This window comes from Giraffa tippelskirchi, chromosome 12 (assembly GCF_054371585.1).
Source record: "Giraffa tippelskirchi isolate mGirTip1 chromosome 12, T2T-mGirTip1v1.2.pri, whole genome shotgun sequence".
In the NCBI taxonomy this organism is placed as follows: Eukaryota; Metazoa; Chordata; class Mammalia; order Artiodactyla; family Giraffidae; genus Giraffa; species Giraffa tippelskirchi.
Genome location: NC_137286.1, coordinates 3,674,441 through 3,776,114, shown reverse-complemented (window position 1 = coordinate 3,776,114; position 101,674 = coordinate 3,674,441). Strand labels below are relative to the sequence as shown.

The window sequence follows — 101,674 nt, the reverse complement described above, 5'->3', positions numbered from 1 at the left end:
TGTGGGTTCAACCCCTCAGTCGAGAAGATTCCCTGGAAGAGGGTATGGCAAACCACTCCAATATTCTTGCCTGGAGAATCCCATAGACATTGGAGCCTGGAAGGTTGCAGTCCATGGGGTTGCACAGAGTCGGACATGACTAAAGCGACTTAACATGCACGTCCATGGATGGAGGAATGGATAAACAAAATGCGGTCTCTACTGAAATGGAATATTACTCAGCCTTAAGAAGGAAGGGCTTCCCTGGTAGCTCAGTTGGTAAAGAATCCACCTGCAATGCGGGAGACCCCGGTTCAATTCCTGGGTCGGGAAGATCCCCTGGAGAAGGGATCGGCTACCCACTCCAGTGTTCTTGGGCTTCCCTTGTGGCTCAGCTGGTAAATAATGCGCCTGCAATGCGGGAGACCCCAGTTCGATTCCTAGGTCAGGAAGATCCTCTGGAGAAGGGAAAGGCTACCCAGTCCAGTATTCTGGCCTGGAGAATTCCATGGACAGTCCATCGGGTCACAAAGAGTCGGACACGACAGAGCGACTTTCACTTCATTTCACTTCAAGAAGGAAGGACATTCTGACACAGGCCACGGCCCGGATGAAACTTGAGGTCATTATTCTGAGTGAAATAAAGCCAGTCACAAAAGGATAGATGTTTTTTTTCACTCATATGATGCCCCTAGAGGAATCAAACTTATAGAGACAGGAAGTAGAACGGTGGGTGCCTGGGGATAAGTGGAGGGATCAATGGAAGTTGCATTTTAACAGGTATAGCGTTTCAGTTGTGCCAGATGAAAAGAGTTCTGCGGATGGATAGTGGGGATGGTTGCTCATCACTGGGATTGTATTTAATGTCGCTGAATTACACACAGGAAAATGGTTTAAAATGGTCAATTTTATGTTATGTATACTTTACCAAAATTTAAAAATATGCATATAATGTATTATTGTTGTTGTTTAGTTCCTAAGTCGTGTCCGGCTCTTTTGCGACCCCATGGACTATAGCTCACCAGGCTCCTCTCTCCATGGGATTTTTCAGGCAAGAATCCTGGGTTGCCATTTCCTCCTCCGGGGATTTTCCCGGCCCAGGGATCGAACCTGTGTCCCCTGCATTGGCAGGTGGATTCCTTACCACTAAGCCACCTGCAATTTTTTTTTAAAGAGTATCTTTATGCTCTAAGGATAGGGAAGATTCTCCTATTTAAAAACGATAAAGGAAGCATAAAGGAAATATTGCTTTCTAGAAAAATTAAAAAATACTCTCTGTAACCGAAGATGCCGTGAACAAAGTTGCCCCTTGTCTTGGCGTTCCTGCCTCTCCCTCCAGACCCCCAGCACAGCCGCAGCGAGCTCTCTGCCAGAGGCTGAGGCCGGGGGACAGCATGGCTGTCTTGGGTGGGTTTTGCCCACCCGGCTCTGCCTCTCTTCGCCCCTCAGGGCCTCGGGGTGGCAATGGCTCCTGGCGCTGACAGCCTGGGGCACCCCACTATTCCTTGTCAGTTTCTTTGCACCCCAGGAAACAGTCCTCTCCTTTGAGGGTGCCAGTTGTTTCCGGCTGGCACCTGGCTGTTTTTTTATTTTTAAAAAGGACAAAGCAGGCACTGAAGCCTATATGCGGCCCATACAGCCAACAGAAGAACACAGACAAGGAACTTTCATACACGGTAGAGAGACGGACGAAGAGCGGCAACTGGAAATTGCCCGGGTAGAAAGGAAGACAGCAGAGACCACGTGTGGCAGACTACCTTATAATAATGGGGCAGAGACCACACTATTCTGCCGACCACTCACCTCCATGACGGGCAGAATAGTGCTCCCAGGGGTGCCCACATCCTAAGCCCCAGACCCCGTGGACTGGTCCCCTTCCTCGACAACACAGGCTCCGCACATGGGATGAAGTCCTAGAGGTTGGGGAGATGATCTGGGAAATTTTCTCACTGGAGCCAAGGTCATCACAAGGTCCCCACAAGAGGGTCAGAGGAGAAAGAGAGTGGAAGATGCTAGGCAGCTGGCCTTGAAGAGGAAGGAGGGGCCCTGAGCCAAGGAGTGCAGGCATCTCCAGAGCTGGAAAAAGCAAAACCAAGGACAGGGTCTCCCCAGAGCCTTCGGAAGGAGCACAGCCCTACCAATACCTTCATCTCAGACCAGTGAGACCAGAGCCAGACTTCCACCTCCAGAACTATGGGAGGACAAAACCGTATAGTTTTAGGGCCCTAGCTGTGGTCCTTTGTCATAGCAGCACTAGGAAACTATGCGTCTTCACTAGGAACCAGGGAGATGAAATCAGAACATCAAAGCCACACCACTTCCCAGCCAGGCTGTCAACACAGGAAAGTCCCCACACAGAGAACCCGGGACTGGTTCACGGGCATGTTGGGAGATAAAGGTGATGATTGTCCAGCTCTGCGAATGCAATAAAAGGCACTCACGTATACACGTTAAAATGGTTGATTTTATGTTATGTGAATTGTATCTCAATTTTTAAAAACGGTGTGGTCCCCTGGTGGCCCAGTGGTTAAGAGTCCAGCTGACAATGCAGGGAACATGGATGAGGAAGGATTCCACACGTCACGGGGCGACCAAGCCCATGCACCGCAGCTCCTGAGCCTGTGCAGCCCGGAGCCTGTGCCCGAAACAAGAGGAGCTGACGCGATGAGAAGCCCACGCACTGTGACTAGAGAGTAGCCCCCACTCGCCGTAACCAGAGAAAGCTGGCGTGGAGCCATGAAGAGTCAACACAGCCCCCCCCCAAAAAACGATGTGGACTGGCAAAAGCAAGTTGCAGAAGGTGTGTACAAGACCACATAGTGTATATGGAACGTGCACAAATGATCTGAGATAAACTTAGGGCTATGCACACATAGACACAGTGAGGTCACGCACACATGTGCAGGAGAGACGAATGGGCCTTAAAAGGGCGCACGCTCGGGGGAAAGGTGGCGGATTGGCTTCTGAAGGAGGACAAAGGGGATCTGGCTCTAATTAATGTTGATTTCATGTTTAAAAAATCAAAAACAAAGGTTGCTATGTGTTGAAACCGGCCATGGCCGTGGTTATTTTTTTCTCTTTACTTTTCATAATTTAACATGAAAAGCAGAGGACACACACCCCTGCCCTACTGCAGTTCACTTCTTGAAACAGGTGAAACGAGAAATAAGTCCTCAGCATCTAGGGGGCCCGAGATGGGGTGACACTGGTCTCTTGAGAGGCCATCCCTGGGGACCCTCTGGATCCAGGGCCTGCCTGGAACAGGCGCACAGGAGCCAGCACGTAATGGCTGAGCACCTCTAGATACCGCTTTGCACAGACTCCCTAAAAGCATCTTAACAGCGACACTCTGAAGAAGACCTGATTATAACCCCCATTTTGCAGGTGGGAAGACTGAGGCTCCATTGCCCGGCTAGCAAGAGGCAGAGTCGGGATCCCACCCCAGGCTGTCAGGCTCCAAGGGGTGGGCTTCCCTGCATTTACTCCCCTATCTAATGTACCTGAACATCACCCCCATCACATCCAAGTGACTATGGGCTGGGCTACTCTAGCCCTTGGCTCAGGGCCGGCACTTCCTGTCCGAAATATGGACCACACTCCCCAAGACTTCATTTCTACAAGCTTCCAGCACCCGCCCTTGGAGGAGTCAAAGGAAAAGGAAGGTGAATGCCCACAACCCCTGGGGGCCCCCAGATAGCATGGCTCCACCGCAGCCTTGACACTGGTCCAGACCACTCTGCACCGTGATCCCCAGGCACCTTGCGCTAGGGTTATACCCCATATAGCCGTGGGTAAGAGGGAATTTCAATCCACTTCTCCAAACCTGGGGGGAGGGCCACTGAGCTGAACCGTGAGCGTGCACTGCTTCCGCCTCTGCCACTGGTGAAGTGGTCCCCGGATCTCCACGGAGGAAAGAAAGCCGCCTGGGGCTCAAGACTCCAGCGGGGCCCTGGGTGGCATCAGGGATAAGCCGGGTGTGGGGACAAGATGAAACAAGGGCCTCCAGGTTCGGAAGACCCCAGTGCATCTGCACAAGCTCGGGATGAAAATCTCAAGGCGTGGGTAGTTATCGTTTCCCCAGACTTCGGTTTTCCTCCTCTGTGAGATGGGGTGGCATGCCTGCCTCACTGCCTGGCTTTGGATAGAAGGTGCCTGTCGGAGGGCCAAGACTCAATGAACAGTGATTGGTGGTGATAGCTTTAGATAAAAATATCTAGGTGATATTTCTAATCTAGCATAGGGACTTCCTTGGAGGTCTACTGGTTAAAATTCCACGCTTCCTATGCAACAGGCATGGGTTCCATCCCTGGTCAGGGAACTATGATCCCACGTGCCAATAAATAAATACATAAAATAAAATTATTTAAAATAAAGACATATCTAGAATAGTAAACGAATAAATAGAATCCTGGGTTGGTCACTTAGTCTTTTGCCGCCACTAACATCCGTGTGGCGAGCTCCTTCCTCCCCTAGACTCAGTGTTTCCATCTGTGCAAGGGGTGGGCACACATCCTGGAGCCAGAGGCGCTGACATCCCCTTCCCCTGCCCAGACATGCTGCTCCAGGGGCCCTAGGGAGCCTCTCAGCTGGCAACACGTGCTCTTGGTTGCGAGCCTGTTGTGGAGGTGCGTCTGCAGGGCAGCTCCTAGAGAGCTGGGTGTCCTGGTTTAGGAGACAGGGCAGCCCCAGGTGCTTGCGAGGAGGGCCACAGACCCGGACCTGGGGTCTCAGCCCACAGACAACCTTGCAGCTGCTCCCCCATCAGCAAACAGCAAACAGCCGAGGAGCAGGCCTCCTGCAGCGGGGCTTCCGGCAGTGAAGTGTGGGAAGCAGCAGAGGGGAAACGTGAGCTCGGGGCTGTGGACCGACCGCCCAGGGCCAGCCCTCTCCCCTTCAAGTCACCGGCGCGCCGGCAGGTTGCCCCACCACTTACGAACAGTGTGACCAAGGAAGCGCTGTTTTTTCCCTGGGCCTCGGTTTCCTGATTTGTAAGAAGCATTTTTCTATTTGTAAAGATGACATCCCTTATAGGTGGAATCTAAAAAGAAATGATATCAACGAACTTACTCACAAAACCGAAAGAGACCCATAGACTTAAAGAGTGAACTTCTGATTAGCCAGGGGGAAGGATGGAGGGAACGGATATTCAGGGAGTTTGGGATGGACATGTACACACTGCTGTATTTAAAATGAATAACCAACAAGGACCGACTGTATAGCACAGAGAATCTGCTCAGTGTTCTGTGGCAGCCTGGGTGGGAGCAGAGTTTAGGGGAGAATCAGGTCAGTTCAGTTCAGTCGCTCAGTCGTGTCTGACTCTTTGCACGCCAGGCTTCCCTGTCCATCACCAACTCCCGGAGCTTGCTCAAACTCATGTCCATCAAGTCAGTGATGCCATCCAACCATCTCATCCTCTCTCGCCCCCTTCTCCTAGGGGAGAATGGATACATGTATACGCATGGCTGAGTCCCTTTGCTGTCCATCTGAAACTATCACAACATTGTTAATCGGCTATAGCCCAATACAAAATAAAGTTTAAAATATATGTATGTATATCTTATTTGTAAAAAAAAATATTTTCTTTGTTAAAAAATAGTCAAAGTAGCATCTACGTCAGAGGGCTCTTGTGAGGACTGATGGAGTTGATGAAGCAAGGTGGGTATGACAGTGCCTAGACACAGCGCCTGGAGGGGGTGTTGCTATTTTGTGCCTTCAGGGTTACTGCGCACAGGCAACCCCTCCCTCCACTCCAGATAAGTCCCGTCTCTCCTCACTGAGACCCGATTTGAACAATATGGCCCAGGTCTAAAAGCTTCTGGATTTCAGAAGTGTTTGCAATTGCCATGACACCTCTAGAAAATACATCATTTACAGAAGGAGTCTTTCTCTCTCTTTTTTTTTTATCGTCTTTCATTCTTTCAGATATTACACAGGCCACTTGAGAAAGAAAAGCAGCCGGCGGGTATCAGCAAATAATTCCTCGAGTTATAAATAGTCTAGATGCCTGAGCAGAAGGAGGCTCTGAGAGAAATGCATTTGAGCCCCTCATCCGTGAGCCGAGGAGCAGGGTCGCTCATCTGCCTGGAGGCGACCCCAGTTTCCAGACCCCTGCTCACGGCTCTGCGTGCCTGCAGCCCTTCACGGGCAGCAGCGCTCAGGGTAATCATCCTTAGGTGGGATTTTCTAAAGCTTCAGGGCCGGAGGGGGGCAGAGAAGTCACCCAGGGACTGCATCCATCCGAAAGGCCAGCACGTAGCCAGCTTCATGGGAGTGGAGGTGACATTCCCAACATTCGGGCAGAGGCCATCACAGGGGCAGGGGGGTTCTCTCCCCTCACGGATGGAGAGTAAGGGGCCTTTAAGAATTTGAAAAAGGACAGATACATGTGTATGTATAATTGAAGCACTTTGCTGTACACCTGAAATTAACACAACATTGTTTATCAAGTATGCTCTGATACAATTTTTTTTGTTTTGTTTTCAAACCAGAGCCTTTCTTTACATACCAGCTTTGTTCCCATGGCCGTAACGTGCCGTCTGTGCTTAGTCACTCAACTCTTCGCGACCCCATGGGCAGTAGCCCGCCAGGCTCCTCTGTCCATGGGGATTTCTGGGGCAAGAATACTGGAGTGGGTTGCCATTTCCTCTTCCAGGGGATCTTCCCGACCCGGGAGTGGAACCCGAGTATCTTGCATCTCCTGCATTGAGAGATGGGTTCTTTACGGCTGTGGAGACAAGTACGCAGATAAGCCTGGGAGTTTGGGGGGCTCCTAGATCCCGTCTCATACAGCCAGAAGGGGAGACGCTAAGAAAACAACTGAGAAACAAACCCCAAGGGCGGGAAGGTGGGTGCAAAGCCCACCCCGGGGCCCAGCTCCTGGCTGTGGGACACTTCTCAGTCTGTCCACACTCACCTCCTTGGTGACTGCTCAGGGTCAGCCCGATCCTGCCTGGTTTCTTCCGGGTGCCTGTGCCTGGCCTGGCACTGGCTGTCAGCTGCTGGCAGAGTCAGCTTCCCTTAGACAGGGCACAGGCTCCTCAGTCAGAGCAGTCTTCACCTGGAGCCCAGCTGGGTCAGCGTATGTGGCTTCACCCCATGGGACGGGCAGGGAGCACCTCTTGGAGATGTGGAAGGGACGGGGAGGGCAAGAAATGGAGCTGCAGTTTGTGAGTCAGGACACATTCAGGGGGCAGGAGATAGTAGCGGGCATAGCTGAGTTGTTCAGATATAAATTCAAATCTATGCTCCCCCTGCAAATCAAACCAGTCAGAAGGGCCATCATACAAAGTCTACAAGTGACAAATGCTGGAGCGGGTGTGGAGGAAAAGGAGCCCTCCTACATTGTTGGTGGGAATGTAAATTGGAGCAGCCACTGCGGAGAACAGTAGGAGGGTCCTTAAAAAAATGAAACATAGAATTACCATGTGATCTGGCAATCCCATTCCTGGGCGTATATCCAGAGAAAACTGTAATTTGAAAAGGTACATGCACCCCAATCTTCATAGCAGCACTATTTACAGTAGCCAGGACATGAGAGCAACCTAAACATCTATCAACAGATGAATGAGTAAAGTAGACATGATATGTATATACAATGGAATACTTTGTTGTTTATTTGCTTCAGTCGTGTCCAACTCTTTGCAACCCCATGGACTGTTGCCTGCCAGTCTCCTCTGTCCGTGGGATTTCCCAGACAAGAACACTGGCGTTCACTGCCATTTCCTTCTCTGGCAGATCTTCCCAACCCAGAGACTGAACCCGTCTTCTGCATTGGCAGGTGGATTCTTTACCACTGAGCCACCAGGAAAGCCTCACAGTGTAATACTACTCAGCCATAAAAAAGAACGAAACAATGTCATTTGCAGCAACATGGACGGACATGGAGATGATCATACGAAGTGAAGTAAGTCATAAAGAGAAAGACAAATATCAATGACATCACTTACATGTGATGTAAGTATGATACAACCTAAATATGATACAAATGAACTTATTCACAAAGCAGAAATGGACTCATAGACCTAGAAAACAAATGTATGGTTACCAAGGTAAAAAGGGTGGGGAGGGATAAATTAGGAGTTTGGGATTAGCAGATGCAAATTATTATATATAAAACAGATAAACAACAAGGACCTGCTATATAGCAAAGGGAATTATGTTTGATGTCCTGTGCACGCGTGCTAAGTGGCTTCAGTCGTGTCCAACTCTGTGCGACCCTATAGATTGTAGCCCACCAGCCTCCTCTGTCCATGGGATTCTCCAAGCAATAATACTGGAGTGGGTTGCCATGCCTTCCTCCAGGGGATCTTCCCAACACAGGGATCAAACCTGTGTCACCTATGTCTCCTGTATTAGCAGGCAGGTTCTTTACCACTAGCACCACCTGGGAAGCCCCAATATCCTGTAATAAATCATAAAAAAAAAAAATCTATGCTCCAATTCTGTGACTGTGTGACCTTGGGCAAATGACTTAACCTCTCTGTTGTTTGATTTCTTCTCTGAAAAATAGGGTTGAAAGTGGCACCTCACTACTCAAGTGACGCTGGGTGTTCCTGGTACACACAGCTCCCGTAGCCAAGCTCACTAAAGGTTGTTAGCTATTACTGTGGTGGATGGCCTGCCTGGCCTCTTAGTGAGATGTCCCAGTATCTAAATGGGGCTTGATCATAACCCACTAGAAGGCTCATTCTGGCTGCAGTCAGTGGGGTCTGGTGGGTATCTGGCATCTGTACAGAGGCCCAGGTGCCTTGCTGTAGCCTGGAAGTTTGGGGAAACTGAGTCAGGGAGAGCCAGGGCTCCAAGACAGTGATACAGCCGCGGCAGGTTACAGGGCCCCTGAGGAGAGAGGATCCCCAGGACCCAATACGTAGGGGATCAGCCAGATGTCCTGGACTGAGGGTGCCACTGGGGTGGGACGGTAGAGACCCAGGTCCTCCCAGAGCCGGCAGGGTTGGAGCTGATGGCAGAGGCCACCCCTCTCCCAGCTCTAAACGCACCCCATCCTCTCTCCCAAACTGTCCTCCTCCGTGGCCTGGGAGGGGTAGGAGCAGGGTGGCACTGAGTCCTCCTGGTGGCGTCCAGCACGGTTTCTTGCTTCCAAGAAGCTCAGAAACACTCCTGGTGGCATGCAGGGTGCAGAGGACTCTGGTTACTCAGACGTGGGTAGACCTGAGATCTGCGCATTCAGAGCCTTGAAGAGGGTTTCTGTTGAGTGTGGAGCCGCCCCGCTGGAGCGGGCTGTGGGGGCGCTGGGTTCCAGGAGGATTCGGAGGCCTCGACCCCTCTCGGGTGATCTTCTTACTGCCGTGCATGGAGAGACACGCACACACAAGCAAGCACGGATGGCACACGGGCAGGTGTGCACACGTGGGAGATTCTACCCAGAAACCCAGGCACACACACTTGTACACACACCCTCGTGCACACACATGTGCACATCTACACACACAGCCCCAGGCTCCCACACTCAGTTCCCTCCAGGGATGACAGGGGAGCCAGGCCACCTCTGCAGGCTCAGCGATGCACTGGGACCCCGAGGGGAGCCAGTCCCACAGAACCCAGGCCACCCTCCGGAGCTGTAGGACACTAAGACCCTGAAGACCCTGGAGCCCCATTTCCTAATGTCACCACGAAGTCTAATTTCTCACACAGACATCCTGCCTGGCATTTTCCCTGCCGTGCTGCTGAGTCTGCCTATGTTTCTCAATCCTGAACCTCATAAACAATTCCCTGCTCCCTGTCCTGGAATTTACTTCTGGAAGAAGTCTGCCCTGAATCAGGAGCTCAGGACTGAATGGGCAGGGGGCATGTCTGCCCAGGCACCGCATCCCTGCCCCTCACTCTCCCCTCCTCCCACTCCCTCCTTCCCAGCCTTCTGGAACAGGGCCTCGGGAGGATCTGGGTGAGGTTGTTGGGCCCTGAGCTAGCACACAGAATCCTCACTGCTCCCTCTTTGAGAGTTGCTAGAGCCCAGGGTGTAGGGGACCACTGAGCTACCTAGGAAACCCATGCCTTCCTTGACTAGAGGCAAAAATGCTGGACTTCCTTGGAAGAACAAGAGCCCAGTCTGAACACCTGCTTCCCCAAATCAGGAAGTTCCACCCGTCTCTCCAACCATCCAAAATCCACCCGCTCATCCATCCATCCGTCTGCTCAGTCCAACAGTTTATGGTCTGTAGTGGGGAAGACCATCAATTCAACAGTTATTTCAGTGACCTCTCAGTTTGTGCTGGGCCCTGGGACTGAAATCATTAACAAGACCAAGCTTACCCAAGCTTTCCATGTCACCCAGCCTCTCGTTCTCCCCTGAGCGTAAATAATCCAGAACCCTGGAGAAGGGTGGGCTGCAGCTCTATTAGGTCTGTGGGTTTCAGCATCTGTGCAATTCTATGAGAGTTGGTAAGGAATGTTCCTTTTACACAACTATAGTGGGTAATTTGGGGACCCCATCTGTGCAGCAAAAACCCTCCACGCACAGCCCCATTCCCAGAGGAGAAACAGTTTTACAACTTCCGGATATGCAGTGGGGCTGTCAAAAGCTCATGAACTTGGCTAGCAAGTTGTGAAACATTCATCTCAGTTCTGTTCGGTGCCACAGAAAACACGACAACTGAGATCAATTAGAGTGGTTTAGGCCTCCAGTCACAGCTGTTGTTGTTCAGTCGCTAATTCCTACCCGACGCTTTGCAACCCCATGAACTGCAGCACGCCAGGCCTCCCTGTCCCTCACTATCTCCCATAGTTTGCTCAAACTCATGTCCACTGAGTCGGTGATGCCATCCAACCATCTCATCCTCTGTTACCCCCTTCTCTTCCTGCCCTCAGTCTTTCCCAGCATTAGGGTCTTTTCCAATGAGTCAGTTCTTCGCATCAGGTGGCCAAAGTATTGGAGCTTCAGCATCAGTCCTTCCAATGAATATTCAGGGTTGATTTCCTTTAAGATTGACTGGTTTGATCTCCTTGCTGTCCAAAGGACTCTCAGGAGTCTTCTCCAGGACCACAATTTGAAAGCATCGATTCTCTCACGCCCAGCCTTCTTCATGGTCCAACCCTCATATCCATACATGACTATTGGAAAAACCATAACTTGACTATACAGACCTTTGTTGGCAAAATGATGTCTCTGCTTAATAATATGCCATCAAAGTTTCTCATAGCTTTCCTTCCAAGGAGCAAGCGGCTTTTAATTTCATGGCTGCAGTCACTGTCCACAGTGATTTTGGAGCCCAAGAATACAAAATCTGTCACTCTTTCCACTTTTTCCCCACCTATTTGCCATGAAGTGATGGAACTGGATGCCACAATCTTAGTTTATTCAATGTTGAGTTTTAAGATAGTTTTTTTTTTTTTAAATCATAGCTGACTCTTATTCAAATGGCTTTCCTGACCATTAGCCAGAAACAGGGAGGGCTCCATGGTGAGATGCAGGCACTTCAGGGGGAGGGTGCCCAGGGCCCCGGGTCCACCTCCTCTCCCTGCTCTCACATCCTCAAGGCCGGTGGCCAGATGGCAGCAGTCCTTCTGGTGTCACACTCAGGCCCAACAAGGCCCAAGGAAGAAATAGGAGAGAGGAAGCATCTTTCCCCCAGGGACTCTGGGGAAGGAGGGAATTTCCCAGAGGCCCCCAGCAGAGCTGGTTAGCTGACTCCCCAGAACCAATCAGCTGCAGGTGGGATTTGGCGATGGTGATGACTTACTTCATAGAGGGTGGACTGGGTTTAGGGCTCGCCACTACAGACCCCTCAGAGAAATCTATTGCTATCCCATCCCAACCATCTGTGCCCTAACTAATCTATAGGCAGTGGATGTGGTTTTCATTTTGTCCATCATTTCCATCCCTCCTTTGATAATGAATCCCTCTTCCTAAAGGGAAGACATTCAGTGTGGCTCCAGGAGGCTGAGCCCTGCCAGTCACAGACAACGTCCATGGCCCAGGCCCAGCCTTTCATTTTTCCTGGAGATTTGCTGTATGAGCCTGTGAGAGGTCTATCCTATTTGGCTATAATCATAAACTATAATAAAAATAGAGTTTTAGGGCCTTCTTGTCCCCCTCTGTGCAGAGAGCCAAGATAGAAGCAAGCATGGGGATGAAAAGAGACACTGACTCCCATCGACATGGGTTGAGCTCCTGGATCCAGCTATTCCTGAAGCCGGATTGCACATGGACTTCCTCATTAGGGAAGCCATTTTTTGTTTAAATCAATCTGAGTTGTGTTCCTGTTGTTGGCAACAAAGAGTCTGTCTGATACATCATGGCAATGGCTACTCTTAAAGAGATGGGAATACCAGACCATCTTACCTGTCTCCTGCAGGTCTAGAAGCAACAGTTAAAACTGGACGTAGAACAATGGACTGGTCCCAAATTGGAAAAGAGGTATGTCAAAGCTGTATGTTGTCACCCTGCTTATTTAACCTATATGCAGAGTATATCATCTTGATGAAAGTGAAAGAGGAGAGTGAAAAAGTTGACTTAATGTTCAACATTCAGAAAACTAAGATCATGGCATCCGGTCCCATCACTTCATGGCAAATAGATGGGGAAACAGTGACAGACTTTGTTTGAGGGGGAGGGGTCCAAAATCACTGCAGATGGTGACTGCAGCCATGAAATTAAAAGACACTTACTCTTTGGAAAAAAAGTTATGACTAACCTAGACAGCATATTAAAAAGCAAAGATGTTACTTTGCCAACAAAGGTCCATCTAGTCAAGGCTATGGTTTTTCTAGTAGTCATGTATGGATGTGAGAGTTGGACTATAAAGAAAGCTGAGCACCGAAGAATTGATGCTTTTGAACTGTGGTGTTGGAGAAGACTCTTGAGAGTCCTTTGGACTGAAAGGCGATCCAACCAGTCCATCCTAAAGGAAATCAGTCCTGAATATTCATTGGAAGGACTGATGCTGAAGCTGACACTCCAATACTTTGGCCAACTGATGTGAAGAACTGATTGATTTGAAAAGACCCTGATGCTGGGTAAGATTGAAGGCAGGAGGAGAAGGGACAACAGAGGATGAGATGGTTGGACGGCATCACTGACTCAATGGACATGAGTTTGGGTAGACTCCAGGAGTTGGTGATGGACAGGGAGGCCTGGTGCTGCAGTCCATGGGGTCGCAGAGAGTCGGACACGACTGAGTGACTGAACTGAACTGACTTGGGGGCACTCGATCCTAAGACCTCAACACAGCCCTGTGGGCTCAAGCAGCCGCCCCCAAAGTGGGGGCTTCTCTCTCTTCCATTGTACCCCTAGCCCCACTCCCACCCCTGGGCCCCTACCCCAACAGAGTCTGGCACCCAAGCTCTGTCTCAGGCTCTGCCCTGGGGGCGGCTGCTCCAAGCACAAAGCCCACCACCCCATCCTAGGCTGGGGCCGCCGAAGTTGCTCTACCTAGCTGTGCCCAGGTTGTTCCCCCGCCCCTGGAGGACCCCTGCCTGTTTCCTCCTCAGCTGCAGGCAGCCTTGGAACAAGTTCTAAAAAGAAAGGGCCTCCCCGTGCCCCTGTGAAGTCACCTTGTGCCCGCAAATGTCGTGGGGTGACTGTGACGCACCAGCCTATTCCCAGCGGGGGTACAGGTGAAAGAGGCATGTAGGTGCACCCGGCTGTTTCAGCCTAGGAGAAGCATCTGGAAATACCCCAAGCAAAGGCCTGAGGGGGGAAGGGAGCTGACGGGGGGCCTGCCCCGGCCTCACCAGCCCTGTGCCAGGAACCACTGGCCTGGGAGCTGCGGGTGGGGAGGGCCTGAGGGAGATGAGGTGACAGCCTGCCGGCGGGGCCAGGGCAGGGCCTTGCACAGCCTGGAGAAGACCTTGGGCGTTTTCTCGCCGACTACTGGAGCCCAAAACAGGCCTCGGAGGCAGGAGGCAGGGGTACTGGGGGAGTTCAGAAGACTCCAGAAGGATTATCCAGATTGGGGAGCGGGCACCGGGCTCAGTAACGTGGCTGCCTTAGGTAATGGGGATTTGTCATCTTCCAAGAATGCTAATACGATAAACGCGCTCGCTGCTAAAGCCTTCTCCACGCTGTCGAATCGTCCTCAGCAACGATGCCAGAGGCCTGGGCGCCGGAGCAGCATTTCAGGGCTGCTGTAAATACCCACTGTGCCCGTACCCTGAGCTGCGGAGAAACGATGCATGTGTTGTCGGGCTTTGTTGGGTGTGCTGGTTGCCTAGAGTCAGATGAAAGCTTGGCGGCCCCGAGGGGGCGCGGAGGGGAGCTGGAGGCAGGGAGCTGGCTGGCCAGGGTTCATCCCAGCCTGGCCGGCTCTGGGCCCTGGGCAAGCTCGGCGTTTCTGAGTCATCCACGGGCAAGAGCCCCTTCCCCGCCTGCCCTCGTGGATGTGTGACCTTGGGTCACCCCATCCACCCCAGACCTCAGCTTCCTCTTCTGTAAAATGGGAACAGTCATCTCAAGGAAAGCTCCCATGCTCGGAGACAGGGCATAGAGGGAAAGAGCTGTCACCGTAGAAAGCAGGGATCAGCACGTCCTCCACCCTGCAGTGGGCAGTGCCTGCAGGCCACCCCTGGGCTATGCGGGCACCTCAGGGACTGCCCCGCCTCAGACATGGGCCAGGTTCTCTTCCTGGCCTTCATGGAGCACATCAAACTGGGGACTTTGTCTTTCTTTCTCTCTGTTTTTTCACTTTTCTTTTAATCTGAGCTGCAAGAGTCGGACATGACTGAAGCGACTTAATACACATGCAAAAGGTGAAGCTACTGTCTAGTTCACAGCACACGGTCCATCACGGATCCACACGCAGGTCCTTGGCTTGCTGCTCGGTCTCCAGGCCCTCTCCTCCCTTCCGCTGCCCCCCCGCCCCAGCAAAGGGCAGCCCTCCCGAGTGCTTCCCGGACACTGTCTGACGGCGTGTGCTCAGGCAGACTGGTCCTCTATGTTTTGTCTGCATGTCATTTCAATTAACGTAAACAGCGCTGCGTTGTAGCTCATATGCTTTCTCTTACTTTTTCCATTCCGCTCGGGGTTTGGAAGACCCATCTGCACGGCTGTCTGTTTGGTTTGAACCGCGGCTGGGTTTCCACCTGGCACATCTTATGCCCCCGCGCCGGCCCCCACCCCACCTCGGGCCACGCCCCTTGCAAGGGGGGCTGCTCAGAGCCCCGCTGGGCTGTTGCCGGCCATGACTGCACACACAGAGGGTGGGCACCCGGGTCAGTCGGCCGACGTCTCAACAGCACAGCCGCCCCAGTCCGCAGGCCCACGCAGAGGAGTGCTGTACACATGTCCCCTCCAAGGCTGGCCTTCCTTTGGCACAAGTGACACGTGTGAGGACAACAAAAGTCACGCTTATACCAGCAGCTGCCCCCCAGAGAGCCCGCGGGGCGCTGGGCACGTGTGCCGTCTCCTCCAGCAGCCCTGGAGGGCAGGCACTTTTGAATCTCCATGTTATAGCTGAGGAAGGTAAGGCTTGTGCAGGGTTTCCCTGCGCCCCTTCCCTTGTGGCTCCCCTTGTGGCTCAGTTGGTAAAAAATCCACCTGCAATGCGGGAGACCTGGGTTCGATCCCTGAGTTGGGAAGATCCCCTGAAGAAGGGAAAACCTACCCATACCAGTATTTTGGCCTACAGAATTCCATGGACTGTATAGTCCACGGGGTCGCAAAGAGTCGGACACAACTGAGCAACTCTCACTTCACTTCACTTCCCTGCACCTCAGGTTCCCAAGCCAGAGAAAATGAGGGCCTGGGAAGAGAGCTGGTTTGCAAGGCCACTGGTGAGCCATACGCACAGGACAGCAGCCAGTGGGCATCTCGCTGCCCTTCTGAGCACCTCCCTGCCCCCGGCCCAGTGAGGGTGGAGGATGGGTTTTAAAGCTTAGAAAGGGCAACGCTTAACCCCAGGTTCTGGGGCACCGCAGTGGGGCTTCAGGCTCCATAGCAGCCTCCTGTCTGTCCACATCCACCCCTTCCAAAGCACTGGCTCAGTGCCCCATGCCCCCTTCCCGTTTCAGGGCAAAGGAGAACTTACACTCTTCCCAGACAAACCTCTTTCCCTGCAAAGAATCGCACCTTCCCCTCTTACAGTACTGGCACCACTGTGGGCTGGAAACTAGCCTGAGATTTTTTTTCAGGGTTTTCTCAGTAGAACGGGCTTTATTGACCCCAGTTTATAGATGAAGCTGCAGAGACTTGTTCAAGGTCACACCGGGAGGGAGCCAAGAACCCCAGAGGGTCAGGGTGGGTCCCCAGACCTCCTGGATCCAAGTCAGCTAGCTTCCCTGTGGGACCCAGACCGGGGTGACAGGAGGCACCTGACCCGGAGGGGAAGCGCTTTGTGCCCGAGACCACTGGCTGCAGCTGACCCAGGAGAGGAGGTCAGTCTGCAAGCCAGCTCCACCAGGGGGCTGCATCAGGGGACACAGAGGTCAGATCCCCCAGACAGGCCACCAGGCCTCCTCCACATCCTCCACCGCTGAGAAAACCCAGTGCGTCATCCCAAAGGTACGGATATTCCAGCATCCAGACCACAGTCCCCAGCGGGAGGACCAAACCGCTCCATGGGTGGCTCCTCCTGCTCTGGGACTGCAGGGATAAATCCACTTTGGGTTCGGGGGTCTTTCAAAGATAGTCTGCGGCTGAGGTTTGCAGCATCTCCTGAAGACAGACACCTGGGCACGGGGACGAGTCAGGGGCCGTTTGCAAAGAGGGGAACCTGAGTGCCTGACCTGGCCTCTATGACTGCTGTGGGTGGTGGCCTTGTGACAGAAAGGTCTGGGTCTCAGTTTTCCCATCTATAATGTGAGGATTTTCTTGGGCTCCAAAATCACTGAGGATGGTCAATGCAGCCATGAAAGTAAAAGACACTTGCTCCTTGGAGAAAAGCTATGACAAACCTAGATGGCATATTAAAAAGCAGAGACATCACTTTTCCGACAAATGTCCGTATAAGTCAAAGCCATGGTTTTTCCAGTAGTCATGTATGGATGTGAGAGTTGGACTATAAAGAAAGCTAAGTGCCAAAGAATTGATGCTTTTGAACTGTGGTGTTGAAGACTCTTTTAGAGTCCCTTGGACTGCAAGGAGATCCAACCAGCCAAGCCCAAAGGAAATCAACCCTGCATATTCATTGGAAGGACTGACGCTGAAGCTGAAGCTCCAATACTTTGGCCACTGATGAGAAGAGCCGGCTCATTGGAAAAGATCCTGATGCTGGGAAAGGAAAGATCCTGGCTAGGAAAGATTAAAGGCAGGAGGAGAAGGGGATGACAGAGGGTGAGATGGTTGGATGGCATCCCCGACTCAATGGACATGAGTTTGAGCAAACTCCGGGAGATGGTGAAGGACAGGGGAGCCTGGAGTGCTGCCGTCCACAAAGAGTCGGACGTGCCTTAGCAATGGAACGACGATGACAACACGGGGATACCTGTCCCTGCTCTCAGGGAAAGGTGAATAAAATCATGCAGGCCACACAGCCAGCCCAGAGAGGGTGCTCAGTGCTGGATTCATCAGTGTTCACGGAGTGCCCCTTCCAAGCTCAGCACTGGAGACACACCTAACAAGGCCACCAGGATGAGTGTGTTCAGGGAGAGGATGGTCAAGGCCAACCAAGCACATGCAACTCAGCGTGGCAGGAGCTGCGACGGGGGAGGACCTGCTGCGGGGGGTCGGGAGAGCGCCCACCTTGCAAGCGGACACCAGGTGGGTGAGTGGTGGCCAGTGGACTTGGTGGAAGGCATGTGCAGAGGGAGCAGGATGATAGAGGCCGGGCGGGACCACTGCAACGCACGGTCCCCATGCCCCTTCCACGAAGGACCGCCCCCTCCGTCGGGCAGCGTGGTCAGCGCCCTCCAGCCGAAGATGTGGGGTCAACTCCAGCAAGGACCCCAGAACACGGTGCAGACACCCAGGGGACTCCTGGAGCCCGAACCGGTGACGGCCACTCTGGTCGAAGCTGAAAAGGCAGGACGACTGTGGCGGGTGGTGGTGAAGGGACTCGAAGGCTCGAGAAACGGGCACCTGGAGTGGACACGCTGCCAGGCTGGAGAGGTCTAGGGAAAGGCCCAGAGGACAGAGCCGGCGCAGAGATGGAGGGGCTTCTGCATGACCACAACGTTCGGGGTGGTCATTCTCCGTAAAGAAGGCAGGGCTGACGGCAGGCAGGACAGGCTGTCACAAGCCCGGCCCGCAGATGGCCCTGGGGAAGTGGGACCCAAGCACGCAAGGCCAGGGGCGGCACTTTTCCCCCAGGGGCCCGGGCTTTGCAGTCATCGTGATGAGCACAGGCTGAAGGCCGGCCACAGAGTGAGGCCTGCAGAGTCCTGACCGAGAGTAAGGAGACGGGACAGACAAGGGCACTTCTTAGTTTGTGCCAACAGAAGAAATCAAGTATAGACGGACCAAAGGCTGGGGGAGGACCCAGCAATGAAAAGTCACGATCCCCTTGTAAACAAACGTAGGTTCGGCCACTCGCCGCTCAGCAGCCAATAAACTGAAGGGCAGGCTTCAGTGGAGAAGCAAGAACTTTATTCAGAAAAGCCGGCAATCTGGGGAGATGGTAGACTTACGTGCAGAGATCTCGCTGAAGATTCTGCTCAGCCGTGACAATTTCTAAAGGGAAAGGGGGCCACCATCTCAGTTAATCATTAAGGCAGAAGGTCAGATTCTTCATTATTTTTCCACAGCTTGCAGGCCTGCTGACTGCCCCCATCTTCTCTGAGACATTGTCTTGCCTGCGTGGTCAGCCTGCAAATTCACTAAGGGGGAGCTGGGGTAGAGAGTCCTTTTTTAACTAACTGATTTCTCATCCCTATTCCTTCTAATCCGGGAAAGGAATCAACAGGTTAGGTTAGACCCCCTCCACCAGCTCTCCCAGCCTCTTAATAGCTCATCCAGCCATTGAATGGAAATGCCATCAGGAGCTGCCCCTGGGCCCCCAGGATGGGAGTAGGCAGGTTTAGACACTAAGTTGTATCCAACTCTTTTGCAACCCCATGGACTGTAGCCTGCCAGGCTTCTCTGTCCATGGGACTCTCCAGGCAAGAATACTGGAGTGGGTTGCCATTTCCCTTTCCAGGGGATCTTCACAACTCAGGGATAGAATCTGAGTCTTTTAGATCTCCTGCATTAGCAGGTGGATTCTTTACCACTGAGCCACCAGGAAAGTCCATTGCATATGTTTAGAAAAGAATAATGTGAAATGTTGCCTAGTGATCTCAACTTTATGATTAAGGTCTAAGGAAAACAGGGATAAGAGAACAGAAAAGGTGCCAAAGGAGCTGCTGACACGTTGCAGCCCAGCTCCTATTCCTGACTCAATCTTTAGACTCAGGACTCACTGACTGAAGAGTCAGCTGATTCCCAAGGAGGAAGGACCCCACGATATAACAGCAAGTACACATGGCAATATTTTCCCCAATGCTCCTCCAAAAGGGACCTTGTCCATCTACTCAGCTAATAACCCAAAGGGGAACGCAGAACACCCAAACATTTGGAGGACTGTTGGACACAGGGCCTGAACTGGCTTGGACACCAGGAACATGATGTCTCATGAAGGTGCCTGCTAGATGGGGACCTACCAACACCAGGTAATAAGGGCAGTCCCGTCCGAAGTCCATCTTACACAGAACCACGGGCTCTGCAGACCCATCAAGGAGTGAATTCTCTCATCCCCAAATGAACACCCAGGGTCGGCATACTTAGCAGTCGGTGCACTCTCTGGGGGGAGAGCAATGAGACTGGAAGGCTTTGAAACTGACCCCTCCTTGGCCAACATCGTGAATCAGAAACAGCATCACACCCCAGGAAAGGAGGCGATGGAGGTCAGTACCACCTTCAAGGAGATAAAGGATGCGTGTTGGTCCCACCATGCCTCAGGGCAATTCCTGAAGGTCCTGGAGGATGACGCAAACCCGCACAGACCCCACCAAGGCCAGCCTGGGTCACAGGGCCATGCCGGGGGGCAGCATCTGAGCCAGAGCAGATGAACACAGTCCCGGGGACCAGGTGTGCAACCATCCGAGCAAACGCATCCTTTCCTAACCCAGGCAAAAAGAAGGATTAGCAATAATGCACATCCAGGACTTCCCTGGAGGTCCAGTGGCTAAGACTCCACGTTCCCAACACAGGGGGCCTGGGATCCGATCCCTGGCCAGGGAAGTAGATCCCACATACCGCAACTCAGAGTTCACATGCTACAACTGAAGATTCTGCATGCCCTAACAAAGACTGAAGATCCGATGTGCTGCAGCTAAGCCCTGGCACAGCCAAAGACATACATATTTTTAAAGAAAGAATGAATGCACATCCCCATGGGAAGAACGACAATATACATCTACAGTCCCAGGGCGGCGCCAGCTCTGAGTAGGGCTCGACCGGGAGCGGGCTCCACGGCACGTCCCAGCTGCACCCTGGGACCCAGCAGACTCCACGGGGCAGAGGCACCCAGGGCAGGAAAAGATGTCACTGGAGTTTGTGGCAAGCTGAGGGTGGGGGGCAATCACAACACAGGCAGGCAGGCCATCTGCAAAAGAGATTATACTTTTGGGTAAACAACCCCCAGAGAACTATGTGGTCCTAATAAAGACAGGACAGGCTCCCCTGGTGGCTCAGCAGCAAAGAATCTGCCTGCCAATGCAGGGGACCCAGGCTCAATCCCTGGTCCAGGAAGATCACACGTGCCATGGAGCAACGAAGCCTGTGCACCGCAGCTACCAAGCCCGTGAGCCCCGTGCGCTGTGTCCTGCAGCGAGAGAAGCCACTGCGGTGAGAAGCCCACACACCACAATGGCAACAAGGAAGACCCAGCACAGCCATAAATACATAAATACATTAAAAAAAAAAAAAAAGAAAGGAATGATGGCTGCCTGGCCAGCGCAGAGGACAGAGGGCAGACGCGTTGGAAGCAGCAAGGGCATGCGATCCGGGTCAAGATGTCGGGTCTGCTGTGGAAGGAGAGGGGGCAGGCGACATCAGGTTTGTACCTGGTGGAAGCAGCCATGCCACTGACTCAAGGGCACACACGGCGCGTGGGGCAAACAGGGCAGGTGACAAGCGCAGTTTCCTGGGTCCAGGTGAAGGCATCCCTGGGCAGCTGCCCTGCAAGCCCAGAGCTCCACACTTTGGCCGGTCAGTGGGGTTCCGAGTGATGGGGTGAGGGATATGAGAGCCACGGGGTAGCTGGGCTCTCCACGGGACGTGCGTTGAGGGAAGGACGGAAGGCGTGAGACAGCTGGAGAAGCTGCAGGGTTTGCAGCTGAGTCTGGGAAGAGCTCCTTTGCACCTGGTGGGTGTGATACAGTCTACATTCAGACTGGCTTAACCCCACGTCATCCGCTGACTGTACAGTCACAGAGCGCCTGTGTGCCACGCCCTTGGCGGGGAGCGGTCCAGCCAGAGCAGCCAGGTCCTGGACCAGAGACCTGACCTGGAACATGAAACAGGCAGAGGAGGCCAGGCATGGGGGCACCCCATGACCACCCCCTTTGAGGATCTGCGCTGGCCAGCTCTCAGCTCGCAGTCTCACACTGGGGGGTCCTCCATGGTCGCTGGGAGGATGCGGCCAGTGTCCTATATCTGAGGGCACGCCTCACCACTCTGCAGAGTTGGGACCCAAGACGAACAAAATACAGCAGCCAAAGGGGAAAGGACAGCGGGGCTCAGGTCTCTGAGCGGCCCGCCCCCAGCCTGCCAGGCGCCCCTTCCCTACCCCAAGGCGTCTCTTGAACAAGGATGTCCTATCTGCCCACTGGGCGTCTCCCCGGCCTCCCCCGTGGACCCAGCTCTTCCACAGCTTCCAGTGGCCCCACTTGGGTGAACTTGAAGTCGGAGGCCTGAGCTCACGTGCGGAGTCGCAGATTCCTGCTTCCTGCACACCCAGAGAGCAGCCCTCTTCTCTTCCATGAAGTCACAGCTTTGGGGTTGCCGGTGTTCACGGGCACCCCGAGATCTTCCCAAAACAGAGGAGGGAAGGTGCCCACCCGGCCCCATCTCCATTAAATAAGATGTCTGTGATGGGAAATTTACACATATCAGGACATCCTAGCCTTTCCAGAAAGTTGGGTTGCTCTCATTTCTGGGTTTCCAGAGGCCCAGGGGGTGGGAGATCCTGCTCACGCACTGGTGCCCAGTCAGATGGAGACGCCTGAGGGCATCCAGGAGGAGGTGGGGGGGCAGGGGGAAGAGGTTGTCTGGAGCCCTGGATGGTGGAGCCCCGCCATTGGCATCCTCAGTGAGAGGAGGGATCTGGGGTGAGGAGTAGGAAGAGGAAAAACAAACAAGAGAAACACTGTGTCTTGGTCCCGAGCTGGACCTCACAGAGCTGACTCTCTTGGGGCAGCGGGGATATCAGGACTCCTCAGCCCCCGGGACCAGGAGCATTTCTGAGGAGGGGGATATTAGGACTCAGTCCCTGGGACCAGGAGCATTTCTGGGGAGGGGGATATTAGGACTCAGCCCCCGGGACCAGGAGCATTTCTGGGGAGGAGGATATCAGGACTCAGCCCCCAGAACCAGCAGCATTTCTGGGTCGCATCCTTAGCCCCATTCCTAAGAGCTGCAGGTGCTCACAATGGAGGCGGCTCCCTGGAGTCCACAGCCGAGTGCGACTTTGGTGTGGTTTAGTCGCTAACTCGTGTCTGACTCTTTGCAACCCCGGGGACTGTAGCCCACCAGGCTCCTCTGTCCATGGGATTCTCCAGGCATGAATACTGGAGTGGGTTGCCATTTCCTTCTCCAGGGAATCTTCCCAACCCAGGAATCGAACCCAGGTCTCCTGCATTGCAGGTATATTCTTTACCTACTGAGCCATGAGGGAAGCCCAAGTGTGACTTTACCAAATCCTAACATCAGCAGAACAGCTCCCTCCAGCCTACTCAGCAGAGGGCCCTCCTTTCCTGCAGTCCTCAGAAGAACCCAAGCAGATGGGCTTTTCCTCATCTTGTACATAAGCAAATGAAGCTCACCTTCTGTGTCCCCAAGCACCTATGAAGTCAGAAAAGGCAGAACAAGAAGAATAAAAGATGTAGATAAAGAAATGAGAGCAGAAAGTCAGTTAAGAGTACAATTCTTAAAACTCCCATGTTGGTACGGAGCTTCCTAGCTGCCAAAGCAAAAAAGATATGCAGTGTGTTTTAAGATTTATATTGGCCATGGTATGGAGCCCTGTCAGGGTCTCATGGCTCCCAGGAGTGCAAGCTGGTGGCTGCAGACTAGGCATGTGCACACTTCCAGCTTGAGACAGAGAAACAGAAAGTTGTGCTGGGGATTCCATGCTGAGCAATGAAGACAGCTCTGTCTGCTGCAGGCAGAGGGCTTCTCTGCTTTAAGCCCCTGGATCTGATGAGGCAAGCAGAGGATCTCAGGGTTCCTGGCAGCCACATGACTCTGTGGGACAGTCAGGGGGAGTGAGGGGACTTAGCTCAAGTCTGTCATTGTCCGCCCTGCACTGGGGACTCTGCCCCAGGAAATGAGCCCCTAAAATGAAATTAAAAACACAGAGTAAATGGGAGATAACCACAGCCCAGCCCCAGGGGCACCAAATAAGGGATTCCCACCTGGAGAGTGGCTCTCCAAGGTGACTCACATGTGTCATGTGATACAAGAGGATGTATGTGCAAGACGGTCAAGAGGAAAGGACAACACAGGGGTGGAGGCACAATGGTGCAGCCACAGAGACCTCGGGAGTAAATTATCTTCTCCTCAGACTGAATCGGCCCAGAAGGAACTCATCACCCACTCTCACCGCCCCAATCCACTCCTCTCCTCACATGTCCTGTCTCTGGAAGAGTCCTCCAGCTCTCTTCGTTCAGTCTACACCATAGAACCCCTGATTTTTGCCAGGCACGTGCTCACCCAAAATAAAGACTACATTTCCCAGTGTCCCTTGTGGCCAAGTGTGGCCATGTGATTAACTTCTAGCCAATGGGATGTGAGCAAAGTGAACTCTATGTTCCATTTCCAGGTCATGCTCTTAAAGAGACAGTATGGGTCTTTTCCTTCCCTCTCTTCCTCCCCTCATCCTGAGGAATGCAGACCTCATGGGAGCTACCCTGGACCATGCAGAAGAGGGCAAGATGCCAGGGATGGCAGGGGCCATGACAGCTCCACGGAGCACAGCTGGCCCTACAACCCAGACTTCTATGGGAGAGAAACGAACGTCCACCCTGTTTGTGGGTGTTACATGCACTCAGTCACTCAGGTGTGTCCGGCTCTGTGCGGCCCCACAGACTGTAGCCCACCAGGGTCCTCTGTCCATGGGATTCTCCAAGCAGGAGTCCTGGAGTGGACTGCCATTTCCTTCTCCAGGGGATCTTCCCGACCCAGGGACCAAACCAAACTCTCTTGCGTCTCTTGCACTGACAGGCAGGTTCTTTCCCACTAGCACCACCCGGGAAACCCTGTTAAGTCAGTGATTTTGAGTATGTCCTATGCAGCCCAGTCTATGTCCCAACTAAGAAACCATCTCGACTGATGGTCACTCTGTCCCCTCATCTCCCAGGCCAGTACCTGTGAGTCTCAATAGTTAAGCCCCAACCATTAAAAATAACCACAGCTGCCAATTCCTTGGTGTTTCCTCGCACCCTTATTTCTTCATGAACAACTTCCCTCCCCAGAAAAACAACATCATGACTCCAGATTTACAGCTGAGACTCAGAGAAGTTAAGCAACTTGCCAAGATCACACAGCTAGTAATGCAGAGTACCACTATTCAGAGACCATCAGACTGGAAAATCCATTCTCCTAGTGTCTCCCCTTCTGTGTCTCCCTCAAAGCCATGCCCTCCTCTCCATCACCCTGGGCCTGGCTGCCAAGGCCGTCCCCTCCCATCTCATGGTCTCCGCTCTCTTCCCAGCAAGGCAATCTGAGGGCATCACCACCACCCTGATTAAGCTTGCTATGGCTCCCCATTGTCTCCAGGCAAAGGCAGCTGCCTCGCCGCATGATGATGTTTAAGGGCCTTGGCACCCAGGCCCAGACCCACCCCACCAGGCCACCCTGACACACACTGACTAGCTCCTTCCCACTCCTGACGTTTCCTACTTATCACGCCAGACACCCAGAGCCCCTGCCATGGGGCTGGCACCATGCCAGGCCCTTGGCCCTACCAGAGCCCAGAGAGGGTGGGGCTGCATGCCCATTTTACAGGAGAGGAGACTGAGGCTCCAGCAGAAGGGTGACTCACCCAGGGACTCACAGTCGGGGGTTCCTGGAGCGGGGACTCAAACCCAGGTTGTCCATCTTGCACATCTACTTACTTCCCATGTGTCTAATTCAGGAGTGAGTGAGGCCCCAGCTGACACCAGGCTGTAGCCACACTACGTGGTGGGCGGGGAAGGTGGGAATACTTTGGTCCCAGGACACGCGATAGAAGGCTCAGAGAGGTGAGGTGACTGTCAAGGGTGCATAGCTGGGGAGCACCCCAGAGGGCTGAAGCCAGGAGCCTGGACACCCCTGGATGAGCCCCCCTTGCACCCCAGGAATCGTAGGTCTGCACGTGGAAAGCGCCAGGCTGCCCCTTCCTCCTGTGCAAACTTGGTTGAGTCCCAGCAGCTCTCAGAGGCTCAGTTTCCTCCTCCTGCACAGGAGGGGGCCCAGACAGGTACATGTGGAGGCCGGCAGCTCCACACACCCTCTGGGTCTCCTGAGGGAGGAGGTGTCCCAGGCAGGGTGCTGTGTGTGTGGAGGGTGTTGGGCGGGGAGCACCAGGCTGGCACCCTCTGCACTCAGCACTCAGCTCCCCTGTCAGACCTCCAGCCCCTAAAGCGTCCCCACTTCCTGGGCTAAGGGGTCCTGCTCCAACTGGCAGTCAGCCCCATGTCACATGCAAGCCATGGATGCGTCCATCCTGCCCACGTGTCCAGGCACCACAACCCCCACCCTGCATGAGAGCCCAGGAGCCGGGGGTGGACAGGGAGCCTGTGGTCAGGAGGATCGATGCTCAGGGCCTCTGCGAGCTAGTCCTGGGCAGACCTTTGACCCCCAGCCTCTGCGTGAGGAGGGGACTGTCTGTAGGCACAGACCCCACCACTTCCCCGGAGAAGGCAATGGCACCCCACTCCGGTACTCTTGCCTGGAAAATCCCATGGATGGAGGAGCCTGGTAGGCTACAGTCCATGGGGTCACTAAGAGTCAGACACGACTGAGCGACTTCACTTTCATTTTTCATTTTCATGCATTGGAGAAGGCAATGGCAACCTACTCCAGTATTCTTGCCTGGAGAATCCCAGGGACGGCGGAGCCTGGTGGGCTGCCGTCTATGGGGTCACAGAGAGTCGGACACAACTGAAGTGACTTAGCAGCAGCAGCAGCCACCACCTCCCAGTTCCTCCCACAGCTCAGGGTCCTGGGGGGCCCCTTGCCCCTCTGGGCAAAGAGTCGGACATGACTGAGCCACTAACGCACATATGCACAAGTAGCTTCAGTCGTGTCCGACTCTTTGTGACTCCACGGACTGTAGCCCGCCAGGATCCTCTGTCCATGGGATTTCCCAGGCAAGAATACTGGAGAGGGTTGCCATTTCCTTCTCCAGGGGACCTTCCCGACCCAGGGATGGAACCTGAATCTCTTATGTCTCCTGCATCGGCAAATTCTTTATCACTAGCACCACCTCTCTGAACTTGGTTCACAGCAAATGCTTCTCAATCCTTCCTTCCCTGGAGGACAGGACCCAGCTGGGTGCTAAGCACCTTTTAAATCTTCTCTGGAAAGGCTCTGGAGTGTTTCCTTCTCTTCAGGGATGTGCCCTATTAACCAGGGAAGGCAGGTATGAGGCCTGGCGAGGGCAGGGTAAGGCTGCAAGCTGCACCTATGATGACCCTCACCTACTCAATGACTGCTGTGTCCACTGCCCCTGGGGAGGCAGGGACAGAAATCTGCTCCTGGAGCTCAGCATTCTAGGCCCACTGCGTGAGGTCAGCCAGGCCATCCATCCACCCATCCATCCATCCATGTATTGAATCAATAAATATTCTCGAAGCATCTGCTCTCCCCAGACCATTCCAGCCCCAGCAGCTTCAGGGCACCAGAGATACACAGAGAAGTATTAACATGGTCCTTTGCTGACAGCAGACACGTCGGCACATCATGATAACACAGGGCAATGCCTGCTGTAGGAGAGCTGTAGATCTAGTGTAGGGGGATCTCAGGGGAAAAATTAAAATTAACACACAGGAGCAGAGAAGGCCTACCAGAGAGGGAGAAAGCAGGCTGGGCTTTGAAGGATGTGTAGGAGTTCATCCAGTAGGCAGAATGGGACTGGATATTTGAAGCAGAAAAGTGTAAGGGATAATAAGAAAGGGGATGCTTGGTAAGGCTGGAAGGTAGAGTGGGCATAGGGGCACTGAGGGCAGGCAGGTCTTCAGCCAGATGGGGAAGGGCCTGTGTCCCAGGCTGTCCCTGAAGGACAAGTTTCCACCAAGGAGCCTTTCAGAGGAAGTGGACTGTGGAAAAGGCAACATAAGCAGCTCTTCTTCCTCCCAGCCCATCAGAAAGCCCACGACTTACCTGCACTATGGGATTCTAGCTATTCAATTTCTTCTGGGGAAAATGGGAAGAGGGGAGGGAATTGTGAAGAAGGAAGTTGGGGACTCTGGGTCAGGGGAGGAGCAGAATGCTGTTAGACTGGGGTAGGACTGTGGTCCTCCTAAGAGGACCCTGTCCCCCCATTCTGAGACCCAAGTCCCTGGGACCAGTCTAGAGAAGAAGCAAATCCACAGGTTCCAGATGCGGGGCACCCCACTCCACCACAGGTGTAAGCCAGCCCTTCCCATCACCTGGACCCTTCCTCTGCAGACCCCGCTCCATTCACTCCTCCAGGGGCAAAGATCTCATCCCTCCGAGGGCCTGGAGGAACACAGCCTTTTGACACATTTTTCACAAACAGATAGTTTTTCCTTTGGCTGAGTTAGGTCCACTCCATAACTCTCCCACTCTCGCCCCAGTCCTGGCTCTGTCCACACGGGCCACAGAGAACAAATCGGGTCAGCTTATCCCTGAAGGTTTAAACATTTCTGTCCCCAGTGGGAACAGCAGGGGCGACAGTCCAGAGTTGAGACAAGCTCAGCTGTTTCAGCAAAGAGGCAAATGAAGGCAGGGTGGTGGGGGGAGGCGTTGAAGAGGCAGAAAAAGCTGGTCTCCTTGGAGGCCAAACAGGCAAACCTCAAGAGTGGGCCTTCTCAGTCTTGGAGCAGAAAACATGGGCTGAGGGAGGTTCTGGGTGGTGGGCAGGGGGTGCTGAGGTTTGCGGACGAAAAGGGCCTGGGGGAGAGGACAGAGACCAAGGAGGAAATCAAAACTTACCTCATGATAACTCTGGCTCAAGCAGACAGGCTCGGGAGGCAACCCCAGCCTCTACCCGGGAGGGGAGGCGGACCCAGAGGTGCCTGGAGCTGAGCCTAGGGTGGGCCCTGCTCTCCTGTCTCTCAGAGGAGGTGGTCCTGGGCCTGGTGGCCTCCCTCCAAATCTTCCGGCTGCTGCTCAGATCTCCAGGCCTCTGTTCCAGGCAGGACCTCACGCCATCCCGCTGCAGGCCCAGGAAGTGGGGGACAGCGGTACCGGCCTCAGAGCTGGTCGTCACAGAGAGTCCAAAGCCCAGGTCACAGAGCTGATGTGGCCACGGAGCATGGATGCAAAACCCTGTATCCCCAGCCATGCCTGCCCCCTGCTTCCTCAGCCTCCAGTCACCCTACTAAGTGTACGTGACCCTTACCCAGTCCCCCAAAGACCTCCCTCCCATTCTCTGGTGCCCACCTCAGGGAACGCAGCCCACCCCCACCGGAGCCCTTGGCCATCCCTGGCTCCTCAGACCCATCCCAGCCTGTTCTCTCCATGTCCCTGCCACCCTGTCCTTCCACCCTCCTGACCAGCAGTTCCGTCTGCCCAGTACTCTGAGCCAGAGGCCTGAGAACAGCCAACTCCTCCCTCAGCCCTCATGCCAAGTCACAGAGTCGCGCTTGTTCTACCTGCTTGGTAACACGACCACCCTCACTAGACCTGAAGACAACCTCTGTCGGGCCACTTTGCGAAGATCTTCTGCCCTTTGACTGCCCACTTTGTGTTCCTAACTAGCACTTTCACTTCACCATGCACCTGCTCAAGAACCATCCGTGGCTCCCTACTGCCTACCGGATCACGCTGTCACTCCTCAGCCTGCCTTTCTGGCGATATCTCTTGCTGTCTCTCATGTATTTGTGAGAAATTTGATTTGCACACCACTCTCTCCACACATTTGCTCAGCTGTTCCCACAGCCCAGAATGCCTTCACCACACTCACTTCCCTAGCAAACTCCTATTCATTCTTCAGAACCCATCACCTCCAGATAGCCCTTCTCAATACCCACCGCCACCCATCCTAGATGTACTCCTCATGATTCTCACAGGTCATATACGTTCTGCTCTTATATTTGTGTCAGTGTCTTAGAAACCAATGGTCGCTATGCAAATGCTAGCTACTCTTGACCACTAATTTAGAAATTTCAGATGTTCAAGCTGGATTTAGAAAAGGCAGAGGAACCAGAGATCAAATTGCCAACATCCGCTGGATCATGGAAAAAGCAAGAGAATTCCAGAAAAATGTCTACTTCTGCTTCATTGACTATGCTAAAGCCTTTGATTGTGTGGATCACAACAAACTGTGGAAAATTCTTAAGCAGTTACGAATACCAGACCATCTGACCTGCCTCCTGAGAAACCTGTATGCAGGTCAAGAAGCAACAGTTAGAACTGGACCTGGAACAACGGACTGGTTCCAAATTGGGAAAGGAGTATGTCAAGGCTGTATATTGTCACCCTGCTTATTTAACTTATATGCAGAGTACATCATATGAAATGCCGGGCTGGATGAAGTACAAGCTGGAATCAAGATTGCCAGGAGAAAAGAACGCATTTGAATCAATTCTAATGAGATGGATGAAACTGGAGCCTATTATACAGAGTGAAGTAAGTCAGAAAGAAAAACACCAATACAGTATATTAACACATATATATGGAATTTAGAAAGATGGTAATGATGAGCCTATATTCAAGACAGCAAAAGAGACACAGATATAAAGAACAGACTTTTGGACTCTCTGGGAGAAGGCTAAGGTGGGATGATTTGAGAGAATAGCATTGAAACATGTATATTACCATATGTGAAATAGATCACCAGTCCAGGTTTGATGAATGAGTCAGGGTGCTCAGGGCTGGGTGCACTGGGACGACCCTGAGGGGTGGGATGGGGAAGGAGGTGGGACGGGGGTTCAGGATGGGGAACACATGTACACCCATGGCTGATTCATGTCAATGTATTGCAAAAACCACTACAATATTGTTAAGTAATTAGCCTCCAATTAAAATAAATTAATTAATCAATAAAAAAAAGATTGCCAGGAGAAATATCAATAACCTCAGATATGCAGATGACACCACCCTTATGGCAGAAAATGAAGAGGAGTTAAAGAGCCTCTTGATGAAAGTGAAAGAGGAGAGTGAAAAAGCTGGCTTAAAACTCAACATTCAAAAATCGAAGATCATGGCATCCAGTCCCATCACTTCATGGCAAATAGATGGGGAAACAATGGAAACAGTGACAGACTTTATTTTATTGGGCTTCAAAATCACTGCAGATGGTGACCACAGCCATGAAATCAAAAGACGCTTGCTCCTTGGAAGAAAAGCAATGACAAACCTAGATAACATATTAAAAAGCAGAGATATTACTGACAAAAGTCCACATAGTCAAAGCTATGGTTTTTCCAGTAGTCATGAACAGATATGAGAGCTGGACCATAAAGAAAGCTGAGGGCCTAAGAATTGATGCTTTTGAACTGCAGTGTTGGAGAAGAGTCTTGAGAGTCCCTTGGACTACAAGGAGATCAAACCAGTCAATCCTAAAGGAAATCACTCCTGAATATTCATTGGAAGGACTGATGCTGAAGCTGAAAGTCCAATACTTTGGCCACCTCATGCGAAGAACTGACTCACTGGAAAAGGCCCTGATGCTGGGAAAGATTGAAAGCAGGAGGAGAAGGGGACAACAGAGGATGAGATGGTTAGATGGCATCACCGACTCGATGGACATGAGTTTGAGCAAGCTCCAGCAGTTGGTGATGGACAGGGAAGCCTGGCATGCTGCAGTCCACGGGGTTACAAAGAGTCGGACATAACTGAGCTACTGAACTGAACCAAATTTTCCCAGCAGTTTCCAGGGTTTTTCTTATAATCTCTGTATATTCTAGACATTAATCCCTGGTCCCATTAGATGTTGCAAGTATACTCTTTTCATTTATCACTTCCCTGTAAAATTTGTCCGTGATGTAGATTTCAGAATTATCAGATCAAGAAATTAAAATAACTATCATGCAATATTCTAAGATCATTAGCAAAAAAAAAGTAGACAGCATGCAATAATCAATAACTAATGTAAGCAGAAAGATGGAAACTCATAAGAAAGAATCAAAAGGAAATGTTAGAAATCAGAAACACTATAAAAGAAATGAAGAATGCCCTTGATGGACTTATCGAGTAGACTGGCTGAGGCCAAGAAAAGAATCAATGAGCCTGGAAAACATGTCAACAGAACTTCTCAAATTGAAATGCAAAGAGGAAAATGGAAAAAAAAAAGAGAACAGAACATCCAAGAACTGTGAAACGGTTTCAAAAGATGAAGCATGCCCATCACTGTGACACCACAAGAAGAACAGAGAATGGAGAGGAAGCATTTGAAGTAGTAATGGCTGGGAACTTTCCAAAATGAATGACAGATAGCAAACCACAGATCTAAGAAGCTCAGAAAACACCAAGGAGGAAAAGCATCTCAAAAACAACACCTACGCATTTCATATTCAAGCTAGAGAAAAATAGGAAATTTTGAAAGAGGCAAGAGGAGAAAGACACGTTATCTAGAGAGGGAAAAGGATTAGAAGTACATCAGACTTCTCTTCAGAAAGCAAGCAAGAAGAGTGAAACGGAATATTTAAATGTTCAAAGAAAACGCCCACCAACCTATAACTCTATCTCCAGCAAAACCATCCTTCAACAATGAAGGAGAGGGACTTCCTTGGTGGGCTGGTGGTTAAGACCCTGTGCTCCCACTGCAGGGGGCGCAGGTTCGATCCCTGGTTGGAGAACTAAGATCCCACAGGCAGCAGGATGCGCTCCCTCCCAAAATGGAAGAGAAACAAAAACTCTCCCAGACGAATAAAAATGGAAGGAATTCATCCCCAGACCTGCCTTGCAAAAAAATGTTTTAACAAGTTCTTCAAAAAGAAGGAAAAAATATATAGGTCAGAAACTTGAACTAACATTTTCTTTAAAAAAGAAAAAGTATCAGAGGAGGATTTTTAAAAGGTAAAACAAAATATTTTATTTTTTATTCTTAATTAAGCTGATGGATAAATGTTTATTTAAAGTAATGATACTAATAACATATTTTGTGTTAATAACTTATGAATAAGTGAAATTAATGCCAGATAATTTAAAAGACCTAGGAGGGAGAAACTGGGACTACTCTGTTATACGGTACTTTTACGACATGTGACAACATATGTTATTTGAACACGGACTTAAATTAGTTATAAATGGAAATTCCAAACTCTAGGGGAACCCCCCAGATTTTTTTAAAGCATAATTGATATGCCTAAGAAAGGAGAGAAAATGGAACCATTAAACATGCTCAGTAAAGGGGCTTCCGTGGTAGCTCGGTGGTAAAGAATCCACCTGCCAATGCAGGAGACACCAGTTCAATCCTCCATCTGGGGAGAGCCCACACACCGCCAAGCAACTAGGCCCAGAAGCCACAACTACTGAAGCCCAGGTGGCCTAGAGCCCGTGCTCCGAAGCAAGAGAAGCCGCCACAAAGACAAGCCTGCACCCAGCGTCCAGAGAGTAGCCCCTGCTTGCTGCAGCTAGAGAAAAGCCCACGCAGCAACAAAGAGCCAGCACACTCAAAAGCAAATATAAACAAATAAAAATGTCTTTTAAAAAGGCTCAGTTAAAACTAGAGAAGGCAGAAAAAGAGGGGAAGAAAAAAGAAACAGACCAAGTACAATGAAGGGAAGCAGTTATAAATACGGTAGATATTAATCCAACTCTAGTCAATAATCACTTTAGATATGAATAATCTAAATACACCAGTTAAAGAGTAGATTAAAGAAACAAGGCCCAACTGTTTGATATTAACAAGAAACCCATTTTCAATATGACGACACATATAGACTAAAAGCAAAGGAACAGAGAAAGATATACTGTGCTAATACAAATCAAAAAAAAAGCTAAATAGCTTTACTAATTTCAGACAAAGCAGACTTCAGAGCAAGGAAAATTATCAGGGATAAAGAGAGACACTACATAATGGTAAAGGGATCAATTCTTCAAAAAGATATAATAATCCTTATTGTGTATGCACCTATCAATAGGACAACAAAACGCATAAAGCAGAACTACATGGAGAAACACAAATTCGCTTTTATAGTTGGAGAGTTCAGTACCACTCTTTGAGCAATTGATAGACGAAGCATATAGAAGATCAGTAGGGATATAGCTGACATGAACAGCAAACTCAGCAGTGGCCACAGGACTGGAAAAGGTCAGTTTTCATTCCAATCCCAAAGAAAGGCAATGTCAAAGAATGCTCGAACTACCGCACAATTGCGCTCATCTCACACGCTAGTAAAGTAATGCTCAAAATTCTCCAAGCCAGGCTTCAGCAATACGTGAACCGTGAACTTCCAGATGTTCAAGCTGGTTTTAGAAAAGGCAGAGGAACCAGAGATCAAATTGCCAACATCCACTGGATCATCGAAAAAGCAAGAGAGTTCCAAAAAAACATCTATTTCTGCTTTATTGACTATGCCAAAGCCTTTGACTGTGTGGATCACAATGAACTGTGGAAAATTCTGAAAGAGATGGGAATACCAGACCCTCTGACCTGTCTCTTGAGAAACCTGTATGCAGGTCAGGAGGCAACAGTTAGAACTGGACATGGAGCAACAGACTGGTTCCAAATAGGAAAAGGAGTACATCAAGGCTGTATATTGTCACCCTGCTTATTTAACTTATATGCAGAGTACATCATGAGAAACGCTGGGCTGGAGGAACCACAAGCTGGAATCAAGATTGCCGGGAGAAATATCAATAACCTCAGATATGCAGATGACATCACCTTTGTGGCAGAAAGCAAAGAAGAACTAAAGAGCCTCTTGATGAAAGTGAAAGAGGAGAGTGAAAAAGTTGGCTTAAAGCTCAACATTCAGAAAAGCAAGATCATGGCATCTGGTCCCATCACTTCATGGGAAATAGATGGGGAAACAGTGGAAACAGTGTCAGACTCGACTTTTTTGGGCTCCAAAATCACTGAAGATAGTGATTGCAGCCATGAAATTAAAAGACGCTTACTCCTTGGAAGGAAAGTTATGACCAACCTAGATAGCATATTTAAAAGCAGAGACATTACTTTGCCAACAAAGGTCCGTCTAGTCAAGGCTATGTTTTTTCCAATAGTCATGTATGGATGTGAGAGTTTGATGGTGAAGAAAGCTGAGCGCCGAAGAATTGATGCTTTTGAACTGTGGTGTTGGAGAAGACTCTTGAGAGTCCCTTGGACTGTAAGGAGATCCAACCAGTCCATCCTAAAGGAGATCAATCCTGGGTGTTCATTGGAAGGACTGATGTTGAAGCTGAAACTCCAATACTTTGGCCACCTCATGCGAAGAGTTGACTCATTGGAAAAGACCCTAATGCTGGGAAGGATTGGGGGCAGGAGGAGAAGGGGACGACAGAGGATGAGATGGCTGGATGGCATCACTGACTCGATGGACATGGGTTTAGGTAGACTCCGGGAGTTGGTGATGGACAGAGAGGCCTGGCGTGCTGCGCTTCATGGGGTCGCAAAGAGTCGGACACGACTGAGCGACTGAACTGAACAGCACTATCAATTGACTTGATCTAACTGACATTTCTAGAATATACCAACAACAGAATACACACATTGCAAGCTTGCGTGAAACACTCACCAAAACAGACCACATTCAGGACCATAAAACACACCTTAACTCATTTTAAAGAATGGAAGTCATAAAAGTTTCATCTCATGCCACAATGGCATTAAACAAGAAATCAACAATAGAAAGATAGCTGGAAAGTCCAAAAATATTTGGAGATTAAACAACACAGGAGTCTAAATAACACAGGGGTCAAGTAAGAAGTCTCAAGAGACACTTTTAAATACTTTTAACTAAAGGAAAATAAAAACACAACTTCCAAATTTTGTGGGATGCAGTGAAAGTAATGCTTAGAGAGAAATATATAGTATTAAATGCAAGCATTATAAAAGAAACATCTAACATGTATAGGTATGGCCGAGTCCCTTTGCTGTCCACCTGAAACTATCACAACATTGTTAATCACCTATATCTCAATACAAAATAAAAAGTTTAAAATATGCATATAAATTATTTAATTTTTAAAAAATTTTAAAAGAAACACCTGAAATCAATAATCTAAGCATTCATCTTAGAAAGCTTGAGAAAGAAGAGCAATTTAAGCCTAAAACAATCACAAGAAAAGAAATAACAAATTAGAGCAGAACTCAATGGAATCAAAAACAGGAAAATAGTAGAGACAATCGGCAAAATGAAAGCTGGTTCTTTAGAAAGATCAATAAAATTAATAAACCCTCTAGCAAAGCTAACCAAGAAAAGATGACAGAAGACACAAACTACTAATATCAGAAATGAAAGAGATTAATCACAACTGGTCCATGGACATTAAAAGAATAAGGATAATAAAGGAATATTAGAAAAACTCTGTATCCACAAATATGACAACTTAGATAAAATGGACCAATTTCTTAAAAGACACGTCTACCAAAATTCACACAAGGAGAACGTTTTGTTGTTTTCGCCACTGAGTTGTGTCCAAGTCTTTGCAACCCCATGCACTGTAACCCACCAGGCTCCTCTGTCCATCCTAAGGAGAATAAGATCACCTAAACAGGCCTATTCTTATTTGTCAGTTATATCTCAATCAAGTTGAAAAAGTGAAATAAGTCTATTCTATAGACATGCCTATTGAAGAAATTGAATCAATAATTAATGATCCTCCAAAAGAGACAGCACCAGACCCAGAGGATTTCACTGTTGAATTCTATCAAACATGTAAGGAAGAAACGATACCAATTCTGTATGGTCTCTTCCAGAAAACGGAAGTAGAGGGAATACCTCCTAATTCATCTATGAGGCCAGGATTATCCTAACTCTAAAATCAAATAAAAATATAAGAATGGAAAACAACAGAATATGTCTCATGAAAGTAAAGTTAATTGTAAAATATCATCTAATTGAATCCAATAATACATAAGAGAATTACATACCAAGTGCATGAGTGCTCAGACACTTCAGTCATGTCTAACTCTGTGACCCATAGACTGTAGCACGCCAGGCTCCTCTGTCCACGGGCTTCTCCAGGCATGAATACTGGAGTGGTTTTCCCTGCCCCTCCTCCAGGGGATCTTCCCAACCCAGGGATCAAACCCCCATCTCCTGTGTCTCCTGCACTGAAGGAGGACTCTTCATCTCTTGAGCCACCAGGGAAGCCCATGATCAAGTGGTATGTACTCTAGGTATGCAATACCGGTTCAGCTAATTGAAATCAACCAAAATTGAAAATCAATTAATGTAATCCATCACATCAACAGGGTAAAGAAGAAAAATCATATGACCACATTAATTAATGCAGAAAAAGCATTTGAAAAAATCCAATACTCATTGTGATTTTTAAAAATTCTCAACAAACTAGGAATAGAGAAGAGCTTCAACTGGTTAATGTGCATTTACCAAAAAAAAAGCAGTTAACATCATACTTAAGAGTGAGGAACTAATGCTTTCTCTCTAAGATTAAGAAGTAGGCAAGAATTCCCCTCTCACTACCCCTATTCAACATCATACTGGCAGTTTCAGCTATTGCTCTAAGAAAAGGAAAGTAAAATGTATAGACTGTGAAGGAAGAAATAAAACTGTCTTTGTTCATAATTGACATGATTATCTATAATATAAAGAAAACCCCAAAGAATTCACACACACACACACCTGGAACTATAAATAAGTATAGCAAGGTCAAAGGATACAATTTTAAAATACAAGTCATTTGCTTTCCTTATGAAAGCATAAACAATTGAAATTTTTTAATTTGGATGAACATGTGTTAATTTTTAATATTTTTATTTATTTGTGTGGGGTGCATGTGCCCTCAGCCCTGTCTGATTCTGAGACCCCCATGGACTGTAGCCTGCAAGGATCCCCTATTCATCGAATTTTCCAGGCAAGAATACTGGAGCTGGTTGCCAACTCCTTCTCGACCAAGGGATCGAATCCGAATCTCTTGTGTCTCCTGCACTGGCAGGCAGGTTCTTTACCAGCTGAGCACCAGGAAGCCTAGGACTGATTGATTGATTTGGCTGCACTGTGCCTTAGTTGTGGCACACAGGATCTTCCACCTTCATGTGGCATGCGGGATCTAGTTTCCTGACCAGGGATCGAATCCGAGCCCCCTGCATTGGCAGTGCAGAGTCTCAGCCACTGGACCACCAGAGAAGTCCCAGCGATTGGAATTTGAAATTAAAAACACAACCTCATTTACAATGGCACCAAAAAATGAAATACTTAGGCAAAAATCTAACAAAACATATCCAGGATCTATATATGCAGAAAACTATAGAACTCTGATGAAGAGATCAAAGGATATCTAAATAAATGGTGAATATTCTGTGTTAAACAATTACTTATAGTTGCTCAATATTTGGGGACGTTCAGTTCAGTTCAGTCACTTAGTCGTGTCTGACTCTTCGCGACCCCATGGACCACAGCATAACCGGCCTCCCTGTCCATCACCAACACCCGGAGTTTACTCAAACTCACCTTCATTGAGTCAGTGATGCCATCCAACCATCTCATCCTCTATCGTCCCCTTACTCCTCCTGCCTTTACTCCTTCCCAGCAACAGGGTCTTTTCAAATGAGTCAGCTCTTAGCATCAGGTGGCCAAAGTATTGGAGTTTCACCTTCAACTTCAGTCCTTCCAATGAACACTCAGGACTGATCGCCTTTAGGATGGACTGGTTGTTAATTCTTCCCAACTTTATCTACTGAATCTGCACAATCCAAATCAAAATCCTAGCAAGCTACTTTGTAGATATTGAAAAAAGGATTCTAAAGTGTATATGGAAACATACCACAATGGAAAAGAATGTGAAGAAGAATATGCATGTATATGCATAACTAAATTATTTTGTCATACACCAGAAACTAACATAACATTATAAATCAGCTATGCTTCAATTACAAAATAAATAGAAAATTTGAATAAAGTTTACATGCAAACACAAGGCCCAGAATGGCCAAAGCATTGCTGAAGAAGAGCTAAGTTAGAGGACAGATACTACCTGACATGAAGACATGCTATAAAGCTACATAATCAAGACAGCCTGGTACAATCAGAGAACAAACGTGCCAGTACAACAGAATAGAGAGAGCAGAAACAGACTCCCAAAAATACAGTCAGCTGACTTTTGACAGCGGAGCAAAGGCAATGCGATGGAGAAAGTTTAGTCTTTCATCAAATGATGCTAGAACAACTGAACAGTCAAATATTTTTAAAAAAAGAAAGAAAAAGAGAAACTAGAAATAGACTTTACCCCTTTCATGAAAATTAACTAAAAATGTACTCTTGACATGATGTGATGAGAATGGCACTTTATCTCTAGTTTTCCTCCCCAAACTGATAAATCCAGTATAATCTTCAGGAAGACATCAGAAAAATCTCATTCTACAAAATACCTAACCAGTTCTTCTTAAAAATACTGTTAGGTAGGTAGGAAGTTAGACATGAACAAGGAGGGGAGGCCTGGCTGAAAGGGACCCACGTAGATCTCCAAACTCCATCCCAGACAGAAGAGCTCACAAATATGCTACAAATAACCACAGAGACTTTTCCACTCCTGAACATGCCCTAGGCACACAGTGGATACAAAATGACCACGGGGGCTTCCCCAAGAAACTAAGGCAGTTAGGCAGTTAGGAGTCCACTAAGGACTCATAAATATTCTACATCTAATTATAACAGATGGAATTATGGGGAGATATAAACAATACAACTTGCTGTTATATAACCTAAAATTGTCAATCAGCCTTGAGCATATGTTCATTTGCATTCCCTTTCATTGACTGGTAGTGGATGCAAGCCGTACTTTGCACTGACCATAACCAGTGCAGGAGACTGGATGTATAAAATGGGGAAGCCAAAAGAGATGGATGAGAAGGATGAGGAAGATTCCATTAGGACTAATAACAGATCTGTTTGCTTGAGCTGAAGAGCTGTAACTTGTCTGCTGTCCTATACACATTTTGGTCGACTCTTCCAAGCTTTTGTTGCGATGAGATAAAAACCAAGGAAGAGAAATAAACCAACCTGCTAATACAAGATCATCAAAAATAAAGCAAGTCTGAGAAACTTTCACAACCAAGAAGATACTCAGGAGACATGAAAAATAGGTGGGACAAGATTCTGGAACAGAAAGAGACATTTGGGTAAAAACTAATGATGTCTGAATGAATCATAGTCATTAGTTAATAATGATGTAAAAATATTATCTCATTAATTATAACAGAATAAAAGATGAAAGAGCGAGTAACCCCAAACTTACTCATCCTAAATTAATAGAAATTATCCACTCTGAAGAAGAGAAAGAAATAGGATTGAAAAGAAATGAATTCTTCAGGAGCCCATGGGGTGATTATCACAAGGCCAAATCATAAGTGTAATTGAAGTTACAAAAAGAGAAGGAAGGCAAAATGAGGAAGAAAAAATAAAGAAAAAGTGCTCAAGACTTTCCAAATGTTCAGTTCAGTTCAGTCGCTCAGTCGTGTCCGACTCTTTGCAACCCCATGAATCGCAGCACGCCAGGCCTCCCTGTCCATCACCAACTCCCGGAGTCTACCCAAACCCATGTCCATCGAGTCATTGATGCCATCCAGCCATCTCATTCTCTGTCATCCCCTTCTCCTCCTGCCCCCAATCCTTCCCAGCATTAGGGTCTTTCCCAATGAGTCAACTCTTCGCATGAGGTGGCCAAAGTATCGGAGTTTCAGCTTCAACATCAGTCCTTCCAATGAACACCCAGGACTGATCTCCTTTAGGATAGACTGGTTGGATCTCCTTGCAGTCCAACGGACTCTCAAGAGTCTTCTCCAACACCATAGTTCAAAAGCATCAATTCTTCGGCGCTCAGCTTTCTTCACCGTCCAACTCTCACATCCATACATGACCACTGGAAAAATCGTAGCCTTGACTAGACGGACTTTTGTTGGCAAAGTAATGTCTCTGCTTTTCAATATGCTATCTAGGTTGGCCATAACCTTCCTTCCAAGGAGTAAGCATCTTTTAATTTCATGGCTGCAATCACCATCTGCAGTGATTTTGGAGCCCCCAAAATAAAGTCTGACACTGTTTCCCCATCTATTTCCCATGAAGTGATGGGACCAGATGCCATGATCTTAGTTTTCCGAACGTTGAGCTTTAAGCCAACTTTTTCACTCTCCTCTTTCACTTTCATCAAGAGGCTCTTTAGTTCTTCTTCACTTTCTGCCATAAAGGTGGTTCATCTGCATATCTGAGGTTATTGATATTTCTCCCGGCAATCTTGATTCCAGCTTGTGTTTCTTCCAGCCCAGTGTTTCTCATGATGTACTCCAATGTAGCGAAAGGCAAAAAATTAACAATTCAAGAAGCTCAGCAGACCACAGGCAGAATGAAAAAAAAGGGGAGCAGGGGCTCAAGCACATGATAGCAGGATTGCTGAAAACCAAAAACGGAGGAGAAAAATCATAAAAGACCAGAAGAAACCACAATTACATACAATAGAACAACAATTCAAATGATCGCTGGTTTCTCATCAGACAATATGGAGATGAGAAGACAGTAAAATAACACTTTTAAAATGCTGAAAGAAAAAACTTTCAACTCAGAACTCAGATACAAATCCAAATAAAATATTCTTTCATATCATAGGTGAAATAAAAACACTTTCAGATCAAAGAAAACAGAGAATTCATACTTTACATGCCTGCGCTGCAAGAGATCCTAAAAGAAGTTCTTCAGGCTGAAGAGAAATGATACAAAATGGAAACTCAGATCTTCAGGAAGAAATAAAGAGCCTCAAGAAATTACACATTTGTTGTTGTTCAGTTGCTAAGTCATGTCCGACTCTTTGTGACCCCATGGACTGTAGCACACCTGATTCCTCTGTCCTCCACTATTTCCCAGAGTTTGCTCAAATTCATGTTCATTGAGTCAGTGATGCCATCCAACCATCTCATCCTCTGTCATCTCCTTCACCTTTTGCCTTCAATCTTTCCCAGCATCAGGGTCTTTGCCAGTGAACTCTTCACATCACACGGCCAAAGTACTGAAGTTTCAGCTTCAGCATCACTGCTTCCATTGAATATTCAGGGCTGATTTCCTTTAGGATTGACTGGTTTGATCTCCTTGCAGTCCAAGAGACTCTCAAGAGTCTTCTCCAACACCACAGTTTAACAGTGCTCAGCCTTCTTTATAGTCCAACTCTCACATCCACACTTGACTACTGGGAAAACCACAGCTTTGACTAGACGGGTCTCTTTGTTGGCAAAGTGATGTTTCTGCTGTTTAATACCTGTCTAGGTTTGTCGTAGCTTTTCTTTCAAAGAGCAAGCGTCTGTTAATTTCATGGCTGCAGTCACCATCTGCAGTGATTTGGAGCCCAAGAAGATAAAGTCTCTCACTGCTTCTACTTTTTCCCCTTCTATTTGCATGAAGTGATGGGACCAGATGCCATGACCCTGGTTTTTAATGCTGAGTTTTAAGCCAGCTTTTTTCACTCTACTCTTTCACCCTCATCAAGTAGTTCTTTAGTTCCTCTTCACTTTCTGCCATTGGAGAAATTTTACCAAAAAATGATACATATTTACCAGAAATGATACATGTCTAGTAAATGTTTTCTAAATCCTTTGATTATTTTAGAAATAGATATGACTTTTAAAAGCAAACCCTACTTTCTTGTGGGGTTTACAGCATTTGTTGACATATTACATGCAACAACTATAACATAAAGGATGGGGTGGTGATGGTGGACATATATGGTTGCAAGATTTCTAGGTTTTAAATGATGTGATAAACTATTTCAGTAAACTGTGAAAAGTTAAGAATGTATATTTTACCACATAGAGTAACTATTAAATATTTTAAAATATAAGAAGGTATCACTAAAAATGCCAACAGATAAAATAAATCTCCAAAATATGTTCAAATTATCCAAAAGAAGACAGGAAAGAGAATCAGAGGGCCCCAAAACAAAGGTGACAATCAGAAAACACATAATAAAATGAGAGACATAAATGTACTAAATGTAAATTAAAAAGCAGAAACTGTCAGGATGACTAGTAAAGCAAGAACCAACTACAATTGGTTATTCTCTAAATAATTGGATATTCTTTAAATGTAAAGACACAGAGTGGTTGAAAGCAAATGGATGTGAAGAGAAAGAGATGGAAAAACTAGCAGTTATAAGAAGGTTAGAATCATTATAATAATATCAGATAAAACAGACCTTAAGACCAAGGGTTTTACTAGCAATAATTAGGACCAGTTCACAGAGATAAAAGGATTAATTCATTAGGAAGACATAACAAACATAAATGTCTCTTCATATAACAATGCAATTTCAAATATATAAATCAAAAGATGACAGAATTAAAATAAGTAGACAACTCTTTAATCATCATTGGATATTTTAAGTCCTTTTGCTCAGTAACTGATAGAATAATGTTGTTCTTCAGTTGCTAAGTCATGTCCAACTCTTTGTGACCCCGTGGACTGCAGCATGCCTGGCTTCCTGTCCTTCATTATCTCCTAGAATTTGTTCAACTCATGTCCAGTTCATACACAAATGACATAGATGATTTGATTACTAATTGATATTTATCGATTACTACATCCAACCACTATGGAGTCTACATTCTTTTGGTGAAGAGCATTCACCAGGTAGACCATGTGCTGAGCTATAACATGAGGTTCAATAAATTTAAAAGGACCAAATCAGAGACTATTTCACAACAATGAAATTAAATGCAATAAGAATACAACATCTAGGAAACCCCCAAATATTTTGCAATAAAATAGCACATTTCTAAATAATCAACAGATCAAATAATCACAAGAACTGCATGATAATGAAAATACATCAATGTCTACAAGATGTAACTAACACAGTCCCTAGAGGAAAATGTATAGCTTTAAATGCTTAAAAAGGAAAGAAGACAAGAATATAATCAATGACCTAATGTTACACTCTAAGAGGCTAAAAAGAAGTGTGAAGTGAAGTGAAGTGGAAGGAAAGCAATAATAAAGGGCAGAAATTAACAAAGTAGAAAACAATAGAGAAAATTAACAGGTCAAAAGTTGGTTCCTTGAAAAGATGAACAAAAGCGAGACTGACCACAACAAAGAGAGAGGATACAAATTACCAATACTAGAAATTCATTATTTAACTTATATGCAGAGTACATCACGAGAAACGCTGGGCTGGAAGAAACACAAGCTGGAATCAAGATTGCTGGGAGAAATATCAATAACCTCAGATATGCAGATGACACCACCCTAATGGCAGAAAGCGAAGAAGAACTAAAGAGCCTCTTGATGAAAGTGAAAGAGGAGAGTGAAAAAGTTGGCTTAAAGCTCAACGTTCAGAAAACTAAGATCATGGCATCTGGTCCCATCATTTCTTGGGAAATAGATGGGGAAACAGTGGAAACAGTGTCAGACTTTATTTTTTGGAGCTCCAAAATCACTGCAGATGGTGGCTGCAGCCATGAAATTAAGACACTTACTCCTTGGAAGGAAGGTTATGGCCAACCTAGATAGCATATTTAAAAGCAGAGACATTACTTTGCCAACAAAGGTCCATCTAGTCAAGGCTATGGTTTTGCCAGTGGTCATGTATGGATGTGAGAGTTGGACAGCGAAGAAAGCTGAGCGCTGAAGAATTGATGCTTTTGAACTGTGGTGCTGGAGAAGACTCTTGAGAGTCCCTTGGATTGCAAGAAGATCCAACCAGTCCATCCTAAAGGAGATCAGTCCTGGGTGTTCATTGGAAGGACTGATGTTGAAGCTGAAACTCCAATCCTTTGGCCACCTGATGCAAAGAGCTGACTCATTGGAAAAGACCCTAATGCTGGGAAGGATTGGGGGCAGGAGAAGGGGATGACAGAGAATGAGATGGCTGGATGGCTTCACTGACTCGATGGACATGGGTTTGGGTGGACTCTGGGAGTTGGTGATGGACAGGGAGGCCTGGCGTGCTGCGATTCATGGGGTTGCAAAGAGTCGGACACGACTGAGCAACTGAACTGAACTGAACTGAGAAATTCAAAAGAGGACTTCCCTAGTGGTCACAACTGAGCAACTGAACACTGAACGCTAGTGGTCTGGAGATTAAGAATCCGCCTTCCAATGCAAGGGATGCAAGTTCAGCCCCAAGTCAGGAAACTAACCTCCACCATGCCTCAGGGCAACTAGGCCTACACACCACAATCAGAGTCTCAGCGGCAGCTACTGAGCCCACAAACCACAAGGAGAGAAAGAAGCCCACACACTGCAACAAGTAAGACCTAACACAGCCAGATTAATCAATTAATAATAAAAGAGATTATCACCAGACAACTTTATTACCAACAAGCTCAACAACTTAGACGAAATGGGTGAATTCCTTGAAAAATGAAACTTACCAAAATTAACACAGAATGAAATAAAAAACCTAAATACTCCACTCTTTACTCCAGGCCCAGATGTTTTCATTGGTGAATTATATTGATGGCAAGAGTAAACATCGACATTTTAGGAATCAGTGAACTAAAATGGACCGGAATGGGTGAATTTAATGCAGATGACCATTATATCTACCACTGTGGGCAAGAATCCCTTAGAAGAAATGGAGTAGCCCTCATAGCCAACGGAAGAGTCCAAAATGCAGTACTTGGGTGTAATCTCAAAAATGACAGAAAGCTCTCTGTTCATTTCCAAGGCAAACCATTCAATATCACAGTAAGCCAAATCTATGCCTCAACCACTTGTGCCAAAGAAGCTGAAGTTGAATGGTTCTATGAGGACCTAAAAGACCTTCTAGACCTAAGACCAAAAAAAAAAAAAAAAGATGTCCTTTTCATCATAGGACACTGGAATGCAAAAGTAGGAAGTCAAGAGATACCTGGAATAATAGGCAAGCTTGGCCTTGGAGTACAGAATGAAGTAGGGCAAAGGCTAACAGAGTTTTGCCAAGAGAACCCACTGGTCATAGCAAACACCCTCTTCCAACAGCACAAGAGAAGACTCTATACATGGACACCACCAGATGGTCAATACTGAAATCATATTGATTACATTCTTTGCAGCCAAAGATGGAGAAGCTCTATTCAGTCAGCAATAACAAGACCGGGAGCTGACTGTGGCTCAGATCATGAACTCCTTATTGCAAACTTCAGACTTAAATTGAAGAAAGTAGGGAAAAACCACTAGATCATTCAGGTATGACCTAAATCAAACCCTTGACGATTATACAGTGAAAGTGATAAATAGATTCAAGGGATTAGATCTGCCAGACAGTGCCTGAAGAACTATGGACAGAGGTTCGTGACATTGTACAGGAGGCAGTGATCAAGACCATCCCCAAGAAAAAGAAACTCAAGGAGGCAAAATGGTTGTCGAAGGAGGTCTTACAAATAGCTGAGAAAAGAAGAGAAGCTAAAGGCAAAGGAGAAAAAGAAAGATACACCCATCTGAATGCAGAGTTCCAAAGAATAGCCAGGAGAGATAAGAAAGCCTTCCACAGTGATCAGTGCAAAGAAATAGAGGAAAACAATAGAATGGGAAAGACTAGAGATCTCTTCAAGAAAATTAGAAATACCAAAGGAATATTTCATGCAAACATGAGTACAATAAAGGACAGAAATGATATGGACCTAACAGAGGCAGAAGATAATAAGAAAAGGTGGCAAGAATACACAGAAGAACTATACAAAAAAGATCTTCATGACCCAGATAACCACAATGCTGTGATCACTCACCTAGAACCAGACATCCTGGAGTGTGAAGTCAAGTGGGCCTGAGAAAGCATCACTACCAACAAAGCTACTGGAGGTGATGGAATTCCAGATAAGCTATTTCAAGTCCTAAAAGGTGATGCTGTGAAAGCACTGCCCTCAATATGCCAGCAATTTTGGAAAACTCAGCAGTGGCCACAGGACTGGAAAAGGTCAGTTTGCATTCCAATCCCAAAGAAAGCCAATGCCAAAGAATGCTCAAACTACAACACAATTGGACTCATTTCACACTAGCAAAATAATGCTCAAAATTCTCCAAGCCAGGCTTCAACAGTATGTGAACTTTCAGATGTTCAAGTGGGATTTAGAAAGGGCCAGAGGAACCAGAGATCAAACTGCCAACATCTGCTGGATCATAGAAAAACCAAGAGAGTTTCAGAAAAATATCTACTTCTGCTTTATTGACTGCACCAAAGCCTTTGATTGTGCGGATCACAATAAACTGTGGAAAATACTTACAGAGATGCGAATACCAGACCATGTTACCTGCCTCCTGAGAAATCTGTATACAGGTCAGGAAGCAACAGTTAGAACTGGACATGGAACAACAGACTGGTTCCAAATTGGGAAAGGAGTACATTAAGGCTGTATATTGTAACCCTACTTATTTAACCTATATGCAGAGAATGTTATGCAAAATGCCAGGCTGGATGAAGCACAAGCTAGAATCAAGATTGCCGGGAGAAATATCAATAACTCCAGATATGCAAATGACACCACCCTTATGCCAGAAAGCGAAGAAGAACTAAAGAGCCTCTTGATGAAAGTGAAAGAGGAGAGTGAAAAAGTTGGCTTAAAGCTCAACACTCAGAAAACTAAGATCATGGCATCTGGTCCCATCACTTCATGGGAAATAGATGGGGAAACAATGGAAACAGTGACAGACTTTATTTTCTTAGGCTCCAAAATCACTGCAGATGGTGACTGCAGCCATGAAATTAAAAGATACTTGCTCCTTGGAAGAAAAGCGATGACCAACCTAGACAGAATATTAAAAAGCAGAGACATTACTTTGCTGACAAAAGTCCATCTAGTGAAAGCTGTGGTTTCTCCAGCAGTCATGTATGGATGTGAGAGTTAGACTGTAGAGAAAGCTGAGTGCTGAAGAACCGATGCTTTTGAACTGTGGTGTTGGAGAAGACTCTTGAGAGTCCCTTGCACTGCAAGGAAATCAAACCAGTCCATCCTAAAGGAAATCAGTCCTGAATATTCCTTGGAAGGACTGATGCTGAAGTTGAAGCTCCACTACTTTGGCCACCTGATGTGAAGAACCAACTTATTGGAAAAAGATTCTGATTCTGGGAAAGATTGAAGGCAGGAGGAAAAGGGGACGACAGAGTAACAAATTTATACAAACTCTTTCATAAAATAGAGGATAAAGGGAACACTTCTTGTTGCCAGGGGGCAGGGTGGCATAACCTTACTACGAAACCCTCATAAAGACGTTGCAAAACAAGAGAGAAAATTACAAATCAGTGCCTCTCATGAAGGGCCTCCCAGGTGGCGCCAGTGGTAAAGAAGCTGCCTGCTAATGCAGGAGATGTAAGAGATGGGGGTTCAGTCTCTGTGTTGGGAAGATCCCCTGGAGAAGGAAATGGCAATGCACTCCAGTATTCTTGCCTGGAGAATCCCATGAACAGAGCAACCTGGTGGGCTATAGTCCATGGGGTGGCAAAGACTCAGACACAACTGAAGCGACTTAGCATGCACACACACGTCTCGTGAATACATAAACACAAAAATTCTTAAGATAATAGCAAATAGAATCCAAGAATATATAAAGTAGGCCTTGGAGGTTTATCCCAGGAGTGTATGGCTGTTTTAACCTTTGAAGCCATTGTAATTTACCTTATTAAAAGAAGAAAGAACCTTTAAAACATGATCAATCTATCACCCATACCTGATGACACGCTCAGAAAACTGAGAATAAAGGGAATCTCCCTAGATCTGACCTGAGAAAAACATACACTAACATCACACTTAATAATATTGACACAGATATTGACACTTCCCCCGCTAAGACTGGGAACAAAGAAGGGACGTCCATTCTCCCCATTTTTATTCAACATTATCCTGAAGGTCCTGGCACTGTAATTAGAAAAAAAACAAACGAAATGAAGTGATTGAGGAGGAAGAAGTGAACCCATCTATCTGGCAGATGTCGTGTTTGTTCACATCACAGGACGTTCTCTCTGGCCGACTTGAGCAACAGAGCCTGGAGCTTGCCAAGAGGCTGAAGCTTGGTCCAGGCAGGAAACTTCGGGGCAGAATAAAGTCAGGAAGGGAGACCCCTAGACCACAGTGGGGAGGAGGGGGCCCCAGGCGCCTGCATCCTCTCCCAGGGGGAGCAGCTCCGGGGACACCAGAGACAAAAGGGCAGCGCCCTGCAGGGAGGAGCCGCACCTCTGCCTCAGAGTCCTTCACACGGCGGCAGCAGGGACCACCCACTCAGGAAGCCAAAGGCAGCACACTTGCTAGCTGAGCTGAGGAGCCAGGATGGGGTGGGGGGTAGGGGGTGGGAGACTGGAGAAAGCACTTCCTGAGGCCCGACCAGGGGCTTGCCCAAGACACAGTGGCCCTGTCCACAGCTCTGGGCTTGTTCCCATGCACAGAGCAGGCTAGACAGTCAGCAGCTGGGCCTAAGGGGTAGGAGTTGGGGGGTGAGGACAGACCCCACCCAGAGAGAGCTGTGAGACTGAATCAAAGGGCCCAGTGGTCCCACCTCCACCTCCTGACACACACGACTGTTCCCGTGTGTGGTTCCCATCTTTGGATGCCCTGTTCCCCTATAAGTGTCCTCCCAACTCGGATGGTTGAAAAAACAATGGCAGATGCTAAGGCTAATTTGGGAGCCAGGACATAACTTCAAGGAAGCTCTGGAAATGGGGGTGGGCAAGGGTGGCAGCCTGAGGCTGGGACTTGGGGTGTCTGAAGAATACAGGTCACCCACGCCAGGGGGTCAGAGGCGAAGATACAGCTCCCAGGGGAGGTGAGAGTCAGGGTCGGGTAAACCCCACGGAGAGTGCAGGTCTCAGGGCACGCTCGTGGGCCTCGGGCTGCCCTCGTCTGCTCTTCCTCCCAGGGACCTTCCCCAGTCCCCTCCGGCCATAGCATGAGGTCGTTGCCTGTAGGCTTCTCCACGGCTTGGAATCATCCCTCCCAGAATGATTTGAGCCAGTGGGAACCACAATTTGTACTGTGTGCATCCAAAAGACCCTTCAGCTGAATGGACTTGTGGACACAGTGGCGGCGGGGAGAGGATGGATTGAACTGACACAGTAGCATCAACAGATACACACTGGCATGTGTAAAGCAGAGAGCTAGTGGGAAGCTGCTGTCTAGAACAGGGAGCCCAGCTCAGCGCTCCGTGATGACCGTCATGTTGATGTACAGCAGAAGCTAATACCGCACTGTAAAGCAACTGGACTCAAATTAAAAAATAAATTTAAAAAAAAGACCTCTCAGCCAGGGCTCAAGATGGGGAACTAGGGGTCAAGGGCCTCGGGTGAGCTGCCTTTGAGACAGCTTGTCTGTCCCAAAGGAGCAGGTCATTGTGACCCTGCTATTCTCATTTCTGTGCAAGTCCCAGAGTACTGAAATGCCTCAAAAGGAGGGGCCGAGGCCTACAAGCAGGAAGAGGGGGGTGCAGGCATGGAGGACAGACCTTGGAGTGAGTCTTCCAGGGCCAGGGACCCCAGATCGTAGGCTGGGGGCCTGGGCTTTGCACAGGACTCTTGATGCTGCCATCTGACGAGTGGTCAGGACCCTGTCAATCCAGGAAACAGCACAAATCAGGCTCAAGAGGCATGAAACTGGGGTGCAGGGCAGCCCACTGCTGTCTACAGAGGCCTCCAGGTTGAGGAACGGGGGGCAGGGAGTCACACATGGGTCTCCGGCCTCTTCATCCTGCCCACATTTCCTCAGGCAAAGGTTGAAAGGCCCCATAACCAAGCACACGGATGGCACATTCAGCTACTAACACTTTAGTCAGAATTAGCTTCTCAGACAAGCCAGTCCCCAACTGGGCTCTGAAACAGAGAGCCCAGAAGAGAAGGTAGGGCTGAATGGCCTGAGAAGTGGTTTTAAATGTGCCAGGCATCCTCTCACACCCCCTCCATAAATAACTATCCCATCAGCACCTCCCTGGTGCTGAAATTTTTCAGTGGGGCTAGGAACACTCTGCAGCATTTTCTCCAGCAGCTCTGGACATAAGAACCAGCTCCACCACCTGCAGGCTGTGTGACTTCAGCAAATCACTTACCATCTCTGAGCCCTCTTAGACTCTAGCCAGCAGAGCCCCGTCCCAGGCCTCAGGTCTCAGGGGGAGCCAAGCATTATGGAACTTCTCATAAAAATATCCAGGTGCCTCCTGTGATGTCTGGGACAAGCCAGGGCAGGCAGTGCCATCCAGGCGGGTGCCTCAAGCCCAGACTGAGACTTTTGTGAGCCCTGGTTCCCATTTGGAGCGCTCTCTAACCCTCTATCCAACTGCCATGCCATGCGGGGTAGACAAGATGCCCCAATGGACCCTGGGCATGTTATCTAAGAAGTATTTTAGGGCTATGGACAGGCCCCTGTCTAGGAAGGAAGCCTGACAAGTTGATCACTTCTAGCAGCCAGCACTCTTTCTTTCGTGGGCTCACTTGAAACTAGGCCATCAGAATGGCATGGACACTCTCCTTTGGGATCATGCTCATTTACATCCAACACAAGGAAGAGTTCAAGGCCCAGCTTCCGCATGAGCCAGGGGGTTGGTCCTCCCTCTCTCCTCGAGCCTCGGCACCTGAGAAGGGCGAAGGGTAGCAGGCATCTAACCTGGGCCACATGTAGTGGCAGCTGCGCTGTCCACAGGCCCCACACCACATGCCACCATCTGCCATGGGTGGCCACGCCACTCTCCCCCAAGGACCTCAGAGACCAGTGTCCGCAAGACCAACAGGCCCCTCCCACCCGTGTCTACTCCTGCCCCACCCGAGTGGGGACATCATGCTCCCGAGGTCTGCCTCAGGCTGTGTAGAGGAGGATTCAGCGTGCACTGCATGAATAGTACGTCTCTTCTCACCCACCCACCGACCCCCACCCACCCTGGGACGCGGGAGGGCGCAGAAAGAGGACACAGTCCAGGACAGGGGCAGCCACGACCTGAGGAGTCCAAGCAGGGACGCGCTTTCAGGAGGGGTTTACCCTGTGCTTTGGCTGCAGAGTTCCCAGTGGTAAAAATTAACGTGACCGGAAGACAGACTATTATTTCCCCTTTTCCTGCCCTGTGTGGGCAGGACTTGCGTTTGGGGTCACCATCAATCAAGAGCAGCAGCAACCTCTGGGAGAATGCAGAAGGCCCATCCTCACCGGGTCACGTGGGGGCAGGGGGCGCGGAGTACCCAGCACCCCTGGGGTCACGGTCAGCAGTAAGCAGACCGGTAAGCAGTCAGCATCAAGGACCCGGAGGCAAGGCGGGCTGTCACGTTTCAATGCAAGCAGGCTCCAGGGAGTCCTGGCACCATTGCTACCTTTTTCTCCAGGTGGGAAACGGGAAACCTGGAATTCTTACCTGACACAGCACGGGTGGCGGTGAAGACACGGAGAGCCGGGTGGTTCCTGGACCTGAGTGGGAAGACCTGGGACCTCCACCCCAAGAGGCGTCTTCACTTAAGTGAAAGGAAAGACGTCTTCTGGACCCATGACTAAACCGCTCACGGGCCAAGAAGCCGTACAGTACCTTTCACTCGAATCGCTGGGATAGTCAGAGGCCCCACAAAACGTGTTTTCCCGAAGTCCTGCTCACACTATGCACAGCCTGCTTCCCTCATCCGTTAAGTGGGCGAGCAACATGCCCTCTTACTGTTGTGAGGTCTGAGAAAGTAGGAAGGACCGGATACTCGGGGGAAAAGGCACTCAACCGTGTCTGATGGACACTGTCCCTCCAGCTTCCCTACACCTGAGGACCTGGGGGAAGGGACAGCTTCAAGGCCAATCACAAAACCTCACCTCCCTCCAGCCAATCAGGAGAACCTCACCCTCCCTCCAGCCAATCAGGAGACACTCACGGTCCCTCCAGCCAATCAGGAGACCGTCACTCTCCCTCCAGCCAATCAAGTGACTGCCCCACTTGCTAACTCCACAACTTTGCTCCTGCAGTTTTCTGTTCCTGGAATGTCCTTCCTCCTTCACTGCTTCGCCCATTCTGTTGCTTTCTCAAGGCCTGGCTTAGCCATGTCCTCCTCTGGGAAGCTCTGTGTCACCCTGGGCAAAAGGGAAGAGCACCGGCCATCTTGGACTCCCAAAGCCCGGCCACACCTCATCCTGCAGGCGAGCATCTGAGGCACCGTCTTAGCCCAAACTATGAGGCTGGACCTGGAATAGAGACCCTTGGCTGCGAGCTGGTGGGCCTATTCCCTACCCCCTTCCGGACCCCAGCATCCTCATGGGCACAGAGGTGTAAAACCTCTGTCCCCAGTCTTTGAGAGGATCATGGGAGTGGGTGGACAGTCTGTCTACTTCTGAGGACAGGGCATTCAGCCATTTGTATTCTTTCTCTCACCCTGCTCTGTGCCAGCCCCGACAAGGCCTAACAGAATCAGACACCATCCTGGGGTTGCTCATGAAATGAAAATCAACCAGACACTGACATGAAGTGTGAACAATGCTGGGGGCTCCGCAGAGGGCCTCAGTCAACCAGGGAGGGCTTCCAGGAAGAAGTGACACCTAAGCTCTGTGTTCTTGTAAATTAATATTTATTTGGCACATGATCCAGACACTGTACTACCCAAGCCAGGTGCATCACCCATTTGATGCCTCCCAGCACCTGTGAGGCAGGTACACTCATTTTACCGATGAGGGAGCTAAGGTTTGGGGAGGAGATGTCCCTTGCCCTGGCCACCCAGATGGCACAGTCAGAGCCAGGTAGAAGAAGGTGCGTGTGGGGAGGTATGGGGGTGCAGTTTCTGGTGGAGGGGACAGAGGGAACAGCAGTGTTGGATGCAAGGAGAGTCTGGGTGTTTGTGGGGCAGTTTGGGGGAGGGTCTCTAGAAAGTTTGGCCAGAGCGTAAATGGGCGGCCAAGAGTGGTGAGAGCAGAGATAGGAGAAGGGGCAGGGGCCTTGGAGACCTGTCTGCTCATGGGCAGCAGGGAGTCATAGATGGTGCTAGGCAGGGAGGCATCCGGTCAAATGGGTGACTTAGAAAGACAGTTCTGGGACGAGAGGGCAATCACTCAGAAGAAGGAGTGAAGTGGACGTGAGAACAAGATACAGATAGCCCAGGGGTCACTCTTGGCTCTCAGAGCAAGTCGGGGAGGAAGGAGTGACTGTCCCTAGCTCTGGGAAAAGCTTTTGTTTTCCACCTCCAGGATGGCACCCCACCCCCAGCTCCAGATGTGAGTGGCCACCTGCCTGAGGGACAGCTGGTGGAACGGTAAGTGGGCAGGTCTATCCTAACCCAGCATCACCAGCTCCTGTCCCTGCCCGACCTGCTCCATCCCTGCCCTCTCCATCTCAGCAAATGACATGACCTTCCTTCCAGGGCTCAGACCCAAACTTGGGAGTCACCCTTGACTTTTTTTCACCCCAGCCTCCAACCCATCATGTAGTTCTGTTGTCTCCTCTGTGCCCGAAGTTTACCCACAATCCAGCCAGTCCCCACCTCCACGGCCAGCCCCCTGGTCTGAGCCATTGCTTCCTCTCACCTTGGTCACTGCAGTGCCTCTCACCTGCCCACAGCCTGTTCCTTGGGCATCCAGAAGCATTCTGAAATCCTGAGTTTAATTAGGATTAAACTGGATTAATCCTGATGAGGATTAAATCCTAACTAGGATTAAATTAGGATTAATTAAATTAAACTCACTGTTCTGTTCAAAGCCCATCAGGGATGTCCTGGTCACTCCAGCTTACTCCATAGTCCTCCTCCCAGGGCCAAACCAGATCTGACCCCTAACCTCACCCTGACCTCATCTCCTACTACTTTGTGCCCCCTCACCAGCCTCTTTGGTGTTCCTCAAACTCACTACATTAACAGCTGCCTCAGGGCCTTTGCACTTGCTGTTCCTTGCCTGGGATGCTGTCTCTGGAGACAGTCATGTGACTTGCCCCCACTATTCATTCTGTTTAAACATCACCTCTTCGCCTCCTTTGGGACCTGCCTTCCCATTATTCTCAGTACCCCCTCACCCTGATTTTCTTCATATTACTTAGTCTTCACATCATGTTAGGTAATGATTTGTTTATTTGTTCAATCTCTGTTTGCCTCCCTCTCAAGATTGTCAGTGCCCTGAGGTCATGATCCTGACCTTCTTATCAAATACTCCTGGAACCCCAGTGCCTAGAAGGGGCCTGGCACACAGTAGGGCATAGAATATATGTTCATAGAATATACGAACGTAGAATATATGTTCACTGAATGAACGAGTGAATGACGTTTCAGTTGATGTTTTTGGTGCTTTCCCTCTCATCGCTTTCACACCCATGGCTTCCCTGGATCACCCTTAGGAATGGGAGGCTCAGAGAGGGCGAGACACTTGTGCAAAACCACACAGCTCAACCTCCGTCCCTGAGTCTATCTGCACTTCCCTTCCTTCTCTTGTGAGCTCAGGGTATGCTTGGCAGATGCCAGCGCCTGTGGAGTAAGGAGAAAGATCGTCTCACACCAGAAGTGGGGGAGGCGGCCCCACAGGTGCTATTTTAGTGACTCAGGGCAGGTAGGGCCTGAAAAGGGCCAGCTGGGGGCCCCACAGGCCTGAATTATTCACTGGATCCCTGAGCACATCAGGTTTCCTCCTGTGTACAATGTACGTTCCTGCAGTAAGAACAGGCAAGTGAGCATACATCACTATAGGGTCAAAAGCATACGCTCTGGTGTCGGGCTGCCTGGTTCAAATTCCAGACCCCCACCTCCTGGGTGCATGACCCTGGGTAAGTTACCTCACCACTCTGTACCTTAGTGGTCTTGTCTTTAAAGTGGGTATGGCGATTTCTACCTATTCGACTAAGCTGGTGGTGGGTTTAATGGATTAATACATGACAGCATAATGTCTGGCCCATGATAAAAATTCAGAGTACCAAGTCGGAGACAGTGTCTTAAATCATGTCTTTTTCTAGTCCTGATTGCAGGTCATGAGGCATCTGATTTTCGTCTAAAGATAGATTACTGAGATGAGCTTCAGAAACAAACTTGGAGTGCCCTTTAATAGTTCAAATAAATTTTATATTCACATGCTAGCAAGATTATGCTCAAAATCCTTCAAACTAGATTTTAGCAGTATATGAACCAAGAACTTCCAGATGTACGAGCTGGATTTAGAAAAGGCAGAGGAACCAGAGATCAAATTGCCAACACCCCCTAGATCATAGAAAAAGCAAGGGAATTGCAAAAAAAAATCTATTTCTGCTATATTGACTATGTTAAAGCCTTTGACAGGGTGGATCACAACAAACTGTGGAAAACTCTTAAAGGGATGGAAATACCAGACCACCTTACCTGCCTCCTGAGAAATCTGTATGCAGAATAAGAAGCCAACAGTTAGAACTGGACATGGGACAAAGGACTGGTTCAAAATTAGGAAAGGAGTAAGTCAAGGCTGTGTACTGTCACCCTGCTTATTTAACTTATCTGCAGAGTGCTGCTGCTAAGTCGCTTCAGTCATGTCCGACTCTGTGCGACCCCACAGACGGCAGCCCACCAGGCTCCGCCGTCCCTGGGATTCTCCAGGCAAGAACACTGGAGTGGGTTGCCATTTCCTTCCCCAATGCATGAAAGTAAAAGTGAAAGGGAAGTCGCTCAGTCTTAGCGACCCCATGGACTGCAGCCTACCAGGCTCCTCTGTCCATGGGATTTTCCAGGCTAGAGTACTGGAGTGGGTTGCCATTGCCTTCTCCATATCTGCAGAGTACATCGTGTAAAATGCCAGGCTGGATGACTCACAAGCTGGAATCGAAATTGCCAAGAGAAATATCAACTACCTCAGATATGCAAATAATACCACTTTAAAGGCAAAAAGTGAAGAGGAACTACAGAGCCTCTTGGTGAAAGTGAAAGAGGAGAGTGGAAAAGGTGGCTTAAAACTCAGCATTCACAAAATGAAGATCATGGCATCCAGTCCCATCACTTCATGGCAAATAGACGGGGAAAATGTGGAAACAGTGACAGATTTCATTTTCTTGGGCTCCAAAATCACTGTGAATGGTGACTGCAGCCACAAAATTATAAGACTCTTGCTCTTTGGAAGGAAAGCTATGACAAACCTAGACAGCATTTTAAAAAGCAGAGACATTACTTTGCCAACAAAGTCCATATAGTCAAAGCTGTGGTTTTTCCAGTAGTCATGTACAGATGTGAGAGCTGGACCATAAAGAAGGCTGAGCACCAAAGAACTGATGCTTTTGAACTGTGGTGTTGGAGAAGACTTGAGAGTCCCTTGGACTGAAGGAGATCAAACCAGTCAATCCTGAAGGAACTCAATCTTGAATGTTCATTGGAAAGACTGATGCTGAAGCTGAAGTTCCAAAACTTTGGCCACCTGATGCAAAGAGCTGACTCATTGGTGAAGACCTTGATGCTGGGAAAGATCGAAGGCAGGAGGAGAAGGGGACGGCAGAGGATAAGATGGTTGGATGGCATCACCGACTCCATGGATGTGAGTTTGAACAAACTCCGGGAGACAGTGAAGGACAGAGAAGCCTGGTGTGCTGCAGTCCATGGGGTCTCAAAGAGTCAGACAGGACTTAGCGACTGAACAACAACCATAACAGCAGAGAACTATCCAGAAAATGAGTCTTAGTAGATGCAGACCTCTATTAACAAATTGAGATTTAACATTCACTGAAACATCTTTTTCTTCCTAGATTACCCTCATTTTTTCCAAATATAACCAAATTAAGACTAGCTTGTTTGTGAAATAGTTCTGGTCTCAATAAACTTGACCTGATGATTTATATGACCATAATTGATCACAGATTTTTGCTTTGCTGAAAAAAAATTCAGAAGGTAGTAGTAGTACTAGTAACAATAATAATGGAGAGCTTGTGACTCTGTGTGTGTTGAGCAAGATGGTACCTGGCACTGACCCCTAGTTAGTTCTCACTAACTCTTGGAGAATAACCAGCACCCAAATGTACCTCCCATTCACCCCCTGACCTGCCCCTTCACCCTTATTGTCCTGACCAACTGGTCTCCCAGCCCACAGCAAATCCAAGGCTTGGCTCCTCCCTGACACAGAGGAGGAAGTGGGCTGGGAGACGTGGGGACTCACCCAAGGTCACAGACAGAGTGCCAGTGGGGGACCAGGACTCATCCTCCTCAGGAAGGGTCCCTTGACCCCTGCCCAGCTCGCTCTGGCTTCCCTATCGTGTGATGCTATAACAGCCTAACCCTCGCCTTGCAGATAACTCATCACAGCTGTGGTCATTTCGTTCTGGTCTGCCTTCTCTGCCAGAGCCTGAGCTGTTCATGTAAAATTCCCTGTACCTGGGCCTGAGTCAAAGCTGGTTTTCAGTAAATATTTATTGGATAGATGAGTGTACAGATGGATGGATGAGTGGATGGATGAATAGACGGGTGGATGGGTGGGTAAGTGGATAGATGGGTAGATGGATGGATGGATGCATGGATCAGTGGGTGGAAGAATGGATGGGTAAGTGGATAGGTGGGTACATGGATAGATGGCTGAGTGCATTAGTGGATGAATGCATGGATGGATGAGTGGATGGGTAGGTAAGTGGGTGGATGGGTTGATGGCTAGATAAATAGATGGGTGGGTGGTGGGTAAGTAGATAGATGGGTGGATGGATGGATTAGTTGATGGATGAATGGATGGGTGATGGGCGAGTAAATGGATAGATGGGTAGATGGATGGATGAGTGGTTGGGTAGGTGGTGAGACAGACTCCAGAGACAGTGCTCTCCATGTCACAGCTCACTGAGTCTTTCTCCATCATCTGAAACACAAGGAGGCCTTAATGACCTCTGAGCTCTAAGAGACTCTAAAATCTTATGAGCCAAATGCACTTGGCCTCAGTGGCCTCAGTCTCTCCGTCTATGAAATAGTGAGAACAAGACCAGCCTGCCTAGATTTCAGGCTTCCCAGGATAAGCTGGTGAAAGGACAAGTATAGCAGCACCTTGAAAGTGGTTTGTGCTGCAAAGAGCTCATCAGGTGATAACTCAGTCAGCTTTGGTGAGGGTGCCAAGGGTGCGGCTATGACACGGGCCCTGGCAGTGTGCATGGGTGTGCCCTGCTGGCAAGCACGCTGCCAGAGGGGGCCAGCAGCCTTCAAGGCACTGGTGCCTCTGACCCAGTAATGCCACTTCTAGGAACGGACCCTAAGGAGTTAATCAAGGATTCCCACAGAGCAATCCTTACGCACAAGAACAGCTGCTGTAGTGTTGCTGTGAAAGAGGGAAGGTCCAGAAGACAGCAGGGCCCAGTGGAGCCCAGCACGCTGGTGGAATACTACGCAGCTGAGCAAACGCTGGTGTTTCGAGACTGACTCTCTGACATAGGGAAATGCCTGTGATAAAACGTAAGTGAAAAAAGAATCAAGATAGGAGATTACATGTGGAGTACGATCTCCTGCCTATTGGGGGAAGAGAGTCTGTTTTTGAGCATTTGCACAGAAAAAAGTCCCAGATGGATACATACCCAAATGCCTGGTGATCTCGAGGTGGGGGAATTTCCTGGTAGTTTTCCATATTGTGAGAAACCCGTATTATGGGATGCAGACCAGGGGATGGGCCTCCATCTCTGACCTTCTTTTCCTGAGCCCCAAGCAGGGAAGCCCTTGCCCTCCCAAAAGGCGGTGAGGGTCTAAGGTCAGGGTAGTGGGGAAGAGATGTACCCCTCTTCCTGGCAGTTTCACTAGGAGCCTCGCCTTTCAAATATCAGGACATAGCAACCTCTGGACCCTCCTGCTGCCCCTGGGGATGGACTATGGAGACTTGCTCGCTCGCCTACTTTGTTATCTGGTTTTCCTTTTTCTCAAATTTTACATTTTCTACAACGGGCAAGCACAGCTTTCTGACAGGTGAGGAAGGAAGGCGATAATGAACCAGCCAGGGGCGTAGGCTGTCTCTGGACTTGCCCAGACCCCCAGTGCAGGAGATGCAAGAGGCCACAGGTTCCATCCCAGGGTGGAAAAGATCCCCTGGAGAAGGAAATGACAACCCACTTCAGTATTCTTGCCTGGGAAATCCCATGGACAGAGGAGCCTGGCGGGCTACAGTTCGCGGGGTTGCAAAGAGTTGGATAGTACAGAGTGTGTGCATGCTCACACACACACACACATACACACACACACATAGACACACACACACAGGTCGCAGAGTCAGGCAGTACTGAGTGCACGCGCGCGCACACACACACATACACACACCCGTGGCCTGAGTGCACGCGCACACACACACACACACCCGTGGCCTGAGTGCACGCACACGCGTGCGCACACACACACACGCGCGCGCACACACACACACACACCCGTGGCCTGACTGCCACACACACACATACACACACCCGTGGCCTGAGTGCACACGCGCGCGCACACACACACGTGGCCTGAGTGCACGCGCGCACGCGCACACACACACACACACACACCCGTGGCCTGAGTGCACGCACACGCGCACGCACACACACACACCCGTGGCCTGAGTGCACGCACACACGCGCGCACACACACACACACACCCGTGGCCTGAGTGCACGCACACGCGCACACACACACACACATACACACACACACACACCCGTGGCCTGAGTGCACGCACACGCGCGCGCACACACACACACACACCCGTGGCCTGAGTGCACGCACACGCACACACACACACACACATACACACACACACACACACACACATACACACACACACACACCCGTGGCCCTCAGGGCCTGCACGGACCTGAAGGGGCAGAGGGGGATGCAGCGCAGCGCTGGCGCCAACAGACCACGTGGAGCTCCGCCTTCTCCCCCGCACTGACCGCCGAGCTCCTCCCCTGAGTCTCAGTGTCCCCACGTGCGCAGCCACCAGGACCCTCACAACCCCAACACTCAGTGGGCAGGTGCGGAAGGAAGGAATGAACCAAGGACGGGGGCATGAACTGGGGAGGGCAGGGCCTTCCTGACTCTCCCAGGCCTTCGGTTTCCAACCCCCTGGGGCTAGCGTCGGGGTGGGGGGGTGCGGAAGGATGGGGCGGGGGGGGGGGGGACCGCGGCCTGGCACCTGCGGGGTCCCGGGGTCTGAGTCCTGGGGACCTGGGGAAACTAGAGCAGGGTCGGGGGGCCCAGCCCCTCTCCCCTGAATTCCCGGAGCTGTAGAAGCGGGGGTGGGGGGGGCGCTGCTTCAGACCGCGACAAAGACGGGATCAGGACCCCGGATGAGAACATGGTCGGCGCGTGAATCTTTGTAATTAACTCTCTACTGTCTCAACTCCTGAGAAAATACATAAGACATGTAATTGCCTTTGTATGTCGGACACTCATTAGGAGACTAATAAATGTTATTATTTATTAATATGGTAATGAATCATTCGGTTTTTTTAAAATTAAACCTTAAACCGCTCACAAATTAAATGTAAATTATGGGGCCCGGCGTCGATGGAGAGGGCTCCCCGGGGAAGGGCCGCCCCGCGCTCCCTCCGCAGAAATGAGCCGCTGGGCCCTTTAATGAGGCGCAGGGGGCTGGAGGCGGCGGGGTGACGCGAGGACACGGCCGGCTCGCGGGGACATCCTGCCCCCTGCCGGCCGCGCGGAGCTCCCGCCGCTCTTTCCAGAAGCTGCTCATCCCTCTCGGGCTGCGGGCCGCCCCCCAGCCCCGCGCCTGGCAGACGGCCCCCCGCGACACGCATGCATTCCGCGGCCCAAGTCTGTTAGGAGTGGGGTGCCTGACCCTGGAAGAGCCTGCTCCCCCCTAAAGGAAAAATGCAGCTCCTGCTAGAGTCAGGCTGGGCCAGTAACACAGTATGAACAGGTAAGGTTATCATTTCCTGAGGGCTGACTCCCTGATGGACATCCAGCCATGCATGACCTCAAATGCTGTAGGCACAGTTCCCTCCACCCATCCTACAGTTGAGAACACTGAGGCACTTGCCCAGCTCAATAGTAAGGAAGGGAGGGTAGGAGGCTTGCCAAGTCCAGGGTCTGAGCCCTTGACCACTCAACAGCCAGCCCAGGTTCTTCTGGTTCCCACAAGGAGGAGGAAATGCCACCCTCGTCCCCATCCATGCCCAGAACACAAGGCACGGGGTCAGTGGCCACACCTTTGGTGGACACCTGAGTTAAAGCACTGTTGACCTAAGCCCTGCGTGGTGTGGGCAGAGAGGATGCTTCCAGCTCCTGTCCTCAACAGTGCCGCAGCGGGCATCTTGGAGTTTAGGACTGTTTCCCTAGGAAGGATTCCCGGAATCAGACTCCCGAACCAGAAGCTAGGACAGTTTTAGGTTTGGGATGCATGTTGCTCAATTGCCTTCTGACAAATGGATCCTAATTAACACCCACTCGGGGAGGCCTCCACCCACCCCCCAACCATGCTGGGCAACCTCTGAGAGACAGCCTATGACAGGTCCTGAACCCCTACCCCTACCTGCTTCCTCTTCCCCCCGCCCGGTGACCTTGGGAAACCCAGCTGGTCTATGAGTCAACTTCTCCACAAGTCATCCCAGAACTTTCAGGATGTGCGCTGCCCCTTGAACCAGTGCTACCCCCTTCCCCACTTCCTCAGGGTCAGAGGTGGATGGGGCAGCCACGGCTGGCCCCTCATCCCCTTGCTTTGTCCTGGTCTTGCTCCCCAGGGAACCCCGGCCGCATACCATGCCATTCTTTGGTCCTTAACCACAGCCCCCTCCCCACATTGATCCCGTGTCCACCTTCAGGATACAGTTCTTGGTTAGTACCCTCCCTCACTCCCATCAGACTCTGCCTCTCATTCAGATGATTGTCATAGCAACGGCCATTGAGTGCCCATTATTCCCCAGGTCCTGATCTAAGGCTACATTCCTGTCATTTTCCTAACTTGTTACCCGTGAGGAACCTGCCAAGTGGCTGAGCTGTGATCTGACCCTGGAGTCACGCCCCAGCCACTTGGGTCTCTGCTGTCTGCCCAGGCTGAAGCACAGATCCCCAGATGTGCCCGGGCTGGGAGGTCCCGAAGCACACACGAGGGTGGGTCCGCTGCTGGATTCCCATCACCCTGCAGAGTGCCTGCGGGAGTCACGGGTCCTCTCTGGACAGCTGTACCCAGACCCTGGGGTCTACCCCAGCTACTTCCCACATAACCTTCTGTCTCCCTGCCCCTGGGAGCCCAGCTCCTCAGTCTCGTCTTGGGGCCCCCTCTTGCCCCAGTATCTGATTCGAGGAACAGTCTTCCTCAGCCTGATATGACTCTATTCTCTGCCCTGGGTCCCAGCCCTGCCTCTGTTCCCAGAACTCTGTCACAGGAGGGGGGACAGAAAGAACATCCTGTATTATTGCTGTTATCTCTCCGCTGGCTGACACACCAGCTAATTTGTTTCAATCTCGCCCCTCCCTTATTGATCAGTGCTTTAACCAGAGCGTTGTGTTACATGACTTGTTCCCATGGCAACCATCAGATAAATGCACGAATCTGATGTGTCTGTTTCCTGAGCCAGATCTTCCCCTAAGAGCTCGCAGGGAACAAATCTCCTTTCATATCCTCCACTGTTTTCTGAAAGCTCGGGATATTGTTCAGAACAAGTCATTTTTTAAAAATATTAAAAAAAAGAGAACTTAACCAGGTTTCCCAACAGATATAAAGTTGTTTCATAAGGTGCATCATTTAAGAAATATGAAATCAGATTAAAAAAAAAAGAAAAAAAAACCCTTTGACCAAGTTCATCTTTCTTCTGAGACTTTCTCCTTAGGAAACAAGCTGAAATCTGCAAACATCTCTCTGCATAAAGATATCAGCCCCATCATTTATCAAGAGAAAAACTGGAAACAGCCTGAAAGTTCAACAACAGAAGATTCAAATAAACTGTGGTTCACACACTTACCAAGATATTATTGAGATATTTAAAATGCTACCTGAAAGAGGGAAACCTGTGTCAAATGATGGGAAGTGAAAGAAACAGGATGAAAACAGTGTCTTCCCCGGGAGACCATAATGAACGTAAACAACTCTCAACTCTGGCGGGGAGGGGGGTGGGGAACGGGACACTCAGAGAAAACACATACCTAAAGGTTCACAGAACTGTTTCTTATTAGCAGACCGTGCTATTTTTTCTCCTTATTCACCTATTCAACAGATGTTTGTGGACCACCTGTTAGCGGCGCTGGGAGCAGAACAGTTTGTTACTATAGTTTCCTAAGTGTGTTTAATGAGTATGTGTTACTTTTAAATGGAAAAGACAGTGTTGTTGTTGTTTTTTTTCAAAAGCCAGGATGTATTTTTCATCCATTAGGTTGGTATCAAAATAAAGATGTTTCATGCCAGAGGAGAGCTTGTGGGGACACAGGCCCCCTGCTGGCAGAAGCAGGAATTACAGCTACTTTATCTGGAGAGTGATACCCCTCCCTGCCTAAGCCCTGCCAAGCTGACATTTACTTCCCTCCAGGGAAGCCTGAGCCCCCACCAGCCCCCACTGCAGAGGAGGAGAAGAAAGCTGCTAGAAACCAGGCACCGCCCAGAGCGGATCCTGCATATTTAATCTCAGGGTGGGGTTGGCAGCTTCTCGGTGCTCCAGGGCACGTCCCTGAGTCTCCCTGGCCTCAGTTTCCTCCTGTGCACTGAGGGCGATGACTCAGCCCTGGCCGGCTTCCTGTGACGATTACAGGAGGTATGATGGGGAGCGGCCTGTCGCACAGGCACCCAAACCTCCCCCCCACCATCACCACCGCTTTTTTTTTTTACAACCAGCAAGCATGCCAGCCTGGCATTTTCTGGTTTTGATCTCTCAGGGAAAAGCATGTGAGTGCTCCATCACTCAGTCATGGCTGACTCTTGGCAACCCCGTGGACTCTAGCCCAGCAGGCTTCTCTGTCCATGGGAGTTCCCAGGCAAAATACTGGAGTGGGTTGTAATATTGGAGTGGGTTGCATTTCCTCCTCCAGGGTATCTTCCGGACCCAGGGATCAAACCCGTATCTCCTGAGTTGACAGGCGGATTCTTTACCACTGAGCCACCTGGGAAGCTCACTCCGGAAAGGAGTTCCCTTTTTATTCCCAGGCGTCCCCCTGTTTCTCCACTCCCAGATCCCCAGCCCACCGGTCTCCACCCCAAGCCCATGTCCCCTCAAACCAGGCCAGCAGGGCTCACCTCAGGGCTCACTTTCATGCTCCGTTTGTCCGGTTGTTCCATGGTCTTTGAAAACTTATAAAATCTTTTCTTCTTTTTTAAGGCAAAGTTCCATCTTCAATAGGAATCCAACATTTTCTTAATAGTCCTAATTCAGCAGCTGGAGGAATTTTCTGGATTTGAAAAGAGTGAAAAAGAAAGATCACCTCTAGTTTCTGATGGAACATGCATAATCCTGGCTGGATTCTAGATTTAGGGGCAGGGAGAGAGATTCTACCTTCTGGGCCAATGCTCTGCCCTGGAATATGTAGGACAGTCACCTGAACCTAAGATCATGGCATCCAGTTCCATCATTTCATGGCAAATAGATGGGGAAACAATGACAGACTTTATTTTCTTGGGCTCCAGAATTACTTTGAATGGGGACTGCAGCCATGAAATTAAAAGATGCTGGCTCCTTGGAAGAAAAGCGATGACAAACCTAGTCAGTGTATTGAAAAACAGACATCATTTTGTCAACAAAGATCCATATAGTCAAAGCTATAATTTTTCCGATAGTCAGGTATGGATGTGAGAGTTGGACATTAAGAAGATTGAGCCCTAAAGAGTTGATGCTTTCGAACTGTGGTGATGGAGAAGACTCTTGAGAGTCCCTTGGACAGCAAGGAGATCAGACCAGTCAATCCTGGAGGAAATCAACCCTGAATATGCATTGGAAGGACTGATGCTGAAGCTGAAGCTCCAATACTCTGGCCACCTAATGAGAAGAACTGACTCACTGGAAAAGATCCTGATGCTGGGAAAGATTGAAGGCAGGAGGAGAAGGGGAAGACAGAGGATGAGATGGGTTGGATGGCATCACCGACTGGATGGACATGAGTTTGAGCAAGCTCTGGGAGATGGTGAAGGACAGGGGAGCCTGGCGTGCTGCAGTCCATGGGGTCACAAAGAGTCGAACATGACTGAGCAACTGAACAGCTCCTGAGCCTGGCCGCTGGGGGTTGAGATTCAGCAGATGTGAGCCTCAGAGGGGAACAGCATGGGGGGGAAGGGGTTGGAGGAAGGTAGGGGAGATGATGGTTCTTTCCAAATTTTCCAAGTCTTTTCCACATAACTGCATGTCAACAATGCAACCCAGGTAGGTGGCGGGGGAAGAGGGGAGACAGGTGTGGACTTGATTTTGCACTAGGAGGTGATTCGAGGCAGCGGACAGGAATGCGGGTCACTCTGTCCTTGCTGGAGGGCTCTGGCACCACCCATGCCAAGTCTAAAACCGTGCCTGCCTGCGCATCAGCACCTCCACCTGAGGTAGGTGAGCATGGGAAAGAAGTACAGACAGGCAGACCACTTAGCTTCTCCAGCGATCACTGCTACAGCGTGGTCAACGGGCAGAGTGGACCAGCACCTAGTGTTCACAAGGGGCCTGCTGAGTTGAGCAAATCATGGTTCAGCCATACCTTGGAATATGAATAAAAATATTACTATAAGGACTTCCCTGGGGGTCCAGTGGTTAAGAATCCGCCTGCCAGTGCAGGGGACACAGGTTCGATCCCTTGTCTGGGAAGATTCCACATGCTGCAGGGCACCTAAGCCCATGCAACACAACTGCTGAGAGCCCATGCTCCCCAACAGGAGAAGCCACCCCCAGGAGAAGCCCACGCACCGCAGCTAGAGAATAGCCCCCACTTGCCACGACTAGAGAAAGCCCGCGTGCAGCAGTGAAGACCCAGCACAGCCACAAATAAAATAATAAATAATTTGCAAAAATATTAGCATAGATAATTCCTTAAAAAGGTGGTCTCACCACACTGTCCAGCAAGAAGCAAGATTACAGAGCGCTGCAGAATGATGCCAGCTGTGTTCAATAGAAGAGCAGGGACATCTAGATCTTTCAGGCACAGGAAAAAGTCCAGGAAGAAATTTGCCAAAAGGCAATGGTGGTCCCCTCTGAATGACCTCTTTTTTAATTCTCTGCATTTTCTGGTATTTCCCACAATGAATGAACGTTATCTTTTTGTTTATTGCTGAGCACGGCCTAGGAGACATACTGCCTGGGTCCAGCCCTTCCTGTGTGCCCTTAGGCAAGTTACTTAACCACCCAGTGCTTCCGTTTCCTCTCAGAAACAATGAGGACAGCACCCGTCTCACTGGGTTGCAGAGGTTAAAACAAAATGCTTAGCTCACTGCCTAGAAGATAGTAAGTATTCAAAATGTTAGTGGTTGTTATTATGCACTTGTTTCTCTACATGTAAACATGTCACTGGGCTGGGCGCTGAGAATTCAGCAGAGGCAACTGAACTCCAGCGGAGAACAGACATTAAACCAACACACACACGATTAATTCACTGCATTAGGAGCAATGATTAATTCATTACATTGAGGAGTGAAGCTATGCGGGCACTTTGAGAGCACTTACTGGGGGGACCTTGTTGAGGATTTTGATCATTATCTTAGGAGCAGTGGGAAGCCTGATAGTCAAAGGTTTCCAGGAAGACGGCAAGATCAGAAGCATGTGGTTTAAAAATTCCCTGCGTGTCTTCCCTGTAAACTGAGAGGGACTCTGGGATGCGGGGGGAGGGTGCCTTGAGAAAGCTGCTCTGGGGGTGTGGACCAGAGAGGGCCCTTCTGGATTCCTGAGGACCAAGGTGGAAGGAGCCAAGTAGACAGACTTCAGCGCCCTGGACACAAACCTCGAGTGATGACTTCAGAGTGGGGATGGCGTTGGGGTGACGAACCTCGTGGATGGCTCCCAGGTTTGGGGACACTGGGGGAGGGTGTTTTCGGGACAGCAGAGCGCTGACCCATCATGCGCTGAATTAGAGGTGAGTGGTATCCCAGGGGAGAGGTCCCAGAGACAGCTGCCCTGAACTTGGGATTGAGTCCACAGAGGCCAGATGCAGTCGCCACTGGAGATAGCGTGAGAAGGAGAAACAGTGAGAAACAGGAGAAATGATGCAGTGAGAAACCCCAGGTTCTGGGGATGGTAACTCACCGGAGCCTGGAGGACGGCATCCCAGGGCAGTTGGTCCCGCGGAACCCATCGGGGTGGATGTGGCCGAGTGGATGTGACCAGGGATTGAGTTGGGTGTGGCCGGGGCCGGTGGGTGTGGCCGGGGCCGGTGGGTGTGGCCGGAGGCGGGACAGGTTCCAGCGGCGAGGGTGCTCTTTGACAGCTTCTCCCCAGGTCTGGAAGCCACTGGGCAGCTCGACACAGGTGGGTCCCCACATGTCCGGACCCCTCAGAGGAGGAGGCTGCCTCCCTCGAAGATGCGCATGTGGTCCTCATCCCACCTGGCCCGCGAGGCTGTCTCCAAAGCCCCCATCAAATCCGGGTCTCTAACAGCCCGGCCCCCTCCCTTCTCTCCCCCCACTTCCTGTCCCCCTGCTCCAGGCACTGGGACTGCCCCCCACACCAGCTGTCCCCCAACCGCCAAGCACACCCACTTCTCAGGTCCTCTACTCAGGCAGGTCCCTCTCCCAGGACACGCTTCTCCCGGAGCCTGCCATGCCTCTCTGGTGTCTCCTTCGGACCCCCCAAGTTGTGGCCCCCACCCCCCCAACCTCCCCCCACCCCTTTGAGCGATGGAGTACCTGCTCCAGTTTTCATCCCCTCCCTCTCTAGACCTAAGCCCAGGAAAACAGAGACTCTGCTCCTTCCTGCATCTCGACTGTGGAGCGACAGTGACTGGGACCTAGTAGGTGCTCAGTGAATGCTGGTGAAATAAACAGAATGGGGACACAGGAGGGAAACAGATGGAGAGGGAAGAAAGCCAGAGAGAAGGGAGCCCAGAAGGTTTTCAGCTCTCCTGGAGAGTGGTGAGTAACCTTATGTTCTAACTTACAGGCTTCAGCACTTCCCAAAATTTCCACAGTGAACCGGCATTTCTTTTTTTTTTTTTCCCCCGGCCGTGTTGCATGGCCTGCAGGATCTTAGTCCCCAGACCAGAGATCCAACCCATGTTGCCTGCTTTGGGATCGTGGGGTCTTAACCACTGGACCATCAGGGAAGTCCTTGAATGGGCATTTCTGTTGGAGTCAAAAAAACATGATTTTTCAATCACTTTTGTTGAATGTGTGTTAAATACCAACTGAATACTGGAGCACTCTGGGAAGGCGACCAGCCAGCTTTAACTTTCCCAGGTGAGAGGGCATCGTGTGGGGGCCTAGCCTGCACCTCCCCTTGCTTGCAGGTGTTTGACTGCTCTGAGGGCTCCTGATCAGCTTCCAGGGCACCCTCCCCAGCCCCTGGGAGGAATGAATGGGGGCCCTTATTGCACCTGATCACAGGTGAGTGGGCATCTGCTTCAGCTACCTGAAGCTGATCTGAGCCCCCTACCTCCTTCCTGATAACTTGTTGTTGTTGTCATCAAGGTGTGTATGTGTCACACATGTACACACCAACTTCTTCTCTCCTGATTGCCCAGGGGCTAGCATGATGTCTACTTGGGGGTAGGGGGGAAGCAGTGTTGAGTGTAGCAATTAAGATCATGGATGCTAGGTCCATACTATCTGCAGGTAATGTCCAGCTCTGTCATGTCTGGGGACATCCCCTAACCATCCGAGCCCTTCTTTTATTACTATTACTTGTTTATTTACTTTGGCTGTGCTGGCTGTCTGTTGCTTCGCACAGGCTTTCTCTAGTTGCCGAGGGCAGGGGCTGCCCTTCACTGCTATGTGCCAGCTTCTCATTGAGGTGCCTTCTCTTGTTGCAGAGCACAGGCTCCAGCCACAAGGGCTTCAGTAGTTGCAGCACATGGGCTCAGTAGTTGTGGCCCACGACCGTAGTTGCTCTGCTGCATGTGGAGTCTTCTTGGACCAGGGATCGAACCGATGTCCCCTGCACTGGCAGATAGGTTCTTACCCATTGCACCACCAGAGAAGTCTCAAGCCTTCTTTCCTTTAGATGGGACTCAGCCCCTGGGCCTCCCAGAGTGCTTCTAAAAATTAGAGATCGAGGGCTTGGCGCGGTGCTGGCATTGGGTAAGCACTCAGTGTGTGCTAGCTATTGTTATTCTCAGTCAAGTTGTAGAATACAGTGAATGGAATGGATTAAGCACTGACCATCTCTTCCACCAAACTCCACATGCTCTGGGCTTGTGTGGCTTCACCTTTTGGCTCGGCCAGTTGGGGAGTCATTGAGGATAACCTATGTCCTGCGGAAGGACATCTGACAGGCTGAGATGGCTGTGACAAGTTAATGTATTCTGCCGCGGCTACCCAAGGCGGACGGCGGGCCCACGCAGCCTGCCTGTCTGTGCACTGACCTTTAAAGGTGAGCTTTTAATACTCGCCGATCATTCATGTTCTGATCGAATGTTCGGAAGATGAAACCGTCTCGGAGAAGAGTGATCACTCATTCCCTTCCGCCCCCACACCGAAACACTGCCACTCTTTTCTGAATCATAATAAAACTTTGCAGAACTGTTTGGTTCTCTCACCAGCCATAACTCTGAAAATTGAGGCACATTCTGACATCCCTTCTGTGAAGTGCCAGCCTGGCTGGGCTCCACCACCCACCAGGACCCACACCAGCCAACACCCTGGGGAAGAGGGACTCCAGCTCTCTCTCTCTCTCCGAGCATAATGTTTAGTCGCTCAGTCGTGCCCAACTCTCTATTCGACCTCATGGACTGTAGCCCACCAGGCTCCTCTGTCCATGGGATTCTCCAGGCAAGAATACTGGAGTGGGTTGCCATGCCCTTCCCCAGGGGATCTTCCCAACCGAGGAGTTGGACCTGGGTCTCCTGCCTTGCAGGAGACCTTTACTATCTGAGCCACCAGGGAAGTCACCAGGGAGCAGCCATACATAGCTCCTACTTTAATCCCTTAATCATCTTCTTCTTATTCAATTTCCCATTGATCTATTGGACAAACATTCAGCTTGTTCACCTCAATCCAGATGTCTTTGACTACAAGGAACAGAAACACCCCAATTCAAGCTTCGGTGAAGAGAACTCGAATTATTTCCGATAACAATCTAGAGGTCCAGTGGGTTTCAGGGTGGGTTGATTCAGCAGCTCAGTGCTGTCCTCAAAGACCCAGGTTCTATCCCTCTCTCTGCTCTGCGTTCCCGTCTGACCACCTCAGCGCTGATTTTGTCTGCAAGCTGGAACCAAGACAGCAGTTGCCACAAGAACCAAGATGGTTCCTTTCTTTCAGCAACTTCTCTTCTTAGGGGGACAATCTAGGCTAGATTGAATCTAGCCTCACTTCCTAATTCAGTCATTATCACTCTGGCTCCTAAGATTCTATGTATAGCCCCTCCTCCAAAGAGTACCCTAACGGCTACACCCATTGGCAGGACCCTGGCCGTCCCATTAATGAATGGGCCAGATTGTGACTTTGGTCATCCCTGTTTATCAGTGAAATCTTTTGTTTTGCAAATGTATGAAAATATTTATTGTTCTTTTGGATTTGCTTTTATTTTTCACAATTTTTAATTCTGTCGTTGGAGGTCTGTAGGATTTTTTTCTTTATCCTGATGGTGATGAATCTTGGGATTCATCGAGTAAAGCATAACTGGCTTCGCCCATTTTCCCGATCACTACTTCGTTTTTAATTTATTTTTTTAAATTGATATTTACAATGAGCCAAAGTCTGATCCTTAGTGAAGTTTCATAATGAATTGTTACTTGGTTTTATATATTTATATATTAAGAAACAATGCTTACATATTTAAAACATAATAATTTAACATACTTTAAGCAAGTCAATTCATTAAAAAGTACTGTGAGCCATTATGACACCAGGAAATCTCGCTTTTCAAATGTCTTTTATTATACATAAAGTAGGTACATAGGTAATAGTCACATTTTGTGAATTTCTCAGAAATTTAATCCTTGAATTAAATTTGTTAAACAAATCTACATTTTACTGCATTCTATTTTGTTTATCCCTAGCTTATGATTATTTTAATTTTTATTTTTTAAACGTTTAATGATGCAGAAAATGAAAACCGTTTTTCTTAAAACCCATGAAAAATTGATCTTTACAAGCTGCAAAGGCCTTGGGTCTCCTTAAGCATTTCATATCTACATGGTTGTACTTTTGCAGGTATTTATATTCCCTCCATAATTGACAAGTTTTTAATTAAAGCTGGAAAGTTATCACAGTCACAAGACAAGCAGTTATTCCCCCCAAAAGTCTAAGTCGTTAATTAGGCAACATAATGAGAATTGTTGCACATTGGGATTCGTGTGCCCTGACAATTATCCCCCCCTCGGCCTAAATGTCTTATTTGGCCGCAAGAATTATCCAGCAAGGAAGCGAGCCAAGCAGACCTCGCCAGCACCTCACCGCGCACCAGGCGTGTTGGGCAGGAAAAAAGCAGTGACCTTTTATCAGCATCCACAAGCTCGAATTAAGGAACAAAGTTCTCTGCCGAGATCGATCGCCCCGGTATCCGATGGAGCCCAAGGAGCCGGTTACAAGGTCGAGCAATTAAGAGCTAAAGCCGAAATGACTCACATAATTGCAGAATCGCTCATTTTAACAGCCTGATTGGAAGTTGTCAACACTGTGTCTGAGACTAATGAAGCAAAGGAAATGGAAAAGGTGACATTTTCGGATAATGTTATTAGTAAACGAATTGACGACATGTCAGATGACAAAGGCAACTCTGATCCAAGGGTTTATTAAGTCCAAAAAAAGTTTTCATTGCTGATTGATGAATCTGTATATTAATGCATCACTAATTGGACTCATTTAATGGTGTTAATTGGAATCCCTAAAGGAAACAGACTGGGAGACGCGGTTGGCTCTTGAAAATAGTCCCCAAACAAATTACTGGGAATGAAGCATTGCAACTGGTAAATTAATATTTGGAGATGGAAAGTACATTCCGGAGGCCCTGCTGTGTCCCGTACAGATGTGCTGGACCGATGAACGGCACCACGGCTCTGCATCAAGAGTGTGTTCTGGGACACCCTGGGATTCAAGTCGGGCACAGCATTCTTCACAGCCTCTTGTAGCAAAAGTTTGTATGCAGATGTGACTTCTGCATTAAATGACACAGTCGAATGGGGGACTCTAATACAATCGCAGCTGTGACGGGACTGTCTGTTTCAAAGTTACGTGGGGGGAAGAAATGGCATCAGAATACAGGCTTGATGGTTCCACACAGGATCGGCTGTCCAAAGAATGAGATTTGTCAAGAGTTGAAAAGCTGAGAGAGGAAATGGGGGTGGAAAAGTGTAAATGACTCACTTAGCAGATCCCACTTGGCTTCAAAAAAACGGTGTACTTAACCTGACAGCGTGGACACCTGAATGAACTTAATGGGAAATTATAGGGATTATCAGCCTGAGCCGTCCTTCAACCATCCAGGCTATGAAAAGCAGATTCAAATCGGCAAGAACCCAGGGAATATCATACTCTCAAGCCGTTCTGGGAGAATCTACTAGAAGGCTAGTGGCAAGCGTTGTGTTTGTGCTTTGTGCTAAGTTATTTCTGCCGTGTCCGACTCTTTTGCAACCCCAGGGACTGTAGCCCAGCAGGCTCCTCTGTCCATAAGATTCTCCAGGCAAGAATACTGGAGTGGGTTGCCATGCCCTCCTCCAGGGGATCTTCCCCACCCAGGGATCAAACCCCAGTCTCATGTCTCCTGCATGACAAGCGGGTTCTTTACCACGAGCGCCACCTGGGAAGCCCAGTGGCAAGCACTGGATACGTTTACCTACAGATCTGAGACTAATACAAAGACAGAGGTCAGAGAGGAAACAAGACACACATGTTCTGACTAAATAGAAAAAAAATGCAACTTAAAGTGGGAAGAGAAGAGAGAGAGAAAGGGGGACACAGAATAAACGCACTGATTGCCACATAAATAATAGATGGGAGACGCCACATGTCACTTAACACTGACAAACCAAACAATATTAGTTTGCACCGCTTGAAATGACCAATATCTGACCATTTCTGACCTATAGCAATGCCAGTTCAGTAACAACCCCAGCTAATTAGACATTGTAAAAGATACTAGAATAAAAATAGCCAGTCAAACCAAAACATAGACTTCCCTAACTTGCAAATGAAATGCAAAATCAAAAACATGCTGCGATGAGGCTAAACCCTGAAAGACATTATGCAGAGTGAAATGAGGCAGAGGTAAAAGGACACATTCTGTATGAGTCCACTTACAAGAGGTCCTGGGATCAGTCCAAGTCACAGAGCCAGAACGTCCGCCAGAGGCCCGGGGCTGGAGGGAGGGGGAGGGGGGCGTTGTTGAACGGTTATTGCTTTCTGTCCGGGGTGATGAAAAGGTTGGGAAATAGAGGCTATGGTTGCAAAATATTATAAGCGTACTTCATGCCACTGAATTATACACTTTACAATGGTTAAAATGATAAATTGCGTAGCGTATATATTTACCATAAGTTTTAAAAATGAATAATGTAATACACCAAGAACCATTGAACTGCACATTTTAAATGGATACAATGTTCGGTATGTGAAATAGATCTCAATAAAGCGGATTACAAAAAGAAAGAAAAACATAAGAATGAAGGAAGGTGCACCTGAAAAAATAGGAACAAAGAAAATAACACAGAGAGAGAGACATAGAATCAATGTAACACCGTATATACCATAGATATCACCTACAACAACAGTGCAAAGTGGAGACCGGCCAGTCATAGCAGTGAGTGCGAGTAGGCTTAAGTCACCTTCTAAAAGAAAAGATTTCAAATCAGCTCGCAGAGCTGCAGGCCGAGTGGTTTAGAAAGACTGGAAATCACAGCACCAGCAAATGGAAACAATAAACAGGCAGGGGTTCGATTCTGATGTTAGACAAGGTAGAATTCAGGGCAAAAAGCATTAAATGTGACAAAGGCGGCATGTTATTAGGCCTGAGGGGATTTAATAGGAATGCCTATGCAACAAATAACACAGCAGCCACCCTCATAGAGAGAGCTACAGGAGAGGGGAGGAAGAATGGACAGAGGCACAGCACCGACAGGAGACTACACACACCGCTCTCGGCCAAGCAAACAACCACCGTAGCAGCAACAAAAGAGCCTGGAACATTGTAAGAAAACTGAGCGATGTTATCAGTAAGACAAGGGAGACTTATGGCTTTGTATGAAATTTACATCACAATAAAAGAGAATATACCTTCTTCTCCAACATACAAGGAACAATCACCAAAACGCACACACACATCACAATACTTTTCATAATGTAGAACTCACACGACTGAACTTCATTGACTATAAGGCATTAAAGGGGGAAATTAAAAACACATTCAAAATTGTTTTTTCTGCCTGGAAATTCAAAATTCCTCTCAAACAACGCTCAGGTGAAAGACAAAATACAAACTAAAATTGCAGGATTGCTTTAAAAATAATGACATCTCTTTTGGATGCTTTAAAGACAGAGAAAATTGGTCACTTCAAATACTTATATCAAGTAATCTACAGACAATGTGATCCCTATCAAATTAGTTATGGCATTTTTTCAGAACTAGAACAAATAATCCAAAAATTTATATGGAACCATAAAATGCCTGGAATTGCCAAAGCAATCCCGGGGCGGGGAGGTGGGGGGACCACAAAGCAGGAGGCATAATCCCTCAACCCCAGACTTCAGGCAATACTACAGACCTAAAGGAATCAAAACAATGTGATATCGGTACAGAAACAGACATGCATATCACTGGAACAGAGCAAAGAGTCCAGAAATAAACCCACACACCTGTGGACAGTGACTGCAGCCATGAAATTAAAAGACGCTCCTTGGAAGAAAAGCAATGCCAGACCTAGACAGCGTATTAAAAAGCAGAGACATCACTTTGCCTACAAAGGTCCTTATAGTCAAAGCTATGGTTTTTCCAGTAGTCATGTACAGATGTGAGAGCTGGACAATAAAAAAGGCTGAGTGCCAAAGAATTGATGCCTTCAAACTGTGGTACTAGAGAAGACTCTTGAGAGTCCCTTGGACTTCAAGGAGATCAAACCGGTCAATCCTGGAGGAAATCAACCCTGAATATTCACTGGAAGGACTGATGCTGCAGCAGAAGCTCCAATCCTTTGGCCACCTGATGCGAAGAACTGACTCATTGGAAAAGACCCTGATGCTGGGAAAGATTGAAGGCAGGAGGAGAAGGGGACGACAGAGATGAGATGGTTGGATGGCATCACTGACTCAATGGACATGAATCTGAGCACACTCCAGGAGATGGTGAAGGACAGGGAAGCCTCGTGCGCTGCAGTCGATGGAGTCACAAAGAGTCAGACAAGACTGAGCAACTGAACAACAGCACCTATGGTCAATTAATCTTTGGCCAAAAAGCAAGAATATAAAATGGGAAAAATCTCTGCAGCAAATGGGGTTGGGAAAGTTGGACATGTGTGTGCATGCTAAGTCGCTTCAGTCATGTCCAACTCTTTTGCGACGCTATGGACTCTAGCCCACCAGGCTCCTCTGTCCATGGGATTCTCCAGGCAAGAATACTAGAGTGGGTAGCCATGCCCTCCTCCAAGGGATCTTCCCAACCCAGGGATCAAACCCACATCTTATGTCTTCTGCATTGGCAGGTTGGTTCTTTACAACTAGCGACAGCTGGAAAAGTTGGACAGCTGCATGTAAATCGATGAAGTTAGAACACACCCCCACACCAAGCACAAAAATAAACTCAAAATTGCTGAAAGACTTAAATATGTCACAACATCATAAAACTCCTAGAAGAGAGCATAGGCAAAATATTCTCTGGCATAAATCATAACAATGTTTTTTCAGGTCAGTCTTCCAAGGTAACAGAAATAAACAAAAGGGATCTAATCAAACTTACAAGTTTTTGCACAGCAAAGAAACTATTAAAAAAAAAAAAAAGACAGTCTATGGAATGGGGGAAATATTTGCAAATGATGCAATTGACAAGGTTTAATCTCCAAAATATGCAAGTAGCTCGACAACTCAACAACAACAACAACAAAAAACCCAGTGGAAAAATGGGCAGGCCTTAATAAACATTTCTCCAAAGAAGACATACAGATGGCCGGTAGGCATATGAAAAGATGCTCAACATCACTAATTATTAGAGAAATGCAAATCAAACTACAAAGAGGTAGCACCTCACACCAGTCAGAACGGCCATCATAAAAGATGTACAGATAACAAACGCAAGAGAGGGTGTGGAGAAAAGAGAACCCTCCTACACAGTCTGTGGGAATGTAAGTCGGTGTAGCCGCTATGGAAAATAGTATGGAGGGTCCTCAGAAAACTGAGAATAGAATTACCACATGATCCTACAATCCTATTCCTGGGCTTGTATCCAGATGAAACTATAATTCAAGAAGATACATGCATCTCCATGTTTATAACAGGGCTGTTCACAATGACCAAAACACAGAGACAACCTAAAGGTCCAGCAACAGGTGAACAGATAAAGACGACATGGTACGTGTATGCAGTGGAATACTACTCAGTCATGAAAAAGAATGAAATAATGCCATTTGTAGCAACATGGATGCAACTAGAGATGATCATACTAAGTGGAGAAAGTCAGAAAGAGAAAGACTAATACCATATGCTATCACTTATATGTGGAATCTAAAACACGGCACAAATGAATCTATCGACAAAACAGATTGAAGGCAAAAGGAGAAGAGGGTGGCAGAGGATGAGACAGTTACATAGCATCCCCGACACAACGGACGTGAGTTTGAGCAAACACTGGGAGATAGTGAAGGACGGGGAAGCTTGTTGTGTTACAGTCCATGAGGTCGCAAAGATTCGGACATGACTTAGCAACTGAACAACAGCGGAGAGAACAGACTTGTGGTTGCCAAGGAGACCAGGGAGGGGAAGGGATGGACTGGGAGTTTGGGGTCAGTAGATGCAAGCTCTTACATTTAGGATGGATGAACAGCAAGGGCCTCCTGGCAGGAACGGTATCCAAACTCCTGGGATAAACCATAATGGAAAAGAATATAAAAAAGAACGTATGCATGTGTATAACTGAATCACTCTGTTGCATGGCAGTAATTAACACAACATTGCAAATCAACAATACTTCAATTTTAAAACAGCAAATACTTGAATCAATAAAAATGAAATAAGGAATATAAGTGAGCTACATTCCCAACCCAAAAGAACTAGAAGATGAGCAACAAAGTAAATCTAAAGAATGCACAATAAAGAAAAATAATGGCACTAAAAAAGCAGAGATGAATGAGGTAGTGGGGATGGAAATGAGGCAGCCACTTTAGTAAAATACTCTGGTAACTTCTCAAAAAAGTTAAACCCAAAGTTACCATTTGTCTGAATGATTCCACTCCTAGGACTCTACCCAAGAGAAATGAAAACATATGTCCACACAGAAACTTGGGCATGAATGTTCACAGCAACATTATTATAACAGCCAAAAGGTAAAATAAAAAAACCAAATGCCCATCAGCTGGTGAATAGATAAACTAAATATGGCTTATCCGTACAATGGAATATTATTTAGCTATAAAAAGGAACAAAGTCCTGATGCATGCCACCACTTGGATGAACCTCAAAAAACGTTATGCTAAGTGAAAGAAGGCAGAAACAAAAGGTCACGTAGTATTTGACTCCTTTTATATATCTGAAATAAGCAAATGCGTAGAGACAAAAAGTTGATTACTATAAGAGCAGGGGAGAATGGGAAATAATTACTTAATGGGTGCAGGGTATTTTTATGGGGTGATGAAAATTTTTTTGAAACTAGAGAAAGAAGTGATTACACAACATTGTGAACACCAAATCTTACTCAATTGTACATTTTTAAATGGTTCACTGTACACCATGTGACTTATACCTCAATTTTTAAAAAGAAATTAATGAGATGAAAAATAGTAGCCATGGGGCTACCTAGTAAATCAAAAATCTGATCTTTTGAAAAAAAATTACAAAAGAGAGAAGTGTTTAGTTATCAAGCAGAATATGGACTGGGAATCCTCTGGCAGTCCCGTGGTTAAGACTCTGTGCTCCCACCTCAGGGGGCCGTGAGTTTGATCCCTGGTAGCAGAACTAAGGTCCCACATGCTGTGCCATGTGGCCAAGGATAAAGTATATATATATGAAAAAAGAAACGGTAAGAAGGTAATACATATTGCAAAAAAGGAGTTTCCAAAAAATCATAATAGACAACCTGTCACAACTCTATGAAAGTAAATGTGAAAACTTAGATGAACTGATGAAATGGATACTTTTCTAGGAATGTACAATTTACCAAAATTTATCTCAGCAAAGACAGGAAGTTTAAACAGCCTAATTTCCCCCAAAGAAATAGAGAAAATTATGGAGATCTGCAAAAGAAATAGGAAGAATAAAACAGAAACCAGTGAAATTGGTTAGCTATAGAAGTGGAAGTCTTATATATATATATATTTTTAATGCTCAGATTTGCTCATAGTAATGGAAAGTGAGGTGGAATAGGACTACTCTGAATATACCTTTTTAAACTACTTTGTCTTTCGAACCATGTTCATATATTATACATTCATCAGTTCAGTTCAGTTCAGTTCAGTCGCTCAGTCGTGTCCAACTCTTTGTGAGAATTTTATACATTCATAAAATTAATTAAATCAACACAATTTGGGAAATACCCTGAAATCAAGTACAAACAGAAACAAATACATATAGCTATTATCAGTTTGATAACATAACCACATAGAGGAGAAAAAGGAATCATTCAAGTGCTTTTTGAACACTTTTCTCTGTCTGTGTGAGCATAAGAACTAAAAGAGATTATGAACTTTTCTGGAAAGTTTGTTATCAGTAGTGGATTTGAGGCTGCAATTCTTAAACAGTTTTCTGTGCATTGTAGGACTGCGCAGAAAGTAAGCACAGGGCTGTCACTGAAAACTAGGATTCCTTGTAGGAGAAAGGGGATGCAAAATTGGAATAGGGAAGGATGTTGGGGTGAAATGAGAAGCATTAACATGAACTCTTTTTGAAATATTTGCTTTTTAGCTCTCTCCACTGAACTGGCCTAGAAGTTGGTAACAACCCTGGGGCAATAAAAGTCAAAATTATTTGTGCCAGAAAATCAGGAAGCAATCAAAACTGATGGAGGCATATCAAGATTTCACAAGAAACAGAAGAGGCTCCCATCAGACAAATTTGGGGAAATTTTATCATCAGAGAGTATAATGCACTGAATTTTAGAAAGAAATTTTAACAGAGAAGGGATAATAGAAGGCCTTACAGAGCTAATCTTCTCGCTGATAACAACTGAAAAGGGTGGATAAAATATGAAACAATCATGTGAAAGCCCTGAACCACCGAGGCAGACAGAATTTGGAAAGATATGCCCTGTAAGAGGAGAGAGAGAAGCCCATAATGTGAATGCCACAAAAATTCCCCACTGTTTCCATAGGGGCATTTCTACTTCCTGACGCTGGGAAACCAAGTCCAAGAGGTCAGAGCTGCCAAGTCGCATAAGACAAGGGACAAGATGCTGAGGTGGAGAAGAGCACGAACAAGTCAACATAAAATCCTCTGTCCCAGTTGCCCTCAAGTCACTGTCCCACTGTGACCACTCAGGGTGAGACTCTAAGAGCTCATAGCAAACCCGTCCAGGAGACTCAGGAGCTAAGCTGAGAAACACCAGCCATGTAGAACAGTGGAGACAGAAGTGGGAATTCACCCCCAGCAAGACTGAGGGGCTTGGGAAGGCCCCCTGGGCTTTCAGATGAGATGGCAAAAAGACGACATCTTAGAGGTAGAGGAGTGAGGACCACATCCAGTAAAGATTGTGTACCGGGAGTAAGAGGGAAATTAAAACAGGTCAACTCTACTAGAGCGTGACCTACCCAAACGACCAGCCAAAGCAAGTTCTTGAAACAGAAAGGGAATAAAAGAAGCAATCTTGGAACACCAGGAACGTAAAGTAAACAACATAAAGAGCAAAAAGTGAGCAACTACAGCAGAGTCTCCTTCTCTCTTCTTCCCCTTCTCCTTCTTGAGCCTTCGAAACTATGTCTGATAGTAGAACCAAAAAGTATAACATTGCCTGATGTGGATTTCTATGTAGGTAGAAGAAATATTTGACAGTTCTGTTAAAAATGATGGAGGTAAAGGGACTCAAAAGGAGCAAGCTTTCTATGTTTCTCTCAAGCTGGTAGGATGCTGGTACCAATAGGTCTTTGCGATGATGGGACAGTTCTGTATCTTGACTGCAGGAGTGGTTACGTGAATCTGAAAGTGTCATAAAATGGCTCGGAACTATCCATACACTTTGTACCAATGTCAGTTTCCTGATCTTGCACTAAAATTATATAAGACGTAACTATTGGGGAAACTGGATGAAAAGTACATAGACTCTCTGTATGCTGCCTTTGCAACGTCCAGTAAATCTATAATTATTTCAATATTTTAAAAATTGTTAAAGAAAAAGATGAAGGTAAACTGATGTTTTCAAATTGTGGCGCTGCAGAAGACTCTTGGACAAAGGACTCTTGCTGAAGAGTCCTTTGGACAGCAAGGAGATTGAACCAGTCAATCCTGGAGGAAACCAACCCTGAATATTCATTGGAAGGACTGATGCTGATGCTGAAGCTGAAGCTCCAATACTTTGGCCACCTGATGCAAAGAAGCGACTCATTGGAAAAGACCCTGATTCTGGGAAAGATTGAAGGCAGGAGGAGAAGGGGACAACAGAGGATGAGATGATTGGATGGCATCATCGACTCAATGGACATGAGTTTGAGCAAACTCCAGAAGATAGTGAAGGACAGGGAAGCCTGGCGTACTACAGTCCATGGAGTCGCAAAGAGTGAGCAAATGAACATGACCGAGCAAATGAACAACAAAGACATTTTCCATTTTTAGAAAAACACAGTTAAGAGGTGTTGTCACTAGCTGCCCAGCAATACAAGAACTAGGAAGCAAGATCTTTTTCTTTAAGACAAAGAGAAATAGCCCCAGATGGAAACACAGAATTATAGGAAAGAGTGAGGAACATCCAAAAAGGTAAATAAGTGGTTAAAAATATATTTACATTATTTTTTGTGAATGCACGTTGACTGTTTTAAAACAAAAATAATAATGTGCTGTGAGGTTATAAAATAGAAGTTAAAAAAATGTAGGAACATTAAAATCAAGGGCGAAGAGGATAAACAGAGCTAGACTTTTGTAAGGTTCTTGCACTGGGTGGGAAGTGATAAATGTACTAGCTTAAGATAGACAGCAGTAAGCCAGGAATTCACCCTGAAATCGCCAGTCCATGGAAACCACTAAAATGATATTAAAAAATTTTTTAATCATGACATTAAGATCTAAATAGATCAAATGTACAAACACTTGATTATTCACAAAATAGGGAAGGTCAATTAAGGAATGAGAAACAGACGGAACATGTAGAAAGCACAGTAGGTTGATAGACTTAAACCCAACGACATCAGTTCACTTTATTAAATGTTATGGAATAAACGCTCCAATTAAAAGACAGGAATGGTAGGCTGGCTGAACACCAAGACCCATCTGTATGCTGTTTACCAAATGCACACTCTACGTATAAGGATAATTGAGGGACAGAGAAAGATTGAAAGGGAAAAGATGAACGACGATATACTGTGTCGTCACGAACCAGAAGGAGGCTAGAGTGCCCATAGCTGAACAAAGCAATGGAAATTTTAAGGCCAGAAGTATTACTAGAAATGAAAAGGGATAATCCATAATGATTGAAGCGTCGATTCAACAGGAAAGCCTGAAAAATCCTTAATGTGTATGGACCTAATAATACAGCTGCAAAATATACAGAGCAAAAGTTGGCAGGAATAAAAAGATAAATAAGCATCTGCAAACTTAGTTGAAGATTTACCACTCCTCTCACAGAAATTGACAGAACAAGTGGAGAAAAAAAATAAGTATATAGGAGAACAACATGATGAATAACCTAATTACCATATATACACCACCACTTCCAGAAACTTCCAAGTACATGTTCTTGTTAAAGGCACATGGAATATTTATCAAATACTCCACATTTTGGGCCACAAATCAAATCTCAATAAGTTTCAAGTGATTAAAATAATATTATACAAAGTATGCTACCTGATCAGAGTAAAATTAAACTAGATAAAAATGACAGTAATATAACTAAAAACCACCAAATGTTTGGAAATTAAACAATGCATTTCTAAATAACCTGTGGATTAAAGAATAAGTCACTATGAAAAATAGAAAATAGTTTGAACTGAACAATAATAAAAGTGCAAGTACAAAACCTTGAAATTCAGCTAAACCAGGGCTTAGAGGCCTTCAATGTACACCTTAGAAAAGAAAGCAGATTGAAAATCAATGATCTAAGCCTTCCAAAAGTAGTATCAAATTAAATCAAGAAAGTAAAAAATAAATAATTAAATTCCAAAAGTAAAAGCTGAGATCAAAAAATATAATATTCCAAAACTGATGTACAGAGTCAATAAAATCTGTATCAGAATCTCAACTGGCTTCTCTGTAAAAGCTAAGCTGACCCTAAATTTCCTAGGAAACTCAAGGGCCCCAGAATACCCAAACAATTCTTATATATATAGAACTGTGGGTAAGCATGCATTGCCCTTCAGAAATTTAAAGATGCCTTTCTATTGTCTCTGGTTTCCACCATTTTTATGAATTTTATACTTCAGTTTTACTGTTGCCCTTTGAAGGTAATCTACCTTTTGTTCTCCAGCAACTTTTCATGTTTTTAATTTTATACTTAGGCTTCCCAGGTGGTGCTAGTGGTAAAGAACCTGTCTGCCAGTGCAGGAGACATGAGAGCTGTGGGTTTGATCCCTGGGTTGGGAAGACCGCCTGAACGAGGGCGTTGGAGGCTTTGCTATGATCTGTCTACGTGTAATTTTTTTCTTCTTCTTTTAGATTTTCAGAGCTCCTGAAATCTGTGAATTCTGTGAATTCACAGAATCTGTGAATTCTTTCATCAATTTTGGAAAACTTCTTAAGCAACATCACTTCAAATATTACTTCTTTTCTGTTCTCTCTTCTGGGACTTCAATTAAATTTACACCTTTCATTCTCCCTTACATGCCTCTAATCCTCTTTCTGTATTTTCCTTTCTTTTGTTTTTCTCGCCCCTTCTTTCCCATTTCACTATGTTCTATTGATCTGTTTTCTAATACATTAATCTTATCTTTTCCTTCATCTACTCCTTTGTTAAATCCTTGTAGTGAGTTCTTTTATTTCAGATACTGTATTTTTCAGTTCTAGAATTCCTATTTGATTCTTTTTCTGAATTCCAGTTCTGTCTTGAAACTCTCCGCCTTGTCGTGGGTCCTCTCAATGTTTTTTCTGTTTCCTTGCGCACACTGATGACACAGTCTGTCTGTGCTAACTTCAGAATCAAGATCAACTTACTGTTTTTGTCCAGTTTTTGTCTTGATTCCTAGTTTAGAACTATTATAAATGTTTTCATCAGTGTATATATGTATGTAGCATTGTGCTCAGTTGCATCCGATTCTTTGTGACCCCATGGACTGTAGCCCCCCAGGCTCCCCTGTCCGTGGAATTCTCCAAGCAAAAATACTGGAGTGAGTTGCCATTTCCTACTCCAGGGAATCTTCCCAACCCAGGGATCGAACTCACATCTCCTGCTTCTCCTGCACTGCAGGCAGATGCTTTACCACTTGCGCCACCTGGGAAGCCCCCATGTATGTTTACCTGCTCTTATCTTTCTGATTAAAGATAGAAGCTAAGATTATTGATTTGAGACCTTTCTTCCATCTTAATTTATATGTTTACAACTATCATATTCCCCCTAAGCAGTGCTTTGATAGCATCACACAGATCTAATCTGTTTCCACAAGCATTCAGTTCCCAATACTTTCTAATTTCTGTTTTGATTTCTTCTTTGATCTACAGATTATTTATAAGCTATTTCTCTTCTAATTATACCAGGATTTTTCAGAGATTTTTCTGTTACTAGTTAAGTTCCATTCTTATCAAAGAGCATATTTGATGACTTGAATCCTTTTTTTAAAAAAAGATTGATTTCTTTCTTTTTGGCTTTGCTGGGTCTTCGATGCTGTGCGTGGGCTTTCTCCAGTTGTGGCAAGCGGTGGCTAGTCTTTGTTGCGGTGCGTGGGCTTCTCTCTGCGGTGGCTTCTCTTGCTGCAGAGCACGGGCTCTAGGTGCCCAGGCTTCAGTAGTTCTGGGGTTCAGTGACTGGCTGGCCGGCTCTAGAGATCAGGCTCAGTAGCTGTGCACAGGCTTGCTTGCTCCGCAGCGTGTGGCATCTCCCCGGACCAGGGATGGAACCTGTGTCTCCTGCACTGGCAGGCAGATTCTCAACTCCGGGACCGCCAGGAAAGCCCCTTGATGACTCGAATCCTTTTCAAATGTATTGAGATTTGTTTCGTGGCTCACAATGGGATCAATCTCGGTAAACATTCAGTATGCCATGAGAAGCATGTGTATTCTACTGTTGCTGGGGAGAGGGTCCAACAAATGTTAATTAGGTCAAGTTAATGGATAGACCACCTGACCTCCCTCTTGAGAAACCTGTATGCAGGTCAGGAAGCAACAGTTAGAACTGGACATGGAACAACAGACTGGTTCCAAATAGGAAAAGGAGTACGTCAAGGCTGTATATTGTCACCCTCCTTATTCAACTTATATGCAGAGTACATCATGAGAAACGCTGGGCTGGAGGAAGCTGGCTTAAAGCTCAACATTCAGAAAACTAAGATCATGGCATCTGGTCCCATCATTTCTTGGGAAATAGATGGGGAAACAGTGGAAACAGTGTCAGACTTTATTTGGGGGGGCTCCAAAATCACTGCAGATGGTGGCTGCAGCCATGAAATTAAAAGATGCTTACTCCTTGGAAGGAAAGTTATGACCAACCTAGACAGCATATTAAAAAGCGGAGACATTACTTTGCCAACAAAGGTCTGTCTAGTCAAGGCTATGGTTTTTCCAGTGGTCATGTATGGATGTGAGAGTTGGACGGTGAAGAAAGCTGAGCGCCGAAGAATTGATGCTTTTGAACTGTGGTGTTGGAGAAGACTCTTGAGAGTCCCTTGGACTGCAAGATTCAACCAGTCCATCCTAAAGGAGATCAGTCCTGGGTGTTCATTGGAAGGACTGATGTTGAAGCTGAAACTCCAATTCTTTGGCCACCTGATGCGAAGAGCTGACTCATTAGAAAAGACCTTGATGCTGGGAAGGATTGGGGGCAGGAGGAGAAGGGGACGACAGAGGATGAGATGGCTGGATGGCATCACCGACTCGATGGGCATGGGTTTGGGTGGACTCCGGGAGTTGGTGATGGACAGGGAAGCCTGGCGTGCTGTGATTCATGGAGTCACAAAGAGTCAGACACGACTAAGCGACTGAACTGAACTGAATGGATAGTGTTCAAGTTTTCCACATCCATGCTGATTTTCTGTCTAGTTGCTTTCACAAATTGTTGAGGAAGAGGTGCCAGAATCTGAGTTTCATTCTATTTCCTTTTCCTTCCTTTCTATCAGATTTTGCCTCGTGCATTTCAGATCCCTGTTATTAGCTGCATAACTGCTTGGGATAATGTTCTGTTGATGAATTGAAACTTTTCTCATTATGAAATGAGTTTCCTTATCTTTGGCAATATTCTTCACCCTAAAATCCACTTTGGGGCTCCTCCCGTGACTTGACGGTAAAGAATCCACATGCAATGCAGGACAGACAGCAGATGCAAGTTCGATCCCTGAGTCAGGAAGATGCTCTGGAGGAGGAAATGGCCACCCACTCCAGTACCCTTGCCTGGACAGTTCCATGGACAGAGGAGCCTGCTGGGCTACAGTCCATAGGGTCGAAAACAGTCGGACATGACTGAGCACGCACACACTTTGGATACTTGGAAATCCACTTTGTCTTATATTAATTTAATGACTCCAGCTTTTTTGATTAGTGTTAGCACAGACACTGCATTCCATTCTTTTAATTTTAATCTATTTGTGTCTCTGTATGTAAAATGGACTTTTTGGACTGAAGATAGCTGGTTCCTGCTTTTTATCCAATCTGACATCTCTTACTTTAATTGGGTGTTTAGATCACTAACATTTAATATGATTAGAGTCTTGATTAGGTTTAAGCTTATCTTGGTCTCTGGTCTCTATTTGTTCCGTCTGCTCTCTATTCCTCTTACCCTCTTCTATTGCCTTCTTTTGGATTTTTGAGAATTTTTCATAATTCCATTTTATCTCCTTTTTTGACTTCTAGGTCTCCTTAGTATTTTGCGGTTGCTTTAAATGTTGTAGATACATTTTTAACTTAACCACAATCTACCGGTAATGATATTCCATTTCACGTATAAAATAAGAAACTTAACAATAGCATATTTCCATTTCTTTGTTCATGACCTTTGTGCTATTGTGGTCATACATTTTTCTTTTATAAATGTATGAAGCCAACAATACATTGCTATTATTTTTTTAATTTAAATAGTTTTTAAAATCTTACACATTACCGATGTAGTTATCATTTCAGACACTATTCATTCCTTTCGTAGGTCTGCGTTTCTATCTGGTACCATTTTACCTCTGACATTTCCTTTAACATTTTCTGTAATACAAATGTGCTGCTCATGAATTTTTTTCAGCTTTTGTATTTCTGAAAAGGTCTTTATTTCATCCTCATTTTTGAAAAGATATTTTCCCTAGATATAGAATTCTAAGGGTTTTATTTTTTCATATCTAAAGATGTTGCTCCTGCACTACCTTCTTGCTTTGATTGCTTCTGATGAGAAATATGCTCGTTTCTTCGCTTTGTTCCTCTGTACGTAAAATGTCTTTTCTCTGGCTGATTTTCTCTTTACCATTCATTTTGAGCAATTTAATTATGATGTGCTTCAAGATAGTTATACTCCAGTTTCTTGTGCTGGAAGTTTGTTGAGCTTCTCAGGGGGGTGTCAGTTTATAGTTTTCATCAGATTTGGAAACAATTTTAGTCATTATTTCTTCAGATATTTTTATATCTCCCCCCTCCTCTCCTTCCAGGGTTCCAGTTAATCATATATTAGGCCACTTGAAATTGCCCTAAATCTCACAAAAGCTCTTTCCATTTTTAAATTCTCTTTTCTCTCTGTCTTCAAGTCCCCTAATCATTTCTTCTGCAATGTCCAAACTGCTGTGAATACCATTCCACATATTTTTCATCTCACAAATTATTTCATCTACAGAAATCTGACTTGAGCCATTTTATATCTTCTACGTCTGTACTTAACTTTTGAATATATGGATCACAGTTACGATAACTGCTTTAATAGCTTTGTTAATTCTAACATCTGTCTCAGTTCTGGGTTGGTTTCAATTGATTTATTTCTCTACCTTTTTGCCTGCTTGATAGTTTTTGCTTCAAAGACATATATAGTGAATTTTACCTAGTTGGGTGTTGATATTTTTATGTTCTTATAAATGTTTGTTCTGGGATCGTATTAAGGTCCTCCGAAATATTGTGATCCTTTTGGGTCTCCCCCCCCCTTTTTTTTTAAGTTTGTCAACTCTAGTCTAGAAAGGGAGACTTTGGAGAGAGGAGGCATTTTTTCATATATTTATTTTCTCTATTTATTGATTTAGCTGCACCAAGTCTTAGTTGCAGCACTCAAGGTGGTCTATCTTTAGGATTTTCAGCTGCGGCAGGGCAATCTGGGTTTTTTCTTTTGTTTTGTTTTTTAGAAAATTACTTGTTTTAATTCTCAGCATTTTTACCACGTGGATGAAGCTCAATGAAGAAAGCACTCGTGCAGTTCTTACCACACTAGATTGAAAAATCTTGGTTTTAAATGTCAACATAATGATGATATTCATTATTAAGCGTTTGGCAGCCTAAATGAGCTCTAACTTTAGTTTTAAACCTCTCTGTTGGCTGGACCATAAGAGACTGTCAGTACCAGGAGGCTGTCTTGAAAACTCTTGCTGCGGCATGTGGGATCCGGTTCCCTGACCAGGGATTGAACCCAGGTCCCTTGTATTGGGAGCACTGAGTCTTAGCCACTGGACTGCCAGAGAAGTCGCTGGGTCTTCGTTTTAAAGGTCTGTTAGAGCAGTGCTTGGTCTAGGATTAACTATTTCCCGCTACTGAGGCAAAACCCCGCTGTGAACTCTACCCAAGGCCCCATGAATCTCAAGCTTTCCAGCATGGCTAGTTGTAACAGCCTCCATTCCCAGCCGTGTGTGATCACTGAGGACTGTAGCTCTCGGCAGTTCTTCTCCTAGACTCAGTTGGCTTCCTATGCGTGTATTGATCACTACCGAGCCTTAATACTCAAGGGGGGACCCTAGGCAGATCTCAGGGGGTCTGTCTCTGCAGCCCTCTCCTCCCAGGTCTTCTGTCCTGCAAACACTAGCTGCCCTGTCCTCTGACTCTCAGCTCCATCTCAACTCAGGAGTCCACCACGCTTCACCTCCAAAATTATCGAGGCAGCAAGCTGGCGCGACAGGGGAGCTTAGCTCATTTATTTCTTGTCACTCCTTTCTGCCTGGTTCTCTGTGTCTTGAAAAACCATTGTTTCATCTATTTTGTCCTTTCTTTGGTTGATTCAGGTGATATCTGGAGTATCTGTTCAGGAGTACATCTGCTCCTTATTGTCCCTAGTTGGTTAGAAATAGAAGTCTCTGTTCATTCATATATAATGTAATTACTAATATATTGGGATTTAAATATACTGTAAATAGTAATTACTGACATACCTCGGTTTAATAAGTTCTTTACACTTGATCTATATTCCTTTTTCTCTCTTGTACTAACTACTTTTGGATGAATCATTTTTTATTATTCCAGTTTTTTTACTCTCTGAACTTAGATATTATGCAGTCTTTTATATTCTTTCGGTAGTTACCCTAGAGATTAGAACATGCTTCCTGAACTTATCAAAGTCTAATATTAAATGCTGTTTTTATGAACAAGGCAAAAATCTTGGAACATTTAACCCTGTCCACCCTCTCACAAATTCCAGGCCAATGTTGCCATGTATTTTCATTCTTGCCATATTTTTAACCCAACAAGATGTTACTACTGACTATACCGTTAACGCTGACGGGTATTTACTTACATAGTCACTGTTTTGTTGCTCTTTCTACCTTCCTGTTCCTTTAACCTTCCTTCTGAGATCTTCCTTTTCCTGAAAAATACCTTTCAGTATTTCCTTTACTGTGAATTCCATGCCAGACTCTCTCTGTTTTTGTCTTCCTGAATATATCTTTATTTTATCTTTAGTCTTTTTTTTTTAATCGCTGGTTGCTCGGATGGTAAAGTATCTGCCTGCAATGCAGGTGACTGAGGTTCAATCCCTAGGTTAGGAAGATCCCCAGGAGAAGGGAATGGCAACCTACTCCAGTATTCTTGCCTGGAGAACTCCATGGACAGAGGACCCTGGCAGGCTACAGTCTATGGGGTTGCAAAGAGTCGGACACGACTGAGCAACTAACGTACACACACAGTTGATTTACAATATTGTTTTAGTCTCAGATTTTCTGTTAAAAATTAGCTTAAGCGAAAGAAAGGGGTGGGAGTCCAGGACCCACTAGAGATAGGGCTCTGGGACCTACCCCCTTGCTTTGGGTGGGGAACAGTGGCTTGGAGTAAGGGTAACTCAGAAGCATTCAGCCTTTTAAGGGTGAGAAAGCAAAATTCACCTTTTCCCCCAAAACTGGATTTAGGCGACCAAAGAGTTCTGGCTCCCCCTGGTGCCCAGAAGAGGTAAAACAATTACAGAGAGAAAGACTTCCTCCCAAATGGCAACCGGCTCCAGTATTCTTGCCTGGAAAATTCCATGGACAGGGAGCCTGGCGGGCTACAGTCCATGGGGCCACAAAAAGCCCGACACGACTGAGCATGCATGCACACACCCATGCAAGCACCCACACATGCACCCAAGTATGGTAAATATTAGGTTGGTGCCAATGTGATTGCGGTTTTGGACCCTGAATTTTAAATCATTATGTGTGTGTATATTAGCCACTCAGTCGTGTCCGACTCTTTGCGACCCCATGCAGTGTAGCTTGCCAGGCTCCTCTGTCCATGGAATTCTCCAGGCAGGAATACTGGAGTGGGTTGCCATTCCTAGGCTCAAATACATCTTTATTAATAAAAATAGGAACTATTACAATCAACACATTTTTGCCAATGAGAAATTAGTTTTTTTACTCCTATAGTGTGAAAATCCTTTCTTCGGGATCTGACAGACTCTTGGAATGCATTTTCTGCATGATACTGGTTGTGGAAGCATTTTCCCTGCAAAACGTTGAGATGCTTGAAGAAGTGGTCATCAGTTTGTGAGAGGTCAAGTGAATGTGGTAGATGAGGCAAAATTTCGTACGTAGCCCAATTCATTCAACTTTTGAAGCACTGGTTGTGCAACGCGTGGTTGGACATTGTCGTGGAGAAGAACTGGGCGCATTCTGTTGACCAATACAGGCTGCAGGCGCTGCAGTTTTCGGTGCATCTCGTTGATCTGCTGAGCATACTTCTCAGATGTAGTGGTTTCCCTGGGATTCAGAATGCTGTGGTGGATCAGACAGGCAGCAGACCACCCAACAGTGACCATGACCTTTTTTTGGTGCAAATTTGGCTTTGGGAAGTGCTTGGGAGCAGCTTCTCGGTCCAGCCACTGAGCTGGTCATCACCCGCTGCCGTGTAAAAGCCACTTTTCATCACATGTCACCATCTGATTGAGAAATGGCTCGTTGTTGCAGAGAATAAGAGAAGATGACACTTTAAAATGACAATTTTTGTGATTTGCAGTCAGCTCGTAAGGCACCACTTATTGAGATTTTTCACCTTTCCAATTTGCTTCAAATGCCGGTGTTGAGTTCTTTGGCAACTTCTCATGTAGTTATAAGAGGATCAGCTTCAGTGATCCTCTCAGTTGGCCGTTGTCAACTTCCAATGGCCTGTCCCTGCGCTCCTCGCCTCCAGGGCTCTCGTCTCCTCTGATGGCCGGTCCCTGCGCTCCTCACCTTCAGGGCTCTCGTCTCCTTTGCAAAACTTCTTGAACCACCACTGCACTGTACGTGCATTAGCAGTTCCTGGACCAAATGTGTTGTTGATGTTGCAAGTTGTCTCCACTGCTTTATGACCCATATCAAACTTGAAGAAGAAAGTCACTAGAACTTACTTTTTGTCTCACATCATTTCTATAATCTAAAATAAATATAAAATAAACAACAAGTAGCAAGTCATTTGCAAAAAAAAAACAAAACATAAAGTGAGAAGTGTGCATTAAAATAATGTGTACCATATCAGGCATGCAGACCCGAGGAACAGAGCAGAGAGCCCAGAAATAAAGCCACTTACATGGGATCAGTTAATTCATGACAAAGGAGCCAAGTACACACAGCAAGGAAAAGGAAGAATTAGTATTAGTTAAAATGTCCATACTACCCAAAGCCATCTACAGATTCAATTCAATCCCTACCAAAATTCCAGTGGCATTTTTCACAGAAATAGGAAAAAAAAAATCCTACAATTTGTATGGAGTCAAAAAAGATCCCAAGTTGCCAAAGCAATCCTGAGAAGGAAAAACAAAGTTGAAAGCATCACACCTACTGATTTCAAACTATACTACAAAGCTACAATAATCAAAACTGTATAGGTCTGGCATAAAAATAAACACAAATACCTATGGAGGAGAATTAAGAGCCCAGAAATAAACCCTTGCATACACAGTTAACTAATGTTTAACAAGGAAGCCAAACTACACAGTGGGGAAAGGATAATACCTTCAATATGGTGCTGGGAAAGCTGGATAATCACACATGGAAAAATGAAATTGGATACTTATCTTTCACAACTCACAAAAATTAACTCAGAATGGATTAAAGACTTAAACACAAGACTTGAAATCATAAAACTCCTAGGCGCAAACACAGGTTAGAAACTCTTTGACTTTGATCATGGCAACAATTTTTTGGATGTAATACCAAAGGAAAAGCAACAAAAACAAGTGGGATTATGTGAAAGTGAAAGTCGCTCAGTCGTGTCCAACTCTTTGCAACCCCCATGGACTGTATAGTATACGTGTATAAATAGATGGCTTCCCAGGTGGTGCTAGCGGTAAAGAACCTGCTTCCAATGCTGGAGATGTAAGAGACAAGGGTTTGATCCCTGGGTCAGGAAGATCCCCTGGAGTAGGAAATGGCAGCCCACTCCAGTATTCTTGCCTGGAGAATCCCATGGACAGAAGAGCCTGGTGGACTACAGGCCATAGGGCTGCAAAGAGTTGGACATGACTGAGCAACTAAGCATGATACAACAGCACAACAACGTACAGGAAGAGGCAAACCAACAGTTCAGCAGGATGTACTTACAGGGCAGAATAATCACTGAAGAAACAGCACCCTAGAATTTACCCAAATAGATGAAACGGATCAAGAACAAATTTAAGAACTTTTTAAAACCCAAGTGGGAAAAGTAAAGAGAGACCACACAGCATGGTACTCTGCAGAAAACTAAAGAAAGAGAAAATGTCAAAAACAGTCCAAACGTTACTTTCAAAGAAAGCAACCTGTGGTCTTTCAGTAACTCCCATACTGAATCGGCGACTTCTCCCAGTAAGAGAATCAATGCAAAGCGCAAGTCTTAACCTCCTCAGCTTATCACTCCCGCCAAACTCTAGCCCAGGAATTCTTAACTGTCTCATTACGTCTCCAGTCCCTTCAGGTAGAATGTTTTTATCTAGCTTCTCTTGCTGTCATCAAAAGAGGGGTTGTTCCAGATTACCTGGGTTTCAAGATCACCACAGGCAAGATCCAAATTAATTTTAATGTTCACAATATCTAAGTGATGGCGCCCAGGTGGCTTTCAAAATTAATGTTCACCAACATTCAAATAAGGATCAAGTCTGTTACTCAAAGGATTCCACGTCTTGGAAAAAGAAATTTCCTCAATTCAATTCATGAAGCTAACATATCCTTGGTGTAAAACCTTTCTTAAGTTATTCTAACAGAAGTGAATAACTTTCATTTCTTAAGACTCGTGGAAAAATAAGTAAAACATCACAACATTAAATCAAACATGTATTAAACTAATACCCTATGATCAAGTCGTTTTTTTTTTTTTTTTTTATAAATTTATTTATTTTAGTTGGGGGCTAATTACTTTACAATATTGTAATAGTTTTTGCCATACATTGACAAGAATCAGCCATGGGTTTACATGTGTTCCCCTTCCCGAACCCCCCACCCACCTCCCTCCCCCTCTCATCCTTCTGGATCATCCCATTGCCCCGGCCCTGAGCCCTTGTCACATGCATCGAACATGGAATGGTGCTCTGTTTCACATATGACAATACACATGTCTCAATGCCATTCTCCCAGAACGTCCCACCCTCACCTTCTCCCTCAGAGTCCATAAAATTGTTCCATGCATCTGTGTCTCTTATTCTGTCTCGCATATAGGGTTATCGTTACCATCTTTCAGATTCCATATATATGCATTAGTATACTGTATTGTTGATCAAGTCATTTTTATTCCAAGAAAGCAAGAATGTGTCAATATGAAGAAAACAATGGATGGAATTAATTAAAACAACAAATTAGAGGATTAAAAGCTAAATTTTGAGCCAAAGGAAACTTCCTAAGCTTGATAGATTATTTACCCAAAGTCAATCCTAAAGGAAATCAACCATGAATATTCATTGGAAGGATTGATGCTGAAGCTGAAGCTCCAGTACTTTCGTCACCTGATGCAAAGAGCCAGCTCATTGGAAAAGACCCTGATACTGGGGAAGATTGAGGGCAGGAGGAGAAGGGGACGACAGAGGATGAGATGGTTGGATTTCATCACCGACTCAATGGACATGATTTTGAGCAAGCTCTGGGAGGTGGTGAAAGACAGGGAAGCCTGGTGTGCTGCAGTCCATGAGGTCACAAAGAGTCGGACACAACTTAGCGACTGAACAACAGCAACAGCAAAATTCTTATTAAACAGCAAAATTCTAAAGCTGCTCCTGTAAATATCAGGAAAAACAGAAGAACAACCCTGTACCAACCACTGATACTCAATCTTGCTATGGAGGTGGTGGTCATGAAAGCTGAGAGCAGATTTCTGCTTCTGGCATCACTTTGTAGAACAAACTCTTGAGATACAGCTGATCTCATCAAAGACAGGAGAGAACATAACTACGACCCACAGCCTGAGCACCAGGCAACCAGGAGGGACAAGACAGCCCTGAGGACAGAGTGGCAGTGGGCGTGGTTGCGACCCCTGGTCAGGGAACGTAGACCCCACACACCAGGGAACAAATAAGCCCACGAGCCGCAAGAGAGCCCCTGCACCAAAACGAGAAATCCCACATGACCCAGCGAAGAGTCCATGTGCCGCAGCTAAGACCCAACAAAGCCAAATAAGGAAATATTTTTTAACACTGAACTGTAATAAAATGCTGTCAAGACCTTTATAACATATCGAGACTTGTGCAAGACCCCCCAAAAAAGCAGTATTTAGAAATTTAAAGGCTTAAATGCATATGTTAGTAACAAAGAAAGACTCTCCATTAATGAGCTAACTGTCTAATTTAAGAAGATGAAAAGAAACTACAGAAATAGACCTAAATAAAATAAGGGAAAATAATCAACATTAGAGATTGAACAAAAAGAGGGGAAAAGACAATTTGGTTCTTTGAACAGGTTAATGAATAGGACAGATCGATGATGAAAACAACTTGAAATAGAAAATGCACAAATTTTTTAAAGTTTAAAATGTAAAAAGGGCTAGTCAAACTAAGTACAAATGAAAAGCAACATATCCAAATGAGTGGGATATAGTTAATGCTGTGCTTAAAAGGAAATATATAGCATTACATTTTTTATTAAAAAAAATCTCAAATCAGTCATGTAAATCTCTGCCTTAAGAAACAAGAAAAAGAAAAGCAAAAAAAGAGTCTAAATAAACATAAGGAAGGAAATAATAAATAAAAGAGCAGAAACCAATTAAGTTGAAAATGGGGGCGGGGAGGAAAAAAAAATCAATGAAACCAAAAGCTGATTCTTTGAAAAGATCAGTCAAGTTGATATTCCACTAGCCAGACTAACAAAGATAAAGAATGTAAAAGATTCAAATTACCAATATTGGAAATGAAAGAGAGGAAATTGCTACACTCTCCACAGACATGATAAGAATAATAAAGGAGTATACAAACAGCTCTCTGAAAATGAACTCGACAATTTAGATAAAATAGGCCTATTCCTTGAAATGATTCTATCTACCAAAATGCACTCAATAAGGAATGGATAACCGGGACAGTCTTATATATACTAAACAAGATGAATTTGCAGTTTAAAATTTCCAGCAAGGAAGATATCCGGTCCCATGGTTTTACTGGTGAGTTCTACTAAACATTTATGGAAGAAATAGCAGCAGTTCTACACAGTCTCTTCCACAAATGAGAAAAGAAAGAAGCATTGACACACTAATTTTATGAGGTAAGCCAATATAAAAAAGAAAAAGTAGTCAAAGATGGTACAAGAAAGGAAAACTATAAACCAATAGCCCTCATGAATATAGATGCAAAAATCCATAGTGAAATATTAGCAAATAGATTCCAGAAATACACATTTTTAAAAAATCACAACCAAGTCAGTTTTATCCAGAAGTATAAAGCTGGTTCACTGCTTTAAAATCAATGTATTCCACCATAATACAAACTAAAGAAGAAAAATAACCTGACAAATTTCTAAGAACTGAAATCATTCAAAGTATGTCCTCCAACCACAATGGATTTAAATTAGAAATAAATTATATAAAGAGAATTTAAAAATCTCCAACTGTAAGTTAAATAAGACATTTTAAAATAATCCTTGAGTCAAAGAAGGTGTCAAAATAGAAGTTAGAAAATGTCTTTAAACTAAATTATAGTAAAGATAGTAAATCTCCAAATTTGGAGATTCAACTAAAGCAATACTTAGAAACAAATTTATAATTTTTAATTGGCTCACCAAAGCAGAAGCGAGGCACAGTTGTGGATGAGTTTGGTGGTGAAAGTAAACTTTGATGCTGTAAAGAACAATATTGAATAGGAACCTGGAATGTTAGGTCCATAAATCAAGGTAAATTGGACATGGTCAAGCAGGAGATGGTAAGAGTGAACATCAACATCTTAGGAATCAGTGAAGTAAAATGCAGACCCTTGGACTGCACAAAGATCAAGCCAGTCAATCCTAAAAGAAATCAACTCTGAATATTCACTGAAAGGACTGATGCTGAAGCTGAAGCTCCAACAGTTTGGCCACCTGATGCAAAGCGCCTACTCATTGGAAAAGACCCTGATGCTGGGAAAGATTGAAGGTAGGAGGAGAAGGGCACAACAGAGGATGAGACGGTTGGATGGCATCACCGACTTAATGGACATAACCTGAGCAAACTCTGGGGGACAAGAAAGCCTGGCATGCTGCAGTCCATGGGGTGGCACCCACCCATATCGGGAGGCTGACCTACTTTACTGGGTCCATCAGCTCAAATACTAACGACATATGCAGAATTACTGTGTAATCTGAGCACCTCATAGCCAGTTAAATGAACCCATAAAATGAACCATCACATCACAGAATGGAATACTATCCAGCAATAAATAAAGGAACAAAGGGAAACAGCGCAGATGAATCTCAAAATCAGAACACAGACCAGCAGAGGCAGACTAAACTGTCCACAGTCTAAGGCCACTTGATATGGAATTAAATGTATCTGTGTGACGGAAAGCAGATCAGTGGTTGCCTGGGAAATTCAAAAATATCTTGAGATAAATGAAAACATGACCTACTGAAACTTAGGAAATGCAGCAAAAGCAGTCCTAAGAGGGAAGTTCATGGTGACAAATGTCTACCTTCGAAAAGAAGAAAGATCTCAAATAAACAACCTAACTTTATGACTTAAGACGCCAGAAAAAGAACAAAGTAAGCCCAAAGTTAGCAGAGGGAAGGTAATAATAAAGATTAGGGCAGAAATGAAACAGAAACTAGAAAATCAATAGAAAAGAAAATCAGTGAGACTAAGAGTTTTTTAAAGCTAAGGGGGCAAACCCTTTGTCAGACTAAGAAAAAAGAAAAAGTCGCTCAGTCGTGTCTGACTCTTTGTGACCCCATGGACTATACAGTCCATGAAATTCTCCAGGCCAGAATACTGGAGTGGGTAGCCTTTCCCTTCTCCAGGGGATCTTCCCAACCCAGAGATGGAACCCAGGTCTCCCGCATTGCAGGCAGATTCTTTACCAGCTGAGCCACCAGGGAAGCCCAAGAATACTGGAATGGGTAGCCTATCCCTTCTCCAGATGATCTTCCTGACTCAGGAATCGAACCCGGGTCTCTTGCATCACAGGCAGATTCTTTATCAGCTGAGCTACCAGGGAAGCTCAAGAAGAAAGAGAGAAGAAGCAAATAAAATCATAAATGAAAGAGGAGACATTACAACTGATTCTACAGAAATGAGAAGGATCACAGGCGATTACCATGAACAAACAATGATGCATCAACAAAGTGGATAACCTAAAAGAAACCGATTTCTAAAAACATGTAACCTACCAAGACTGAATCATGAAGAAATAAAGAAATCTAGCAGACCAATAACAAATAAGACTAGTCAGTGATCAAAAACCTCCCAATAAAGAAAAGCCCAGGACCAGAAAGGCTGAATTCTAACAAACGTTTAAAGAACTAACAGCAATCCTTCCTAAACTCTTCTTAAAAAACTGAAGCAGTAGTAACCCTACCAGTTTCATTGTGTGAGGCCAGCATGACCCTGATACCAAAGCCAGACAAGGCCACTCCAAGCAAACTGCAGACGGCAGAGACAGACAGACGGTCAGAGCAGAAACCTTGTCTCCATCCTCAGGGAGCTTCACGAGAGCATGGACTCTCCCTTCCGCCTTCACAGAAACTGCCCTCTCAACACTCAGGCTTGGATCCTTCCAAGATCATAAATCAGTTGAAGTGCAGGGGGCCCCAGGCCTTCGGGGGCCCCAGCACAGGGGGCGGTGGAGCCTAGTGGAGGCACATGGCCTGGGTGCACCTGACCTCTCTGTCCAACCCCCCTCCACAGAACCAAGGGGGCAGTGCCTATGGAGCCCCATACTGAGGCCACAGACATGGAGCCCGGAAAGGAGGTCGCCTCCAGAACTGACTGAGCCCCTTTGTTCAGGTCAGTCGCTCAGTCGTGTCCGACTCTTTGCAACCCCATGAACAGCAGCACGCCAGGCCTCCCTGTCCATCACCAACTCCAGGAGTTTACCCAAACCCATGTCCATTGAGTCAGTGATGCCATCCAACCATCTCAACCTCTCTCATCCCCTTCTCCTCCTGCCCTCAATCTTTCCCAACATCAGGGTCTTTTCAAATGAATCAGCTCTTCGTATCAGGTGGCCAAAGTATTGGAGTTTCAGCTTCAACATCAGTCCTTCCAATGAATATTCAGGACTGATTTCCTTTGGGATGGACTGGTTGGGTCTCTTGAAGTCCAAGGGACTCTCAAGAGTCTTCTCCAACACCACAGTTCAAAAGCATCAATTCTTCAGCACTCAGCTTTCTTTATAGTCCAACTCTCATATCCATACATGACTACGGAAAAATCATAGCCTTGACTAGACAGACCTTTGTTGGCAAAGTAATGTCTCTGCTTCTTAATATGCTGTCTGGTTTGGTCATAGCTTTTTTTCCGAGGAGCAAGCATCTTTTAATTTCATGGCTGCAGTCACCATTTGTAGCTATTTTGGAGTCCCCCAAAATAAAGTCTCTCAATGTTTCCATTGTTTCCCATCTATTTGCCATGAAGTGATGGGACCAGATGCCATGATCTTAGTTTTCTGAATGTTGAGTTTTAAGCCAACTTTTTCACTCTCCCCTTTCACTTTCATCAAGAGGCTCTTTAGTTCTTCTTCGCTTTCTGCCATAAGGGTGGTGTCATCTGCGTATCTGAGGTTATTGATATTTCTCCCAGCAATCTTGATTCCAGCTTCCACTTCATCCAGCCTGGCATTTCATATGATGTACTCTGCATATAGTACATATATATATAGAAAAGCAGAGACATTACTTTGTCAACAAAAGTCCGTCTAGTCAAGGCTATGGTTTTTCCAGTGGTCATGTATGGATGTGAGAGTTGGACTATAAAGAAAGCTGAGCACAGAAGAATTGATGCTTTTGAACTGTGGTGTTGGAGAAGACTCTTGAGAGTCCCTTGGACTTCAAGGAGACCCAACCAGTCCATCCCAAAGGAAATCAGTCCTGGGTGTTCATTGGAAGGACTGATGTTGAAGCTGAAACTCCGATTTTTGGCCACGTGATGCGAAGAGCTGACTCATTTGAAAAGACCCCAATGCTGGGAAAGATTGAGGGCAGGAGGAGAAGGGGACGACAGAGGATGAGGTGGTTGGATGGCATCACCGACTCAACGGACATGGGTTTGGGTGGACTCCGGGAGTTGGTGATGGACAGGGAGGCATGGCGTGCTGCGGTTCATGGGGTCGCAAAGAGTCAGACACGACTGAGCGACTGAACTGAACTGAGCTCTGCATATAAGTTAAATAAGCAGGGTGACAATATACAGCCTTGACGTACTCCTTTTCCTATTTGGAACCAGTCTGTTGTTCCATGTCCAGTTCTAACTGTTGCTTCTTGACCTGCATACAGATTTCTCAGGAGGCAGGTCACGTGGTCTCGTATTCCCAACTCTTTAAGAATTTTCCACATTTTTAACCATTTGTAAATATTTGTAACCATTGCCAAAAGCCCCTTGATCCTTACCAGCCAATTTCCTGACCCTAAATTAGGCAAAAATGCCCAGCCTGGTACTCACCCTTTGGTGCCCTCCCCAATCACCTAATGCCACTCTTCCAGCAGGAATTTTCTTTGTTTTGAGGCTTTGAAAATTGCCTGCTACCCCAAAAAGATGCCGGCTCCCCCTCGAGCCGGCCCACTGTTCTAACAGCGTCCCATGGGCTCTCCCCGGCCTGTCAGGAGGTCAGCCCACTGCATTTGCAGCACCCTCATTATCTCTGCTATTTGTTCTTAATAAACTCACGCCTTTCTGAAATTCTCTGTGTCTGGAAATTCTTCTCCAGCTGGTGCTCAGACTGCCTCAACAGTGCTGTCTGTCAGTAGGTCCTGAGGCCCCAAGTCCGTCGTGAGACTGGGGGAAGCGCCCGTGATGTAGGCACTCGGATAAGAGCCGGGAAATGCGGCTGTTGCCATGAGCCACAGGGACCATGGCACAAAGATTCCAGGCCTCGTCACCAGCCTGGTGGGAGAGGAAAGGCTGCTGGGAGGGAGTGGGACCCTGCACCCACTGCTGAGGCCCCCACGGAGGACTCTGGCGCCTCTGCCCAGCACTCCAGCCCCCACGGAAGGCCCAGTGCAGCACACAGACCCAGGACGTCAGCAGCCGGAGGGACACGGGGATCCGGGCTCCGGCAGCCCCACCCTGCAAGCACCATCCGTCTCCCCGCCAGAACCTAAGCCCTGGGTGTGTCCCCAGGATCCGTCGCGGCGCCTGGCCCACAGTAGAGCTGTTGCCCAGGACACAGCAGGACCACAGGGATACAAAGAGCTGGGTTTAGAAAACTCCAGAATGAGGACTGGATTTCACACACACACACACGCACACACAGGGGTGGGGGCCCCGTCTCTAAGGCCCCTCAGCCACCTGCACTCCCAGCCCAGCAGCAGGGACCTGCTTTGTCAGTCAGCCCTGTGAGGGCCTCACCAAGGCTTCAGGGATGCAAGTTCGTTCTGCAGAGTCCAGGACTGGGCGGGAGAGGAGGCCTGTCCCATCGAATCCCCTTTCTTGAGGAGGCTGCTGCTACTCCTGCGAAGGGCCAAGGGGTCGAAAGGGGTGGAGGAGGGTCGTTGACCAGCAGCTGCGGGTGGTCCACAGGCCACGAGTGAAAAATGACCCACCTAGGCACAATCTATTGGGGAAGGAAATGGCAACCCACTCCAGTGTTCTTGCCTGAAGAATCCCAGGGACGGGGGAGCCTGGTGGGCTGCCGTCTATGGGGTCGCACAGAGTCAGGCTCGAGGGAAGTGACTTAGCAGCAGGGCACAATCTAGGATGTAATGATAGACTCTGACCACCAGATGGCGGGCAACGATCATCCTTGGTTGTAGTCACAGAAAAATTACCGCTGCCAATTTAAAACAGCAGCACTCAGACGTAAAGAATCCGCCTGCAATGCAGGAGACCCAGGTTCGATCCCTTGATCCGGAAGATCCCTTTGTGAAGGGAATGGCAACCCACTCCAATATTCTTGCCTGGAGAATCCCACGGACAGGGGAGCCTGGCGGGCTACAGTTCATGGTAAGTGCTGGACACAGCTAAGCAACTAAAAACTAACGCACGAAAGAGAAAACAAGAAAGGCTGACACTTACTGATCATTCAGGACGCGCAGGACACGTGTGCATTTCTTTGTTAACCCAGG

At 47.0% G+C, this 101,674-nt stretch overlaps 1 long non-coding RNA gene across 1 annotated transcript; it reads right to left on the bottom strand.

Moving 5' to 3' along the window:
* Window positions 1-6,403: 6,403 nt before the first annotated feature.
* On the bottom strand, window positions 6,404-67,372 carry LOC145529113 (uncharacterized). Its single transcript, XR_014070934.1, has 5 exons — window positions 67,318-67,372; window positions 67,016-67,231; window positions 64,347-64,498; window positions 6,893-7,374; window positions 6,404-6,703 (listed from the first exon to the last, which is right to left on the bottom strand). It is a non-coding gene; the product is annotated as an uncharacterized LOC145529113 (long non-coding RNA).
* Window positions 67,373-101,674: the final 34,302 nt, after the last annotated feature.